Source organism: Taurulus bubalis, assembly GCF_910589615.1.
Source record: "Taurulus bubalis genome assembly, chromosome: 20".
Classification (NCBI taxonomy): Eukaryota; Metazoa; Chordata; class Actinopteri; order Perciformes; family Cottidae; genus Taurulus; species Taurulus bubalis.
The window spans coordinates 6200336-6315338 of record NC_136608.1 but is presented as its reverse complement, the minus strand read 5'-3'; the positions used below and the strand labels follow the sequence as shown (position 1 = coordinate 6315338).

At 43.7% G+C, this 115003-nt stretch overlaps 5 protein-coding genes across 6 annotated transcripts; 2 read left to right on the top strand and 3 right to left on the bottom strand.

Annotated features, from left to right (window-relative positions):
• Positions 1 to 6215: 6215 nt before the first annotated feature.
• Positions 6216 to 89144, bottom strand: celsr1a (cadherin EGF LAG seven-pass G-type receptor 1a). The gene is made up of 37 exons (XM_079236217.1): positions 85610 to 89144; positions 56082 to 56437; positions 55710 to 55998; positions 52401 to 52623; positions 50397 to 50512; positions 48498 to 48586; positions 41069 to 41149; positions 32131 to 32288; positions 30192 to 30355; positions 29838 to 29963; positions 26384 to 26550; positions 26042 to 26227; positions 25836 to 25949; positions 25528 to 25702; positions 25284 to 25425; positions 23836 to 23956; positions 23490 to 23673; positions 21567 to 21668; positions 20130 to 20224; positions 19306 to 19515; positions 18833 to 19016; positions 18584 to 18727; positions 18298 to 18481; positions 17558 to 17725; positions 17321 to 17447; positions 17025 to 17225; positions 13851 to 14025; positions 13057 to 13169; positions 12770 to 12849; positions 12545 to 12671; positions 12308 to 12433; positions 12040 to 12176; positions 9543 to 9643; positions 9279 to 9422; positions 8794 to 9063; positions 8332 to 8707; positions 6216 to 7769 (listed from the first exon to the last, which is right to left on the bottom strand). Exons 1-37 carry the CDS (start codon positions 89130 to 89132, stop codon positions 7742 to 7744), a joined length of 9306 nt encoding a protein of 3101 aa, XP_079092343.1. The 5' UTR covers positions 89133 to 89144; the 3' UTR covers positions 6216 to 7741.
• Positions 89145 to 90452: 1308 nt separating this feature from the next.
• On the bottom strand, positions 90453 to 94112 carry trmu (tRNA 5-methylaminomethyl-2-thiouridylate methyltransferase). The gene is made up of 11 exons (XM_079236319.1): positions 94003 to 94112; positions 93730 to 93895; positions 93536 to 93642; positions 93004 to 93129; positions 92737 to 92909; positions 92596 to 92649; positions 92408 to 92474; positions 92094 to 92194; positions 91778 to 91922; positions 91602 to 91684; positions 90453 to 91489 (listed from the first exon to the last, which is right to left on the bottom strand). Exons 1-11 carry the CDS (start codon positions 94082 to 94084, stop codon positions 91340 to 91342), a joined length of 1254 nt encoding a protein of 417 aa, XP_079092445.1. The 5' UTR covers positions 94085 to 94112; the 3' UTR covers positions 90453 to 91339.
• A 155-nt stretch (positions 94113 to 94267) lies between these two features.
• LOC306752549 (phenylserine dehydratase-like) lies at positions 94268 to 97888 on the top strand. Its single transcript, XM_079236323.1, has 6 exons — positions 94268 to 94321; positions 96046 to 96492; positions 96631 to 96761; positions 96926 to 97074; positions 97196 to 97285; positions 97391 to 97888. Exons 2-6 carry the CDS (start codon positions 96046 to 96048, stop codon positions 97630 to 97632), a joined length of 1059 nt encoding a protein of 352 aa, XP_079092449.1. The 5' UTR covers positions 94268 to 94321; the 3' UTR covers positions 97633 to 97888.
• Positions 97889 to 98337: 449 nt separating this feature from the next.
• tprkb (Tp53rk binding protein) lies at positions 98338 to 99725 on the bottom strand (the record flags this gene model as incomplete). Of its 2 annotated transcripts, none has more annotated exons than XM_079236325.1 (4): positions 98338 to 98558; positions 98779 to 98955; positions 99225 to 99347; positions 99585 to 99725. In XM_079236325.1, 4 exons carry the CDS (start codon positions 99723 to 99725, stop codon positions 98472 to 98474), a joined length of 528 nt encoding a protein of 175 aa, XP_079092451.1. In that variant the 3' UTR covers positions 98338 to 98471. The 2 variants fall into 2 exon arrangements, with proteins under 2 accessions (XP_079092451.1, XP_079092452.1); XM_079236326.1 differs by having other exon boundaries at positions 98845 to 98955.
• A 501-nt stretch (positions 99726 to 100226) lies between these two features.
• On the top strand, positions 100227 to 103500 carry alg10 (ALG10 alpha-1,2-mannosyltransferase; the record flags this gene model as incomplete). Its single annotated transcript, XM_079236242.1, has 3 exons — positions 100227 to 100391; positions 101070 to 101267; positions 101350 to 103500. 3 exons carry the CDS (start codon positions 100227 to 100229, stop codon positions 102409 to 102411), a joined length of 1425 nt encoding a protein of 474 aa, XP_079092368.1. The 3' UTR covers positions 102412 to 103500.
• Between the last annotated feature and the right edge of the window lie 11503 nt (positions 103501 to 115003).

Below are 115003 nucleotides of genomic sequence, written 5' to 3'. Positions count from 1 at the left end.
TTATGAAACACGTGGGTAAACAATGGCCTCGTTAGAATGACATGCAGCTTGTACTGTAAAGAAACCCCAGAGTCACAATATATTACTGGACACTTTCACTGTGGTGCATGGTGTTTTGAGTTATGGAGTTTTATATAGCCAAGGGAAAAGATTTTTTTTTTTTTACTAAATCATTAGGTTTATTTATAGATAGATGTTCGATTTTCTGCTGTTCTGGTTTAATTCAAATGGAGCAGTGGGAGAAAACCTTGTTTCTTTTCTCGACCAAATTAAATACTTATTCTTTTAGGAAACCTCCAGGGGAATTACAAGTAGATTGCAGACCAGTAAAATAAAGTTTTAATATTTTTTCACTAACAATTTGGCAAGGTTGTAACACAGTTTTAAAGCATTCTCCACTGCAGGAATCAAATTCTGTTGGTGGGGAAATAAAATGTGTTTTTGACACGGCCTAATGTTGCGAAACCCCAAAAAAGGGAATGACTTTATTGTCCTCAAGGGTCGTTCCAGCCCTGGCTCTAACAGGTCTGTTTGAAAAGCATTGTTTTCCTGGTTGTACCAAATTATTTCTGTTTCACAAGATAAGACGAATCATTACATAGTATGACCTCTTAACCTATGACCTGACCCAACCATAAATAGCATATATAAGTACAAGTATAATACGTTTTAAAGGCGTTTCTCTGTGTTTGACCTTCAAAGGTCAATGTCTAAAATGAGGTATGGACACTTGAGTATCCCAAGATTACAATTCTGAAACAAAATAACATGCCAGCTTTTGAAACGCTAACCTTTGCATGTTTGCGTTGTCCATCTGTGAGCTTCTCCTCGTCTTCTGCAGGTAACGGCAGCCAGGGGTCTTTGCTGAAGTCCCCGTTGTCCGTCTAAATCAGAAATGGTGTTTCCGAGAGACGACGCGGCCTTGTGGTAACCTCTGACAATCCTCCTGATATTGCTCTTACAGTGCGAATAAATTTGGGCTCAAATGGACAAAGAACGGGGAAGAGGAGTGAAATGGGTAGAAAGCGAGAGAAGAAGAAACAGGAGTGGACTGACTCCTGACCCCTGAGATGAGACCATAGATTACCGGGAAGTAATCACAAGTACTTTATATGTCTGCAGTCAGACTACCAATGAGGACAGTGAGGATCAGTGTTGTCTTGTCCTCCAGAGCTTTGCCCTGGTTGTCCTTCGGCTGCCGTGTTGCCGCCTCCTCCTCCTCACCACCACAAACATACTGTCTGCCAGCAGCCTGCACATAAGAGTTCAACACGTTAGCACACAAAGGGGATTGGACTTTCCAGTGTTGTCGGCATTTTTCCCCTTCATTAGGTTTCTTGCTGCATTTGAAACAGTCATTTAAAACGGCCATGAAAAGTCAAAGCTGTGTCCTTCCGTTGACGAGATGCCCATGTTTGTCTGCCTTTATAGCTGCTGCTACTCAAGACTGAATAGAGAGAGGGAGAGTGCACGTTTATCGTGCCTTCACATTTGTTTAGCCAAATGAAGCACTGACAGAAGGGACTTCTCATGTCCAGTTCATGAGGACGTTCTGCAGACCTCTAGAGAACATCCAGCCATCCATTATATTACTAAATGTAGCTGCTTCTCCTGGGGGCATGGGGGGGTTGAGCCGATCCCAGCTGACATGAGACGAAGGCCTTTTGATGATATGAAAAGCAACTAGGAAACTGCGAAGAGTGTGACTACAGCAGTAATACAGACACTCTTTTGTTACCACACATTAGTTGCAGTATGCTATCTGAAGGACTGATAAGCACCACTTTATATGTTACAAGGAGAGTCTGTGCCCTTAAAAAGCACCAGAGGCCTTTTGACTTGGCATAGTAGGACAAGCACAGGTTTTACTCGTAGCGCCAAAGATGGCTCTGTTCTATTACAAGTTTTCCATAGTGAGAGTGGGCGAGCCAGCATGCAGGACCCTACAAATCAAAGCAACTAAGTGGAATTCAGCCGTCATTAATTTGATTATTTATACCTGCAATTTCCCTATTATGACAAGTAAAAATGTCTTCTGTAGGCTCACATGAACAGATCATATTCACAACGGACCTAAAGATTACTTTTCTGTGAAAAGGGTTTGCTTGCAGTGAACAGTTCCTCTTAGTTCTGCAGACCTTTGTTGCTTCGTCTTTCAGCTCATTTATTTTTTAGGCCAGCACCTATGCTGTTTTTGTTCACTCTCACCGGTGGGGCATGTAGCATCTATGAACCAGATATTTTTCTCAGGAGTTGGAGGAGACCAAAAACAGAGCAAAAAGGATGTAAAGTATGTAAATAGAACACTTTTTGCAGGTTATTTCAGCAGCGGACGCTGTTTCATTGGATCTGTAAATACTATAAGCATGAATGGGATGCCACTCAGGGTTTGCGTAGCGATCAGAGATTGTGCAGATAACAAGGGGACTAATGCTTTTAGATGGGATTCCCCTTTGTCATGCTGGACACACACACGTCCAAACAAACACACATAGACACAAAATGGATTTCTGATTTGTGATCCTCTTCCGATGTCTTCTAGCAAAAGTACCGCTGTTGAGATTTCCCAAATCCTCCGTCTGCGCTCATTTAGAAAACCCTTTAATAAACCTCTTAATCCCAAATCAGCATTTTCTAGAGGGTTGCACAACCACGTGCGTCTTATGCAACTGGCAGAGCACCCAGAGTCAATTATAGAACAGTTGGGAGGAAGGGGAGGATGGATGACGAGGCTGCTGATGCAAAACCCATTTGGATAAAATGCTTGATTAAATGCTATAATTTTTTGCTGCTATCACAACAATCTTTTTCAATGTATATTCATTGAAATATTCTTTTCCCATTAACCTGTCTTATGCAATGCATTGCATGTTATTTCAAAGGGCTGTTTAAATTGTACTAATTTGCATTGATATCGCTTGAGACACTGTTTGGATTGCTGCATTTCTGAGGATCTTCCATTGAACCTATTCTGTAATTTGACACCTGCCTGTGCCATTTTGTATGCAGCATTATCTCAGTGCTGCTTCTGCTCTCAACTAAACCCAGCTGTAACGTTCACCTCAAATCCCTCTGTGATATCCTAAACCAAAGCTATTGTCTAATTGTAATCATATAAAACACACCTGTGGTGCAGACATTTTCCAATGTGTGTTTCTACGACAAAAGATCACATTATTTTCTGATGTATTTGACACTTTGCAAGGCAAACTACCGTACCTGCCTCATCACTGACTGGGTGTGGCCACTGTGTACCAACCCATTCAGACAGAGACGGTGAGCTAAAGCTACGACAGGTTGTTTTTAAAAACATAAATAAGTACTTTTTATTTTACAACCCCACCATTTCAAATTTTTTACAGCCACAAAAAGCAGGATTTGGTGAATTATTTTCTAATTAACCTTAATTTTAAACCCTAAACCAGCCTCTAACACAAACAAAATACACTTTTAAAGCCCTCAATAAGCTTCTTCATATGAGCGATGGGTTTCCAGCTTGAGCCTAAAATGTTTTGTCAAAACTTTGATCCCTTCACATGGGAAACTTCTGTTTCTGCCTATGCAGTGTTTTGCAACATCTGCACCAAAATAAGTTGGAGGGTTGCTAACACTGCCAGGCTAATATAAATCTAACCTGATCAAACCATACCCCCCACTCTCCTGATGAAGCTGATTGAGTTTCAGACATTTAAACTTTTAATAAATAATAATACGAAAAAATGCTCTTTAGTGATTCATATGTAATACAAAATTGTATTAATTATATATTCATTTTCTTCTTTATTAAAGGAAGATTGGGGTCTTCCTTCTTATTAAAAGTTGCAGAGTCCCACTGTAAGAGGTTCCCCTCATCCTCTAATCCTTTCAGTAACTGTGCTCACGAATACAGTGAAGCCAGAAAACCCTCTGCAGTAGATCCACATGTGACTTTTTCCATTCTTCACCAGTAGATGGCGCAATTGGATCGCCCATCCTCTTCCCTCCTGCCCGTTGTTCAGCACAGTGGGGTTTCCTTTAGGATGCCAACTGTGGCTCTCATGAGTCTGAATTATTTAGTCTGTCTGGCTGTGATGGAGCAGAGATAAAGAGGAGGGCACAGCGTCACTCTGATGGACCTGTGGGACCTTTTGCTTTGCCTACTCAACTCCTCAAGTTTCAAGTCGAAGCTGTTACTCCAAAGTGAAACGCAGACCACCTGACAAAACGATGCCTGTTTTGACAGACTTATCACTGGAAGCTAATGTCGTGTAATAGAGAAGATATGGAACGCAGACAGAGCGTATAGCTGCTGCAAACATGGCGACTAATCCCACCACCAGTCATATTTTGACACACGCTGCCCTGTTTGTACGACTTATTTCATATTTGTACCGTATGTCACCTGAGGAGAGGACTGGCTTGAGTTGCCTTGACAACTAACCGCCCAATGGGCCTGTGAAACCTGATCATCCCATCTAACCTTTCTCTCTGCATGCTCACAATAATTTACTTGGCAATACCCAGTGACAGGCAGCAGGATGTACAGTAGTGTGCGGACTTGTTTTGTGTGTTGTCCTTTCCGGGCCAATGACATGAGTATCTATCTCAACTACCCTAAGACATGAAGAGAAGAGGGAGATTTTACTGTGACGTAACTCCTTTACATCTTCCCCTAGTTAAAGCAGAAGGTGCATTCACGGTCCTGTCCGACGACCTCAGCTACCTTTTTACCTCTCCCCAGCTCTTTGATCCTCTCATGCTAAGTGCATCTCCACTAATAGGGTACATGTGGCCGAAGACAAATTCCTACAGACAAACATTAAAGTGAAGGGCTGCGTATCGGCGGCTTACCTTGGAATGCAAGAGCAAAGTGGCTGGTCTTAAAGTGGGCTGAGCTGTGGGAAAAAAATGTCAATAATGCAGGGGAGGATAACCGTCAATTATCACAAAGTATCTTCAGTGGCTAGTATTTTTTTTGTTTTGACATTTAGGGAAAAGTGCTTGTTTGCTTTCTTGAAGGCACAGTCAGCAAAGACTAGAAACTGAGGCACATACACACACACACGCACACACACACGCACACACACACACACGCACACAGCTACAGTAGATCTGTCCAAATGTAACAGAATCCGCCCACCTGAACCTCTAAAGCTCACTGATCAAAACATTATATACTCCACTTTCTGGAGTCTCCTTATGGGGAAAAGAAGAGGTTGGTAGGAAGCTGCTTTTTGAGTCTTTTTGTGAATAACTTTGCCTGAAAAAAAGCCTTTTGCTCAACGGAAAAATATGTAAAAGTAAGTTTCTCTGTAACAAGGATGTTGTGTGTGTGTAATGTGATGCTTCCAGAGGCGGTGTGTACATGTGTGTGCCCTGCAAAGGTTTTTATTAAAGTGAAAGGATTCGTTAAGAACGGCTGCCACCATTGTTCTATGAGGATTAACCCAAATCACTTCGACACACACAGACACACACACACACCCCCTCGGTGAACTGTCTTCTGATAGTCAGCGGGGCTCTGATCACCGGGCACAGGACAGATGGAGACAGAAACACTGCTCTCCCAGTACATTACCTTGTAAGGACAACATCTGCATACCGCATGCCCAGCTCTTCACGGTGCACCTCTGTTGGAAATCTGTCATCCGTGCTGTATTCATTCCAAACCTCTGTCTATTTATCTGTCCCTCCATCCTTCTCTCTCACCCACAGTATTATTCTTTAAAAAAAAACAGACTACTTTATCACGTCAAGCATACGCATCAGCTGGCTATTGTACATACATTTTCCTTATATTCATATTGTTTATAAAAGGAAGACATAGTCCAATTTGTGTATTTGGTTGGATAAATTTGAAATTTGTGCATTTCATGCATCTGACCAGTTTCCGTTATAAATACATATATATATATTTTAAGTCCAGCTGGCCAATTTGGACCATTTGAACTGGAAAGTCTCTGATTATGAATCATCAGGTCTTTGGCCATTTGATATTCAGCATTCTAAAAGACATCAAATACAAATATTGTGATACGGCATCACCAGTTTCCAGTGAGGACCAGGATCTCTCTGGAATATGTTCCCCACATGTGATCACCTACTCCACAGAAAAAGCTGTGAAATAAGCGATAAATAAAAATAACTTCTGTGTTGCTCGCGTTTCGATGAGCTACAGGCTTCCTTCCGGGCAACAGGCATGTAACAATCTGCACAAGACGGATAAAAATTCATCATGTCTTTAATTTTACAGTCGCAATCATATTTTCTTTCCAGTGTCTCGAAACCATTAAAAAATAAATATACATTATGTTACAAAACATTTCCAGTGTCTGGGATCGATAAAAAACACATTTCATCAACAGCATTGATTACAGGAGGGCAAGAAAACACCTGGGGCTGTACGAGTGGTTCGAAGGCATTTAGTGAGTGCTAAACAACACTTTAAGTTAGCTTCAATTCCACTTTGAACTCAGATCCAGAAGTTCTGCAGTGAAGACAACATTTATCTTGACTTCAGGCTTCTATTACTCAGTGCCTGAAAAGCAAAATTCTCATCTTTCGCCTTTTTCCGGAACAACAGTCGAGTTAAAAGTGAAACTGACTCCGACCCCAATGTGCACATTTACTGTAGTTCATGACTTTGGTAACCACGAGTGTGTTGTATTGGACAGGCGGGATGGACACTGGAAAAGAAGGCTTCAGGTTCATAGTGCTCGAACTGGAAAACAGAGTTTTCAACAGGAGAGGTGGAATCCCTCTCCATTCCACATCGTTAATGTTCATTTATGCTCACTGTTCTGTGTGAGCATGTACTTGGGACATTCTAGGTCACTCTCACACACAAGCATAACAGTCTTGCAGCCAAACACACATGTGTGTGTGTGTGTGTGTGTGTGTGTGTCTTCTATAGCAGAATATACTGTAGATCTCTGGAGAGCCCACTTCAGGATGTGTTTGTTTCAGTAAGGCCTTAATTCAAGATTGTTCTCAGTCGGAGAAACCAGCATATCAAGTGATTTTCACAATTGGAGCGCTTTCCCAACTAAACACAGGCAGATGATTTTTAGTTAAAAAAAACTAAACAGCTGAAATACAAAATAGATCGTTTCTTCTTCACCTTAAACAATATCTACATGTTAATTACACTCTAAATGCACTGCATTGAGAGGCTGGGGAAGCCTTTCTTTGAGTAAAAAAAAAGAACAAAGAAAGAGCACTTGGTGTGTGATTGTGAGTCTGATGTGTCCAATAGAACAGGTATGTCTGACGCTTTAGTAGTCCTTGAAATCCTTTTGGACTACAAATATACCAGCATGTATTTGAGTCTGTGTTCATGCGCAGTGCTTGTTCATCAGACTTTTCCAGCTTTCCTAACTTGATCCATCGAGAGGCCGACTCAAGCACACAGAGGAACACCATTTCAGGGCTTCTTCATCTTCTGACTCAGTCCCCGTTTCCTACAGTGGTTTTTGGCACACGTGGCTCCATTGCAGTCCAGGATTCCCTTTTTATATTCCTCACATCTTCTCTGCTTATTTTCTTGTCTCGGGCAGTCTTAAAGTCTGCAATTAATACTGCTCTCCAGAGAGAGGGACCATGAGCGGAGGGACGGATGGACAGATGAGGCATGGGGAACACCGGTTCCCTCCTTTCACCCCATCCACAGCAGTTCCTCTTGAATTGTTTCTATTCTTTTATTCCAGTCCTCTCGGCTCTCCTCCTTTCCTCTCCTCGCCCAGCGGGTTCTTCGCTCCTCCTCTCACAAGGGCAGGCTGGTCTGAGTTTTCCTAACAGGTCAGATCGAAGTCTCGTTACTGCCACTGTTAAATGGATAGGAACGGAGGGAGGGGAAGAAGAGGGATGGGGGATGCAGGAGGAGGGAGGGGTGCAAGGAGGAAGAAAGGAAGAACGTGCAATGTGAAGAAAAAAAAAATCATGCAGCATCTCAGCAGGATGGTCCTATTATTCATGCTATAGTTGAAGGAAATGTGATTATTGGCTTTCTTGCCACGTTACACGAGGAGATCAATACCACTCTCGTGTCTGAGAGCGGAATCAATCTTAAGAAAGCTAAGTGTGTTTCCCAAAATGTTTACTTTTCCTTTAACTATTATGAAACATGCATTATTTATGCATGGTCAACCGACACATATTGTTTAACCGTCTGGTTGTTAGAGCGTGTTTTTAAAATCATTCAATCCACTTGAAAGTGATCCAAAGACGTGATTATATGACTTTAGAGGAAGCATTCATTCATTTGTTTTCATGAGCACAAAGAATGATGCTGAAAAAACTAAACAAAAAAGGGTAATTGTCACATGCCAACACTACTCAGTAGGAACTACTTACTCTGAGTCAGACTCGTTGCCTCCGTTGACCGTCCCTGACTTCAAGTGCATTGCCACTCCCCCGTTGGTCTCCCGGTAGATTCCCGCAGGCGGCGGCACTGCGGGAATCTGCGGCCGCGGGGCGACGGGGGGCTTGATGAGGGAGCTGTTTTCGTGGTTGCCCGGCCGACCTCCGTCGTTGGAGGCCAGCGAGGGCGGCCGGGACGACGGGGTCATGATGTTGACGGAGGGGAGGGGCGGGGAGGAGGTGTTGTGGTTGTTGGGCGGCGGGGAGGTGATGGTGGGGGTGTTGTAGTCGCTCAGCTTCTCCCTCAGGCGGTTCTTCATGTTCTTGTCGGTCAGCGGAGGGGGGTAGCTAATCTTGTTCTTTAAGATTCCTGGGACGGACACAGAGAGCATTCCAATTAAAATCTGATCAATCAACTTCATTCAACTTCATTTCTGAGGGATTCTCTCCTCTCACCTCTCCTCTGCTCTGGTTGGTGGTTGCTGTTGCCGTGAGGCTGGCCAGATGGAGATGCCTCTCTAGCGTTACCAGGCGTTTGCTTGTCTCTCTCCGGGGGAGTCTCCCTCTCTCTCTCGGCGATGTGGTTGAGCTTATTCTCCGGATGGAGCTCCACGTTCACTTTGGTCTCCACCCTCAGCCGCTCTGCCCCGCCGGGATCCTCGCTGTCACTGGCTGTGGTGGCGTCTGCTGGCCAGTAAGGCTTCACGTGATTGGATACTGATTCCACTAATGGGGGAGAGAAGGAGACATTTCAAAGAGACAGTTAACAAATTAATCTGAAAAGTAACTGTAGCTGTCAAATAAATGTAGTGGAGTAAAACAAATATAGAGTAGGATGTAATGTAAGTGCCTTAAAACCTGTATTTAAGTGAGTAAATGTATTCAGCCACATTCATGCACTGATTGTACTCGGGTTGAGGCTCATGGGACCAACTATATACCTTTAGGGGTGCTGTGAACGGGCTGCCTCTCGTTGTTCCACTTGGGCTTGACATCGATGTCGTCGTCCTCGCTGTCGGAGGAGTGGGAAGAGGCGTAGGAGGAGCTGTGTTCGTCGACTGACAGCTCACTGTCTGAGTCCGAGTCTGAGGGGGACAAGGAGGGAAGGAGGACGGCACAAAGATTAACTACCGAGGTATTCGTTTTTCCATGCGGGCAAATGAACAAGCGGTTTTGATTCATCCATTCATTCAGTAAAAACCCACCATCTGCCTTGGTGCCGTTCCTGTGGAACAGAGGTCCGTCCAGATCTGTGTGTCCTTTCGCCGTTCCCGAGGAGACACTGGGCTTCTGACCAGACTCCTCCCTACGTAGATAAAGTCAGATGCAGGAGGAGGGAAGGGATGGGAAGAGTAGGACGTAAGAGAGAGAGAGAGAGAGAGAGAGAGAGAGAGAGAGAAATGTAAGTGGAAAAGAAGAGGTGGAGATCAAGTGGAGAGAGGGGAATAAAGCATCGCTGGAAGTTAACTCAAGCCCATACTCGCAGTTTGACGCTAATGTTCAACAGCTGAAACACCAGACATCTCTCATTACAAAACATTTGCCTCTGTTGATGGCTTCTTCAACAAAGACTAAAACATATATTACATTGTGGTTTAGGTGTGCTTGCATCAGGTTAAAGTCAAACTGGCAGCTTGATCACCAACAGAAATGTAAAAAAATAAAAACGTCTACCACAGAAATTTATTGGAGGGTAATTTAATACTTGCTTATTGCTAAATTACTGTAATAACCTCCTCTGCTCTCCACCTGAAGCTGTTTATCCCAAGTTGAGATGTTGGCTGAAAGGCAAAGATGCTACTGGAGACTCTGACCTGTCTGGTGGCTGATCTGAGAGACACTTCGGGAAGCAGCTGAAGACGTGCCAACAGCCGCAGGGAAGGATTCTGTGTCTGTATCACATTCCCACTTCAACAGGTACAGTCCTATCTCTCTTATTTCCCAAGTTTCCCAAGTTTCTTTCCCTATATATCCCCCCCCCCCCCCCCCTTTTGCCTCTCGCACAGGCAGCACGCCATCCCGCTTTCCCCTTCCCCTTTCTGGCGTTCTCGCTCTCATTGACCCCTCGTGTCAGCTCACGTTTCCCAGATGACAGCTTTACGAGCCGGGGCGTACAGTCACACCTCACCTTCGTTCTGTAAAACTCTTCTAAAACACCAGGTACATGTAACACCACTCCGCTGCGATGAAAACATGTCTGTGTTATACGCGCAAACACACGGCGGTACAAGAAGCGCAGGTGAGATGAGACTGAGATGGTAAACCCTGGAAAAAGCTACATCTCAAAATGTCACTTTTTTAAGAGATTTACCAGGGATTGCTCCAAACTACTTCTTCAAAACGCATAATGTTGAATGAGGAAAGCAATAAAGGCATATAAAAACACACACGTTCATATAATCTGAAAAGTATATAGATTATAATATATTCCTGGCTGTCATTTATAACATATATTTCCGTAAAAGTTGTTACCAATCCCAATTGCTCAAAGCACAGAGCAGTGGACATAATGCTATAATAACACCAGACACACATGAATGGTTATGGTGCATAGTAAGTTCATCTACCATCTTGAAGAAGTTATTAAAAATAAAAACATTTATTTGACACTGCAAGACTAAATATGGCGATTTACAAGTTAATAAGGTACACCTAGCTAAAACCACATTAGCTAAAACGGCATTACTTTCAAGCTAAGCTAATACTAAAGTAGTAAATACAACAGCCTTGTGGTGGCTGGGGATGATGTGTATAGTCATAGTAAGAAAGGCGACTTATACATACTAAAACAATTCTAAAATATTTACTTAATTCAATAGAGCTGATAAAGCTTGATAGGAAACACTACAGCTGAGATACAACATGTCTTTTAACATGTCTTTTGTTTAACAAATACCACAGGAAACTCATGTTATATCATAGAGTTCAGTCAGACTTCATGAAGGTTATAATGTTCACTTTTTGTTGAAACTGTTTGGAGTGTACTTTCCTGTATTTGTCTGTTCCAGTGCAATTAAGCTACGTTAAATTATGAAAAACATATTCACAACGTTTCTCTGTACTCTTTAAACCTCCCCACAAAATGTATCAAGTCAAATGAACAAGGTTAATCTGCCATAATATATAAACCACAGAACAACACCACAGTGTGTATGGAATGAATAGTGCGGCTTCCTACGCACATCATTGAGAGTTGATATGTCTCCTGCTGTATGCGAGTGTTGGGGTTTTGCAACAAAGCCGTGCGCCGTGCACTGGCAAATCTCACTGTGATCTTTCATGCAAGCAGTTACAGCACAATGCATGTGCCATGCTGTGGCAACATGCATGTGTGAAAGAAAGGAAAGCAATACCATCAGAATGTAGAGAAACTCAGCAATTTAACTTATCCTTGCTTTGGATGAAGCAGCGAATAAGGGCAGGGTGTGTGTGTAGCTGTGAAGGGTGTATGTGTGTGTGTGTGTGTGTGACTCTATATATATATATATATATTTATATATATATATATATATATATATGAATACAATAATTAGGGGCTGGGGACGTGTTAGTACATATGAGACATTTGATGCATCAGCAGTCATGCTGGGAGGAGAACAAAGAAAGAAAGTGGACAAACACACTTGCGTGCGTAAACATACACACTCACTCGTGCAGCAGTGTATAGCAGAAGCGGCCATGCGGTCAGTGAGCGTGTTGTACCTGAGTGTGTATGCCAGGTAGCTGCTGCGGCTCTTGGCTGACCTGAGCGTGCTGTCAAGGGAGACGGTGGACTCGCCGATGCCTGAACGGTACAGCTGGCCGTCTTCCGTGTACGTGTTGTTGCAGTTGAGAGAGCGCTGATGGATGGACGGGTGTGTGGAAGGGGGGAAGGGCAGAAAAAGAAAACATGGCTTTGTTTTGACTGGACGATTCCCAAAAGAAAAACTGATAATATGTGGGGACCATATTAGTGTAGCAGTTCACTCACTGTGAGCAACGAGGCCCTCGTGGTGCTGGATTCGTCGAGCGCGCCCTTCTTTCCTGTGAAGATGTTCTTGAGGTTTTTCCTCACCTCCTTGTTGAAGATCACGTGGAAGAAGAAGATGAAGACTCCCTGTGAAGAAAGCAAAAGAGGCGCCGTTAAAAACAGTGGAGTGAGTAAGTGTCAATGGAAACGGGTCTGTTAGGATCTAGTCTAGAGGTTCAACATAGATGCTTGTGTTACCTGCAGACAGCTGAAGGCAGCGAACAGGTAGTGGAAGGTCATTACGTTGCTGTTGACCGCCATCAGGCCGAGCATCCAGGTAGCGCTGATGAGCAGCAGCAGGAGGAAGGCCATTCGAAGTGCAGGACTGAGGAGGGGGAAAAACACACGGATCAGCTTCCGCCCGTGCCAAAAGGCTATACTGCTTATTAACTTTTATTATATTGGATTATTAAAGTGACTTACATTGCTCCTGACTTCTCCATAGCCTTCTGCCTGCGACCACACGAAGCCTTCGCAGCCAGAATAAAGATCACGGTGTTCACCTTTAAAGAGAAAAAAAATGAGGGAAGGAAGAGACTTTGTGAACAAAACACTTCATTATCTCTCTGGCGTATATATTTGGCATTTTACAGGACTATTGGGGGTATTTTATTTTGATATTCCATATCATTTAGATGATTTATAACGACATGAAAGCCCTTTCAACTCCTTCGGTTTGATCTACAAGACCTAATGGTCTGAAAACCTACCAGGACGACTACGAAGATGGGTCCTGCGAAGCTCCAGATGAGTGTGTCATGGACAGAAAGCCAGCAGAAATCCGGGTTCCCGTAACCCTGAGGGTCAAGACCTACTGCCAAACCTATAAACACAAAATACCAGTGTCACAGCTGTGTCTATGCCTTGTTTCTTCCCCCCCCCCCCCCCCCCCCCCCCCCTCCTTTTTAGGGAGTGCCACAGTCAGTGTTTCAGTCTTTTCCTTCGACCGTCTTAGTCACTCATGACTGTCATTTTTATTCCTCATCGTTTCGTCCTTTCTTGTATCTCTCTCTATGTGAGTATCGCTCTGTAACTCTATATTTCTCTCACAGTATGTCTCAATCCAAATTCCAATCAAGGAAGCTTTGCTGGCACCCGATACTTCCAAAACATGTCAGCACATCGCCAAGCATTTAATATATTACTGCAATCTTCACAGACATCAAAGGGGTCCGAAAGTCAAATATGCGGTAAATGGCTGGCTTGGAAATGTGTTACTAATTGGAGATACCAGGTGATTGAAATGTAATGTTGCAGTTATATCAAGAGACAATAAAAAGGGCCATAAAACAAATAAATCAACACATTTATTTATGCCACGATCTTTTTCCCAGCAGCCACACACACACACAATTTTCCCACGAGGATTAGAGCCTCCTCAGTGTTGACGAGTCACAGCACTAATCTACCTTGACAATCAGCCATCATACACTTTCCTTGTTTCTGAGTGTGTGTGTGTGTGTGTGTGTGTGTGTGTGTGTGTGTGTGTGTGTGTGTGTCTCACCCGTGATGATTGCCGGTATTCCCCAGCCCATGGCGTAGTAGAACCTCATGTGTCCGTGGTTGATGTTCCGCAGCTCTGTCAGCATGCGGTAGATGTGCAGCCCCTCCACGAACATCCAGGCAAAGGTGCACATGTAGAAGTAGTGGAGGAGGATGGCGATCACCATACACACGAACTGGAGGGAGAAGAAAGAGTAATGAAGAGGATCCACAACATAAAAAAGCAGATTTGTTTTGCCCAAAACGTTGGTCTGTTTGTCATTCTCCGCTGTGCTTTCCCTTTTCTATCAGTCGATCAAATGCTGCATCAATTAGTCAATATTTTGATAATCATTCATTCCAAAATATGTCACGAAAACCCACGTCCCAGCCTCTTAAATGTAAGTATTTGCTGTCTTTCTAAAGTTTAAATCATTGTGAATAAAATACGTTTGGATTTTGGACGGTTGGTTTGTAAAAACAAGCAATTTGAAAACATCGATAGATGTTATTTGCAGCCCTAATGGCAGCAAACGTTGATTGTTTTTTTATTTTTTTATTACAAACTTCATTAATAGCTGTCCTTATGTTGGACAGTAATTATTCAACCTTTCCCCACACTCCTTTTTCTCCTTCCCTCCCTATTCCCGTGCCTGTTGCTGCATTGGAGGAATGCAGTGTGTCAGGGATTGTCCCGGCGGTTGAGATGCTGTATTTTAGTAATGCTGTGTGCTGCTGCAGAGATGAGAGAGAGAGAGAGAGAGAGAGAGAGAGAGAGAGCAAGAGAGAGAGAGAGAGAGAGAGAGAGAGAGAGAGAGAGAGAGAGAGCGCAAGAGAGAGAGCGCAAGAGAGAGAGAGAGAGAGAGAGAGAGACTACTTTGAGGGAGTTATAAATCATCCTGCGGATGGCCCTGGGCACGCACTGACAGCATTCCACGGTTGAAACACACACACACACACACACACACACACACACTCGATAAAGGACGTGCATGCTCACAAACATGCACACAAAACTTCTTCTTTCACTTTTTTTAAAGTCTCTGTGTAACCTTGGCTTCTATTTTTCTTTTTTCCCTCATCCAGTTGCAGATAATACAGTACAGTGTGTTGTGAGTCAGCGCTCAAGTCCCTCTCATCGCAGTCAAAACACTGAGTCAGGACAAGTCAAAAAAGACTCCTGCAACTTATCTGGAACTTAACCTTCTAATCTTTAATCCTGCTTTCATATTTCACATTGTGAGGACTGCTGCTATATGCAAATGTGAAGGGCAGATTTAGCTCTCAGGTGCATGAGTTGGTTTATGTTCTCTCAATTTTCAATTCTGTGAATTTTTTTTTCTTCCGTTTTTGATGTGATGAGGCAGAATGTAAGCCCCACTAAAACCATTGTGTCGGCTTTGCAACCTGAATTGACTAGACTTTAATCTCTGATGTACATCTGGTTGACGGCTGGTGGTTGGCAGATACGGTGATTTGGGACTGACAGCTGGGCCTGGTGATCTTGTGACGTCTTGTGTAAGACTGCCGACATCTGGTTTGGCCAGACTAGTCAGAGCTGATGCGTTCATTTCAGAGCGGCACTGCGTGACTTTTGAAAGAAGAACAAATGAAACGTTGAACTCACAAGCAATGAAACGCACCGCCGCTCAATTAAATACACTCACTGTTTTGCTGCTGCATCCTTACTCGGTCTGGTATGACCCGTAGCTTTTGGTTGTTAAATGTTTGCTAATGTTAGCGACGTTTGCGTGACTTTATCTCTATTTTTGCTTTTTACACTATGTTTTAGTACATGTGGTACCGGTAGTTATATAGTATTGCTTTAGACATGTGTCAGTTTAATCCCTTGAACCTGGATGGATAGCTAAGGAAGGCTAAGGAGGCATCAAACAAAGCTTACAAATACAAAGAGACAATGTTCAATTAATACCAATTAACATGGCATTCGTGTCACTATGAGCTTTAAAGCTGCTTACATGACAATACATTTGCTTCCTGCTCAAAGCAACTACCAATGTCTGCATTTAACTGTGCGGGTTCAACCTCAAAACGTGCAAGAATTATGCAAGTATGTCGATGGTATGTGATGTTATTCTTCTGCTTCTTCAAAAAAAGCAGGATTACCCGCCAATTAACACTTTCATGATTTTTCCCTACCACAGACATTTATCAAGTGAAAACTAAGAAGCTGTTATGGGAAAACCTTTGCCAGTGCCTATCGCCCCGAGGCCTGCTTCTGGAGACAAGTACCAGTCACAGCATGTCTCCGCTGCTGGCACACAGAGGTGTGTGTGTGTGTGTGTGTGTGTGTGTGTGTGTGTGTGTGTGTGTGCGTGCGTGCGTGTGTGTGTGTCTGAATGTCTGTGTCAGCAGACTTCAAAGAATTCCCACACCTTTTGATCCTTTACATTATGTCTGTGTGAGTGTGTGTGTGTGTGTGTGTGTGTGTGTGTGTGTGTTTGTGTGTGTGTGTGTGTGTGTGTGCACATGCATGGCCGTTACTGTGATCTACCCAACTCCAAACTGGATTATGAATTTAACATGATTAGCTGATTTGATTTCTGAGTACAGACTCTGTACTAACTCAGGATGCATGTTACACTTTTTTAATTATGGAGCTTCACAGCAACACAGTCACATCCAGCAGGGGCTGTCAGTTCAGTGACATCAACTCATGGGAGGTTAAATTGGGAAAGGGCATTCATTCCTCACTATTACAGTCATTAGCCGAGCACCAAAACACAGACTCTGTCAAATCCATGTCAGGTAGGTCTTTGCTCCTTAAGCCCGATAAAGTCCCTGTCAACACCACGTTTACCCGCAGGCCAAACAAATATCGCCTGGCACGTTTTAATACAGTGAACATCGGTGTAAGACGGCCCTTATCCCACTTCAAGTTCCACCATGCAACAAGCAGAGGAAAAGTACAAAACTAGTGTAAACCTGTATCATATGCATCTGTGTTGTTTCCCATCGGACGGCCTGTTCGCCTCTGATTCATGCAGAGCAGCACAGGCCCAACTGGAACAGAGACCGGACCAGATCTCTGTAACCTAAATACCTACTTGACTGGGGGGACTTCCTGTCCAAATGTCACAAGCAGAGCAAGCTGAGGCAAAGGCTGTTTGATATCCCCAAACCACTCCTTTAACAGCAGTAAAATCCCTTTAACCAGTGATACCCCAACACTCACCGGGTTGTCAGTCTGGTTGATGCCGAGCAGGAAGACGAGCTCGGAGAAGAAGAGCGCTGCCACCAGGTTCCTGTGGATGGCGTGGAGGTTGGAGCGGAGCCGGCGCAAGAGGCACAGCAAGATGAAGGTGAGGAGGAGGAGGAAGAGGGAGACCGACACCGTGGTGTAGGTGACAATCTTCAGGGGGAGAACGTCTCCGTGCTGTGGAGAGCAGTTACAGGGCAGGAGTCAGTAACAGGGCAACAGGCAGAAAATAGAAAACTTGGTTAGGTGTTTTATATTTTTTCCGTCAATACCTCTCTCTTGGAAATGTCCATGAGCACGGCGAAGCTGGTCATGTGGTTACACTGACAGCTAATGTGGCTGTTGTTCCTGTTGAGGACCTCGCAGCCTTTAGCGGACCAGGCGCCTGTACCTCCGATCCTAAACGCACACAGCAGAAGAAAGGGACATTTAAAAATGAAATGAAATACTGTTTTATCTGCAAGGTTTAATCTCTGGGGTTCATGCAAGTGAAGTGAAGTGCAACTCACGCGATGGAGTGGTTCCAGAAGACGCACACAGGTTTGGTTCTCTCCTCCGTCTCCAGCAGGGTGTACTCCAAGGTGATGGGAGGTTCCAGGATGGGAGGAAGAGGCGGACCCTCACTGTGCACCGTGGCGCTCACGATGGCTGTGTTGATCACTGGGCGGTTCGGGAGCCTGGAAAGACGTAGGGAGTTAAACAACTTAAAATGGTTCACTTAAAGTATCTAAACGCTTCGCTACAGTAAGTTTAAATTTGCTTTTAATGGCTTCATTACACGGATGCCCACTAATGTGTAGTAGTCGGTCACCATAACAGACTGAAATCATATTCACTGTTATCCTTTTGTTAACTTCCTTATGTCATCTTTAAAAAGATATTCTTAGTAAGGTTTTCTCTTTTACACACACACACACACACACACACACACACACAACCCTGACAGACTCCGTGCTCCATTTGTCATGAATAACTAAACAGATTTTTATAGGCCCGATAAGGTGGTTGCTTTAAACACACCTACAGTAAATATTATGACATGTGCTGTATTATCATAAGATTAAAACACAATATGATGAATTACACAGTATATACACTGAAAAGTACAGAGGAGAGCTTTAAGAGTTTGAGAAAGTCGGCCTGCCCTCCCTCCTGATCAATGTCTGACAAAGACACACGTGGGAAGGTTTTTGAAGGTAAAGACGACGAACCCCTCAGCAGGCCTAAACTTTAGCTGTCAGTAGTCTACCTCAGACTCCGGCGGTCAGGGTCGTAACTTTCCGGGAGGAGCTTCCCCAACGATTTGTACACTATCACCACCGCAACCGGCAGAGGAGCGGCTGGCTCGAGGTGACGCCGTCTCCTATCGGACACCGTGAGCTCCTCCTCCTGCGGGGGCTCGGTCTGACTTGGAGGTTCGGGGGCGGGCTCTGCTGGGAGGGGATAGCGAGACAGAAATTGACAGACTATACGACTGGAGTTGTGTATTTTATTTGTTTGCACCTGCTAAAAGCATCAGCCGGGGTGATTCCTACCTCTGTGGCCCTCGGTGCGGAGGTTGAACTGGGGGAACTGGACGGAGGACCCGAGCTCTTTGGAGTAATCCTCCTGGATGTCCTGGAACCGAGGCAGCGTGCCCCGCTCCGGGTCCGACACGTCCAAGTAGTCCACGGTCAGAACTGGGTCAAAGGCGGCAAAGGGGAGGAGACAGAGGCAGAGGGTGAGGGCCGTGTTTCGGGGTGGGATCGCGCTACACAATGTGTGACCACAGCTCCTCCACTCACTCATGTTGTCAGTGACGATGGTGAAGGGCTTCAGGTAGGTCTTCCTGACGTTCTGTGCCAGGGTGTTGGCGTAGTCCTCGAAGTTGCGCAGCAGATGGGCGGTGCCGCCTTCCGTCTTCTGGATCTGCTCCCAGTGCTCCTTGGTGTCGGGGTCCAGGATGGCGCTTCCTGCTCGCACCAAGTTCTGGAGAAACCCAAAAAACAAAGCAATTGACACAAATTAAGCATTTATGTAAATGCATCACATAAATATCAAGGAGAGTCGTAATAACAGCAATGGTGGAAGTATTAGATAACTAGTGATGAAAGGAGTTGCTCTCCCAGTGAGAACAACCAGTGGAGGGCAGTGTGCCACAAGTGCTACAGACTGGGCTTCACCAAATTAAAGCTTTCGGATATTTTTTAGAATGGATTTTGGAATCCGCCCATTATGTAGAAGCTGATCTGTGAATCCGGTTAGTTTTCTTTTCTACCTCGTTGAACTCGGCGTCCCTCATGGCGGTGAGCTCGAACCCCGCCTGCCGGCTCTCGTACTGCAGCACGTGATTCAGCAGCTGGGCGGCGGTCTTCACGTCGTTGCCGTAGTAATGCTGGGTGTTGTTGGTGGCGCTGTGGAGCAAGCGCACAATGGTCTTGGAACGCTCGCTGTCCATCCTGGAGCTGTTGCGACGCAGGTCCTCGTTCTGGATGGAAAAGGAGGGTCGAGGGATGGAGAGAAAACACGCAGGTCAAAGCAAAGGCGAGCTGAGTGAAACATAATGGAAATTGGTCAATCCCAGGATTAGCGGGGCTTTGAGAAGTTCCCGCCTCGAGTATTAGGTTCAGGTTTAAACACAATAGGTGCAATACTGTATACAGAAAGGCGATCCAGGCAGTCCAAAACATAATAACAACAAGGAAGAAAAATAATAGGCCTTTATTGTAGTGGCTTAATCATTTAGCTGACACCTTTTTGACAATTCCTCTGTGGTTGATTACACAAAGCAACCCGTCGTCTCTTTTCACAGATGAATATATGTTTGAATCTCCCACAGACTTCCTCTTATGAAATGGCATCAGTGATGACGCATCAGCTCCCTTACGACCGATAGTTCAATCAATATGATCATTCAGAAGGGAGACTGATGCAGTGTACAGAGGCATAAACAGTCTGATGAGAACTTCATATTCAAACAGGTCCAGATATTATTTATTTTTCACTTTATTCAAAGGCTTCATGGACCTTGAAAGCTGTCATTGTGTAAAAGATGTTCAGCTGAAAGCGACAGCATAATGTTGTATTGTGTGTAGCACTCACCAGCTTCTTCAGATGGGAGAAGGAGACGGTGGTGCAGTTGAAGAGCTCAGGCGACAACCAGCCCTTCTCATCGTTGCAGTGGCGAATGGCAGTACCTTAAAAAACAAAACAGATTTTAAATATGTTTCCTGCAAATGTTTCCCGGACATACAAGAGGCGGTCAAGTTAAACATCTAGTAATGTGAGAGCACACACTATATTCTCGAATTATATAAACTGTTATATATATAATTATATAAGACTTGCTGTATGCAATCAGAATAGGATACCTGCAGACGCTATTCATTGCTAAACAAAAAGAGGAACAGGCAACTACATTTTGGGGGTTTAAAAAGAATCCCAATAGCTCGGATTATGTTAAATACCTGAAAAATGTAAAACACTTCCTGTCTTTTTTTGTCTGTTTAAATATTTGCAACCCGCTCCAGTCTGATTCAGTTTGAGAAAAGGCTTCATCCAAATGCAAAGTCTCTCTTCTGATGCCATTGTTAAACGGGGAGAGGTGGCTGGAGGACTTGCCAGTGGGTTGGAGCTAAGAGAAGGCGACGAGCAGCGCTGGCAAATAAATTCCCAAATGAGTCTGGGGAGACGACAAAAGGGGTCGCCGTGGTGACGGCAGTATCTATGGGGTGTAACCAGGAAAGTGAGGAATAGGTCACCGAACACAAGTCTTGAGTTCGACTGTCTTCTCTCTCACACACACAACACATCTACAGACACACACGTACATGATTGGTCGATGAGAACGCTCTGGTGGACCAATGGACCAATCAGAGAGCCTCATCACTGTGTTGTTAAGCTTTAAATAGAGAGTGTGTGCGCCTTTAAATAAATTAACTCACAAACACAAAGCCACTCATGCAGCTTAATCCAACTGCAGTGAACAACACAATCTTCGTCTTAGGAATGTAGAGTTGATAATAGCGAGCATAAGCAATAAAACAGGAGTCAGAAGTTTTGCTGCTAGAGCGTTACTTTTTTTAATAGCTTTTGGTAGCTAATGTTAGCTAGCTTTCGGTACATGTGGTGTTGTCACTAACATTGCGAAGGCAGTTAGCTTACTTTATGGAATACTTGTACTTGTGTTGGTGTCCACTATGTTTTAGCATATAACATGGTCCTGTAATTGTCACTTGCTGTTAGCTAGCAAAACTAACCAGTGGCCGCTTTAGCTTGTCATAAAATCTGGAAAAAGTGGAAACAGCTAGCCTGGATTTGTCTGAAAGTAATACAATGTTGAATTATTCCTTTAAATTTTGCAGAAATGGGACAATAAAACTGGTTAATTGTCATTGACCTCAATATAAATTAGTGGCCTGAAACTCTTCTGCTCTTCATTCATTTTAAGTGGACCACACACTGTTAGGATGCCAGCCAGAGCAAAAATAATTACACCACATGTTGCTTTTGTCATCAGAGGGGTATAAAAGCACTCACCGATTGATCCTTTTGGACAGTTCATGGCGGCGGGGCGTCCAAATTTGGTCTTGGGCCACCAGATGCCTGCATCAAACGCCTTGGGACAGCCCTCGTACACCACTGTGGAGGAAAAGGACACAAAAGGTGCAGGTTATAATGTGAATATGGTTTGAAACTAGCAGGTAAACACACATGCAGCTTCCATCAAAACTGATGTATAAGGCAAACAAAAGATGGTTTGAGAGCATTGCATAAATTGACCCTTAAAGAGGTGAATCATAAACTGAAACTGAACGACATAAATTACCCGTTAAAATGTAAATGCCTGCTTTGGTTCCACCTCAGGATGCCACCTATCCGATCCACTTTATTAAACAGCCAGTCAGACCAGCACAGTGGCATTTGCCCACATTAAACCTGCTGGGCCTCTACACAAGCTGTGATACATAATTCATTTATGTGGGTTAATAAATCTCCAGGACAAACCAAGCTGGGACCTGCAGGCTTGTTGGCTTGTTTGTCGCTCCTCTCACTGTAGTTGCACACAGCCTTTAATCCCCAAGTGTTTCATTAACTGTTCACATAACTTCATAACCTCAGTAACATTTTGACTTTAGATCCAATGAGCTCATCTTTTAAACGTTCTATTGGATCATACTTACCCTTTCTTTCAGGATCATTTCTACAATAACACAAGACTTTCTGTCATGACTAAAGGCTGTGCTGACATTAACCGCTGTGTTTGGGTTCGGCGCTGACAGATCGGTATGAGGCCTGCTATGGATGGTCACAGCTCAGTGACCCGCGGGACATGACCAAAGAAGCATCTCGCTTGTTCCATTCTTCCATCTCCACTCCCTCTCTCACTCCTTTCCTGCATCAGAATGTATTTGTCCCTTCTGATGTGAAATAATGTCTTAAATCCGCTTGATCAAAAATAAACAAAGCAAGATTTTCAAACAAAAGGAACCATCTTGTCATAGATTTACATCCATTAACAGTCCAAACACGTCGTGGGACTGGAGAGCTCCATATTGGGTCAAACAGTCAGCACATTGACATTCGGTTTCTGGACTCTGTGGCTTTGTCTTCTATTCATCTCTACTGTATTGTGTGTGTGCGGTCCCTCTGCCAAGTCAGCTCACTAGCCAGACTCGCCTCTTCTGCTTGACTGGGTGGCGACAAAGACGTGCAGTTAGCTCAACTGAGGCACCAGCAGACCTTGAGCGACAATATTTGTCTCCTTTTGACACTTCATCGATTCAGCCGGTTCATCCGGGCTCACTCTGTGAACCGGAACATTTAAAGGAATAATACACCCAATTTCTGAAATAGTTTTGGCACAACTGTCCTTGTCATGACCACAGCAAACCCTTTCACTTTTCTTTGACAGTACTTTGCAATAGCTATGAACTTGTGTTTTACTTCAATGTTAGTATTTGGTTAATTGTATCCCTATTGTATCCCTATTATAAATTAATTGTTATGCTTGCCTATTTAGCATCTTGCCTAAAAAAAATAGTAGACCACAAAAACACACTTTATTCACTTTGATCACTTCAACCGGTGCAATATAAATACATTGCGTTCTGTCTGTATATATAGTATTGATATTGTTGATTCTTACTGTTTTTCTTTCTTACTGTTTATTTATTTTCCTTGTTTTTTTTATTTTACTATGTGTCTTTTGTGTGCACTTTACCCGTCTGCTGCTGTAATCCTGCAAACTTCCCCACTGCGGGACTAATAAAGGAATATCTTATCTTATCTTTAATGTGAGAAACAATTTGCTATTTTGCAAGGCTAATTTAATACTTTACTACTTTTTCCAACTTTCAGAGCTACTGTTTAAGATTTGAGTCTCTCCATTTTAAATTACAATCAGTCGCTAGAAAACAAGTTAAAGGATATCAGTAAAGATCATATTTTAAATACACATACCCTCGCATCCAGTGGGAGTGACCTCGCCGAAGGGGTTATCACAGCGGTTGCACTGACGGCCGATGACTCCTCCTTTACAGGGGCACTGCCCAGTGATGGCGTCGCATGTTCGAGAATCGGAGCCAAGAGAGAAGCACTCACAGGGGTAGCAAGTGTCCTCGCCTTCTGGACGATAGTGGTTTTCCTGCAGGAAGGGAGAAGACTTGAATGACTAATACCATATTTAAACGTTTCATCGACAAGATGATCCATCTGCTGTCCTGAGCAACCTTTGCTGGTAATCACAAAAAGTAGTAGTACGTGTATCAATCCAGGTAATGTAAAGTATTGTTATGTATGATTTTACCTTGCAGCGACACTCTCCAGTGGTCTTGTTGCAGTCTTTATGAAATCCTCTGTTAGTATCACAGTTACAGGGTCCACACACAGGACTGCCCCACCAACCTTGAGGACATGGCTTCTCCACTCTGACATCAAACACAAATTTGTCATAAAAATTCAATAAAACCTTTGTGACCATGTGAAAGAGGCTAACACATATCAGTTATTACAGGTTTCAGCACACTTGCATTGTAAACTAAAATGTACTTTATCACCATACATGTGGAAAACTATCTGACCTGCAGTTTCAAAAGTATTTTTCGAGCAATACTGGATTTATTTCTCTTGTCTGTGCCCTCATATAATTAACTAATAAGACAGAGGTTCTGTATTTGTAATGTGAGAGAGATGACAAAAACGTTTTTCACATCATTTTAATGTTCCAAAAGAATCGGGGCCACAAAAAAATTAAAATGATGTGTCAAACAAGCAAAGTGATGGTTGATCGGGTTTTGCCATCTACTGACTGACATGGTATCAACTTGAACAAAATACTCCAAATCTGATAGCTATCTGTGAAGTTTATTTACAACTAAACGATCTTGAATCTAGAATAAACTTCCTCCGCACTTTTAAGTCAGTGGTTCAGGTGTGACTCATTCACACAAACATACACAGAGACTCTCTTTCTCTCTCAATGAGAGAAAGAGAGAGACACAAACTCCAGCTGAGCGATGTGATCTGATAGGGGACGAGCAGCAGTCTGAGGGCGGCGGTGACTGAACACCTATGGAGGATCAGTCGGCCGTGAAGGGGGAATCCCACATCCTGCTTAAGACAGGACGTGATGCGTGTCATAGGGGTCAGGGGGAAATGACTGCTTCTCAATCAGAGCTGGCTAATTCACGTGCCCTCTCAGACAATGCTGACAGTGCAGAACTAACTCGCCACTTTCTGCGAGTATTTACAGACTTTCTAAATGTCGCCTAGTAATTTGATTATTTATTTTTGAATCGATGTTTCCTCTCTCTCTCTACTTCACACACAGGCACACATACACAATAAAGCTCAGATTACTGACCAATAAAGCTGCTATGAAAGACTCAGGATGTTGGCAACATGACAAAAAGACCAAGAGCCTAACATAACTAAAGGAGATTAGTGTGCTTTGTCTCTGGAAGCCTGCTTAATTTTTAACATCTGGATACAAATTATGGTCTGGGAGGGAGCTTTTAGCATGGAAAACTAACTTCTCTAGAATGCAGTTCAAGATGTAATCTGCAAAGATTTTTGTGATTACCTTTTAGAGTAAAGCTCTAAAAGGTACAACTTTAAGAGCGTAAACCAGCCTCTGAAGTGAATATTACACTCGGTGCTACTGGCTCAACTTTTATGGCATAATAAAGTGTAATAAAAATAGAGTTTCTTCAAATGATAGAAGGTGAAATCAACAGAGAAGGGAAGGGAGCTTACTTGTTTTCACAGTACTGGCCGAAGTGGTTCTGTCCACATTCACAGGTGTAGCCGTGGGAGGAACTCGGTTTCCGAACGCAAGTGGAAACGTGCTCGCAAGGGTTGAGCTGGCAAGCATCCACACACTCCTTCCCAAAAAAACCTGCAGGACAAAGAGAAAAGAGTGAGGAGTGACACTCAAACTTAATCGAGCGACACTAAGAGTTTAGCTGGAGTGTGTGTTGTTCGTGCAAGTGTATATTACCTGGGTCACAGACACAGGTGTGCGTGCTCCAGTCGTCGCTGCAGTGGCTGTTCTCAGGGCAGATGTTGGAGTCGCAGGGGTCAGCCAGGTCGCAGCCGTCTTCCACGCGGATCTTCAGGCCCTGAGCCATGTTCACGTTGGCCACGTTGGTGGACGTCTCACCCATACGCACTCCCTAATGGAGGGCGCACATTGATGATGACGAAGAAGAAGAAGAAGCAGGACAAGAGGAAAAGGAAAAAAAACAGTTCAGAAAAAGAAGAAGTGGTCCAGGAAAATAGAAAACTACTGTTTGAAAAAACACATACCTGTATGCAACCAACAAATCCTTTTCTGACATGGTTTCCCTCTCCAGGCAAACCTCCAACATGAAGAGTTTGCAGCTTCAATCCCGGGAGGTCATTACCGAGCTCCACTGACTTCTGCTTAAAAAAACAAAACAATAAATGAGAACTCTTTTATCCTTGAAAACTTGTCTACATCCTTTTCTAGTTGTGACGTCATTCGCCTGTACCTGGTACACGCCGTAGTCCAGGGACACATAAGCCACGTATTTGATGTCCTTGCCGCCTTTGGTGCTTCTCAGCTCTACCAGCAGGTGATGCCACTCCCCGTCATTGACGCGAACTTGTGGGAAGCCCAGCGACGCCACCAGCTGCTGCCTCAGAAACACCTCCATACGAATCTGCTGCTCACTCACCTAAAAGGTGGGAAAGGTTATTTTACTTTCATTTCCGTTTAGAAAGTATTCTCGACTGCAGAGAAATGAAGTCCCAAAAAAAAAGATTGCACTGTATGCTGATGACGATGACATTTTCATTGACAATAATCTGTTGACATGTTTATGGTATCTCACCATGAGGTTGATGGTGGAGTGGGCTCCGGCGTTGGCTTGCATCAGGGTGCCAGCGGGCTGCCTGGTGCGGAACATGAGGCCCATGAACCAGGGAACAGCGACGGTAATGTCCGTCTCGCTCCAGGAGATGAGCGATTGGCCGTCGAAGAACTGAGGAGATGGCATCACTGGACGGGGACAAGCCGGGAGGAAGAGTAAAGGGGAAAACATCATTAGTGTTTAGCATTTTAAGGATAGCTCTGTGCCACATTTATATCGAAGCATTGGTGTTATTCTTAAGCAATAAGGTACGAGAGGCAGTACTGTGTCGTGCAATAATGTACTGTTCAAGGGTACAGTACTTTATGGCTGATTATAATACGGGTAGATCAAATCAAGCATTCTGATTGGTTGAGAGTGAGTCACGAGGTGTAGTTTATTCAGCCATAAAGTACTGTATAGCCTGTTTACATTTAGAGCGTTCCATATCAGTGCGCACTTAAAAACAACAGGTAGATTTAAATTGCGCGACCGTTAGTTGTCATTTCAAGCTTGACAGTTACCAAACATGTTCGTGTAAACGTTGATATTGTAACGTCCGCAGTAACGACCCGCAGACGTTGGTTTCCTTAACTTGCAGGTGTATTGCTTGAGTGTTCACAGTATTGCAACGGGGCTCTTTGCTAACAGTAACGTTAGCTCAAACGGAACAGCTAACAAGATCACTTAGCATCCCCCACACTAGCATAACGAACGACAACACACACATCACTTCCTCCCTAAAATGAGATGAGGAATGAAAAGGGTTTGACCACAAAATTGTGATCATTTCTAGTGAGAGATAATTACGTCGGTCATTTCCCGACGCGAGGCAAGTTAGCTAAAGGTGTCAGAGTTTCAATATGATTTAACAGACATGATTAATCAGGTCCAACATAATTATCCTCTTCAGTAAAGTGAAACAGAGAGTTTAAAAATGTCATTGGCCGTGTTCACGCTTGTCATGCGATCATGCCATGACACATTAATTGTCTAGTCTGTACGCTCCGAGTTTGGAACTTGCTCGCATTGGGATCCGATCAGACTGATCCCATGCCGAGGAGGCCTGCCCAGTGTCCGGTGTGGACACACATATGTGGACACTGCTGAGGTTCCAATCTGGCGCATCTGATCACAAACGTTGCACTGAGAAGACAAGCGTAACCACGGCCTTTGTGACATGAGGCAAGAAGGAAAAGAGGTCTTTTTGCTTGCAGACTCAACCACTCTTATGAGATTGAGTCACATTTTAGTTTTAATCTAATTATACTAATAAAAAGAAACCCCATAGAACTGGCTTCAGAATTAACAGTTTGCTTACTGTGTTGAAATGTGATATTTGGCTGGTTACGATCACTTCTGTTTTTAATTCCATTTAATCGAATTACTCCTTTATGTCTCGGGATTAATACGCACTAATTCTGAGACAAACAGTCAATGTCTAGAGACGTTGTGCAAATCCACCGAAAACCCAAACTATAGTATATAAGCTTCCGTTGATGCTGACAGAGAGATCAACGCAAACACACTTAACACACACACAGCAAGGGTCCACCTTTCAGCACGACATACAGTGAAGTGCTTCCTCCTGTAAAATATACAGCATAAACCCTGTACGTTCTCGGTTCCCCCGGGCACATATTTCAACAGGAGCTTTCAGAAAAACACACATACGCACGCTGTAATTATGAGACAAAGCACATATTTGTTTGTAGTAACTACGGTGGCTTTAGTCCGACTACTTTACCAAAGGAGTACAAAAAAAACAACTAAAATCCAGCTAAATCTAAATCCAGCCGCTCCTCATTTCTGATTTACTTTTACACAAAGGTGCTTTAAGCCAAATGTGAGCTGGTTAGCATGCTCTCCATCAGTATGCTAGCATGCTCACAGTGAAAAACACATCCATGCAGGTTATATTCATCATCAGGTTCACCATCTAAGTTTAGCCTGTTAGCATGCTGTAATTAAATAATATTTATTATGCTCAAGCTCATATACTTTCCTACAGTAGTATTAAGAGATTGAGCAAAAAACGTGGTATGCAGTGCTAATCTCAGCCCTTTAATTGTGTTGGATCAGAGGGAAGTTCACACGGTTCTGTATAAGCTACAGTTTTCGGATGGGAGAGCAGGCACAGTGGCGCTTTGACCGGGTCGGAGGACTTTAGCAGATCCAGACATCCAAAAGTCTGCAGCCAAGTCCAACTGAGACTCATTATGTCTCACCTGAACAACTTTCACACTTTTCTCAAAAATATTAAAGGTGGTATGTTGGTACCGGGTATGTTGACTATAAACAAATTCTCAATTACAACAACAGCTCATTTGACAACAATGCAGAGATCCATATACTTGTCATAACAAGCTACTGACACCCATATAGAAGCGAGTGTTTTCCAGTGTACATCATGCTTATATTTAGCCTGACTGTAATCTCCTTTAAGTTAGCGTGACATAATTCATTCCTTGCCTTTTTTCTTTTTTTAAACAATGGTCTGTACAATTGAAATCTGATCTGGAATTCAGTCTTTTCATGTCCAGTCTGGATGATTTTGGCAGTTAACGAATCTCTTGTTTCTCGTGTGGCAGCTAGGTGTGCAAAGCCTGCAAACCAAACGTGTCAACAAGCAGCAGTGTAGCCAAAACCTTTATCCCAGCTTGCTGTGATCCCGGCCCAGTTCAGATAGTGGATACTGGGGCCTGGCGCTGGCTAGGCGGCTACCTCAGAGGCGAAGGGGGACGAGGAGAGGAATTCACACCTTCGCACATTGTTTGGAAGCTTGCCCTGAAGAAGAAAATCAATGTTCTCTCCTTACTGTAGAAGAACATGAGATCGTGTTATGGAGTGTGAATAAAAACACTGTGATGCTCTTAAGGAAACGTAAAAACATCAAAGCTAACAAGGAAACACTGCTATATGTTCAATCCATCACTATCTATTTGTGTATAAGTGCTGTATATAGGTCAGCACCGGAGCACACAGAGGACAGCCATTGGGTCAGTGTGTGTGTATGTGTTTTGTTTCACCCTTTGTCTGGGTTTTGATGAGTGAGTCAGAGTTTGTTCTAGTCCTTAACTCCAAACCTGAGGCCATGTTTAGTGTCTGTTCAGTAGTGAGAAGAGGCTTCATTGTGAATCTCCATTGTGGCTGCTGCATGAGTCAGACTGAGTCAGGGGAGGCGCTCCTTATCCCATTTGATCTGCCAAGCACAAACCATTTCCTGGAAGTCCTTGACACACACACACACACACAAACACACACACACACACACACACTGTGCACTTACAGCAGGTAAACACAGACGCTCACAGGAGGAGCGTGTAGATGCAGGCACATTTGGCCAAAGACACACCTCTATATGAATGCATATATTGATACAAAGACATTGTTACAGACACTTTTTTTTTGACTCCATCATGATTCTTCTTCTTACCTTGTTCACAATTCTTGCCTCCGTAGCCGGTTGGGCAGTCGCAGCTGTAGGTGTCCCACTTGCTGACACACACTCCTCCGTTTTGGCACGGGTCGTTCATGCAAAAGTTTTTCCTCGCCGGACAACCTTGACATCAAACACATCATAATCAATATGTTTGTCCAATGTATGCATCTGTTTATGGGCTGCAAAAACACTGGGGGAAAAAACATCGAAACATGCTAACTTTAGCTCACTGCTAATGGTACGTGTTTTTTTTTACAGTTTCATGTAAAAGGAGCAAAAGCAAGGCGTTAAGGTTTTTCTCTTCGGCATTAACATAGGCTGTTTCATTGACAGTGCAGCATGTCCAACCTGCTTCGGTGCCGTTGTTAGCGATGTAGCTGGCCATGTCGATGGGTTTGCTGTCGATGCTGAGGTTTCTCATGCAGCCCACAAAGTCTCTGTTCCCGACCGGGAAGTCCTCGGGGAGGTTGGGAACGCCGCCTAGCAGCAGCGGCCCTGTCAAGTCCAGAGACCTGCAGACGACACAAACAGAAAATGTATCAGAGCAAAATCCAAATGTAAAAAAAAAAGAAAATCTACTTTTATACTCTAAGTATTGAATGAGTGTGTGTGTCGATGTGAAATACTTTTAATTACAAGAAACCAGACAATCAGAGCCGGGTTTGGACACAAACACATTTATTCAGATCTGCGATGATGTAACCCATATTTTGACTTTTTGTGAATAAAATAATAGAAATAATAATAATGATGTTCAGGATTGTTCTACTACTTGTAAATCTGTGACAGCCCATTGATGCTCCAGAGTTTAGACCAGAAAGGGCGACTGAGGTAAGGCATAAGCCCTTAGCATGGCGGATATTTCTGAAATAAGTTTCACAAGTGAGGTTCTACATAGTAGGTCATGTAGAAGCTGCTTACACTTCCAGCCTCTCAAACACTCCACATCAAACACTAAAGTGCTGCAGGAGACTTAATCTAATGCAATGCTAAACCGTTGCATGTCGTGTGCATACAGCACAAACAATGATGTGCAGTCAGGAGCATGTGAAGCTTATTCAAAGACTCTAATAAATAAAAAATGGAAATCTGATGTGGGTTTAGAGCCACAAACTGCAATAGTTCTTCGGAGATATTTGTGCTCTGTATTGCCTCAAAATAACCCATCAATAATTTGTTTGTATATTATTAATGCAACCTGATGGATAGATTACTAGGTTTGGTGAAGCATTTTAATTTAATTCATATCAATGAATGAATTCAAGATATTTTGCAACAGGGAATATTTTTGTATTATTTTTAGTTTTTATTAAGTCATTTAGTCAGTATTTTTTCAATTTAAATTGTACAGTTGAAATAATAACATTTCTAGTTTGGCAACATGAAAATCGATAAATTGTGGGTGTGAGAAGTCAATCCAAACTTTCCAAGTATGATAGAGAAATATGTCTTGAGGACATGAGTGCAGAGACATACATGTACAGAATGGAGTCTGCACAGAGTTGCCACAGGAATAGCAGAGCATTGCAGTGTAAAAGTGCAATGTAAGACATAGTTAATACATGTGATGGGTCACTGTATGGACCTTAACAAAGGTTCTTAAAATACATATTTGTACAAAAGACAATCTGGTTTTAAAAGCTGAGTTGTTTCTATTTCAGTGGCATTTCTCAGGTTCACCCTCCCTCTACACAGTGCTGCTCTGTACTTCAATCACACTCTGGATCGCGTCTCCACAACAAATCTCCATGCGTTTTGCTTGTTTGCATCGCATTACACACCAGCGTAATGTATATCTGTATATCCCTACGCAGTTTAGGTATCCGAACGCCTCTCAGCTTCTGTGACCTGTGCAACAAGTTCCTGAAGGAATGTAACCTCATTAACCTTGTTGAAGCGCTCTCTGTCCCCACCCTCTGCAGACTAAATGTGTCTCAGCATGCTAGCTCTCCATTAGACTCATTAAAAAAAACTCTCACGCTAGAAAACATACAAAATTAATTACTGTGCGGGAATCGCAAAGTGAGTCGGATTAAGGTGAGCTTTTTGGGTTTCCGAGGCCGTGTCTGACAGCAGAAAGACCGTGAGGATGAACACTCAGATTAAAAGACAAAAGGTGGAGAGGGTTGTGGAATCAGAGTTGCGTAATCTGTTGTAATGAAGACCCGAAGGTACCACATCTTTACTTATTGGTCTGACTAGTGAGCGTGCGTTGGATGGATTGAAGATGAGTGGTGAGACCTAGAGAGAGAAAGATGAGTGAAAGAGAAGGAAAGACTCGGCTTACTTCTTCTGTCCGGTCTGGGTGCCCTGGGCGGCACACGAGTAGTTGCCAATCTGCTTTCCGAAGCGAATCGCCATGGAGATGTCACAGTCATCTACGGCAACGACAGCCACCTTTTCTCCAGAGGGTCCATGAGGGATGCCGAGACGCCCAATGTTTGGCTGAAAAATAAAACAAAACACAGTTATTCAACATAAATTACATGTTAGGATCCAGATATCTAAGGATTTGCAACATCAGTATTTCCACTTTTACTACAGGGACTACTTTAAAGATTGTGGAGCAGCTTAAGTAATTAGATAAAACGTGATATGTCAATATATTGAATCAGCTATAACACATGATCACAATAATTTGGGACGAAGTGCGTGAAAAATAGCAGGCAAGCTAGCAAGCAGAGAAGCAAACTCAAACAAACCAACCTAAATTCTGACATTTCAATTTCATGAAAGAATATTGTAACATCCACTTTTATATAATTAGGAGTTAAATAATATCCTGTTTAAAAACAGACCCTTTGAACACATGTATATCATGACGATAAAGGGGCAAGATACTTAAGTTTATACTACGACTGATAATACAAGCATATCTGATAATAAATGTTGGGATCACTGCTCTACGCTACATGGAATCTCATCTTTTGTTTTATTTCCTGCAGTGCATTGTCATGGTAAATCTTAACTGATGGAATTTAGTTAAAACTTGTAATGCTTGATTTCTTTCTTTCTTTCTTCTTATTCAACGTAAGAAATTTTGGCTGAGCTTTGGAGCTCAATCACAGTGCAGGTCAGAGCAACACAAACAATGTCCATCTGACTTTAGCCGACTTGGAGCAGAAGTGCACAGGCCTCTCTTGGCTTAGGATGACAAACAGCCCATTGTGTGCATTAGCTGGCACCGAATGATTACAACGTGGGCTAATTCCTCCATCAAGGCCTGTGGCCGACAAATGTTGATCTGAGAAAATGTGGATCAGCTTAGAAAATCAGGCCACCAAATCGCTTTAGTTTTTGTAATATATAACCGGAGACCAGAGTTCAATGGAGCTTTTTACTACACAATAGTGGCCTTGGAACAGGAAGCAGAAGGAATTTGAGGACTTCAATGAAATGTTTCCACCAATTAAATAACACTTCTTTTCAATGCTGAAGATATGAGCCAAGTTCAGACATAAAAGGAATAAGTCTTTAAACCAATAAAGACATATTTAGAGTACAATGCCAGTGTTTACATTTCATAATCTTGCCGTGAGTGGCTTACAATAGATACAAAATGATTAGTTACCTCTCTCTGCTATCTCTGCTGGCAGAGTGGCAACTCTCATGACTATAACAACACACAACAAAAGGGACTAAAGATCCCAGATCTGACAGCAGTGCAGTGTTTACATAAGGCACCCAGGCTGTTTAGAGGAACGCAGGAGAGACTTTCAAACCACTGTAGCGACGCATCAACGGTGTATACAGCTCAAAATAAGGCACAGAGTTATTGAATGAATTGTTTAATTTCAGACATGATTACGATAACGAAAGAGAAAGAGAGTCACTGGGTGTGCATGAGTTTGTCTGCTTCACAAACAGGATTAGAGTAATGAGATACTGGTGGGGCAGAGACTCTGCAAACAAAAGGAAAAAGGGGAAAAATAGAGAAGAGAGAGCGGCACACAAAAATAGGGAAGTGGACTGACCAGAAATAAGAGACTGAAAGAAAAACACAAAAGAAAAACTGGCGGACGGGTAAAAAACAAAAAATAGAGCAACAGAGGGGTGCAGTGTCTTTTATTTTAGCTCAGGTGGGCCCCGGTCCGGGCATATTTTCCAGCCCACAGGGAGTTTATCGCTGCCACTCCCTTCAACGGCCCCGTTTCCACTGATTCCACCAAAAAACACCTTCACACTTTCCATGAAGACAAACAGGAAGCCAGCTGAACTGTGCTACACCTCTGACGCCACTGCTGTTTTCTTTCTTCTTCACTTCTAATCTCATTTGACTGTTATTTTTCACTCGCAGGCAAACGCACACGCTAAAACATCACGCCACACACATATTCACACACACGTACACACAAGTGAGGACAGGAAAAAGAGAGAGAAGAGAGTGAGTGAACGAGTTGTGGGAGCATTTGATCCCTTTGTGTGACAATAGAAGAAGCCGTGTTAGGCGGGGCTGAGGAGCAAGGCATCATGGGTGATCTCCATCATGTCTCTGTGTTGCACCTGTGTTGTCCTGGATGCAATCCAAGACAACACAAGTGCAACGATTAGTGGATCAACAGAAAAACTATTTAGATAACTGAAAAACAGCTAAAAATGCTGGTTTCAGTCTCTCAAATATTGAGATTTTATATCATATTAAACTATTAAAACAGTCTGGGGTTACTAGACATTTAAAGACATTAACTTAGACTCATTTTCTGATAATTTTATAATTGATTTGTCAATTTTTCTAGAAAATAATCAAAAGATTAATCGACAATGAAAACAATTGTTAAAATGTTTTTTGCCGTCTTTTAAAATAACTTACTGGATTGTGTTATTCACAACACAAATACATAAACTAATACATTATATAATGTTAATTAGGACCCAAACTAATGATTATTCAAATAAACTAATTATCAAAATAGCTGCAAATTAATTTTACACTGATCCCCTTCTGTGTTGATAATCTAGTGACTGCAGCGTTAATGTGACTTATAATGTGAGTTATAATTGCTGTTACAACAACAGTTAAAAATGGGACTCTACTATACTGAGCCAGGTTCCTGCTGTGTGGTGTCTGTGCGTCAGTACCCTATAATCACCTCGTATGTGGAGCATGTACAGCGATCATGATCGTAGGAAACCACGCCCCGCTCACTGGCACCCGGCCAACCGCCCCGCTGCACTGTATCTGCAGGTAACAACATGTGTTCCCCTTCTTTCCACCTCCACCTCCCAGCATCCCCATCGAGACTAAAGACATCCACAGTTTCACACACGACATGTGAACAAGGAAATTCTTTCTTTGTCTCCAACAGTTGGTTGAAGTAACATAATCCAAATCAGAAAGGTAGGACGGGCTTATTAAACCGCCGTGATTTATTGCGTTGTGTCATGTTGGATTCAAACTGTTGAACTGCCAGCGACAGCGGCCTGTTGATCTGCGTCACAGCTGCACACAGGTGGAGTACGCCATGGCAGAGGAAGAACATAATTCAGAAATGTGGCCAAGTGTTTATGAAATGTCCTTAATTAGGAGCACCTTTGATGCTTCACCCTGCTGTGTATTAAACATGAACGTCTTCTGTGATCAAGAGACCTGCTCCAGTGAGTGAGAGAAGAAAAAAAAAGAAGAATCTGGGTTTGTTCAGAAAGCAGCAAAGCCTGAGAAATGTTGGCACCGTGCAGCCAGCAGCAGGAGAACAATGACAACCCCGACACAGTTACCCACAGTGTTCAAAGATGCATGACAGAGGATCTAAGGGGCAGAAGAGTAGAGAAAAACTTCGGGAGGAACACATTCTTCTAAAAAACTGATCACGGAGCAACTTCATGCTTCATATCCTCATTTTTACATCTTTACTGTCTATCTGCTCTTAATATCGTACACAGAACTATGGTTCATGCATTATAAATGTCACTTGCAAAAGCGAAGAAGAAAAGCTTCATTCCTCCTTCATCAATCAGTTTGATATGGATAAATGTTTTCTCCAAAATGTTGAACTATTCCTTTAAAAGAACAAAACAAATCAGAGTCAAAGATGACTCTGATGACTTTTCAAACCAGAGGGAAAAAGTAAACAAGAGGGAAAGTGTGATAACCGTATAAAACGTTTTCAAGGGCAACAAAAGGTAATTTGACAGGGGGAGAAAACCCCTCACTCGGTGACTCCTCCAACAGAGGAATCTGTAGCTATGCTGATTACAATCTAATCATCTCTTTTGAGTTCAGTCGAGCGAGGAGGGGGACGAGATAAAGACAGGAAGCGACGCACAGGAGAGAAAAAGAGAGAGAGAGAGAGATAGCCAGATATCGTGCATAATGGACCCGCAACCCCAAAAGTCCCAGGGGAAGCAGCTGTTACATGTGCTGCTAACTCATTGGCCGACGTGCATGTGCACAGCATGTAAGTGCTGCATGTGTTTAGGGTCTGTGTATAATGTGTAGGGGATAAAGGAGCATTAACGCAGCTGTTAGAACATGAACTGATCCAGGCTCATACCTACACTTCCCACACTGTGACACACAAAGTGTCACTGCAGTGGATGAACCACACACGCGCACGTTGTCAGTCACTCTTTTGGATACCGGTTGCTTTAAACAATATCAAAGCCAAAATGTCCAAAGCATGGTAATGTCAGCGTTCTATCATCCTATTTCCTGTGAGCCCACACAACTATAAGGAGGTACAATACTAAATCACGAGAGTAGCCCTTTAATAAAACTATAACACATACAACTATTTAATGAATTAAAACTAAGTTATTATTCAAAACCACAAGTAAGCAAGTTTAGATATAATAGAATAGTAGGCAGCACTTTATAAGAACTATTTAGTATTATTAAAGCATGAGTAAACACTTAGTTCATAATTTACAAAGCATTGTTCCAACATGAACACTCATTAGTAACTCATTAGTATGAAATTCATAAGCACAACTATAAATGTTTTATTCTTGATTAATAAGCTTGACTATTATACGTTTCATGATTGGGTTTTCATACTTTAGAAATGATGGATTCTCCATTTGTAAATGTATTAAGGACTTATAGATGATTAATAAGATAAATGCACATGGTTCCACACAAATGCTTTACTATCTGCTGTTTATTTCAAATCTTGAACCATGATCTTTGCTTTAAAACATTATAAACTCCCTTTTAAATCTTTGCACTTGATGCCATGTGCTAAATTGAACCAACACTGTGTGTGGTTTCGGCTTCGTTCTGACCCCTGGTTCTAAAGTGCACTCGGGCCTCCACATTGAGAGGGCCCCATGAGAGTCTCTCATTTACCCTCCGCCCGGCTCCGGGCGGTTGAAGATTCCCTCTCTCTAAGGTGTCGTCTCCAGGGGCGATAGGCTTGCGGCCGCCATGGTAACGCACTTGATCCCCGCAGCTCGCCACAAAGACGAGGAGGGCAGAGGACGCGAGCTGATGGAGGGCCTGAAACGCGGCGAAAACACACCCACACCGTCGCCAGATAGGAATACACTCCTTTCTACACACAGACGCAGGACATGGATCCTCCAGAGCGCACACACACTCTCTCCCTTCCATCAACACACACACATACACACACACACACACACACACTAACACCTCTATTACCACCGGGCTGCCTGTCAAAGCCAACATGATAACTCAACCAGCCCTGCGGCCGGGAAAAAGAGCCTTGCTGCACAGATTGAGTTCCATGCGGAACATAGTTCGACAGCTTCGCCAGAAAACACCTTGAACTGTGTCAAAAGGAGCAACTAATGGCCAGTAAATACGTGTGTGTGAGTGAGTGTGTGTGTGTGTGTGTACGTAGAGGGTGAGATGGAGGGAATACTCGGTGGTGATTGTGTGTTTGTGCGTGTGTTTCGGGACTGTGGGAAGGATGTCTGCAGAATGTGTTTAAGCGTGAGTGTTGAGTGAGCCAGAGGCAAGCTTGTTTGTGTGCGTGTGCGTGTGTGTGTGTGTGTGTGTGTGTGTGTGAGGCAGGAAGTGGCTAGCGGAGCTGCAGACGGCCTTGCAGTTCATTTTGATAATAAAGGAAGGAGGGCGCACAGCGTGTTATTTTATTTGGACTCGCCTGAGGAAATGCCATTGTTTCTCCGACTCTTTAAAAATTACACTTGATGGATATTTGAAAATGCGATCTCCCGATGCTTTAAGGCGAGCGTGTGTGTGTGTGTGTGTGTGTGTGTGTGTGTGTGTGTGTGTTTTGGCTCGTGTGTCCCACCTTCCCTCTGGCAGCAAAAGCCTCTGTCATGTCCACATTACCTCACCTGCCCTCTGGCTGTGTAAACCTAGAAGTGTGAATTATTCAAACACACACACAGTTCCCAGAGGCTTCCCAGCGGGCTACAACGTCCCGCTTTCAAGCCTATATGTTACTGCTGTCCTCATCGTCTCATCACACTTCTATCTATCAGTGTAACAGATGGGCAGCGGCCATTGTTGGCTTGTAGCTTGTCGAGGACACATGCACTGAGGTAACGTAACTTCATCCTGTTTGGAACGGCTCAAGGAAAATTCCTTTTACAACGCGACAAACATGGCCAGCTGTCTGTACACCGACATCAATGGGATTACCTTCTGATTGAGTGCTTGTCAACTGCTTGGTAGCGCATATTTTACAGGCAGGTTCTGTCTCTTTGACTTATTTTGCTTTAGATTTTCTTCTTTTAGATCAAGTACCTTGGATTATGATGCAAGGTACTTGATGATTTGAGGTGACGTCTGTTTTGTTGCAGTTTTGCAGTTGAAACCACAATTTTGCTGCTCATGACACAGGAATGCTATTTGGTTCTCATTTAAGGTATGGACTTTTCTTTGTCAAATTATCTTGTATTTTTTTATAAATAAATATCAAAAAAAATATGAATACAAATATAAATATAACTTAGGGATCTTCCAGTCAAAAAACAATTGCACTGGTACAAAATATTCCTGAAAGTAAAAAAATAAAAGCAACTGTTATATTCAAAATGCAAAACATGCATCTATCTGACCTCTGAGACAGCAGCACTGTACAGTGAACATCTCACCGTTATCTAAACAGCTCTGCAGACAGCACGACATCAAGCAGTTAAGGATCACTAGTGATGCCAATGCTTAGCAGTAAAAGCAGTGGTGCAATAAAACTGAACTTGATAGGGATCCTATAAGAGATAAAGGAGTCCCATTAGTGGAAAGAGATAAGATGAGGAGACAGTAAGACGCAGGAGGAAGAGGAGGAGGAGGAGGAGGAGGAGGATGCATTGGTGCCAGGAGTATAGAGTGGTTATAAACTACATGGATGTGTTCTCTCTCAACTTCCTTTTTATCTCCCGCCCCCTCCCCCAATAAAATTCCACTGTCTGTCCGTCTCTCTCAACTTTAATAAGAGGTTTAGTTCATGCTAGGTGAGGTGTGTGAAATCTCCTCTTTTCAGTGACACACACACACACACACACACACACACACACACACACACACACACACACACACACACACACACACACACACACACACACCCCTTACATCACAGGAAGCGAGGGAGAAATGCCAAAATGAGAGAAGTTGAAGACTTGTGAGAGGGAGAGAGATGTAGTGGGTTAGTCAGTCATGTATGAAGGCGGTCTGTAGTGACAGATTCATCAGATTTATAGTCATTCCTCAATGACACAATAACGACTGGTAACTCATTCATCCTGACAAACACACACACACGAATGTCAGCACATAAAGGTTCTACCGATTTTAAGAATGAGTGGTAACATCTGTGTCGAGACCCCCCTGAGCTGAGCTTTTCTCTACCTGTAGCTCGAGGCTAACTAGCCTAACGGTCTATGCTGGAAAAGCACTGTGGAGCTTAACCAACATATGCTAGCGAGGCTAGAGAGGCCACAAGTCAAGACTCCCCTGTGATCCAATATCCCAGGTAACTAGCGCACGGTAATTGAGGGCAGTTTAGCTAGTTAGCCTTGAGCTGTATATATAGCTTATAAATAGCTTGGCTTTCCCAAAGCGAGCAGAGACCATGGTGTTAGCATGGATTAAGCTGTTCATGAAGGCGAAGACCCCAACACAGGACTGTTGTCATGAAATAAGCATTTAAGTGAATATGTAAGGGGTTATCCCATAGTAAAACATCTCACGAATGCTACTCAGAGAACTGGGGTTACACACATAACCGCAATGGATTTTACATATCAATGCCCATTATCTTCAACTTTGACTATATATATATATATAGTGTGAAGGAACATGTTATGCCTACATTGGGAAAAATCAAAGTGACTTCATTGCTCATTGCTGTTTCTTTTGTCTTATTTGAAAAAATTTACCCTGGCACACACACACACACACACACAAACACACACACACACACACACACACACACACACACACACACACACACACACACACACACACATACTCACACACACGCACGATCCAACAGCCACAGGTGCAGAAGCCTAGAGACTAGGTGCAACCAATGTATTATATTCAACCAATTTTTCTCTCTATTATTAATTCCCAGTATTATTGATCTAATTATCCAATTAATACCAACCACTAAGGCAGATTAGGGATCTTAGTGTGACAGAAGAGAAGCTTAACGATACGATCTAAACTTTAATCCCTTAAACTAAACTGCAGCCGTGCGGGTCCCGAGATACTGGTTGTCCGTGCTCATTACAGAAGCCATCTCTCACGATTTCTGAACGTTGCTAATCCTCCCTGACAGAATCGATGCTCCAACCCTCCGAGCGACTGCCAAGGAAAACACAATGCTCACTGGGTGTCTACCAACAGTCTGTCCTCCTGCCAAGGCTTAGACATGTTTAGCTCACCTGAACAAACCTCAATGGAAGAAGCCGAGGAAGGCTGTTACTGTGTGATTGCTGCCCTGTTTTGTTTAAAAGGTCAACAAAGAAGTCACATAACGTAGAGACAGAAGAAAGCCAAGTCACATTGGAACTGCCAACTACCAAGTCGACACACCTTCTAGGTAAACTAAATCAGAAAAACAAATCAAAATCCACTACAGCTTCCTCATTAGTCCAGACCAGAATACAGCCAGACTAAATTAGAACAAACACCCGAGTGTTAGAGGCCATGTTGCCTCTGTATCTCTGAGGTTAGCATGTACAGTAGAGTTAGTCCAGTAGACTGTACTAGAAGCAGAGCAGGAACTACGTGAGACCCCGGGGGGAAAAGAGCACCAGTGGGGACGGGGACTAGGCTAGAGGTCAGAGGTTACCTCCTTCTGATTGAGCTCCAGCCAGGCAGTATAGAGCGGGAGCCGCAGGGCCCCACTGGAGTCCATCAGACTCCCCCCGCCCTGGGAGAGAGACACCGTGAGAGAGAGACACCTCGTTAGACCTGCAGCCCACAACCATGCCACGTCACTATGTGTGTGTCTGTGTGTGTTGTGTTATGTTGTCATGTTTCTTTCTCCGGTGTTAAAACTGGGTGAGGCAGTAAATGTTTAGTATCAATGGCCAACAATTCCATAATAACCTTTTAGCATATTGTAACTCAACGGGTCTGAGAAAAACTACACTTCTTGAACCCGCTTTCAGGCTTTAGAAAATCTACACACAAGTAATTTAATTCGTTCCTATTGGCTGTTCTACAAATGCAGATGTGCGTGTAAAAGCCTGATTCAACAGCAGAATATCCTGATGAATAGTTGCTAACGCAGCATGGCAAAAACTGCCTAAACTGCAAAACCCCCCAAAACAGACGACAGACTGATCAAAAAGAGAGTTTTGACTGATGACAATTCAGAGATGGAGCGAACATGTTGCTAATAGTGGAGCCTGCTGCTCATGGCTGCGGCAAGCATAAACTATTAACATGTTCTACCCAATGACTGAAACGCTTCTGAAGGGCTGTATTTTCACATTCTGTTTTGCCTTTTCCAGAAAACTGCCGACGCTGGGAACAGACTTGAATTACAATATGCTGAAAGGTTATTATGGAATTTTTGCTCAATAATGCCAAACATAAACTGCCCTCTCTCAGCTTTAACACCCATGAATATACAGCAGATAATTGCCCAAAATAATGACATCCAAAGTAAAACTATTCCTTCCTGCGCACTTCAAAAACACCTCTCCCACCACCTCACGCAATAGGCTACAACTCATGCACTGCCGCCTTCAGACAAAGATGTCTCTGACAGATTTATATCATGCGGAGAAATACTACGCTTTGCTATGAATTTACAGCAGGAAAACCCCAGGGAACAAGCATGCGAAAGCCCAGAACCAGCTTCCGCATGTCAACATAGGTTGTTATACCACACCGACACAAAGCATGGATTTAGAAGCATGTTTACATGCTGCAGTACTAGATAAATGCGTGCTATAATAATGGTAATAAGTGATTAGAAGCACTTAACGATATGTCTCCTTTACTTTGTTTAAATAGTCACGGCTACAGTATGATGCCTTGTAATTAGTAAAAGAATCGTTCCTGGTACTTAAATGCAATGTGTGTGTTTATGTGTGATGACAACCTTAACTGTTTGAGGTCTGGGCAAAACTGCGTCAAGAAGAACAAAGAATAACATGGCCCCTTCCTCGAAAAACACACCCTGCCGGGGAATGTAGCGTCTGGGGCTTCACCTCAAAATATAACTACTTAACCTCAAAAAGCACAAACATACTTGTGTCTGTGCAGAAACAGACAACGTCGCAGTCCCTCGTCATAACACACGCGCATCCCTCTGCACAGCTGATGAAGTGTGTGCGTGTGTGTGCATGTGTCGCCAAGACACAGTCACACACCTAATAAGGCATGCGTCTTTATGGCCACCCAGGAAAGCCTTGACTAGCAATAAAACTGCAACACAAGGAGAACGATCCCAACTCCAAAACCACTCCAAAGAGCAATTATCCACTGTGTGTGTGTGTGTGTGTGTGTGTGTGTGTGTGTGTGTGTGTGTGTGTGTGTGTGTGTGTGTGTGTGTGTGTATGTGTGTGTGTGACTGCATATCAGCTTGTCATGGAAACCCAATATACTCTGAAACATCAACAATGAGAGAATATATAGAGTCACAGCTATTTATTTAACAGCACAGATTGAGAGAACTGTGCAGAGCAGTTCTCCCTGATGATTACCGTCAATTTGAAACATGTAGATTTTGCAACTGTAATGCAGGACAATGTCTTGGATAATTGTTGCTTTGACTCCGTGCAACTGGTCCACTTACAGTAGGCTGAGTCGTTACCTGTTACCTGCAGCTCAATCAACAACAAATACCATCAACTTTCACCACCCATGCAACACTGGTGCTATGTATGAATATGAACATGCAACATAATGTATCAGTATATTAGACTCAGTTCAAAAAAGAATGTCCTAAGATAAAATAACATGTTTAAGCTAAAAGGCATGAGAAAATATGGAACCTAACCCTTGAACCCCTGTTCACTGTTTGTTTTGTCTATTTTTCAGGGCAGCAGAAACAAGCTATAAACACAACATATTGACAAGATGTTGAAACGGAGCAACATTAGGATTAATTCAGTGGTGTTTATGTCCAGCTGATGGAGGTAAGTCCAGCAGTAGTTCACCTTTTAGCTCTGATTTTGGTCTCCACCCGCTCCTTAAGAAAATATCTGGCTCTGTAGCTCTGAAATGCTTCACTATGTTCACTAGCTAGCCGCGAACTGCTGTCTCCATAATCAATTGTTTATATATATATATATAAAATATTGAATACAGCAGCTTTAAAATATATATATATTATTTGTCTCTATTTTAAAAGTTTAAAAGTGTGAAAAGTTTTGGAAATATTGCAGCGAGAGCCGTATTATTTGAGTTCACCAACAGCTCAGTTACAGCCCAGCAGCGGTGGAACGCAAAAGAGACACACACAGCATATTTAAAAAGTACTTCAAGCTATGCTGTGAAGTAATTTGCACGTATGTTCTGATGATTAAATTCCTGCCCTGTAAACAGCATCAGAGTGAGAGCCACGGAGGAGCGGCAGGAGCAGAAAGAGTGAACTTTTGGTACTCGCTAGTGATAAGAGCCAGCTAAGCCTGTCTGGGAATGCTGTCTGTACAGCCTCGCCATAAATATCATAGCTCATATTAGCCAGTGTAACACTTTTAACCTGTCGAACATCGAGCATGTGCGCAGCGAGAGTCAGCATTCTGAAAATACTGGAAACACACGGGCATGTTATGTCTGCAGTCTGTATTTGGCAGCATACGGATGGATCACATGGAACTTAATTATAGTTTATTCATAGCTGCGGTTTACACTTAATTGGTGTTTCACTCATGAGCATTTTTTCATACCTTATTCATTTTGAAAGATAGCCAGTGAAACGTGAACACACGTATGATTGATATTTCTGCGAGTTCCTTCTTGTTTTTAAGGCTTCAGATGTGAAATCATATCAACTAATAATATTCACAAAACTCTGCTGCCTGGAACTGCAGGATTATGGGAATGGAACAGATGGGAAGCAGTCAGGAAATCACTTCATCAGTCACCACTCAGAACCAAATTAAAAGGGGTTGCATCGTGGAGTTTGACGAGCAACAGCTACTATATAACCACTGTGTTTAAGTCTGGTTTACAGTGTTAAATAAAGTTTGATGAAACATGTGTGACTCAAGGTCCATTTACTCTTGTTTTCCCAGAGATTTCAACAGCACCTCAATCTCTCTTGGAGCATGGACCTTGAGTTAGGATCTTTCTGTCCAACTACTATTTCTAAGGTCCTGAATCAACCTTCATCTTTCTAGGCAAAACCTCTATTATAAAATAATATTTTCTTAAAATTGATGTATTTTGGTGAGATTATGGCTGTGGTTATGGTAAGTTTCAATGGAAATATAATAAATTGAGCATTCCTTATCTATTCTGCATCTATTCTATCCTGTGAAATCCATGCAGGTGGCTTGGCAGACATAATCATGATGTGACTGACATCCTGCCCAGTGTCCAGCTAAATAACATCATTTCCTGTAGTTAGCACACATCAAAACCTCCTGCTGCGCCAATAATACCCATCTCCACACTTCATCTGTGTGTTTGTGTTTCCTGTTTAGATTTGTCTAGCTGACACATTCGACTGTCCTTGAGGCTCTGCACCAAGGAATTTAAAAAATGTCTTTATCGTTCCACTTCTATTGTGTAACACCCCTAACAGCGGTACGGACATATGCCCATTATCAAAAAACACACGCACGCACATTCAGAGTAGCTTTCTTATTTGTCTGCCCCCCACAGATGCACACACACGCACAGACAGCTTTTCCAACCGACCCAGATCCCTGCAACAATGGCAAGTCCATGTCTGTTGTCATGCCAACCCTCCCCCGACCTTTGACCTCTGTTTTTTAGCAGAGGCACCCTGGTTCTTCTGAAGAGAGCAGCAGCGGATTTTAAAGAGGGGCACCCATAAAACCCTGCACAACTTCAACCGCGTCATCATCTGACCCAGTAAATCCCCGCCTGTGCGTGTCCGTGTGTGTATAGTGTGAGTGTGCCGTTGGGACCGTTAAAAAACAACAACTGAGGGCTCATGTGGGACAAACAACCCTGCATTGGGCTATTTGTGAAAGTACTATAAGTCTCTTTTTCTCGGTTTTTAGTAGCAACAAGCTAGTTTCAAACTAGTGATTCGTGTTGCAACATTAAATAATGTCTTAGGTAATAGGCATCTGTAGCTCTGTTCAATCAAGAGAAACCATAAAAAGAAAGCCACAAGCATCACAAGTTGTAACATAACTACCAAAAACAGTTTAAAGGGGCGTATTACTTTGTTTTATTTAGATATGCATAGGTTTAGAGTTCGTACATTTCAGATTATGACAACCTAAATACTATTTGGTAATTTAGGTGTTATTTTTGTGAAATGCAATTTTAAATCTGACTAGTTTACATTAAGTGTCCGGTCAGATGTGATGACTTTATTCCATTTCCATTTCGCCTTGCAGCATTCACACCAGGCCAATATATCCTTGTAAGAACTAGTTTGTGTGGTGCAACATTTTTTATATTTACATATGCATTACTCTCTAATTAAACAGTCTAAAATTAACTTCCGTTGTTTGTAGTATATTGTGTTGTTTTTGTGAAATACAATTTTAAATCATACTAGTTTTCATCTTTATGAAGTGATCAACTTCTTATACTCTTCAATCAAAACATGAAACAAAGCAAACATTCGCTTTGCCGGTTAGTATAGTGAGCTCCACAACAGTTAACAGGTTGTAGATATTATTTTACGTGTATAATCTCTATGTCAGAACGTGTTCGTAAACACTTATCTTAATTTATATATCCTAACTGGACCAACTGGCTACTGATCTCTAAAACATAACGCCTATCAATCACCAGTAGCCACCATGACCAAATCTCTTTATTCATAGCTGAAGCCCCTGGAAAGCTCCCAGAAAGATAAAACATGGACGGAGACGGAAACATTATTTATGTGCGTGTTTGCATGACATGAATCTGGATTACATCAGTTTGAGAATTGGGCTCTGATCTTCTTTCTTGTCTCTCACTGTGCTATGCAAGCAATGCTACCGACACACAAGTGTGTGTGCGAGAGCTCCTGCGTGCATGGCGGGCGTATGTGTGCGACTCCATTCACTTCGTCCATGCATTCACATGTCAACACATCTGATCTATTGTGAGAACAGTACTGCTTTCTACCATATACATTTCCACTGAGCCCTGCGGCAACTGATGTGGGATTAAATTACCATCAGTCAATCTGACTTCTGATCGTTCAGCGCATGAAGTAAAGCTGACCTTGTGTCAGTGCTCCGGTCGGCCTCGGGTTAATTTAACGGAATGTCTCACCAGCTTTGCAAATCACTGGTCTGTATTAAGACTGGCATTGGTTCTTTACACGTTCTGTAAGGATACAGAGCGTGTGTGTGTGTGTGTGTGTGTGTGACAGAAGCAAAGCGGAAGCCTGTAGGATCAGTAACGCTAAATAAATCAGAAAAGAAAACTTGTGCAGAACTTGAACAAAGCCGGAAAATTATTCGGACGTGTAAATTAATCTCTCGTTGCCATGGAAACACCCCTACAAATACCAGGCAGCCGAAAAGACAAACGGAACAAAGACGTGTTCAGTGCCGACGGACTGCGACCTGCAAATAATACCTGTGGTAGTTAGGGGGCTTGCAGCAACGTTATCAGACTTTAAGCTATTGTCTCTAGCGTCATAAAGGCCGTGCTGTTAAACAGAAAGGGCTCACAGCCTAAATACACCTCAAACAATAGATACACATGTGACCCTGCGGCTAACATGCTCCAGTACGATAGCCTGATTCATCACCTCTGATGAAAAGGTTCCTGTCAGGGCTAACAAGTATGCTATGGGCTCTATAGCTGGTGGTGAGAAAGAGGTGAACAACCTGTGAAATGTGACACGGTGTGCATTGTAGGCTCGCGTTAGGCCAAGAAGCCTAAAACACACAAAGCTGCTGCCGAAATACGACGCTGGAAGTCTTGGGTTTACACCAGGGATGCTACGACTGTCAGCGTCGGAATCATGAAGGAAGAGAAGGAGATACGGGAAGGAATGAATAGAGGGATCGATGTCTTTTTGTCAGAGCATAGCATTGCACATGCATACCAGTTAGCGTGTTAGCTTTGAAAGGCTATGTCCACATGTCCACGAGGCTTGTGTTGATTCGCCTCACTTGGGGAAGATGGCAAATGTATCGCAAATGGGTCAAATTGATCCTCATCCAAGTGACGATGAAGATAATCATCGCATTAGCAATGCCATACTAAAACTCAGCTTGACATGAGCATTTCTGAGCATTTCTATTATGGTAGACCACTGACAATTTCACATGCAGAAATAAATGATTGGATCTGCTTGTATCTTATTTCCCGTTTGGTTAAATGTTATAAGAATAATCCCCGCAGGCTCTGGAAGTCTGTTGGAAAGTAACACCAGCACTTGACTGCATTGTAAGCCCTTCTAATACAATATTACAACAGAAGTGGATACATGAACCAGGTTGTGAAATAATTGCCGTCTCTCGTCTGGGATTGGACTTCGCACAGAAGCAAGAAGAACATCGTGGGAACGTCTTGAAACACTGACATGTCTTGCGGTTAAAAAACACAACAAAGAAATCCTTTCGTTTCAATTGAGATAGTGACATCATGACATCATTCCCACATATGTAGGCAATCTACTCTCGACTAAGAATATATACTTGAGCTTGAAAATACCGCAGATGAACTTTTGACCCTTGAAGCCGCAGCCAGGCCCCCGCGCTCCTTTCAGAAGAGCTGTACCATAATTCAGTGTCGAAGGCTAAAGCGGAGGGTTGAGCCGGTGTCAGCGTTAACGTCATTAGTCAAACCTGCACCGTCTGACTCGGCAGCCTCAAAGAAAGCCACAGTTCACACATTTTGCTCCCACGATACGACTCCTGAACTTATAAATACCGGCTAAGTGTGATCTCGATGGGTTGTGCAGTTCAAGAGGAAACAAATGCAACATTCAACTTGATATTTCTACATTACAAACTCTCCAAAGCAAACTCTGGAGGGTCAGCATCTCATGCTTCACCCCTTATCTCACGTATGTCAAGTGCAATTTTCACTGGAGGAGGCGGAGGAGGAGGAGGAGGAGGAGGAGGAGGAGGAGGAGCAGCGGTCGATCGGGTGATTAAGTTCCTTACCTTGTTGTAGTAATGGAGCTGGACAGAGTGCCACTGGCCGTCACTGACCCCGCCAGGGATGTAGGGAGACACTGTGGTCTTTGTCTCACCTGGAGGGAAGAAGGGCGGAGAAGGGAAGAGAGTGGAGGTTAAACCAGTGCCAGTGTGGGATGTAGGGTAGAGGAGAGGAATTAAGAGAGGATGGTAAAGGAAGAAGAAAAGGAGTAAACAGAAGAAGTTCATTATGAATATATTGTAATTTAAATGGTTGAACGCTGCTGCTGCTGAATGCTCACATGACTTTCTACAGGTTATTGATGAATTACCTTTAAAGGCAAACTTGACATGACACACACACACACACCATGATCATAAATCAACTGGCAAAGCCAGTATAAATCTGTCGTATCAATGGCTCTCTGTGAGAAGATTGCGCAGCACAAAGGCACCAGATTTGCTGAGGGTTTACTCTGTTTGTCAAGGGCAGGAGCCGCCTGGGCAGGAATCCACTGCTCTGGAAATCAGCAAACAGCACGGCAACACTTGCAACTAATGTGTGTGTGTTCGTTTGACAGAGAGGGTTAATAAGTGACGCCTCAGTTTTCTGGGTGTGCACGTGAGAAGAATGTTTTTTAAAAGAGGGCGAAGTGTGTGGCAGTGACCGTGTGTCCTACTTCAGCGATGTGTTTGTTTACCATACTTCATTAAGACAGGAGAGCAACAGAAACACTGCAACAATCTTCTCCAACTCGTCTCTCTTCTACGCATGACTCATAATTTGAGTCTTTATTTTAATGAGTCATGCATTCAACGTTTAATCATATTTTAAGATTTGTGGGGCACATGAGCTTGGCTCGGCTCCCGAACCGCTTTCACCCAATGTAATCATATTGAGCTGGATTCCTCCCAGCATGGAATCATGGGAAAGTACGCCTGCTCTGAAAACAACAGTCACCAGCCCAAAGAACATGCGTTTGATCTGCTTTCCAACAGTTGCCAGTTTGAATAATGACCGTGGGTGTGTTTGATTCAGTGGTGTACTTGAGTACAATTTTGAAGTATTTTTACTTCACTTGAGTATTTCCATTTTCTGCTTCTTTGTACAATTCAGAAGCCAATATATTTAACTTTTTACTCCTCTGCATTTGTCTGACAGCTTCAGTCACTTAATAATACAAAATATAGTCAACAAATAGAATACGATGTATCATATTGGATTAGATTAATAAGGGGGAAGATTCACAAACTAGCATAGAGTACCACTAATTAAACTTTGAAAACTGCGACATTAAAGGGATGTGTACATTAATGCATTGATAATGATAGTACATTATTCTGAACAATGAGCACTTTTCGATGGAGATACTTTAACACTTTTACTTTATTGATTTGATTGATTTATAGAGTATTTCTCCACTGTTGTTTTTTCTACTTCTACTTTAGTAAAAGATCTGAGAACTTTTGCCAATGCTGGTTTGATTGCATATGAGCTGTATGTGTGCATGTGTGTTTGTGCGTTTGTGTGTGTATTTGCATATGTGTAAGAGCATGCGTGCTTTAAAAACGTTGCATTGGTTGGGAACAAGTTTTGAGTGTGTGTGTCTATGCAGTCGGTGTTCTTTGGCCACTAAATGGCATGAATCAGTCATCATGAACACACGCGCACACACACAAAAAGTGCATGTTGATAAGAGTTATTTAGTCGGCTCTTTGTATCTAAAGTCACTTTAGATAAAGTGCACTTGCACTTGTGTTAATCTACTTACAATGCAGCTGATATTAACAACAATTACTTGAAGCGGTCACCACACACACACACACACACACACACACACACACACACACACACACACACACACACACACACACACACACACACACACACACACACACACACACACACACACTATGGGAACTAACCTCCAGAGAAGGTGAGCTGAACCTGCTCGTCAATGATCTCCAGAGCGATGAAGTCGTGTTTTTCATTGAATCTGCCGTTGTAGAGGAGCAGAGCCTTCCTCTCTCTGGTAGCAAACCTGTAGAGGCAGATGGGATTTTAGAGATTATTTTTAGATTAATTTCTTTCTTTTCATATATATATATATATATATATATATATATATATATATATATATATATATATATATATATATATATATATCTGTAAAAACAGTGCGACTTACATTGGAAATCAACCAAAAAAAATGAGGTATGTGGTAGCTTATTACAGTTTGGGTCTCAATTAAAAAAATTCATATAAGGGATTTATTTCTCCAATTTCAAAGCCCAAAATGAGAAATATAAAACAATGTATATTCAGGTTTCTCACCCACAAAGGGTTGAGTGGATTCCAACTGTTTTTCTCTGCTCTAGCTCACGTTTCCTGTCACATTTCTAATCACCTATCCAACTCAAACAGAAAGGGACTGAGCGGATGAAGGCCTCGCAGATAGCATTATGATGAAAGGGCCGAGGGGACTCTTGAGGAAAAGTCACTTGGAAAGGAAAGGCAGGATGTGTAAGAGCCGGCGGAGTGCAGACAGGAAACAGTTCCCCTGCCTTGGATGATGCATGAGTGCGTCCACGTGTGAGGAGGGGGAGAAAGACCTGGCAAATACCTACTGGTGAGTGCGCTCCACGAGGGCACAAAGTTCACATTGCTCTTTGTGCGCCTCTGTGTTAGGAGTGTAAGGTGAGGGCAGAGGAGTCAGCCGGCAGATGCCAGCGAGGAAGTCAGGATGGCTGTAGCCAAACACTGATAAGGGAAACACATCACACAGCCTTTCCTGTTTTCACCGCACTGCAAACCTTTCTCCCCGTCATGGCGTCGACAAACTCGCATCATCAAACTCGCATCATCAAACTCATCTCACCTATTACTGGTAACTGATAAAAAACATTCCTCATAATATTTACTGTGTCGCAAACTTGCTGAGCAAAGGTTATCTTCCTCCAGCGGTTTCACAAGCGCACCTCACAACGTTACACATTCAGTTGGATTGTGTGTGTGAGTGAGTGAGTGTGTGTGTGTGTGTGTGTGTGTGTGTGTGTGTGTGTGTGTGTGTGTGTGTGGCGTCTTTGCTTTTATGTGAGAGGAGGGAACCAGGTCACAATGGAAATGTGTGTACATGTATCGGCACGCCCCAGTTGACACACTTTACCTCACCGAACTCTGTTTTTATTTGTGCAGCAACACATTGCTACTACAGGTATCACAGAGGTGTGCTGCTGTTGTTATGCTGTGAAAAGGTGTGTGCAAAGAAAACAAATACATGGTATCCAGTAAGTTTAACAGCCTGGGATTACTTGAATTGGTGGTAAATAAATGAGTTTTTTTATAAATCATACTTTCTCATGGGCAACTTCAATTTTTATGAGTGATACTCGGAATTTAAAGAATCAGAGGACTGTCTTTTTTTAAGGCTAACGAGGCTGCAATCATTAGCATGGGACCTGTTAGCATTGGCCCGAGTCTTTTAGCATAAGACCATGCGCAGTATGCAACGTTAGCTGTCGAGTGCGTATTCAAGAGCCATTTTACATAACTCTTGTTTTAAAACAAGCTGGAATCATTTCAAAGTTAGCTAAACAGCTAAAGTAAACATATTTATTTTAGCTAGCTTTAGCTATTAAAATATGCCACTGAAGCCTGCTTTTCTCTGAGTCTTTTCCTTTCAAGTGAAGGGCCAATTTAAAAAATAAAAAATACTAAGGAATTAGAGTATAAAATTTGCCAGTGTTCTCATTGTATGTGTGTCGTGGGAGAGCTCAACTCTTGAAGGACTTAGCAACAGTGACTAAGGGGAACGAGGCTTAGCATGCGGTCCGTGTCCTTTGTGTTCGACATAACTGTGTGTCACTTTATTATTGGTAAATAAAAATAATAAAAAAGGAACAAAGAAAGGAAGAAGGGAAAGTACTCACGTGAAGGAGACGGTGAAGTGAAACCTTTGCCGCAGGCCTCTGAAGGTGATGAAGGACTGTCCGGGGAAGCTGCGGGTGGTCATCTCACAGTAGGGTTTCTCGAACTCCCCCGGTGAACACTGGCACATGAAACCGCCTGCGAGCCGGTTGACACACTTTCCGCCGTTCTTACACACACCGGGCTCACAGCGGCCGGACGATGCATTCACCTCGCAGTGCTCGCCTACGAGCAGAAAGGGGAATTATTGTATGTACTGTATGTCATTTTATTTATTTATTTTCCTCAAGTTGACATCTTCCCTGCTAGCCTCACACCTTGTCTGGATACGATGTGTGTATTGCAATGGCAGTGCATCTGAATGATACATTACTTGTCATAACAACATCTCATCAATTCCTTATCATCATTTCATCTTTTCTGTGAAGCGTGTTTTCCACCGTTGACTGAAAAACAGATCATCTGTTTGGAATCCAGTTGTTTCAACAAAACACCTTTGAATAGAAGCTCATACACATAACCCGTGCCTTCTCCTAATGAGTCTGCATCAGTGTTATGTTGTTACGGCCTTTTTTATATTTGTTATATATCCATCTCCATGGCAACAATGACAAAGCCCTGTTTATAGGTTTTTCTGTGAAGTGCAGGTCTTAGCCACAACATAATTTGGCCATATATGGAGAGAAGAGAGGAATAGGACGTAAAGAGGAGAAAGAAGGATGGAAAGGGAGTGACAAGAGGGGGGGGGGGGGGACTTAATGGAGAGCGGTTAAAAGGAAAAAGAAAGAAAATAGTGACAGAGGTGAGATCTTCCGCCATTAAGTCAAATCTGCAGCAAATACTTTTAAGCCATATAAAGATAATAAAAGTCTTTCTTAGCGTAACTCTAGCTTGGCTTTCATTAAGTCTTACATTATCTCTTGAATGAACATTCCTACAATTTGACTTCTCTCGCCCACTCTCCCTCAACCACTCCTTCGTCTACTTTAACGAGCCATGTCCAACATTTACCAGAATAATCAAGCAAACGTTCTGTTTCCCATTCAGATTGGACATATGCATCTACTTTATAGGTCTGTGTGATCAACCATCAGTGCATTGGTGCAACACACTGCATTCCCAACTGTCAGTGGAGAGATTTTGTCTGGGTTTTTACGAGGGATTTCTGCAAATATGACTGTTGAAAGAAATACAAAATAGGGATAAGCCCTTTGTTTCAGAGCGACCGATACTTAAAAAAAAATAACTTGACGTCATCAGAACCCTGTGGGTTTTTCCACCAATTTTAGCGTTTCTTTTGCTATTTACCACAAGTCTGTCCTTCCGTAAATATGTTGAAGGCCGCATGTTGATATGAAATGTATGATATTATATCATCTAATTCCGTTAATTGCTGCAGTGGGTCTGGCCATGGGAAATTCCTCCTAAATGTGACCATAGCTCGGTTTCCTGGCTCGGCCTGCAAACATTCCTCCACTAATACACCAGCAGACCTCTTCCTGACTGGAATCATATTTGTGATGGGTGCCTCTGTGTCCCATGCAGTGTTGTGTGTCAACCTGCTGTCCAGACAAGATCTCTCCACCCAGGATACACACACAGATCCCCAACACCACAGCCTGGAACCAGCTAATAGCCCCTCTCTCCTCAGTATAATCCTTTTTTTTTTCCGAGGGGGGAATTATAAGGATCTGTTTCCCTGTATTGTCGGAAACCCAAGGAGGATAGATCGGGCCCCCCTTGTCATCAGCCCAATAATGGCCCCTGATGGGCCCTGACAATCTGAAGTTGAACTGTGACCTTCAAAGAGGGGACACCGCGATGCAGGTAAGGGAAATATGATGGGTGAGAGGAGAAGACAGACATGGGGAGCAGGAGGAGAAGGCGAGAGAGGGCCGATGAGTGACAAAGGCAGGTATAATCAGGTAATTACATCAGATAAGATGGAGGAAGAGAAGCAGAGGAGAGGTAGAGTGTTGGGAGAGACAGAAGAGAAGCAGTCATGACGGCTGTCAGAGGCCCTCCCTGCTCTATTAGGGAGAGACAGAGACGCAGACACAGTCAGTCAGGTATCAGATGTACGAGGGGGAAGTTTGGGAGGAAGATCACTGACTGAAATATTTCGGAAAGTGATTTCAATGGGAATGATGAAAGCTTCCGAGGCTCATCTACCATGTGAATGCTGTGCAGAGTAACTGTGACTGTGCCAGCTTGCAGGCAGAGTTTAGAAGTCCACAACGCCAAATCAGTTTTTGATCAGTTAGAATATTCTGAAGTTTGGCTGCTAACTGGAAGGCTTCTTCTTCCCTTCCTGCATTTTTCTGTCGAGTCTTGACAATGTGTCTTCAGTTTTTGGCTCACTGATTACCTGAGAATCTGTATATTTACCAAGAGTCTTTAATCCCCCAAAATACCTGTTCCCCTCATGTATATTTCTCAAAAAACAATGACAGACTTTGAAACAACAGGCATGGATAGTATTACTTCCAAGCCGCACAGAAACAGTGTGGATTATACGGGGACAGATTTACATTTTCATGGTTATACTAATGAGGAATATATGCTTATATATGCTCGTGATTGCCTTAAGTTTAAAAAAACAAATTATTATTAAAGCTAATGTGGTTTGGCTGAATGGGTTAAGGTATATGTGAGATCTGGAAGTCAGCATTCCGAACACCTATATACAGCAATAAATCTACTGCATGTGTAAATGTGTGTGTGTGTGTGTGTGTGTGTGTGTGTGTGTGTGTGTGTGTGTGTGTGTGTGTGTGTGTGTGTGTGTGTGTGCGTTTGCAGGTGTCTATACTTGCGGTATGACAAAGCACGCTTCCCCTGCCTGTACTGAGGTCGACCTCAAACTACAACAATGGGTGCTGAGAGGTTTTACAACCTGTCAGTGCGGTTTAGCAAATTTTTTACCCGTCATTAAAGCCTTTGTCAGAAAGGTTATGAGCACGTACTTGTAAAAGACCTTTTTCTTCTGTGCTGAACTTATTACACACTTTGATTTAAAGCATTATATGATTTAAGCATGACATACAGTAGTGTAGTTGAGATACTTTTGTCCAATAATCTATTGTACTTTCAAAATAATACAAATAAATAAAAAGGTGTAAGAATTGACTTTACTTTGATAGTCTCACCACCTCTTTCAATATGATATGCAAGCTACAAATTATTTAGAAAATGTAGAGAAATATGAATGTGATTGCGAGGCAAATTCTGCCACCGTTAATTCTGTAGTTGGGTCTGAATGGAGTAATTTATTTTGATTTATTACATTTTTTTATTGCATTTAGAAGACTCACCGGTGAAGTCTTCCAGGCACTCGCAGGTGTACCCTCCCTCTCTGCTGCGGCACCTCCCGTTGTTCTTGCAGGGCCCCGAGTAGCAGAGGTCGATCTCGGTCTCGCAGTAGTCGCCGGTGAAACCGAGCGGACAGCGGCACCGCAGCCCGTTGATGGGGTGGATGGGCCGGAACAGAACCGTGTCGGAGGCGATGAAGGGAGGGGAGCTGTCGAACTTCAGCACCGACACACACTTCATGTAGTTCTCACAGGGCTCCCGCAGGCAGATGTTGTCGTCGAACGGCAACACCTGGAGAGGCAGAGGGGGAATGAGAGTTCAGCCAACGGCGAATTTGAATACTTTGCACTTGAACGTGCATTGACGCGCGTTACCTCCTGGGAGGATATCATCCTAAGCAGAGTCCTGTTGAGGTAGATCTGCTCCTGCAGATCCTCGGAGGGGAAGAACGCCCCTTTACCCGGGGCGCCTCCGGGCTGCAGCGCCGAGAAGGTCACGTTGAGGATGGAGCCCTGCACGTCGGTGTCGTTTTGGATGTTGAACACGAACACCGCCTCCCGTTTGGTGGAGAGCACGGCCGCCACGCCCTCCAGGAAGAGGCTGAGCAGGGGAGACAGGAAGCGCTCCTGGGACATGTTCTCCAGACGCACCGTGATGCTGTTGGTCAACATGTCGTCGGTGATGATGGTGACGCGCAGCGTGCAGAGGGCCACGGCGCGATGGAGGCCATCTGGAAGGGAGAGAGAGACGCCGTTTTAATGTTAAGGCCCTTCTACTTATTAGCAGCTCCAACGGCGACAGATTAAACACTGACATGTTTGACATGAGGCCAGGTTTCAGCAAGGTGAGTGCTTTCTGTGACGCAGCGCATGTCAACAAAGCAGATTAAGCCGACAACACACACACACACACACACACACACACACACACACACACACACACACACACACAGACAAGGGTGCAACTAAAAAGTTAAATAGTTGGAAAATGTCAAAATCAAAGTTCACTTGAAATAAAAGCAAAAAGAAGCAACTAATTGTAGATCTGCACCACAACACAAGCGTATTGATTGACTTCCTGTAGTAGTGTGTATATACATTTCTCACATACAGTATTTCTAAGCTATTATCAAGTTACACTGAGACTTGATTTACTGCCAAACTGCTCCCCTTTATGTCTCCGGACAACTGTCTCTGTCTCCTCCGCTCATGTTCCCGTCCACTCGTATCTATCATTAGCTTGTTTGTTCTTCCCACAGTGGCCTGAATATTATTTCCGAAAATCATGTCTACACCGTATTTGTTAATATCTAAATATTCATGTGAAGAAAAAAACCCAGCAGAGTATAAAAATAGAAGGGCTGATTTACCCCACAAAATGACATTTTCTTTGAACGGTAACATTGTGTTGCTGTGTGCAGCTTCAACCCAATACTGGTTGGACCCAATCCTATCTCGTGTGCCCTCTCGACCCTCTCTACGCCGCAGCTTAACAGATTGACTTGTGTACTTGTGTAACACTTTTGCCGCTAGATTGAATTAAGTAGTTGCCAGTCGGGGTGGATTCGGTCTGATTCAAGCTCCGGCTAAGAGTAATTGGATCAGTGTAGGATTTCTGCCCCCGGGGAGGGCTGGGTCTGGTGTTATACCTACTTCTGGCACAACTGTACACTCTGGTGCCTATGGATAGGAACAGAAGGCTATAGGCTGCAGAGGGCACGGACTGGGTGAAGTACAGCTGACAACAGGTGGTGAGGCCAGATGAAATTCGCAGGGGGCGGGGGGTAATGCTGTTGAAACGGGGAGATGGGTCGGATTGCACAGCTTTGCTGCACATGAGTGTGTCATGTGTGTCTGGGGAGGGGGATGGGCGGTTTCGGGGTGAAAGAAGAGTCATGGTGAGGTTCGGCCACAGGTGGCCTGTCGCTCTCAGACGTAGATGAGGTCATTTCTCAGGACCCTAGCTCTCCTCACACCGTCTATCAGCAGCAGGGTGTGGACAGGCCCGGCTAGTCTCGGGCTAACCGCTAACCAGACTGGAGGTCGACTCCAACTGCACGGGGACACGTGACTCACAGAGGCTCGGCTAGCTCGGTGCAGCTGGAGGGTTGCACACACACAAATGCAGACACACAACAATGAGTCCCTCCGCAGGACGGTGACAACAAGGAGCAGCTGTAACGCCTCCGCTCATTCAACAAGGTGCTGACTGTCTGTTGGCCTCTGTGCTGCACACCTGTCTCTCTCTCTCTCTCTCTGCAGGCTGGAGGAAACACCATTATCCCACTTGCTGCCAGAGATCCAACCAACTGACAGTTTTCGCTCTCTCTCACACACACACACACACACACACACACACACACACACACACACACACACACACACACACACACACACAAATAAATTCACTTCAGATGAGTCTGTAACCAAGTAGGTCTTGACACGATCTGTTACCACAACTGCTCACGGCTTCATTCTCATTTATTCATTCCCGTTTCGCATCCCAATAAACGAACCACACACATCGACAGCTGCGCTCTATGTAAAGCTTTTACGCCGTGACTGACACGGGACCTCATCACCTATTCTGCCAGCAAGCCGAGCTATTTGGTGACTGAGTAAACTACAGCAGATTAGCGCTCCGATACAGTCTGCGCTCCGAGAATTATTAGCTTCCCCCAGAGTGGGAAGGACTTTGCACTGTAGTGATGGAGGGGAGGACCACCAGCGCTGGATCCAAAAATGACAGAGCACGACAGAAAAAGATCACAGGGTCGTGGAAAGATGTGGAGCAGAATTTACCAGGCAGAAAAAAAGATGATGGGGTTGCTGAGAGAAATCTGATTGAGATTGCATTGGCTATGCAATCATGTGGCGCCTATTATAACGAAAGCAGTGTCAATTATTACATTCTGAAAGAGGATGGCAATATCTCTCACTCTCTTAAATACTTTATTTACAATGCCAAGAATTATTATTTGTACACTTGGACACATTTACAAGAAAGTAGTTTGTTTTCTTTCTCTTTTGGGGCATCCCACATGCTATTAATAGAAGGCCACCAGCTGCTGGCATGGGATCACACACACACACACACACACACACACACACACACACACACAGAGGATGGGTTGAACCGTGGAAAGGGTGTGTCACGGACAGACGCTACGGGAAACACATTCTATGTGAATAAGCATGCCAGCCCACACACACACACACACACACCCCCACACACACATAGCCGCCCACCAGCAGACACACGGGTTTAAAAGGACTTAATACTACTGAGTGTTTTAATAGGTTAATAGTTGACCCGCCGAGTAAAAACAAGCATCAAAGCTGCTGCGTAATCTCCACACTTTTGAAGTATCATGGTTGAACATTTTATTAGCTACACACACATCCTCTTATCTCCATTACCTGGCATGTTTACAAGCGTCCAGACACTCACTGGGTAGCCCTTGTAAAGATCAGCAATGTGTTTGCAGCACATTCCGGTTTGGTTATCGCCCTTTGACAGCCTTGAAGCGCTGATAAATGTAAATCTAATGATTAGGACGTGTGTAAAACACATCAACTGGTATCGGTGAATGTAGTAGGTGGTATTTAGTGAGGTGTAGGTGGATTCCTTATTGACAAAAACAAAAGGAGATGTGTCAACAGGCCACACAGTTGGAGTCCCACTGCAGGGCTGCAGAGGCGATAAGAGCTGTTAATGACCTGTGAAGCAAGCCCGCAAAGAATGACCACACACTCGTGCACACGCACAGAAAGCTAATAAATGTGTCTATCAAGTGTCAGTGTGCTGCCCTGACCACATAGGGCTGTCTAACACACACACACACACACACACACACACACACACACACACACACACACACACACACACACACACACACACACACACACACCCCTCCTGGGGATATCTAGTTAAATGTGCTCACCCTATTCACCTGTAGCGTCTTCAAATATCCCCAAATCTTTAAAAGACGTTTTCTCAAGATGAGCCAGAAAGCTCCACTTCAGCAGCACTTAGAGGGGTTTTACAGAGAGGTTTGTTGACACATCATTCACACCCTGATTTATAAAACAAGTTATTCCTAAAAAAACAAGGCAAACATTTTTTTATTTATTGGCTGTTGCCAGTATTTTCCAATTTATGAAGTAATGCAAAGATATAAAAAATGTCCTCTTAGGCTTAAATATGTCAACAAACTGAATAGATCTTCCTAGCTCCTTCTAAAATAATGCCACCATTAGAATAACGGAAACTATTCCTAAACACAGACACCTGTCTGAGTAACTCGCAATAAAAACAGCCTTATCAAGGACGCAATCATCCGTAGCTCTGAAGATTACACGCTATTTGTATTTGAAACTGGGAGCTTGTATTAGCAATGTATTCGTTATTTGCTTGACAACTCTGGTGGTCACCCACCTGCCCAACTCCAACGTGTAAAATCAACACCTGTGTTTAGTCAGTTAGTCAGAGGGACGGCCAATAAAACAGCGGAAAACAAACAAGACATTTGTAGTGACAGGTTTCAGCGAGGTGACAAGCCCACCAGAGAGACACTTTAACCCTTTCACACAACTCATGCCGTTCTTACACGCAACTGAAAGGCAGAAATTCAGATTATGTGTAATTCTAAGCTAAAAGGCCGCTGCTTTCATTTGATTCATTCTAGATGTTTCCACAGAAAACACCCATCCTGGTAGTATTCCTTCTTTCAGTAGCTCATTCTCATCTGATGAGGTTATTTCCACCCTGTTGACATTTATCATGACTAAAGAGAAAGGTAATAGAAAGCGTAAAGACGTTACAAGCCCAGGGGAGGCCCCCTCTATTATAAAAGGCAGGAAGCTTAAACGACAGGGCATTGTAAAAATGTGCTCTGCTATTTTTTCACCTTGCAACACTTTTTTTTTACTGCACAGTTAAAACTTTTACAGCAGAGCAACTAATGAAAACTGCTGTCAGGTGCTTTTAAAATCCCAAGAGAGCCCCCCCCGCCGTTCAAGGTTTTCAAATATTTCAATCAGTTCAAAACCTGTAACCTGAATGGCTTCCAGCCAATCGCTGAGCAGAAACTCAACCGTCAGCTCCACCTCATTGGACACGCCTGAACACTCTCAGCCTATTAGGAGGGGCGAGCAAACAAACAGCAAGCTTGAATTTAGAGGTGATCAAACACACACACACACACACACACACACACACACACACACACACACACACACACACACACACACACACACACACACTCTTTTCTCCTCCTCTTTCCTTCTCCGTTTGCAATAAAACAGCCCAGGAAACGGCCCAAAACAATCACTTTGCTTGACGCTGAGAGAAAAAAACTGAACATTCTTTCTCATCTTTCTCAGCTATTTCATCTCTCTTTGTGTGCCCATTCACCAATTAAAACATTTTACTTTTCCTCAAAGGAGGCATTGCCCTCTGCAGTAATTCCAACTGTTCTGTTCGGAGGCCAACAAGATGTCAAGGCTCATCTCCCTTTCTCTCTCTTTCTCTCTCACGGCAGCAAGCGCCAACATCAGATCACATATCAGCAGCTTGCAGACACGCTGATAGACATCCTGTATGCTGGAGGCAGAGGGAAATTGCCCCGCAAAAAAATCACACTGAAATTAACCTATAATCAAAGCACCGTCGATCAAAAGAGGTGAAGCCAAAACCGGCAGAAATAACGGAAGTATCAAACTTTCATTTCTACAAACTATTAGACAGCTACAGAATTGACCCTCTCTTTGCTACCATTTTTTACCATATAGCCCTAAAAAGAGAAGAAAATAAATGTAAAGTCAAGAAAGATAGCAAAGAAACGCTGGCCACAGTTGTGTCAGGATGTGATGACACATCATCAATTACTGCTTTCTTAAAACAACAGTTCGGCATAAGGGAAATATGTTTACTCGAATTAGAGGAGAATATTGACATCAATCTCATTTTTGTTTGTCAATCACGAAGCTACAGCCAGCTAGCTGAGGAAAAAGACTGGGAAAAGCAGCGCTCTGTGGAAAGGTTTAAAGTTCAAACGGTTCAAAGACTGAAGTGGAAGAAAGACAGGGTACAGATGGTTCTGTTAACTTGTGGACAGAGCCAGGATAGCTGTCTCCATCTGTCTTTATGCTAAGCTAACTGGCTCCAGCTTCATATCTCGCAGACAGATATGAGAGTGGTATCAATCTTCTTCTTCAAGGAAAGCTTATCAGTGTATTTTCCTAAATTATCAAACAGTTCCCTTTTAATAATTGCTGTTCCAAGTCAAAGCCATGTCTGAATAAGCAGCTTGGGTAAAAGTTGGATTCAACAAAGAATCTGTGGAAAAACAGCCCATGAAGAAAAAACGGTATAAAGTGCATTCAGTTATAACGCTGTTTCACATACTCCTATCATAAAGTATGTGTTTAAATGATTTAGCGTGTTTAGCTTCAACTATGACACAGTGGTGATTTGAAACGCAAACAAAGGCTAACCAAGGATAGATGATTAACCACAGGAATGCCAGAAGCAGCAGGTTAGCAGATAAAGACAGAGATGTATGTGTTCTCAGAAATAAATCTATTGGCGCCAGACTCACGCTGTATTTCATTTTGATGAACAACATTGTTCGCATCAAACAGGGGTACAACTCAATCTGACAAGATGGTTTGTGGAGGGCTGACAACGCCAATACGTCAGGTTGTAGCACAAGTCCGATCACGGCCAAGAACATCATCTGGACATAAAGATTGACAGAGTCGTGATTCTGTTCTCCGGCCTCTGTCGGATCGCACTAAACACTGTAGAGCCTCTATTCTCAGGCACTCATCTGCTGATGCACGTGTGTGTGCGAGTCCGCTCGCTCTTATCTGGAAGCACTCAGCGAAAGATCCCTCTCATCTCCTCCAAGCAAGCCGCCGCTCGTATTTTCTCCTCGGGTATGCCCGTCTGTCCGTTTGATTAAAGCGTTGAGGACAGACGGGGCTAAGCTTTGAACACTCACACAGACACATGGAGATAAACTTGACGGACATGCACACCGCCGGGCGGTCAGATCGGTGTGAAAAGGGAGGGAAGCTCTGGCCAGAGAGGAGAGGAATGATATAGTGTATGCTATTTAATACGCAGTGTGAGTTTGATTGAAAACAGCAATAAAGAACCGGGGAGAGACAGGTGAGGGGTTGCACAGTGTGTGTGTGTGTGTGTGTGTGTGTGTGTGTGTGTGTGTGTGTTTCATCGGTGTGTCAGAGTTTCAAAGTGTGTGTGCATGTGTGACCATATATCATCAAGCCTGAACACACATATACACATGAACACACAGCTGTTGCAGTCTTATTTCCCCTCCCGACACCTCCAGCTCTTCAGGGGGTCCAAAGCCAAAGACCTCTCCTCCTTTTCCTCCTCCTTTTCCTCTCCTCCTCCTCCTCCTCCTCCTCCTCCTCCTCTTCCTCCAACTGTAGTGACCACACTAGTGGGATTAGCTCTCTCTCATTCTCTCTTCGAGCCGTCATAGAGCAACACAAAAAAAAGTGGCAGCAGGCACACAAAAGACTCCTTTCACCCCAGCAGTGAGGAGTGGAAGTGGGTAGGGACTGTGGGTGAGGAGGTCTGGGTGAGTGCGCCGGGGTTGTCAGAAGGATAACATCCCGGAGAACAGGTGGGATTACACGCAGACACACTGACGGAACCGGGACCAGGGATTGAGCCAATCCAACAGGCATGAGGACAGGTGGGAAGGAAGCTCAATGATACTGGAACCAGAGGCTGAAGCCTTTGTGTCACACAAATTCCGAACACATGTAGCAAAAACGTTTTTCATTCAGTCTCTTTTTTTTTTTCATAAGGTTTAGTTGCAGGGCTTGATCAGTTCTCACTTTGTAAAATCTTAGAGCAAAAATTATTATTATTAGTTTATGGACAGCACTATCATTGAATGAGTTCAACCATATCAAGTGCGGCATATTAGTGGAATTGTCTTATTATTACAAGCCCATTGTAGGAGTGGACTCTGCCTTAGGCCATGTTCAGACTACCTATTCAAATGAATTGGTTATCCTAACCCTAAACCCTTCCTTTGAATGGGGGACAGCTGCGCCGGCTTAGGGGGGGTGCCAACGCAGAGGGCTCTGGAAAAACAATGCAAGATCATCTGCAAGAACTGAACTTGGCTTACCTTTTGCCACAACTAAATGCTACATTATCCTGCAAGGCCAATAAAATACATTAGCCACGTAGCGAAAGCACAATATGAGCAGCAGCTACAGCATGTTGGTGTCAACATTTGATCCATCAAGCTAAAACTAAGGTGGGACGATATGGAGAAAATCCAATATCATGATATTTTTTACCAAATACCTAGTTACTTTTTCAAAATATTTATGCAATGAGATGTTTGATAGTTAACCACCAGTAATGTGGATATACTGACTAAGTGTAAAAGGCAAATAATAGAACAGCTTGAACAGTCTGGTTCAGTTCAGAAACGTACATCACTTTACTGCATTGCAGCCTAACCAGGAACACTTAAGATTAAGATATAATGACATCCATAATCTAAGATGATATCTAGTTTTATAGCAAGGCATCAATATAATATTGATATGATGCCATGTTCGAGCCAAAAGTACTGCTGTTATCAGGTCAGATAAAAATAGTCTGGAGATCTAAAAAGACGTCTTGGGATGCAGTTAAAGGATAAGTGAAGGCACAAGCCGTGACGCTGCCAGCATAGAAAGCTATACAGTGTACAATTAAGGTTTATCTAGATGTTCCATCAGACAATACATGGTTGAAACACATGTGGTATAGGCACAGCATCAACCCACTGCAATAACGTGAAACCTTTGGCTTGGCACACGAGGGAGTTCAGAAGCCTGCGCCGCCGTATCCACTTCTCCTCCACCTCCACCTTCAAGCAGAATGGACTTTCACAAGCCCTCCACAAGTGCCCTTAGTGGCTGTGCTTAAGCGGAGCACTCGGGGGCATCGAGTGCCAGGCCAAGAACCGACCCGGCTAGAATATCTATGTCCCATTTAGGATCTCTGGGAGAGAGCGGTGAAGAGAATGGAAGTCCTGTTCCTGCCCAGACAATGCTAAACGAGCCCGGATGAGGAGGCCAGACAATGCAAAAGGAGCCCAAATGAACGCCCGGCTTGTGTTGTTGCCTGAGGGTTGCCTGGTATCACGGCACCTGTTAGCTCATCGCCTTGCTAGTCTATTGCCAAAGAAGGTAATTAATCACGGGGATACGACGGAGACCCTTGATCGGCGAAGTGCAGATGCGGACATGACACTGAAAGCAGAGACGGAGGGAGAAAAGGCATCAGGCTTGTTGTTGTGACAAGGTTTCTGTGGATAGAATCAGCAGCTGGTAGCGAACAGCACATTCTGCTGTTAACAAGCTCGGGAAGACGCCCTCGGGACAGAGAAAAGTAGGAATGGGAGGCGAGCGAGCGGGGGGCATTGTGGGGAAACTGCATTAAACTTAAGCTGTGTAAATCATTTAAAAATGTCTTTGTCCACTAAATAATCAGACGAGCGTCATGCGATGCTCGCTCGGCTCACACAAACTCAATTATGACATTTCAGAGCACAACATCAGTAACCAGGCCGAACAGCGCACGATCAAGCACCATTATCTCTCTAAATGCGCAGGCACTATCAAATCACTCTCGTTGCAGCGCTGCATTCAGGATTGATTTCAAAACCCGGTTAAATCCAGCTGCTCCGCTAAGTCTTTTAGCTGCCGTCCCTCTCCCTCCTGAGTCGCCTAATCGAGTTAAAGCCCTCCACTTCTTCTTATTAGGTTACGGCTCCCAGGTGTCATCTGGCTCTGTTTTCACAGAATGATGAGGAGAGAGAACATCTCACCTTCAGGCAAAGATGTGGGTCAGTTTGTACCCCACACAGTCTGAAGGCAAATTAAAAGGGACAGAAAAACGATCCTGGAACTGCTTCTCTGTCTCTTGTCTGACAACTGAAGGACGGTTTATTTTACGTCTCTTTTAATCGATCATTCTGTAACTCTCTAGGATGTAGTGCTACAAGCGTCGTCTTCTTTTCATCAAGACCTCTGACAGATATCACAGTTTGATTTGAGTGCTATCTGCAATTTAATATCTGGAGGTAGATGTTTTTTTTTAAAGGTGGATGTCATATTGTGAATCATGTCTCTTAAGTAGGAAAGAAAGACACGTAAAAGGGCGGAAGGGGTGAACTCCAGGACAAGTCAGAGCGTGTTCTGTCATTCCCTCCAGTAGGTAGCCATTAGCCCTTGACATCATGCAAAGACAAGAATGAGATCATCATGACCTGTCAGAGGGTTTCCGGTGGTCCATGTATTATCTTTGGGAGTAACCAGTTCATGATTTGTGGAAAGAGACATTGCTGTGCAGTTTGGCCCTTGGCACCAGAAGCTGAGCGCCATATAGTCCCATAATATTAGAGAGAAAGACATCTCTACGGCTGACATCTCCAAAACAAGGCAACTTACAACACAACTATCTATATTGATAAATAGCACTACAGGTAAGAGTAAAGATATGCATTTCTGATTTTGAGGTGAAGATGTCAAATACATTATTCTGCTGATTATGGGAACTGTCAAAGAAGGGATAAGCAATCAATTTAAGCAATCTACTAATTTATTAGTTAGTTGATCAATTTACACAATAACAAAACACAAAAAAATAGAGAGTTGACACCAAAAAACAATGACTAAATGTTTCTACACAGAAAAATGGCATGTCATCATCGACACATCAGCCAGTGATGCGAGGTACCATGATGAATCAGAAAGTGGTGTAATTTACATTTAATTGGTAAAGGCCTCGTTTTTATGCTGCTCCTACCTGTTTGTAATTTTTAATGGCATGTAAGGTTAAAAGGTCAAGTGAGACACATTGAGACACAGTAGGTGCACCAAGTCATGTGGATGGAGAGTCACATGCACACAAACACCTGCATACGCATTGATACCTCAGCGGGATAGCTGGTGTCAACTAATGTATCACCATGGTGAGTCCTCTCAGAGTGTGTGTGTGTGTGTGTGTGTGTGTGTGTGTGTGTGTGTGTGTGTGAGTGTGTGTGTGTGTGGCTGGCTAAATAGCATTAGCACTATTAGATCTTTTTAAAGTCCTTATTCAAGAGATCACAAGAGGGTGAAGAGTCAAATGGACCATTCTCTGTTTCGTAGGAGATAATCACTCAAGTATAACCAGGAATGCACGAGCGCGCACACACACACACACACACACACACACACACACACACACACACACACACACACACACACACACACACACACACACACACACACACACGTCAGCAGTTGGTCAAGCTCTGCTGCTCTGCACACAGTGTTCCCAGACACAAACACATGTGTTTCCATTTCCAACTGCCCATACAAACAAACAAACATGAGTGTGTACACACATAAACAAATGGCAATCGCACCATCACAACATATGGACACACTGCTCCTCCCCTCACTCTCTCCAGCATTAATCCCGTTGAATAGGCTAGCAGTGGACAAATAGTTGGTTTGGTGGGGGCGCACACTGATCAAAAGCCTCGCGGGTCGGCCCGCACCGCTCTCTTAAGAGCTACCCAGCCATGAATGGCCTAATAGGACCAGAGTATCCATTACACCGACACCAGAGCCAGTCTCTCTCTCTCTCTCTCCGTTGTTAGCAGCTCACGTCCCTCGCTTATCCTGGCCCTTGTTCACACATATGTATTCCTTTCATTCACTTTTTATTACAGATACTTTATGGGTGTCGTAAAATATCTCGGTTTTATTGCAAAATCTGTTTACAAAAAGGAACAAATCGACTTAAAATCTGTGTAAATACAGAAAACAATACCGTATGTAACAAAATAAATACATTTTGAACACGAATCTAAACGTTTACAGGTAGTTTCGGTCTTTCTTTCCTCTTCTCTCTCCGCCTCATTCCAGCTCTCTACTTTCCTCCCGGTCTTTCTCTCTGAGGAGGTGTCGGGTTGCAGTTATTGTTGGTGCTGGTTACTGATAAAAAGGGTGCCTAGTTACCAGCCAGCGCACGATTGGCTCTTTTCAACAAAGCAGGGTGAAAAAAAATAGAAAAAAGAAGGGGGGGTGGTGGGGCAGAAGTGGAGGGCGGGGGTGGTGTAGGGAGGTCGCTCTGGGAAACCATGAGGCTTGTGTCAATTTAAATAGAGACTCGGGCAAATCTCCAAGACGCTTGTGTGTGTGTGTTCAAGTGTGTGGATGTGTGCGTGCACGGGGTGGTTTTCAGAGGACAAAGCTTCGGGAGATACTGACCCTTCCGACACCCCTGAATACCCCACCGACACCTGCTGAATGCCCGCTGAATACCCCCATCCTGCCTCCACCCCTGCTGGCACTAAAGTGGCACTCTGCCAAACTCCACCTCCCTACGAGAGCCACGGCCCGCCCGGGTGAAGGGACCACGCTTAACACTGACATCATACAAATTATCTTAAAAACGCATGTTTAAAAAAAATAAAAAAATCGAGAATATAATTTAAAAAAGGAAAACGTACCGTAATTAAGCTACTAAGAGCAAAAAATATGTCACTTGTATTATCCATTATTCTTCTTCCGTATCTGATGACTTAAAGTAGTTCCTTAATTGAAGCATGGGGGTAATTAAGGTATATATATAGTATATATATGCAAGTAAATGCTCTGACATTGCGTTGGTAATATGCCATTGAACCATTGAACCAGCAGACAATTGAAAAAGATGTTAAGCAAGGCAAAGAAAATAACTCAAGTTCAACATGCATGCTCATGTATTCCCTTGGGTTCTCCACTTTTTCACTATTCAAAGAGTAATGATGTTACTATTCTGAGGGAAACCACACACACCCTCCCCTTTTTTTTGTTTAACTACCCCCCCAGCAAGCAGCGGGTCTGCTAGTTACAAGGTTAGCCGCTGGATGAAAAGAATACCTGCCATTTCTCACTTTATGTCTGCTGTCATCCCACAAGGCAGGAAAAAGCACCAAAGAATAGAGTGACTTTTACAAAAGCAAGCTGCTATAATTGCTACTTTCCATTCCTAATTAGCCACGGTAAAACTCCCCGACTACTTGGCCCTCTGTTCTCCTGTCGAGTATTTGAGGCCTGGAGGCTCGCTCTTAAGACCCGCTGTCAACTCCAGGAAGTCTAGGGAAACCCTATAAATTCTTAATGTATTAGCCGGAACTTTTAGGCTGTCAAGAGGGCGAGAAAGCCGACAATTATCCGAAGACGGCACAGAAAATGCCGAGCAGCCAGATTCACGCACCTTGTAAGCTGTCTTCAAAGATGTCTTCATATTCGAGCCTAATGTGGGCCTTCAATTTTTATTTAATAAAATCAAAGTTTTATTAATTCCTTTATTTTTTGTCACCTACATTTTTATCAATTTAGATATATTACCATTAAACAAATACAAATATGAGGTTTGTCAGACAAAAAACTAAAAACTAAGCGAGAAATAATAATACAAATATATACACTTTAATGGTCTTTTACATGTAGATTCGTATACACAGCCCATGCATTTTCCTGAACACACAAATACCGCCCACAAGTACTTGACCTCTACTCTAATTTGTAATAAAAGCCATCAGATTTTTCCATGCAGAAATAATTATTAATTGTATTCACATTCTGCAATTGCCTCTCTATGTTGTCGTTCTTATTGCTAGTGGCTGGGTCTGCCATTCCCGCACTTCAGTTTGCCTTTACATGTAGAAATCCAGCCTAACTGTTTGGTAGTCTTCTACCAAAGCTGACTGAAGAAATACATACAAACTGGACGTGTCCTTCATTAGCGTTCCGTATCTGGGGAAGCTGAGATTGCTCTCCAAATGCTTGGCTAATTGCCCTGACAGCATATCAGCTGTTCAGACGCCGGGGGCCAGCTGCTCCCCCGGCCAAACGCTATCTCAATCAATGAGTTCATTCATGAATCTGTTCGGTCCCTAAATCCAGCAGCCAGTCAGATTCACCGATTCATTCATGCATTCGGTCCATCGGTTAGTCAGCCACCGAACCGAACCAGCAGATTGAAACAGCGTTAATCCAGACGCAGATGGCCGGGCCCGGCCCCCGGCCCACCTGGAGCTGCTGCTGGCGGCCAGCTGCGACCTCTTGATGTTTCGATCCTTCCCTGGCCCCGCGCCGCCACTGACCCAGCCTGGACGGGCCACAACTCAAATACCTCGCTCGCTCTCTCGTTCTCTGTTTGGGTTACCAAAAAGAAAAGTAGAAGAGAAGATTACGGAGGGGAGCTCAGGTGCACTTCACAAAGACTGTGTTTTTATTGTGTCCGGGTTGTACAGGCCCTTACTGGAGTTTTATTGGCCGGGGGCCTTCATCGTGTTAATCCCCGAGGAGCCCAGTGATTCCCTAAAGGTCCGTGTGCTTTTGAGAGAGGGAAATTAACACAGAAACCTAAGTGGAAGAGAGAGTCGGAATCTTTGCTTTCACAACCAGAAAGAAACAGCAACCGACAACCCGACAACCCTTCAACGCATCAGCTATACAAGTGACACTATTTGAGCAGAGCCACGAACATCCCGCTTACGAGAGCGGCCTCTTTGGACGTGGCCACCGTGGGGGTTGCCGAGGTAGAGGCCGAGTGGGGAGAAACACAGGGGTGTAACAAAGCGGTACGGTTGAGCGAAGGGGAATAATTCCTTCTCACCGGGAGATTCTTTGAAGTCCAAAAAAAGAGAGAATGTGAGGGTAAGAGAAGGGGCGATGCCTCCCACCTCTTTCCTCCCCCCACTCCCCTTTCCTTCCTTTCTTCCTTCCTCCTTAAGTCACCTCATTTTACTCCCTTCCTCTGAAGATGCATCTATCTCCCTTACTTCAGCTCTTTATCACAGCCAGGACTTCCATCCCCTCAGCCTCTATCTTCCTCCTCCTGCTCCTGTTTACTTCTGCCCTTCTTTCCCTCTCTCCCCTTTTCTTCTCCCCCAGAGGGTCAGTTAAATGTCAATGCATTGTGCTCGGTGACACGGCGGACAAGAATGGTGTGTGATAATGAGTCAGCTTCGGGAAAAGAAAAGGAGGGAGGCAGTGAGACGGATCAGTTTCTTTCAAATACCAGTTTCTTTATGGAGAGTCTCTCCACCTGCATTTCAGTTTCTAAATTAGCCAATGACGCTTGTTTGAAGTATTTTTCTCTCATTCATTCTCAACAAAAAATACGTCAAAGTGGTCAATAGAGGATACATGGAAAAAAAAAAATATTTTCCCAAGATAATCTTTACTGGTCCTTGCCAATCCGGCCTTGTCCCGACCCAAACCCATTTTCTCCTGCTTAAAAAGTGATTATAGCCCACGCTGATTTGAATGAGTTGCCCATAAGTTCATTACCCTGCATCACACATGGGGCTTTTTGTGTGTGAACCTATCACGATGCAATGCTTAGCTACTCTGCAGGACCGCTAATGAACAATCCCGATTCACCAAACCTTACTGTCTGTCCATCACAATGTGACAGGAGTTTGTCACACACCTTTGTAGCCCGGGTGGTCCCACTGGTCGTCACCGACGCTGACAAACTGACAGCACCCCTCACTGAAAATAAGACAGCAATTACTGTCAGCCCCTAGCAGGCCTAATTATTACTTTCTTACGGATAGCTTCACATTTTATGTTACAAAACGAAATACTTGTGTTTCCCTCAACAATATATTGCTAACACACAACTATCTATTAACTATCTTTCTGTCTGTTCTGTCATTTCATTCACGCCAAAGGCTAAAAAAAACGTTTTAAAGACTACATCTTAAATTTGTATTGTGCAAAATCACAGATCCCTCTCTCGCTCCGTCCCTCCTCTCATACGAGGGGATTTATCACGGCGGGGAAACAGTAAATTATGACTTTAGCTCAACCTGCAGGTACACGCCCCAACATCACACTGCTATTTAGTCGACCCCCGGAGAGACTAATTTTAGTGGGCTCACGAATTACGGTCTCAGCTCTTCACGTCAGTCTCAAATACAGAATATCTATAAAAAAAAAGTTTTGGGAAGTTTTGTGGCTGTGTTTTGACATGTTTAGATGCTATCAATGGGATGGGAACGAGAGAAGGAGCAGGGTTACTGTGTGTGTGTGTGTGTGTGTGTGTGTGTGTGTGTGTGTGTGTGTGTGTGTGTGTGTGTGTGTGTGTGTGTGTGTGTGAATACTGCTGACAGGAGAGGGAGGGTGTTAATATTGAAGTGGGTGCCTCAGATATTTCTACAGGGCAAGTTGTTCCCTTTAATGTGTTTCGTGTGTGTGTTTGAAAGTCAAACCACACTGCATGCATGTGCACAAGCCCTACAGCATACACACACACACACACACACACACACACACACACACACACACACACACACACACACACACACACACACACACACACACTTATAGTGAAGTCAAATTATAAAGGTGTTTCTGGCTTTTGCTTGCAGGTGAACTCATTCCTGTGGTGGAGGCTGGAATGCGGAGGCTTTTAAATAGGAAGAGAAGTGACTTCAAGTAAGACACCAATGCCAAAGTGTGTGTATGTGTGTCAGAGAGCGAGAGAGAGAGAGTGTGTGTTCTCTATTGATCCTGCATCTTGCTCCACCTAACCAGATGTGGTCTAATCCAGGTGGGAGGTCTATAGTTTTCCTGAGAAAAACAGGGAATGATGATGATAAGAGTGTGTCGTTGTATGTGTGTGTGTAGGCGTGTGTGTCCTTAGTTAAGCATGCTAACATATGCTAATAAGCACTAAACACAAAGTCCAGCTGCGGCTGATGGAAATGGAATTAGTTTTACGGACATTTGGTAAGAAACCAAAGTATTGGACAAATAAATAAAAGAGATGATGGCACAAGAGGACGAAAGTCAGCAGAATTCATCCTCTGGGGACCATGAATTCACGCTTCACAATGTGTGAAATAGCCATGGATCCACTCACGCGATGCCAGAGGTATGCCAGCTGCTGTCATCGCTTTCGTAATAATAGGCCATTTCCACTTTATCGGCCCCCACTGACAGAGTGACTGCACAGAGCAGGTATGGATGGGAATACAAGGCGGACTGTTTATACATGTACACATATGTGTGTGTGTAGGAAAGGTGGATCATCCCAGCTGCCAACCAAATTGCCCTGAAGCCAAACCACAACTAACCACAGCTCACCTCTCTCCTTTTACGGATGCTGACTTACAAGACTCACAGGCCTCGACTCATATCAGAGTTTGTCCTCTCGGCCCAAACGATGTACAACTCTGCAGATATCGACATATGTCTTTCGTTAAAATGCAGTGCAACATTTAAACGGATCCTGCCCTCCTTTTTATTGGGAGCAGCAGGCCGCTATTCTCCATCGCCTAAGGAATGTACACATGTATAGGTGTGTGTCTATGGAGTGATGGATGTGTTGGAGAGCAGCAGTATGCCAGGCATGGGGAGCCAGCTGTCGTCCCTGGAGACCCTCAGTGAGTTAAACTGTAAGCAGCCGACTCTGGAGTCGAACCAACTCATTCCTCACCTCACACGCATGGCCGAGCTCGGAGGGGCTTCTCTTGAGCCCCGTGGCATCACCGCTTTACCCCCCCACCCAGGCCACAACCCACATGTGGTATCAGATGTATGGCAGGCGGCTCGAAACAACCAACGACCGAATACCTGAGAACCCAGTCGAATGCATACATGAAGCCCTCGGGATCTATGTCGCATACATACACGACTGAGGGGCCTCCAGAAATGTGGGACTCTTGATCCTGCAAATAACCATCAGGACCAGGAGCTCACAACATGGGACCACAGACTTTACTGAAGGCTTGTAAAGATCAGCAAACATGCGGGGAGTTTTGAAGAATGGGATCAAATAAGCGAATAAGTAGCAAACTGGGGAAATAAATACATGCTCACTTTAGTTTGGATGTGCGTGCAAACTCCAAGAGTTTTGAAAATAGGCGCCTGTTTTTCATTAGGAGTCCACATAGAAAACACAATCATGTTCCTGGGGAAACCTCCAAAAGCTAATTACGGGGCTAAAAATAGAGGTTTCAAACTGGATTTTCAGTGTCACAAACCACTTCTGTCCCTAAGAAATGTGCTGAAAAGTACTCAACGTCCCTGTGATCTCTGTAATAAAAGGTTTCCATTGAACCTCCAAATTGAAATGCCCCGTCCTGTAAGCCCATTGTAACCTGTGTGACTCTTGACACGTTGAGACAATCACCTCACACAAACAAGACAAAGCTGCCGGCTGGGGCGAGAGCTGGCTGTAGAAAGGCCATCAGCATTTGAAGACACTCACAGACACTTTTGACATGTTAAAACTGAGCCTTTGCCTCACCTGTGCCTTTCATGTGAAAGCAGCTTATTGGTAAGAGTACTGTATTCTAATATAGAAGGAGACAAGGAAAAGAACAGGATTGGGAACTGGAAGAAAACATGCAAATGAAGGCCGGACTCTTGACCGTCAGCTCTGTGAACTGCTGATGGTCTGTGGGCTGACCACCTACTTTGGTTTCTCCGCCTGTATCTCTTATTAAGATTAACATGAATTTCCTCATTCACCGGGACACAAGCTGTAAATCATTATTTCAGTCTAACCATCAAGTGTTCGGTTAGAGTTTAAAAACGTAATCCATGAGTGCAGCAATTACATCACACACGGGAATAAATGATGATAACTATGTCAACTATCAAGCCCATTATATTAAACAGAACAGTCAACAATTATAAACGGAAATATTGCATGCTGAATGAATGGGCAAATATTAGCTTTGTGAGCGAAAGATAGCAAACACTGACTCAACACACCGCTCTGGTAAGATCCAATCCACACATTTGTGTAATGGATACCTTTTCAGTGTTAGTTAGACTTTGTTAGGTCAAAATGCTTTATTTCAGCCCCTATTTTAGATTCATTCTTTCTGCCTGAACGATCTTAGAAAAATCAAGCAAATATGAGTGAATATGCGTTAAACAAGACTAATAACTAAACATGTTCTCATGTTAGTGGATTCTCCGGTATTTCATTTAAACGTCAATAATAATACAAATATTTAAAAAAAAATCCTTATTCAAGTCCCAGATAATCCAGTAACTGAGTGACTAAAAACCATGACTTTAAAGGACGCATGAAACCAACCATGTTAACTTGTTCCACGTCTGAAAAAAGCACGTCTGTCGCTGTCCATGTTCCTCAAGAAAGACGAATGTTATCTGTGACAAACAGAAGTTGAGACAGACTGACAGTCCAGATGACCCTGCAGCAAGTGGAGGTTTACTCAGATAAGACAAAGGAGCCCTCAGCTGCTAAAAGCTAAGCCCTCCACTTTGTCTGTGTGACCTGAGGGGGCACAAGGTGAAGTGACCGTAATCAGAGGTCACGACCCCTTGAACCTGCACCGTCTCATCAGGTCATTTTTTTCCGGCCTGACAGAAAGCAGACGTAAAACGGGGGCTTGACTTGTCCTGTCCCTGCGCCTCATGATTGAGTTGGATTTGAACCCACGGTGCTTACTGCCGAGGATATGGGAGACTTTTCCTTCACCGTTACGAGGCTGAGATGTAAATGTGTCTTTTTCCTTGCAGCCAAGAAATTACTGAACCTAACCAGTACATGCAATAACTTCACATTTCTTCCTTAAAGTGGCTTGTCTTGCCTTGCTGCATTGGGTTCTTCTACAAACATGAACGCAGTGCAAAGAGTCTATTAGGAACGGATGGCTACATTATCAACATGGAAATTGATTCCGGTAGCCTATCTGCCGTGAGGAGTGTCTGTGGTCGGGCAGTGAGATTCTCCATTAGTCTCTAAAGCACTAGTACTAGCAGAAGTACCGTTGGCCGACATCCCACTTTGTTGCAGTGCATTAGCATTGAAACGAAGTCAAGTGGAGGTCTCTGATGTCACAGAAGTTCTGTTCGCTAAAGCCATTTTTTAGGTAAGTTTCCTCACATTCACCTCATCTAATACAGACAATAACTCATGCACACAGACCTACAGCTCCTCACTGTAACCCCGGATTTGATTGAATTAAGGCGCTGCTGAAGTGGGCTGCAGCATGTTTGTCATTTTCAAAACATCACATGGGATGATCGGAGACAAAGGGAGGCATTGTGGGTCCTTGTCCTGCTCCAGAACCGAGGTGTCAGGAGTGCTGCTGGACATCATTCAACAGCGATGAAGATGAGGAAGGCCTGCGAGCGCACCTCTTAGATTTGTGTGTTAGCATGCTAAAAGTAGCTGATTAGCACGGAGGACAAACTAACGTGCCAAGGATGCCAAAAATGTAATTAATTGTGCGGGTATTTGGTCATAAATCAAGGTATTGGATGAATCATGGCTCGGTCCAGTTTATCTTTAAACATACAGACTTACTAAGTTAATTAGTATTAGCAAAACTGGCAGGACTGTTTAGATTTATGTTGTGGACCATCTAGAAGCATATGTTTTGTGTGCTCTGCTTTAAGTTATTAGCATGTCTTTAAATCTACTTATAACTACATCATCATGTTATAAAGAAAAATATCATATGTATCAAAAACGGTTTATAGATTATAAATGATAAACATTGAATAAAATCTCCACAAAGCCGATACTTTGATACACGTGTAACTGAAGACATTTCTGGATTTTTTTTGTGTGGGCCGTATAAAAGGTGGAAGGGATCTTTGTGTGAAACTTGGCCTCAACACTCCGGGGGAAGAGGTTGGCCGCTGCAGGAAAAGTCAACGGTTTGTGTGTGTGTGTGTGTGTGTGTGTGTGTGTGTGTGTGTGTGTGTGTGTGATCTGCATCATGTGTGACGGACAGAAGGGCGACAACTGCATGTGCATGTGCAAGAGCGAGTGAAAATGCATGCTAATGTACAGGTTATGGATGTGTGTTTGTGTCTGTATGTGTCACCCATCCAAAATGTAACAGGAGGATGTCTCAGTTCAAAGAAGCGTCTTGACACCCTATCAAAAGGCAGAGCAAACCCAATATACCTCGGAGCTCCCTCTGTCTACATCTAGGTATCCGTCTCTCCCTGTCTGTTAAAAGACGAGGCCTGGAGGTGTTGGATAAATCATACAAAGCTTCAATCCGCTCGCCTTAGTCTGTTCCTTTGAAATGCTTACAGAGGCCTAAGCCGCTCCGCCCGTAGGAGCCAAGTGTGACCTAGGGTGTGGTGTTCGCTTCGCCTGGGATGCTCCATGCGCTCGTATATGTGTGTGATAATGCATAATAAGTTCACACATATTTCCCCTAAAAGCTGCCAGGAGAACGGTGCTGTCAGAGCGGAACAGAAGCTGTCACGAGGTTGTAAGGTGACACCCGTGATGACAGCAGTTGTGACTGACACATTGGGGGGAAAGGGAGGATGGAGAGATTATCCCCGAAATGTCCTCTTTCAGGGTTCAAATCCCCTCATGACGGTAACCACCCAGGCCACTGAAGTGCCCCTGAGCAAGATATTAAATCATTTACCGGGAAGCTCTGTGAGGCTGTACTTAGCTGCTCCGAGCTAAATGCTAACATGCTAATAATGTCACTGCTAAACTTCTGATGTTTAGTAGGCGTGCTCTCCAAGCGCACCTCCTTAGATTTGTGTGTTCGCATGGTAAATGTAGCTAATTAGCACTGAGGACAAGTTGCGAGCCAAGGATGCCAAAAATGTAATTAGTTTTGCAGGTATTTGGTCATGAATCAAAGTATTGGATGAATCATGGCTGTATATATGCTGACAGCAACTGCAGTAATAAATCTACGCAGGATCTATAGACGCATCAACACCACCTGTAATCTATGCACGATTTCAACTTAATCGAAGAGATAACATTTGGGGAAAGTCGAGTGCTGTTTGACAGGTAGTAAGACACAAAGGGGCAACAATTTGAGAGCCAAGCGTGCATCAACAAGTTCCCACACACAAGATAATAACCGTCAGGATTACGCTTGTCACCATCTCCGTCTCTGGCTATCGCTAAAGGAGGAATGACGAAAAACTGACACCTCTGTGAACACAATGTGGCATGAAGTCTCTCTGTGGAGTCCAAAGTAAAAAAGGGCCGGTGTTAAAGCCCCAATCAAGTTTATATGGAAGGCCAATTATGAGATGGTGTCAGCTTTCGGGAAACAAGTTGACAGAAATGTTTTCATCCGAACTCTTGACTCAAAAAAGGTTTCTAGTCTACTTAAACCTATTTTTCACAATCATAAAGTGTAATTTCTTGTATCAAAGAATATGTTTGTCTATATAAGAATTTATCCAGATTGGCACCTTTTTTGTTTAGGTCTTGGATGAAGCAATGGGACATAAACGTTGAACAGATATCTGTTTGTGTCAGCGAACTCAATCCCTTTAAGCCGTTTGACATGTCATCCTAATACCTGCATTGTCAGCGCTATGCCAAGTCTTAATAGCTGTGAGGACCGTACCCAATGCATCACATGTAGGACTAATACACAGAGAGCAAGGGTTGGTCCTTAGTAATGGCTGAGATATGAAGTTACAGTTCCTGGTTTAGGATTAGAGCAGAGGTTGCAGGGTACACACCATACAACAAAGTATTTGAGCTTTTTTTAAATGGTCGTGAGCTGGTAACAGGCAGGAAGTTTCCTTTTTTTTTATTGCTCTTCCTCCTTTGTGTCTTTTTCTTCTCAACTTCTTGACTTCTCTAACATACAGATTAAACAGCAAATAATACATTAGTTAGCAATATTAAAGACTTTTTTTTAATTTAATAACGGATGCATGTTGGGACATGCTTGTATTGGACATATTGCAGAGATTTAGATGAGAAGATTGACACCACTCTTACATTGGTATGCTAGGTAGGAAGGTACAGCTAGCAGAGACTTAGCTTAGCATAAAGACTGGAAACAGGGGAAAACTGCTAGCCTGGCACTTTAACAGAATACACCAACCAGCACTTCTAAAGCTCACTGATTAATGTTTTCCTATCCGTTTTCCTATCCGTATAAGAACTATAGTGTGAAAACAAGTTGTCAAAACCCTTTAACCTTTCAGATCATTTGTGATGAATTTAAGTTTTGCTTTCGAAGTAATGGCACTTTACGTATTTCAGTGCACATAGTACAAGCCTCTCTGGAGAACAGCTGCTGATTGCTTTGTGCCACGGATTAAATGGTGCTCTTAAAGTCTTTGACGTTCCTAATCTGAGTTTTTTAAGAATAGTTCGACAAGACCGCACCGAGTTAACAGGCCTCGGCTCCTCAGGCCGGTTGTCCATCATTGTTGAGGCCCTGGCGATGGACACTTGGCTTCATCTGGCCTTCGGCCTAGACTGAAGAACAGCCTGGACTCCTCAGGCCAACGTCTGGTTTCTAACAGTTGAAAAGTGAATGATGCAGCTAAAGGGAAAACTGTGATTTTAAAGTAACCAGTGAGACATCGAAAACGGATTCTGAAACTAAGTCCATGTGTTGACACAGTCACATGACTTCAGTTCCCACGTGCACCGCATAAGTAGATTCGGTACATCAGTAAACAATCTGACCTCATGGCATGCAACCTACACATGACTGGTATTTAAATGCTAAATTTATCCACGTTGCTGTGACAACAAGTAAATGTCATGTCATTCACATGAGACTGTGTCCATAACTTGGCACCAGAGTGGCTTGGCAGGGCCAAGTGTCAAATCCTAAAGCTTAGACACATAAATAAGGCAACTGGTGCATAAATATGACATCTTTTGTTAATTATACTATGTAAACTCATCTAAATCAGATGAGCCACAACAGGCGCTTAGTGGACGGAGGCTCCAACCGTCCCCTTATCATCTCCTCTTTCTCCTCTTCTTTTGCCTTCTTCTCCTTTGCTGTCACACCTGTCATTCACTCTGGCTAGATAGCGCTGTATACACCCTCAGCCCCGACCCCACCACCACCACTTAGCATTCCTGCAGCTGGTCACCATGCATCGTGACGCATGTAATGTCACACTCGTGAGCCGCCGGCGAGCCGCGATGCTCTCTCCCTGCCTCCTCGGCGAGCGGGACAAAGGGGAGTACTGTGTCGTCTGAGTGAGAGAGAATGAAAAGGAAAGGGACTGAGAGAGGTGTGTCGAGTTACAATCAAGTACGACCCCTCCACCACCCAAAACCTGTTGGAGTTTGAGTGGGGAAATCACTGTCCTGCAGCATGTAAACGAGAGATAACCCTGCCTCTGTGTGTGTGTGTGTGTGTGTGTGTGTGTGTGTGTGTGTGTGTGTGTGTGTGTGTGTGTGTGAGAGAGAGAGACAGAGGGGGGCAGGATTGTCTGTGGCATCTGTGTGGCAAACCAGATGAAGGCCTTTATCACTAAATAGCACACACACACACACACACACACACACACACACACACACACACACACACACACACACACACACACACACACACATATATACACAAAAACTAATTTATACGCTCACATTTCGCGCAAAAAATAAAAGAAATCTCACGTATAATCACACATCACAAGGGAAAAAGAATACCACCACTTCTACCTTGCTAAACCCAAACACACAAAGCATGGGTGTTTGCAAACAAACAACCCCCGCAGCACGCACACTTGCATGCTGGGAAGACACCTCGCTTTCTAGCCAGAGTGACGGGAACAGGCGCAGCGCTCAGAGAGATTTCCTGCTGGAAGCCAAACACCGATCTTGATAAAAGCAGCACGTGGATTAAGAGTGTGGGAGGAAAGATGGCTCCAGTAGCCTCAGGTAGACAGATTTGGGAGATTCAGACAATGCCAAACAAACAGTGATAAGTGTGTTAAAAACCTGTCAATAAAACAATGAAACCTAACTTCTACTAGCATCTTTCCAGTCAAACAAAATCATTTCCCCCTGCCCTCAACCTATCACACAATCACCTACTCCTTCTCACAGGCAGTGACGGCATCGGCAGACAGCCTCAGATCCTGAAACGTCCCTCCTCTCTCTAGCCTGTAATTGAGCGTTCAGACATCAGTGGAGTCAAACAGTGACCGGTCCTGATCCCCCTGGTATTTACACTTCAAACTCCAGTCTCCAGCCCCGGAGGCACACATGCACACACAGACCCAAACATTAAAGCCCACGGTGGATGCACGAGATTAAGCGTGAATGTGATTCCTTTTTTCGCTCGTTGAACACACAAACAGAGACATGGAGACGAGAGCACAGGTATCACACCTGCACAGGTTCTCCGCTCCGTCTTCTGGCGTGCAAGCAAGCAAAAAAATTAAAATAAATATATATATACGGGCAGAGAGGCATGCAGACAGGTGGACGGACAGAGAAAGAGAGAAGGACAGTAATCTAATAAATTTCTGTAACCACTAGGGACGCGAACACTCTCCAGGCACATGGTAAAGCAAAGGGTGCACTCTTTGGAAAAGTGAAAAGACACGGGGGAAGACAGTGACCCAGAGGAAAAGAGCAGTGAGATAGGAGCAGCAGGGAGGACACAGAGGGGAATGTGGAGAGGGGCGCAGTTTAAAGCCAGGGTTGTGCGATATCTTAGGAATGAATGGGATCTCCCAATATCAGTTACCGAGAGGGCCAAGCCTGGGAATGGCAGCATATCTCACACACATACTGCAGGAAAACATATGAGCTGCTGCAGACAGGACTGAAGCACTCAGGCTCCATCAACGCTGACTGCAGCTGTTTGAAACAACTCCGCCGCACACACACACACATGTGCTTGTAATTGTGGTTATTCCACTTTACCTCTGTTGATTTTGACCAATGATACTGGCATCTCAGAGCCACATATACAAGATCTTCTTTCCACACATGCCTTCTTTACATGCCCCCTCTCTCTCTCTCTCTCTCTCTCTCTCTGCCCCATCCGTCAGGTTGGGAGGTCATAAGTCATGTGTAGAAGAGATCAGGGTCACTTCTCTCCGCTGAGCGTGTGTGTCAAACCCCATGTCCTGCTTTGATCTCACAGGAGAGAGGTCACGCGTGTCATCGCCGCCACGCCCCAGCTCAAGGGAGGAGCCGCTTCTTCTCGCTTGTTGGAACATCGAACATATAACTGTTACCTGGGGGGGAAAGACGTTAAAAACCGGAACAGGAGGATGTTTGTCCCCTGACTCACAGCGGGAGTCATTTGTCTTTCCCAATGTGCATTCTTGTTTGTGGCCAAATGATGATTTGAAACCATAAGAATGCCAAAGACAAGGGATGGACGCAGAACAGAGGAAGAAAACGTGCAGGATCAGGTGATGATGATGATGATGATGATGTGGCAAGAGAGAATGAATGAAAAGCCACAAAATTCATACAGAGGGCAACGCATCACGCCCAATACTCCATGGTGTATTGCGCAAGAGCGACTGCGCCTCCCAACGAAGAGACAGCTACACTTGTCTTTCCTTATAAGTAAAGTGGTTTTCACAGGAATGCTTTTAAGTGGAAGGTCAATGGCTGCACGCATAAAATAGGCACAAAGCTAAAGCTCTTGTGTCACAGTAGGAATCTAATTATGTTTATTGAAAGAGGAGGAAGGAGGAAGCAGAGAAATTGTGTGTTGGAGGGGGTGGGCGGCCGAGAACAGAAATGTAAAAAAGCTGAGCTATGCAACTCCTCGAACGGGATTAAGAGCCAAACCAAAGGCATGGAAGCTCAGTGAAGAAATCCCCATGGGGGAAAGAGGGGGGGGGGGAGTGTGTGCGTGCGTGTGCGTGTGTGTGTGTGTGCGCGCGCGTGCGTGCGTGTAGCGGCATGCACCATGCTCACCGAGGTTCAGGAAAAAGATCAGAGCCGAGGTGGAAAAAGACGCTGCAGCATCAATCACGTCTAATCGTTTAGGTGGAATCCGCTCCGTTGTATCACCGAATTATATAACACGACTCCACCTATAGCCAGTTGGTGCAAGCTTTAACTTTGGCGTTGTGAACCCCACCTATCAGGTAGAAAGTTTCCCGGAGAGAAAGTAAAAGCAAATTCCAGTGCACTTGAGGCGATGCTTATTGAGATATCAGGAAGCAGCAAGCGTCGGTTGGAGCTGATAAAAGAATGTGGCGGTTACATGGGCGAATAAGCAAAATCACTAATTATCTCGACAGCTGACAGCGGCGGCATATGAAGAACACAAGCCAGCCAAGTGCTGGTGACTCTTGGCATTAGATAATGGGTCTGAGTGTCAGTTCTGGAAATCAACCAGCCGGCCTGGGAGTCTAATTGTGTTGCAACCACAATAACAAATTGGTGAAATGGTGATTCAAGGGTTTCCTGTGTAGCACTGCGGGCTAATTTTGATTAGTAAGAAATCCCAGACCTGTCACTGACTGGAGAGGGATCAGTGATGCAGTGAGAGTTTTAAATACAGAAGAGAAAGCACGGATAAAGGAGCACTACGCTGAAATACGGTACGACTCCGTTATTTGTGGCGGTTTGATATTGACAGATAGAAAACAGAGAGAAAGGTTTTAAGTTGAGATAAGAGCTCTTAGAATGAGAACACATAGCCCTTAGCTATTGAGCCACACACACACACACACACACACACTGCAAGCCACAACACTGTGTGTGTGTGTGTGTGTGTGTGTGTATCTCGGGCGAGTTATCAGGGAGTGCTTGTGTTTCGGCAACATTCTCAGGCCTTCTGTTCGCGACAATAAAAGCACCTGTGCACTTCTTGGACAGGTTCAGGGAAGCGCCTTGATTAAGAAGATGTGAGGAGAATGATGTCCTGTGAATGATGCCAAGATGTTCACTGTGATACAACAACAGATCAACACCAAGCAAATGGTCAGGAATAATAATCTGGGTTGAGTACAAAGACAAGACTCATGGACGGAGGATGTCAACGCAGATATAATGAGCTGATCATTCTGATGCACTCAGGAATAAAACATAGCCAGACTTTACTGTATCGTCAGAGTACTATTTTGAACCGGTTCCACTGGGACCCCGACATGGGCTACAACCACGCAATAAAACTAAATATGCCAAAAGAGAATATGGGAGACCATTTGAGCCAGAGGCACAATTTGAGACTTGTCTCTCTTGTTAAAGAGCTATTAGCTCACCAACCCCCCAGGCCTTCCTCTCCCAAGAGCCTGGGGTGAAAAGGTCAAGGCAGCAGCAGTAATGGTTGCCTAACACTTGACATCAGAGTGAGCCACCCAAAAAAAAAAAAGGGGGAGGCTTGGACTATGTGCGTTTGTTTAATTGTGCACGAACACATGCTTACTTATGTTTGTGGTCCAATCCCCTTTGGGACCATTATGAGGTCACTGTTGTCTGGGAGCTGTCAGCTGTTTTCGACAAACATGAATGCAGTGGCAGTGAATGAGGACTGCAGGGCCGGTGACTATTGGGGTCAGTCGCTGCCTCCTCGGATGCTCCACAGGTCGTCTATAACAGCCGTAAAGCACTTAGAAAAGGACAGTCGTCCTTTTGTCCTTTTGTAAAGACAGGGCACAAGGCCTTTTAGAAAAACACTGTGGGAGAAAAAGCCTTCCACTGCCCGATGAACCATGGGGTATAACAATGCAGGTTTAAGTCCAGCTCAAGAATGCTATACTGCTGTCAGAGGGGGAAAAGGCCCCTGAATTAAATGATCAAAGAAAAATATGAAAGTTGACCCAAAAAAACGCTCGCAAAAAGTTCTGATTTATTTCTAGCTGTCAAAATGATCAAGAGCGTACAGTTAAAATAACCACAAACTTGATTAGATTATATACTGTGAACATGGTCTTGCCCCAGTGCACCCTGGTCCATATAAGCTCCCTACAGTACGTGCACTATGCTGGCATTCCTTAACTTAAAGAGATGATGGAATGACACAGAGAGAGGGTGAGCTGAGGAGATCTCACTGTGTTGGGCCGATTGCCCATTTCCGGGGGTTAATGTGCTTTAAGAGATCAATAGACACAGAGAGAGAGATGGAGAATGAGAAAAGAACAAGAAAAGAAGGTTGAGCAACCAGTTGGCAACAGGTGACTGGGTAGTTATCCTGCCTGTTGAACTACCTGATTAATGTCACTGCGGTTTCTTGCAAAGTGTGTGTGTGTGTGTGTGTGTGTGTGTGTGTGTGTGTGTGTGTGTGTGTGTGTGTGTGTGTGAGTGTGTGTGTGTGTGTGTGCTTGACTGTAGCAGTTACCCTGCACGTTTAAGTGTGAATGTTCAGTGTTTGCATTTGTCTAATCTTTAACTTGAAAGAACAAAGTCTACTTCTGTAGTGGGGGAGTAAAAAGCAATTTACGGCATTTTGTTTCTGCATGGCCTTGTAATACGAACACACGACCAAGTTATCCGAAAGCAAAACTCTGCATCGAAAACCTCCCCTTTGTTCAAAATCGCCGTTTTTGCGAGATACCATGCACATCATCGTAAATTATTCTGGTGAAATCCTGGGAGACATCTTGCCACAAGATGTACATCAATCCCCCTGCAGCGCACCTACCCCCGGCCTTCAGCCACTTCAAAGAGTGCAGCCTGTATGTTCTGAGGGAGGGAAACCGTGTGTGTGTGTGTGTGTGTGTGTGTGTGTGTGTGTGTGTGTGTCACGCACTATATGCATGCGTGTCCTCAGACACCCACATATCTGCAACAACAAAGCAGCTCAGTTATCAGGGTGCCCTGCTAATAACACCTTTTTATGAACTCAACCACCCACTTGCACACAGTACATTTATCACCCAAATGGCACAAAAGCAGCACAACCGGATCCCGCACAGAGCCTGCAGCAAACACTCACTGAACATACAAGTCACCGCCGCAGCCGAAACCTGCCCTGGGTCTCTGTTCAACAGCAGCTTCTATATTGACTCTGCAGAGTGACGATCCATCACACGTGGTGAGCCAAATGTCCGTCTTTAATACATTTTATCACCTTGTTGCACAAGTAACTGACATGGAAAGAGATTGTTTTTTCGCACAGAAAAAAAAGGTTCTTTCTTACCTGAGACGGATATGGTCATGGGTGCTTCCAGGGTCCTGTCGTTGTCCAGGTCCCTGCTCAGCCTCAGATCCCCAGTGTCCTCGTTCAACAGCAGCAGATTGAGCTCATTACCCGACTCAAACTTGTACCGTAGCTTATCCGACACATCCGGGTCATGAGCTGGTACCTTTCCTATTATTCCTGACGGGAAGCTGTTGGACTTGTTGGTGATGTAGTTGTTGAAGATAATCTCAAAGTCCTGCATCACTGGCATATTGTCATTCATGTCGAGGAGGCGGACGTGCACAGTGGCCCGACTCACCAGTGGAGCCGAGGTGGCCTGGACCACGATGACATACTCGGTTTTGGCCTCGTAATCCAGGTCTATGAGCGCAGTGAGGTCACCGTTAAAAATGTCCAGCTGGAAAACTTCTGGATTATTCCCTTCTACAATCTGGTACATGATCTGAGCATTGGTGCCCTCGTCAGGGTCGGAGGCAGTGATCCGGGCCACGACGGACCCCACCGGGCTGTTCTCCTCCACGTCAATGAACAGCACGTCCTTCTCAAACACTGGAGCGTTGTCATTTATGTCTTGGACGATCACGTGGATGGGGACGACCGCTTTCAGCGGAGGAACCCCCTTGTCCACAGCGTAGGCCTTCAGGTTGTAAACGGGAACATTCTCCCGGTCCAGTTTGCGGGCAGTTCTGATGGTACCGGAGTAAGGCTCGATATAGAAATCCCCCTCTCCGTCATCGCCACCCTGAAAGGTATAGCTCACCCTGCCGTTCGAGCCAGAGTCTCTATCTGAAGCAGAGATCTGGAGGACGCTGGTGTAGACGGGTGCGTCTTCTAATACGGACCCCTGGTACCTGTCCCTAAGAAACTGGGGGGTATTATCATTGGCGTCGAGGATGATAATCTCCACGTAGGTGGTATCAGATTTCTGAGGGATGCCGTTGTCTCTGGCAATGATGGCCAGCGTGTAGGAGGCCTGGTCCTCATAATCGATCTCCATTTGTGTCGTGATGCCGCCTGTATCCGGGTCAATTTTAAACTGGGGAACGTTGTCCTCCATCACGTACGTGATGCGAGCGTTTTCCCCCGTGTCCTCGTCCGTCGCACTGATTATCACCACAGTGGAGCCCACTGGTTTCTCCTCGTCGAGCATCACCTGGTAGTTGGCACTTTGGAAGACGGGCCGGTGTGTGTTGGCGTCCGTCACGTTGATGAACACCTGTGCAGTGTCGTAGCGTGTCCCGTCACTGGCGGTGACCGTCAGGACGTACTGCCGTTCCTGCTTGTAGTCCAAGGGGAGGGCCAAGGTGATGAGGCCGCCGCCGCTCTGGCTCGTGATGGCAAAGCGGTTCCTGGTGTTGCCGCTGGAGATCTGATAGGTCACCACGCTGTTGATGTCCCGGTCCACGGCGGTCATCGTCAGGACGCTGGTACCCACGACGGCGTCCTCATTGATCTTCAGCGAGTAGACTTTCTCTGTAAAAGTGGGAACGTTGTCGTTCACGTCGAGCACCGTGATGCTGACGCTGGCTGAGGACGACATCACGGGTATCCCGTGATCTCTCGCCTCCACGCCAAAGGTGTAGAAGTCCGTGGTCTCCCTGTCCAGCTCTTCGCTCACTGTGATCCAGCCCGTGCTGTTGTTGATCGTGAACGGAAAACCAGGCGCGGTGTCAGTTAACCGGTACTCCAAAAGGGCATTTTCTCCAGAGTCGCCATCAATCGCTTGAATGTGGATCACAGAGTAACCAATGGCCACATTTTCCAACACTGTCGCCTGAAAAGGCGTGCTGACAAACATGGGGGCATTGTCGTTCACGTCCACCACTTGCACCACCACCATCCCCGTGCCATTTATCAGGGGAGGCCGGCCACCGTCCTGGGCCTTAATCCGCAAATTATACTCTCGAATGATCTCGTAGTCCAGAGGGTTGATGATATCAATCACGCCGGTGGGGGAGTGAATGTAGAACTGTCCTTTCACGTTGCCACTGATGATGCTGTAATGAACTATGCCGTTGTTCTTCGCGTCTTTGTCTTTAGCTTCCACCTGGATGACTTTGGTGTTGACGGCCACATTCTCTGGGATCTGTACGACGTACCTCTTTTCAGTGAACTGTGGGTAGTTGTCGTTCTCATCCTCCACTGTGATCTTGACGGTGGCGGTGGCGCTGCGGGGGCCCGGGTCTTTGCCCTGGTCGTTGGCCTCAACAATGAGCTGGTACTTGGCCCGGGTCTCCCTGTCGGGCCGCTCTCTGATCCTCACCAGGCCGTTCCGGGGGTCGATTTCAAACACAGAGTTGACTCCGTCCCCGTTGGCAATTTTATAAATCATGTTGGCGTTGGAGGGAGCGTCCCCATCCGTGGCTCGGATCGTCATCACTTCAAACCCTGTTTCGACGTTCTCCCGGATGCTGACCCGGTACTCAGTTTGCTCAAACACCGGGCTGTGGTCGTTAGTGTCACTCACAGTGACTGTGAGGTAAGAAGTGGCCGATCTGACAGGGGAGCCGTTGTCAAGTACAGTGACTTTGAAAACGTGGGTGTCTTTGACTTCTCTGTCCAGCGACTGGACGGTTGTGATGCTCCCTGTCTGAGAGTCTATGTCAAAAAAGTCATTGGACCTGCTGTCAAACAAGGCTTCCATGCTGTACTCCAGCCTCCCCGCCTCTCCATCATCCGGGTCAGTGGCTTTCAGGGTGATGACCCGCGTACCGGCCGGCTCATTCTCTGGCACAGACACCTGGTAGTTGGGGAGCTGGAACTGGGGAGACGCGTTCGCCTGTCGCTTCCCTCTGCGCATCAATTTGCCAGACTTTCTCCACAGGCTCTCTGGAACGGACCCACGTTGTTTAGGCTCGTTCACAAGCGTCAGGCTCAGCTGCACGGAGAGCCTGCCGCGCGCGGAGCTGCGCAGCGCGCACTGCAGGCTCACCTCGGGCTCCAGACACAAGTCTCCGGCGAGGAACAAACACCCACGTCTGAACACCGCGCTCACGTCTTTTGCGACGCACGCGCTGTCCGAGAAGACAATGCCGCGCGCGAAGGTGGGCAAAAGTTCTGTGACATTCAGAAGCAGTTTACCTGCCGCTAAGCAGGAAGTCGCCTCCAGCTTTGTAAGGTGTTTAATGTGAATGTCGGGCTTACGTGACGACTTCTTTCTCTTGTATTTAATAAAGCAGTCCTGGCCGTGGACAAACACATTGAAGTGTGTCAGAATAACGTCCCCGGACGTCAGGGAGCCTGTCCTGAAGTGAACGGGCGCTGGGTTCCTCGCCGTGCGCGCGCACTGGACTCTGCGGGACAGACGGATGAGCCCGTCGTGTCTCCCAACTTGGAAAAAGCTCTGGGTGAATTTGGGGGACAAAGTCCTGTCAAGTTTAAAAGCCCATCCAGGGCCGAGCGACAGGTTCGCCAAAAGGGTCCCGGGCTGTAAGGTGTCCGAGAGGTGTATCTCCAAACATCCCACGAGCGGCACGCTGAACAGGACACAGACCCACATCCAACACATCGGGAGCTCCATGCTTGTGAACCTGCCAAAATCCCATTCAACTTCACCGAAACTCCTCCACAAAGGCACTAGCTCTCCCTCTCCCAGCAGCGCGTTTTACTTTTAGCCCTCATGGTGGAGTTTCAACGTGGAAAAAGACGCTCGGTATCCATAGTGTCGGCGTATCCACGGCGCGCAGCAGCTGCGTTAACCCACTGAGTTTAAAATGAGTACAAAATGGCTCCGTGGCTCTCCTCCTCCTCCTCCTCCTTCTCCTCCTCCTTCGCTTCTCCTCGGAGGCTTATTACCATAAACCTGCTGCGTTCCCCCTCTGGGACGCTTTCATGGCGGGGGGGGGGGGCTTTTTTTTTTCTCATGGAGATTTAGGAAGTGGACCTGACCGGGTGACCAATGCGCGCAAGTGCATTGTTATTACAATAGGGTGAGAGCTGGGGAAAAGTCCTAATGCGTGTTTTGAGTGTGTATTGTGTGCATGCTGAAGTGGCTGTAAGCACCGAGGGTGCAACACAACTAGAGAAGACAAAACAAGGAAAGCAGTTGAAGTAAGTTTTCAATGTCCAAAAATGGAGAAAATGGTGTTGACATGTCACTCAACTCCAATAAGCTGCTTCTCTTGTAGTAAAAAGAAAAAGGTGGACACAGTTCAACTTTTATCAGCATCATTAAAAAACTGTTTTCAGCAACAACAAAAACATGCAAATGTTACAGCTTGATGAACTAAAGGTATTATTTAATTACCTTTGTTAAATAACATATAGTGTTCCTTCATCGTAAGAATGTGGAATGGTCATCACTCAGTAATTATTATAGTATGTTATCTCTTAGAAAATAAGAATGACTCCCTCTCGACAAGTTTTTTTTTTTTTTTACATCTACTGATGAAAAACATTAGATAACCATGTAATATATAATAATTTTCTTATTTAGTTTTTGGAACATGCATTTTCACTTTTCTTTGTTGCTGATGATATATCAGTGTAACCTCTTCTTCTGCTTTTATGTTCTCATTGTTGTTTCCCCAACAAAAGAAAAACAGTTTTCAGACGACGAACTTATCACATTTTTTAAATAATTTCTGGAAAAACAGACTTGTCATTAGGATTCTTAGATACAGTTTGCTGATCGTGCAAAACAATGCTGACTCCAGAACCTCAGGTTGATCTTGTGTAGTAGCGCCCTCTTGTGGATCACAAACGGTACGACAACCAATGCACAACTACATTCTGTACTCAAGTATTTAGCGACTCTGGAGGGAATATTTAGGTATGGAGGCCGATGAAAAATAAGTCAACACATTACTTATGAGCTTTATTCAGTCACTGGTAAATGTTCAAGTATTTACAGTTTGTAGTTTAGGAAGAACTTGTAACAATGCCATTTGAAGAGAAAAGGCACTTAAAATGTACAATGTACACATTTCTACAATTTGTTTAAAAAACTCCAATTATTAAAAAAATGGAATCAACATGCATGACAGTATAAAGTAGTTCAGTAACAGCTGAGTTTAACGACATAATTATCATTGGAAAGCTGTTAAAGGACAGGAGGGAAAGTCATGACTGACATTAGGAACCATAGGAGTGGTAGGAAAAGATTCAGTGAATGAATATTCTGAATAATTAAAAGAATCATTTGTCCTTCTGGACCCATAATTAACCCTCTGCTAGCTTAGGATCAAATCCTATTTCCCTGGGTAACTCGGGGAGGTAGGCAGGTTTTATTACTAAATAAAATATTACTATTAAAATAAAGAAAACAACACTGAAAGGGCTCAGACTTCCAGAGTCACTAAAAAAAGAAATAACATGCTGCAGGTCTTTGCAATGCACAGCAAACAGGTCTAATGACATCATGAATGAACTATGGAGAAAGTGCAGCGCATAAATAAAAGGCAACGCACCATGTTTAATATATTTAACAGACGGAAAAGCTTGATTTATTTTATTCTTCAAAATGTTGTTACTGCGTAATGCTGTTACTTAACAACCCATTTTATTACTTATTGCACCTCGTCTCCACTCCAAAGCTCACACAGGCTCGGATGCAGAAGGTTCATCTGAGCAGCCAGAAGAGAACCTCAGAAACCGCTTTATCCTCGTCCTGTCAATACATCAAAGTTTTAGGGTCTCTGAAACGGCCTCCGTGTCACAGTCCATCCTCTTGAGCAGTGTGCGCTACCTAAAGCAGCAGATCCCCACGGCCGGGCTGCCAGGTCGTCTTCAGCTGGCTGGTTCAGGGGTCGGCTGCTCCTTGAGCTGCGCGGCTGCCACCGACCGCTCTCTGCCCCGCTGGAGTGTGTATTCACTGGGCCCCAGCTGCATGATCTTCCCGCTGCCCAGACACTCGTCTCCTTTGTACAGCACAGCGAACTGGGGGAGGAATGTTGAGAAGGGCTAAGAAAGCATGCAACACGCTCCCATAATGAGAAAAGCCTTCTGGCATTAGAAAGTTGCACTGTATTCTGTAACGCAGGGGTGTTACCTGTCCAGGTGTCAGAGCTCTGACTGGCTGGGAGAGTGTGATCCACACAGAGCCGTTCATGTTCAGCGTCACTGTGCAGGGAGCTGGAAAACACACAAAAAAAGAAAGAAAAAAAGAAGGGTTTCATTTGTTCGATAGATACTCTTCATCAATGTACTTAATGACCCAAAACTCACTGAGAGGCATCTGGTGGATGAAGCGGAAATGACACTCCATCATCTGGGTCTTGACTAGTGCAGGAGGCGGGTCAAACGTAACCCAGTGGAAGCGGTCCGTCCGCATCGTGTCACGGAAAAGAGCCGGGTGGTTGGTAGTCGGCGCCTGATTGGTAAGAACATTTAGGGAACAAAGTAACAGCAAACATTGGTCACGTTTCAAGCAGCGCTGCACGCTGGACTACTACAAGCAAACTAAATGTAAACCTGAAATGTTAGTGAGCTTTTTTCTTTTTCTATCCATAACCCCTTCAACAACCCAGATAAACGTTCTCACCACAAACACATCTCCAGTGTCGGTGTCTTTGTCCACCACAAACCAGGGGTCTCTCTGCCCACCGATTCTCGCCCTCTGGCCCAGCGTCAAAGTGAACCAGCCTGGACGGACCGACGCAAACGACAAGAGAAGGAGCAGGAAGTAACTGTGAGACGTTTTATAAGCGTCAGTAGTTTGGAACACAATACACGTTTTTGGCCGAACATATGACAAACGTGAGAGCCAATACATTCTGACTGTAGAATAGTCACACAGCAGATCTTCATTTAGTCAGAGAGGTTCACAATTTGAGAACTTTCAAACAATGAACATGCCTTTGTGTGTTCCCTTGACAGTCCCGTCCTCAATGGAGACAAAGTTTCCTGGTTTCGGTTCTAGATACTAAAAACCAAAAAACTGTGTAGGTTTACATGTCACTCAATACAATAGGAAAAAGAAAGAAAACAAGGCAAATTTGCGTATTTGTAAGGTTGAAAAACTACTTGGATGTTTTAATTCTTACCTCCAAAATAAAGTTTTCAAAGTTTCTCTCCCCAATGAAGCAGATGCCCATACTCTGGAAAGATGAAGCGTACTGTTGGCACACAATGTGAATGCATACATCTCTATTGATTCATCTTTCTATATTCACATGTGTGGCTACCTCTTTCTTCTTCAGCACGTGGTGAAACCCGGCCTCAGCAGCCATCTTTTTAACAAAGTCTTTGGTGAGTCCGGCCAGCGGGAACATGGTTTGTCGTAAGGCATCCTGGGGGATCTGACTGAGGAAGAAAGTTTGATCTTTGAGGAGATCTGCTCCTTTGTACAACCTCACCGCTGGGAAGAGGAGAAAAATAAAAAAATATTTTTAGAGGGTCTGATCTGAAAAGCTGGTGCGATGGTGATATTTCACTCCCTGTCAAACTCTTACGATTTCTGATCTCAAATCGATCTCTGAAGAGAGTGGCCGACGGCGGCGCGGTGTGCGTCTGCTCGAACACCTCTTCGTCCTCCTGCGACGTCCTGGCGTAGTGGCCCGTTGCCATGGCATCAGCGCCTTAGTCAACGACAGCAAAACGGGAATGAAACGCCGCGTGTATCGTGTTCCACACTGAATGACTTTTCCATGACTTTAAACCACATTTCCATGACCAAACATTTGGTGAAATCTCAGTGTATACATGAACAAGTGAGAAAATGTAGTATTTAAACTAACAATGAGAATTCCAAAGCATACAGTAAACCTTAAATGACACAAATGAATGAGACAATAGTTTGATTAAAAGAATGAACATTATATAGATGCCTGTATGGATGCCTGCTTATATTTTGAGCGTCTTTCTTTTAAAAGCATATTAATTATTTCAAACTCAGCGTAAATGAACGTCATGAATATAACAACTTTCCATGACTTTACCAGGTTTTCCATGACCGTAAGATGAACACACACAACGGTCACATACCCAGAGTGTTGACAGCATACTTGTGGAAATGGTTGAATTTGATGTGCTTGTTGCATAGGATATCTGGGTTGGGCGTCCTCCCCCTCTCATATTCCTTCAACAGTTTACTGAAAGTGGCAACAGACAGACGAGATGTTAAAGAGTTACACAATTTAAAACGTGCTTGCGTGTTATGCATGGCTGCCACAACATACCTGAACACTTCATGCCAGTACTCTTTGACATAAGACACCTGGTGGAAGGGGATGTCCAGGCTCTGACACACTCTGTAGGCGTCCTCGCAGTCTTTCTCCGTGGCGCACACCCCGCTCTCATCCAGCGAGTCCCAGTTCTTCATAAAGACCCCTGTCACACTGTAACCTTCACGTGGGAGAAAACAACTGGTTAGCTGACCACATTTAACATGTGCAAAGTCAGTCCAGGTGTGTGCATGTGTGCACGGGTCAGACATGACAGGTCGTCCTCACCTCTTCTCTTCAGTAACAACGCCGCGACAGAGCTGTCGACGCCGCCGGACATGGCGCACACCACGTGTCTGATAAAACCCATGTTTTAAAAGAGAGTCCCTTCTTTTAATACTATTCTCTTGCGTAACTTATAAAAGTCTACATTGTCACTTTCAGCGCGTAGCCATGTTTGTGGTCCGTTTAGTAATAACGTCCGACTGGAAACAGCTTTGAGACGGAACTAATGTTGCTGGTGGGAGCCACGGAAAAACGTAACACAGTAAACATCACGCAGCTGTCACTTATTAAAGTAACGGGAAAATCCAAAACAAGTGATAAGGTCAGTGGGACTAAACCTCGTGCACGACACATATCGATATAGTTTACTTTAGACACGATGCGGAAAGCCTCCACGACGTCAGCCAAAGCCCTGGAGGCTTCTTGTGCGGTAAACTTTAGGACATTTTACTTTACTTGTCTTTTGTTAAAAAAAAGAAGTAGGTTTTATTATTCAACGTGCATTCGATTTTCTTAATACATCTGTACGGGTACTCGGACGGTCCATATGTCCAGTAATGTAAACAGCATCGCAGATAAAATAAAAAGTTATATAATAACTTTCTCCAAGAGATTCCTCACGCTCCGCTGCAACAAGGACCGCTACAGGAAAACATTCCTGCTTACGGCATTACGGCTTTATAATAAGTCACCGCTTGCCAGATCCTCTGACTGATTAATCACTGTACATGTTTATGTTCATACACACTTCACATATTACATACATAACTTGCATTTTTGCACTCTCCTATTGTTTGTTATTGATTGTTTATTTACACCTCACACACTTAATATACACATACATACATACTTGCACGTTTGCACTTGTACTGTTTAAGTTTACTTTAAGTTTAATTTAATTCCTAATTAAATGCTGTGCTTTTCTTTCATCCCAGTTATTTTTATTTTATTTTATTTTATTATTATTGTTGTTGTATATATCTTTCATCCCTGCTGTTTTGATATTTTATTTTCTGTCTTTAAATTGCTGCTACTCGACACCAAATTTCCCCTTGGGGATTAATAAAGTATATATTCATTCATTCAATAACATAATTATTTACAATTGTATGTGTAGTTTGTACATATGATGAATGCCAGTTACAGTCGTATAAAGTGTAGATGTGAAATCTTGGGCTACAACTAACGATTATTTTAATAATCGATTAATCGGTTGATTATTTTTTCGATTAATCGATAAATCGGATAAAAAAATGTTTTCATCAAAAAAGCGTTCATTTCCAACCCTTTATTCAAAAACAGAAGTGACAGTGCAAAACATCTTCAGAAAGTGCACAAACAGGTTGCTCCTTGAACATCCCTGAGCTGTTAATTAAAACAACAAAATGGACTAACACTAAAAACATACACATCTATGCTTTACATCTGCCAAATGTGAGCCCTTTTTACTGTAATTGATCCCTCCAGAGGCTGCATTTACATACCCTGCGTTATCAATATGTATGAAATACTGGACAGAGGGAAGCTGTACTGCTCCATATAGAGCGTCCTCTTCCTTAAACTCTTTCATTCTGTGTCTCTTATGACCACGACGTCACGTTGTTGGCTAAGCCCAACTACGTGATTTGCTTCATTCTACTTTGAGTAAAAAAAAAAAAAACCGACGCTGATTGGCCAAGACTCGACTTGTCAAAGATCTTCTATTTTTGAGAACATCACAACCTCAGCTTTTCTCGCGTCTCACTCCAATCTCAGAAACGCTGGCCGGCCAGTTGCTCTGCGCCGCTCTTTTTTTCTTCTCCGCGACTTATTGCCCGGCGTAATAATCGCGCAACACAACGAATCGATAATGAAATTCGTTGCCAACACTTTTGATAATCGATTTTTATCGATTTGATCGATTCGTTGTTGCAGCCCTAGTGAAATCCTATAAATAGATAAATCTATATTAAAACTACTGTACATTTGATTATTAAATATTTATGTTGCAAAATGGTGACTCCACAATGCAAAGGCATTCCTGCTAATACATTGTTTCTGACACAGATGGGTGAGGTGTCCGCAGATGCCGTCACCCTGGACCTTCTGAGAGAAGCCAGGGAGACGGTGAGAGGCAGCCCCCTGGGTGTCATCAACACTCCCATGATCTCCTGGTGCCAGACAACCCTGCCTCTCGACATCCACTGCAACGTCCACATTAAACTGGAGAACATGCAGAGGACTGGTTGGACGAAACCTCTTTCTTTGATTCGCCTCACACAAAACGCAGCTCGGCTCACTACTGAAGAATTGTCTCGCATTTCATTGACAGGATCGTTCAAGATCAGAGGAGTGGCCAACCAGTTTGCCAGGAGACCGAGGGGGGGGCATTTCGTCACTATGTCTGCAGGGAACTATGGGAAGTCTTTTGCGTACGCCTCGAAACACTATGGGTCAAAGGGCAAGGTGGTGATGCCCGAAACGGCCCCCGTGTCCAGATCCATCCTGATACAGGTTAGAGGTTATCTGCTGACTGTCAGCTTATGCGGTGATGAACTTTTGTTGTTATTTGTTTTACTGCACAAATAAAAAACTAAACAAATTCCTTTGGTTTCAGTTTCAGCTTTTTTAAAGTATCATTCTCGTCCTCAGAGTTTCGGGGTGGAGGTGGAGCGCGTTCCCACCTCCTGTCTGATGAATGAGGTGAACCGTTGCGTTCAGGAGGACGGCATGACCTTCCTGCATTCCTACGATGACCTGGATCTAATAGCAGGACACGCCAGGTAGGCTCAAGGGCTGGCCGTGGACTCAGGATGATTAAAACTTCTATCTATTAGAGCAAAGTCCAAACGTGTGTGTGTGTGTGTGTGTGTGTGCGTGTGTGTCTGTGTGTGTGTGTGTGTGTATTTGTGTGTCTCTATGTGTGTGTGTGTGTGTGTGTGTGTGGTCTGGGAATGGAGGTGCTGGAGATGATGCCCGAGCCTGATGTGGTGGTGGTGTGCTGTGGTGGAGGAGGCCTACTGGCCGGTGTAGCCGCTGCCATCAAACTGTCCGGCTGCGATAAGACCAGAATCTATGGCGTGGAACCAGATGGAGGTAAAACTAACACACTAAAGTAAAAGCCTCACCTGCAGGTTTAGCTTTCACATGAAGAGCCACAGAGGCATCGCAGCAGCTCGGTGAACTTTGGGCATGTTGTGTTTCTGTTTAAACTCAGCCTGCACCATGCACAGAAGTTTCATTGAGAAGAAGCCAGTGGGCATGGAGACCAAGAGCATCGCCTCAGGACTTGCACCACCTTTTGCAGGTATCATGCGTTTCTCTTTATGGATGCTTCAAGTTAGATTTAGGGTGACAACCGTTGTATTGTTTCGGACACTAACTTGTGTCCGTCTACTCTTTTGCACTTCAGGCACACTGCCCTTTGAGTTGTGTCAGCGTTACGTGGAGGGGATTGTCCTCATAAATGATGAGGAGATCACGGCGGCCGTGTCTACCCTCTACAGGTCTGGCCTCGTGGTGGAGCCGTCGGGCTGCGCTGCCTTTGCCGCCATCGTTAACGGCAAGATACCAGAGCTGGAGGGGAAGAACGTGGTGTGCATTCTCAGCGGAGGGAACATTGGAAAGGACGAGCTCGTTAACTTCCCAGGCTGACAAGTGTACACTAATATAATGTGAACTTTCTTAGTGTGAACAAAACTATTCAGGTTTAGAATGTGGAGAATCTAAATAATTAGTTTTAAACATTTCTATGGACCATAATGTGAATTTGGACCAATTTTCTATCGCCAAACTCTTGATGAGCATTCGAGTGCCACAATCTCAAGTAGATCAGCAAACATTTCATCTCAGCGTCATTTAGTTCCAGTGTGTGCAACTGCAATCTGATTCAATAAACACCTCAATCTCATGTCCTTCAGAGTATGTGAATGTTTCTGTTCTCACAGAAAAATCGGAGAATGAGTAAAAATGAACATCTGGGTGTAAGTGAATAGACATTTTACAGTTGGTGACAGAATTCCTTTCATTTCCTCCGTTTTATATTCTTGACTTCTTCGGCTGAGAGGGTTTGCCCGGAGCATTTTAGATGAATTATTCCCCAACTGCCGTTATGAGACAAGTTTTAAATCACTGTCCCCAAACCCAGAGCCCACCTTTAAATTTGAGACGCAAAAATTACTTTCTCCGAAAAAGGTTCAAAGGAATGACTGGGAAGCACAAGTTGCTGTGGGAACTCTAGAACTAAAAAAAAAAGTGTGATGACGTCCCCAACTGCTTCTTAAACCTCATGAGTCTAATAGCAGGAAAAAAGACAAGCTGAAAAGATATATGAAAAAAAAGATAGATTTTAATCTGGGAAAATTAGTTTGTGTGGAGAGAAGGTTTGCATCTTTTGGGACAGCAGAAAAGACATTAGCAATATGAATCCAAATCTCATAAAAAAGACAACCACTTGTTGTCGGTTTGTTTTCGAGTCCTTTTTCCTGTCATAGCTACATGACGTCCTTAGTGGCCATTCTGCATACAACCGCGTCCAGCAGAGTCCCACACTTCTCCTCCTGGGGGGGGATTTTATAAAACTAAACAAAAACAAAAAGACGTGTAAGATTAAAAGACATGTCAGTAAGAAACCATTTTGTAAATACAGCAAAAGGTATCAGTCAAAATGTCAACCTCTCTAAGAATGTCCCGCTAATCATTCAGAGGATGAACAGAATATATAACATGTGTGATGCGTGTCCTTGATTTGACAAAATCACTTTAGTGAAAAAAAGTAAAATTTAGGCCGAGATGGTGAACCTTTTTGATTTTTGCATGGTCCGTCAGCGAGGACACATCTGCTGCTGGAACCTGCCGTCCGCTCACCCTGGCCGCGATGTCTGACAGCAGCTGTGGATCCTCTTTGTCGTGAACCAGGACCACCATTACAGAGTCATCGCCGTCAGAGCTCCCAAACCTTTTGAACGCCTCTGAGATCTGCATTAGGGGGAAAAGCACAATGTGATGCATTTCTGTTTGGAGTTTGTTCATGCAAGTTGGGGCCATTTATCTGATGCTCACTCCAAGTAGAGTGAAATAATACATTTCTAATGTCTAAATATTGAATAGACAGCAATGTTGAAAGCAGCAAATATTCCTGCAAGTCTAAAGAGATACATGTCTGGATCCGTTTTAAACAAGAAGCATGTTCAGAGCAGGACTAGAGAATGATGTAAAGAAAATGAAGTTCGGTTCTAAATACTTACATTATTAGTAGGCGAGAGGTTGAAGATTATTTCCGAGTACAAACTTCTCGTCTTCATTTTCCCACTTTTCTGTAAGTTGACAGCCTTGTTGACAGCTACCAGCACCTGGAAAGGATTCACCAGCTGTAAAGGAAAGAGTTTGATGATGAACGAGGTGCCACCGTTTAACCGACCACTTTTACAAAACATAGTTATGTGGAAATGAATGCTATTGTTAGCTAATACATACATACATACATACATATATATATATATATATATATATATATATATATATATATATATATATAGGAACATGTTTAATGTACATGAGCTTGATTAAAACGTTGCTAAAGCTGAACACCTCGCTGAACATCTCACCATCGTCGGGTTAATCAGAGCACCCTGTATTTTACCCTCCACCGCACACTGTCTCAACTCTGCGGCGTTTTTGACCTCCTTGAAAAGCATTTGAGTCACCCTGCGGCCGGGAAAGAGCTCTAGTTCGTGAGTTAAATGCATTTTGGAGAAAAAAATGGCTTCACGAACTATGAATAAAAATACGATTTGCCGCGTTTCACATGAACGTCTGCACACGAGGGGGAACCATAACATGGTAACACCGCATCGGAGCAAAGTTCCTGTTATGGAAAAACGGTTCCACAAACTCAAGGAAACGGCATATTAAAATGTTTTAATTTTAGATGTATCATATAGGATTATGGTGGCTACCATCACCACTGCGTTTTCTCTAGAAGTGTGATGCTTTAACTATTTAACAGAACCCGGAACAAATACCCATAAAACCGTTTCCTTGCCGGACGCTTTTTAGAAGCGGACCGCCAGCTGTCAAATATATAACTCTTCCGTTTATCAATACGGGACAGAGTTAAACCAGTTCCCCCTCGGCATTGAGATTTTGCGGGTCTTTTACTCGCGAATATACCGGTATGTGGTACAATCCGCGTTATTACCGCTGACTTTGAACTGCATTCACTTTTACATCGGATTTCGTCATCAAACATGGAGAAATTTGAAGGCTACGTCTTTACTGCGCTCTGCAGCACCAACTTTTTGATATCCTGCCTGGTGTTCTCCAGAGTCACTCGGGAGCAAAGGGAGCCGTACATGGACGAGGTCTTCCATGTCCCGCAGGCTCAAAGATACTGCCACGGGAAATTCAACGAGGTAAAGTGTCTCCTTGAATTTCTCGGCGTAGCCATCAAAGGGCGTCTCTTTATTGTTGTTGCGCGGATTAAGGTTCCCTCACGGCTTCCGTCATTTAAAACGATGTGGATGCTTTTAATCCCTGTGTCATACACACAGACTGGCATTAGTGGAGCTTTGTGTGCTTAAAGATATTATAATGCACAGTGCAGAAAAGTGGAGATTAAAGGATCATCATCGACATCGTTTAAAAAAAAATATATTTATTTAAGTAATTTTACCATGAAACATTTAAATACTGATTTTAATTATTTAAAAGCATTTCCTCAAGTACTTGACTTGACTCATTTGAAACGGGGACCCTCCAACGCTTTAGTTCGTTACTTTCATTAAGTTTGGTCAACATAGTCGATACAGTCTTCACTGTGAGGCAAAATAGGAAACCTGGGCATGGGGGCCCCAAACGTCTATGGATATATTATGATGTTGTTATGACCGATATTTAATTATTTTACTACTCTAACTCATTATGCCAAATTGGACCAGATAGCAATACAGAGAGAGAGAGAGAGAGAGTGACCCCGAGTCCTGAATTATACCCACCAGGGCACCACGTATTGCCACTTAAAGACAAATACTATCTATCTTCATGTAAAAATGGTGGAATTCCCCTTTAACGTGGTTGCGATCCTTCCTCAGTGGGACCCAATGATCACCACTCTGCCAGGCCTGTACCTCGTCTCCGTGGGAGTCATCAAGCCCGTGGTGTGGCTTGCCGACCTGACGGGCCAGGTGGTGTGTTCCACGGCCATGCTGCGCTTCATCAACCTGCTGTTCAACTGCGGCAACCTTTACGTGCTCTACCTGCTCGTCTGCAAGCTGCACCTCAGGGAGAAGGTACTTCCAGCCGACGGCGGTAATCATGCGCGGTGATTTAATTTGTCATTTTTCTGATATCACATTTCCCTCCTTCTTCCAGACGCGAACGACCTCCCGGCGAATCCTCTCGGCTCTGTCTCTCTCCACCTTCCCCGTGCTCTACTTCTTCAACTTCCTCTACTACACCGATGCCGGGTCTACTTTCTTCACCCTCTTCGCCTATCTGATGACGCTCTACGGCTGCCACAAGGCCTCGGCGCTCCTCGGCGTCTGCTCCGTGCTCTTCCGTCAGACCAACATCATCTGGGTGGCCTTCTGCGCCGGCACTATGGTGGCCGCCAAAATGGACGAGGCCTGGAGGGTGGAGCACGCGAAAAAGAGGGACGAGAAGTCCCCGACGTCCCAGGTCCCTCTGTCGCTCGGTGGCGCGAAGAAAGCCACGCTGTTCACGCTGGAGTTCCTCACCTCCCCCAGCCAGGTGAAGGCGGTGCTGCTGGTAGCCTGGCCGTACGCGGTGGTCGGCGCGGGCTTCCTGGTGTTCGTGGTGCTGAACGACGGGATAGTTGTGGGCGACCGGGCGAGTCACGAAGCCTGCCTCAACTTCCCCCAGCTCTTCTATTTCTTATCCTTCGCCCTCTTCTTCTCCCTCCCCGTTTCGCTGTGTTACCACCGCGCTCTTCGCTTCCTCCAGGCCGTGAAAAGGCAGCCTCTGTTCTTCCTCTTCGCCACGTGCGTCTGCCTGCTCCTGGTGTGGAAGTTCACCGCCGTCCACAAGTACCTCCTGGCAGATAACCGGCACTTCCCCTTCTACGTGTGGAAGAGGCTTTTCCAGAGGCACGAGCTGGCGCGCTTCCTCCTTGTCCCCGCGTACGTGTTCGCCGGATGGAATTTCCTGGACGCCTTCAAGTCGCGCTCGCTCTTCTGGAGCCTGGCGTTCCTGGCGTGCCTCCTGGCCGCGACGGTGCCGCAGAAGCTGCTGGAGTTCAGGTACTTCATCGTTCCCTACCTGATGTACCGCCTGCACATGCCCCTCCCCTCTCTGCCCAGACTCATCGGGGAGTTTGTCCTGTACACGGCGGTGAACGCCGCCACGCTCTACGTCTTCATCAGTAAGACCTTCCACTGGCCGGACAGCGCCGCCACGCAGAGGTTCATGTGGTGAGCAGAAGAGGAACGCGTGTCTGACGGCGGGAGTTCCCGGACTCGGACGGGATGTCGGTAATCGAACGATTTTTCCAGAGAACCGGGGAACATGTGAAGTCTCAGAAAGAAAAAAGAAAAAGCTTCTGTTACATTTACATAACCGACACGAATGGCTTATACTTTCCACATTTTTGTACAGTGTAACCAAATGGTGTTCGGGATCGTGTAATGAGATCAACCACAGCTTACACTGAGAATCAATATTGCTAGTTTTATTCGGACAGGTGATGGACAAAAATATAAAAAAAACATTTAATCGTGGGCTTTTCAGGTTTGATTTCTGCAGATTTTTTACTTTCACAGACAAAGGCCACAAACCCTGAAGCAGCGCTGTAAATTGACTGTAATTCAGTTCACAATTACATGAGTATTGAAAGAGAATTAATTCTGTAAAAAGTAAAGTTTCTGGCTTTGATGATGCAGTGGTGGTTCTAAAGAGTTCTAACGGTCTGTTTCAATAACAAGTGACTGGATTCAAAAGTTGTTTTTTTTGCGCCACAATTTTTTGTTTAAGTGTGGATTATGTCCAGAGAGGAAAACTCATTTTCTGCAGCTTTTTGGGAATTGTGTTGTTTCGTATGGCTGTCACCGTTTTGTACTATACATGTAAATACCGTTTGCAGTTCTATGAATCAATCTTTGATGAAATAACTGTTGACCCGAGCTGTAAATAGGATTCGAGAGACCAAAAATGACAGCCATATTGTTCCGAATTTCTATTGTTTTTGTATTGATTGATATCCTTGTTTGTTTTTTTGATGGTGGAAAACCACAGACTTGTTTATTATTATGGCGAAGATATACATGTGTTTTCAGGTTTTTTTTGACCAAGCCATAAAGATCCACTGGAATTGATTCAGAATTTAGATGTTTTTTATGTTTGATTTAAGATTTGTTGTACTTTGTGATTTATTTGTGAACTCTCCTTTCTATTGGCTATTGTTTTCATTGTGCCTGGTTTGTGTGTGTGTCTATTTCACTAACATTTTTCTATGTAGATAATAAGTTTTATGAAGTCGATCTGTCCATTGAGCTGTTCATACTATTGTGCGTATACCTTTTGAATAAAATGACTTATGCAATCTCATGTCGAGTTTATATACATACATCCCACCTAACTCTTTACAGAATACAAAGACAGCAAAACACAGGCATGTTGACACAACAGACCGGCCACTAGGGGGAGCTATAAGACAAAGCTGGACGTTCCTTTGAACAGACAGTGAATCAATCAAACTGGTAATAAATTCAACACTGGAGCCCTAAATGGTGCATTCACAGCAGAGTAACAAAGAAAACGTAATGCCTTTGTTGACCTAGACATTAAAATCTACTTTGTCAGTGAGAAGCCCGCCTTGAAAGCTAGTTTTGTTTTCATACTGTTCAAATTATCCCAAACAACAAACACCAGAGCTTTCAAATGATGGGAAATTATAGCGAGATTAAGACAAACAAAGAAGAAACACAAGCAGCCAAATTTAACTATCAGTAACTGACATTCTACAGTATGCAATGATGATGATAATGAAACCTGTCGGTGGCTCCGTTGCTCATTGTAAGTTGCAGTGCTCGTCTTTACTTTGGAAGTGAAAGCCCAAAAGAAAACAAGATGATTCTGTCTCTTCTAATTACGTCAAGCAGCGGGGGAGATTTTAATAAAGTCAAACTGGGATGATTATACAAATGTTCATTATACTATTCCGACACGCAGGAGATAGTGTTTGTGCTGTGTTCAGGCTGGGAATAGATACTGTATATTGGAGTATGTGTTTTATTTTAATATTCTGGCTTTTGCTAAAGCTCCCTTTCCCTCAGCGTCTCATTGATTTTATACTTTTGGGATGATGAAAGTACAAATTAGGCTTTTCTCACCACTTTGAAAATTACAGCCCAATAGGGACATAGTACCATCATTCATAGTTGTTGTTTTTTGGTCATGATAACTTTGCCCTCAGGTAATGCAGAAGCTCATTAGTTTGTGCATTTGGAGGAAAACTGGTAAAATGTTGCGTTACCGAAGTCACAAAATGACCCGAAGACGACAACAATTTTGAGGAATACGAAAAATCTCGTACTCATGTTAAACTGGAAACCCAATTTGCAATTTTTCAGTCAAAAAATGTGTCAAGCTATTTTATTAAATTGACCGTTCATATTTCTTTTAAATAGTTAAAGGAAGAAAAACATTTTAGAAAAGTTCTGTTGTCAGTTAAATTTCAAACCAGTTGGCAGGCTCGTGCAACTCGGAGTACGAGTCTCCGATTCGTAAATAGCGTTCACATCAACGTCCATGTCGTGATTACGCAACACGTTCTCATCCCAACTAGTCCCACACCGATGCTCGGTCAGACCCCTGAGCGTCACTTTCTAACACACTGGGTTGTGCATACATAACATAAAACGCTTAGTTAGGTTTGGGCTTAACATGAGTACGTAAACAACGTAAAACGTAAAGAACGTAACATAAGTACGTAAAGCACGGTCAGAAATATCACTTACGTGACTTCAAAATAACTCGACAACGCGTTGGGAGTCGAACGCAGGTCTCCTGGTTGAAAGTCCTGTGTTTGTTTAAAATGGAACGAATTCATTGAATTTATGGAGAAAAAAATGTCATTCATCCATATATATATATATATAAAACGGAAATGTCACTCATTTGTCTTCAGATTTTCTTTTTCTCAAAGGAGAACACAAAACAGATTCTAAACGTTGTTATTTTGAATCGGTGGTGCACATCAAGCTGATACGTCCACTTCTTGTTGCTGCCCTGCAGATTATAGCTTCAGTTTGTTGTGTGCATATAGTTTTGTCTAAATTCAACTTCCATAGAAGTATTAATCTTCTAGTCTATAGCACTAATTACATGTCAAACTGATGGTATATTTGTCACTGATTTACTGCATTATTTCTGAAGGAGGACACATGTTCTGTTTCTTCGTCTCTTTGTGTAGCACACAAACTTTCTCCCACACTTTAACTCGTGCAGGAAGCGAGGGCTCTGAGCAACTCATTAAAAAAGGAGAGCTTCGAGGAGGAAGACTTTTTTTTCTGGCGCTGAAAGGTGAGGGCGGGACAAGGCAGAAAGGCACTGAGATACATTTGTTTTCGTGAATGTTATCAGAGTTTATTACTTAATCATTCCCTAAACGGGGTTGCACTGGCAGAACATAATTGGGAAGAGAAAAGAAGGAGGGGGAGGAGAGAAAAACACAGATCCACAGGTAGATATGACAGCACAGTGAGACTCTCATTACAAAAGAGGTGAATGTAATTAATGCAGTTCAGGTTGAAATTATATTATCAATAGATTAGACAACTTGATAGACGTATATGTCACTGTGGAACTGTTTGTGTGTTCATGTTACTTACGATGCACTCTATTTGCATAAGTAACTGAGTCTGTGGTATCAGACAGGAGAAATACAGAATATGGAGCCTTAATGCTTGACTATTTTAAGTTTATTAAAACCTATATACACATATATACACACATGTATTCACATTACCGTGTAGCCTCCTACCACAAACAAAATGCAATAAAACAAATTAAAAATCCACCAGATTCCCCACTGAGCTATTACCGCCTCTCTCTTTCTCTCACACACATAATATAAAAAAAACAACGAGGCTCCAGCACCTCGTGCATCTGTCTGCTGTCTCACTGCATAATGCATCGCTGGCCGAGGTGGAGACACACTTTACGCACTTACACACAGAAACGGCTTAGCTGCGATGCATAATTTATCAAGCTGGGTTAGAGAGAACAAGTGGCCTCATATGTACCGCTAATTGAGACAAAGGCAAGGTTCCTGTGAGTGTGCATCCTTCTGTGTGAGTGTGTGTGTGGTAACTACTGATTAAACACAGCAAGTGCAATACAAAAAAACACATTAGTCAACTGAGTGGCCAAGTTGCCATTTTGTCTCACTTAGCTGTGTAGGTGTCGGTGGACTTTAATGAAGAAGCACGATCCGTGTCGTATCTCTTCATCTGTGTGTTTGATATGATTTGTTTTTAAATGAGCAGATGTTTTTTTTTCTTCACATTACTGAACTCTCTCTCTCCCTGAGAGAGAGCCCATTATTTTTGAGATCCCGACTGAATTATCCCACGATGGCAGTGTGCAGTCCTCTGGGGACTCAATCAGGCTGCAGACTGATCCTGGATCTGCACCTTCAACGTCGTAAACACAGAGCACAGCTGAGAAGAAACAGATGGAGACGCAGAGGACGGCATATGTTTACCGTGACACGTCAAAACGACATCATTCTACAAGGCTGGCAGGAGCAACAAGTCAAATTTTGCTTAAACCCCCCACATGAAATCACATAGCCAGAAGACAATACAGCAAGAGCCAATACACAACACTGATCCACTGCCAAGCGACTCAAGGGCCCAAATCACAGCTATACAGATACTTGTTATTATTCAAAACGGCTCATATACTCTCATAATGAAGCCAAATACATAACAGGTGAGGTCATTTTCAATCATTCAATCAGCAGTTATGTGGAATCCAGTTATGTGAAACAGATTGTTTGGAGTCACTGTTTTGATGACTGCACGTAAAATAAATGACTCGACTTGGACTTGGAAGTTAAAGACTTTACTCGGGACATGGTGGCTGGAATGACTTGTGCTGCTCATTGTATGTTTTCGGTTCAAATATGAAATATTTAAAATGTTCAGCATTACATTCGCACACACTGAGAGCGCCTTGCTGTGATTGGATGACCACAGCACCTTGTTACTCAGTGAAAAACAATGAATATGTGATGTTTTGGCTTTTAATAAGTAGAACAAACATCGATTAGTTTCTTAAAGATTGGTTGATAAGATTTAAAAAAATAAGTTTAGGCTTTTCGAGATAAAAAGAGATTATAAATGGGAAAACTAATTTTTTACTAGTATTAGGAAGTCACAGTGAGCCAGTAATACTGAAAGATATCATGTTTTCACTTAACAAGATATTCAAGATTTAACTAATGAGGTGACTTGGAATAAGTTACCTCATTAGAAGAATACAATAAACTGTGAAGAGTAAAAATACATAAAGTGGAGAAATCTGTGGCACATCTGCTTCCTACACAAATAGAAATCTAATTTGGACATTCATTTTGGCCTTGCTGCATCATGGCCCTGCTGATGCCCCTCCTCTCTGCCTCCTTCTGCTTAATGGATTGTGGTTATCTGGATCATGGACCATGCCTATTACTCATTATATTAATAATTTCTGTCATATTCATTGAATGTGCTGTAACTCCGTTACGTTGTTCATTCTGGTCACATGACATATATTGCTCCTGTCCATCCGGGGAGAGGGATCCTCCTCTGTTGCTCTCCTGAAGGTTTCTTCCCTTTTTTCCCTGTGAAATGTTTTTTACTATCTTTATTTGGGTTTTTCCTGATCCGATGTGAGGTCCCGGGACAGGGATGTTACAGATTGTAACGCCCTCCGAGGCAAACTTGTATTTGTGATGTTGGGCTGTATAAAATAAATTGAATTGAATTGAATTTTGTTATGACTCTTTAAACGTTACACAATGGACTCCATGTACCTGCCATCTCTTAGCACCTTTAACGAAAACAATCACAGCACATGAGGAACGTGTTCTCTATTAATAAGAGCGGTGGGAGTCGAGTGGGCGGAGCGGCCAAAACATGTGTTTTGCTTTATTAACGGCACACAGTAATTATGCACCCTGCCCACATTCATCACACTGTTTCCAGCACGCTGCCTGTAAAACTTTTATGGTGTTGAGGGGGAGAAGCTGTGCCAGAGAATCTTTTGTATTACTTTTTAGGAGTGTCCTGATGAGACCCTTAGGTTTAGAAAATGCAACTCTGCACTTCTATTGCACCAACCTCCTTAGTTTCCCTCTGTCTTTTAATTTCTGGGGAATATTCAAATGAGATCCAACTTTAGCTCTGTCTCAGTAGCAGGTTGCTAAGCTACAGACTGTGTCAGGAAGTGACAGGCGAGCATAATTACAGCCCTGGTTGACAGACACCGACCACAGTGTTCATTAGACTCACGCAAGCGTTAAGACATCAAGTCTTTTGAAAGGACAAAAAAAAAAAAGCCTTGCGCAACCTTTTGCATCGGCTAATTACCACATAATCATTTGGTGAATACGTATTTAAACAATTAAAAGGAGAAGGAATTGTGTCCTGCTTCCTTACAGTACGGTGTTATCATCTCAGGGCTGAGTATCCTTGATGCATTATGCCAGACTGAGTTTTTATTTTCTTGCATTTTGAGCTTCATATCCTCCAGGTGCAGCTTGCTATTGGTGGCGTCGATGCTCCATAGCTGTTAATGAGCAGTGTGACTCCTCTGGGGTGTGTGTGTGTGTGTGTGTGTGTGTGTGTGTGTGTGTGTGTGTGTGTGTGTGTGTGTGTGTGTGTGTGTGTGTGTGTGCACGTAGCCTGTCTTTGTTTTGTGCTCATTGTTTCGATGCTCTCTCTCTCTCTCTCTCTCTCTCTCTCTCTCTCTCTCTCTCTCTCTCTCTCTCTCTCTCTCTCTCTCTGCTGCTGCCATTAGACGTTGATTGACAGTGATATTGGCACCTTTCCCTCACTCTGCCGCTCTTCAGCACCTCAATCAATCCATCCATCTCCTCCCTTAAAGGATGCTGTGGAAAAAAAGGTATTTAAAGCAACCAGAGGCATGCACCAGGCTCTCCTGTGTGTTCAGTAGAAAACAAGAATCACCTTTGCATTACAAACGAAGAGCAGTGACTTTATCCAGTAAAAGGACGGCCTGGGTTCCCTTGTCTCAGCTCGGACAAAGGAAAGGAGTTGAAACTAAAAGGTGGAGAGAAAAGAAACAACACGACCAAACAAAATGAAAACGAGGAGTGTGTGTGATGCATGATGTGCAATGCTGTTGTGACACAGCAAAAGAAACCAAAATCTGACCAAGAAAACCAGAGACTGGTTGACTGCCACTGACTTGAGTCCATCTTCCACAGGTCTGTCATTAGTGTGTATTTTAAATACCAACAAACTTCTATGTGGTTATAGAAATGATTGAGGTGATCGATATGTGGTCGGTTTAATCGTCTTCCATGTGCAAAGACCAAAGTAGTCTTGAGGCTGCTACAAAGATGGAATGAATAAATATTGTGTTTGGTGGGAAAAAAATTCTGCAAGTCTTAAATAAATCTTTATTCCCTTGGACAGAGTATGCAAACGATATTACCACCCACACACACACACACACACACACACACACACACACACACACACACACACACACACATGTATCTACCCTGAAATGAGAAATCTCACAGAACTGATCCCCATCTGACATGAGAACTCTTTCCTCATTGCTTTCCAGCTTTATTTAGACGCACACGCTTCTTTTAAGCTCTAATTTCAACTCACCTCAGGTTGCCAATTCGCAGTGTCATGCCGGATTTCTAGGAGCGCCGAATGTGAAGCCAACTGAGCTAATTTGTTCTGCAAATGTATGCAAATGGTAAAAAAAAAACTGCAATAAGGTAGATTCATCAGCCAATATTGTCGGCTCCCTAAATGTGTATGTATGAAGGGGAAAAGGCTGACATCTATCTATACAGTACACACGGGACGGCTGATGGTGATTGAAGGCCCACGTGGACAGAAGGACAGTGTGTGCATTCTAGGAACACATGTCATCACGAGCCATCTTTATTATCAACATGACATAATACTAAAGATGTCTTACTTTATGTTCACGTGAGAGCAGCCGTCCAATCTGAAATGACTAAAGGCTCGTTCGAAAGAGCTGCGCCTCGCCGGGATTGCAGACAAGAGCAGGCGGGAGCAGCAGGAGGCGCTGACAAGAAACTGCGGTCAAGTCGGACGGTTTTAGGCTGCCTTCAAAGTAGACAGAGGACGTCACAGAAAAAATGACTTCCTGTTAGTTCCGATCACGTTCAGATTTATTCATATGTGTTTGTAAATATATATTTATGTAGAAATCATCCTTTGTTCTTTTTATGTCTGCCTGTGAAATACATGACGACTGGTTTTGATATTATCAACCACACAAGATATGTTTTTAGATTAAACCTGAGACTAATAGTCAACAACCCAGCGTTAAGTATTACAACTACACATAAAATAAGGATTTTCTACAACACGTGGTGTTTGCTGTCAGATCTAAGAGCCAATCAGCTCTCTGGTGTGGTGTTTCCCATCATGCACTGGGCCGCGCAGTCGGTGGAGAGCTACTGTGGCGCCTGGCTCTAAAATCGGCGGCCGCCTTGCTCTTGTGAGATTATCGTTAACCACGTGTGCAGTCTAACCGGCATGCATTGCGCGCCGATCGCCGCCGATCGATTCTGCAGAGCTGGCTCATCTCGAATGAACCTATTGACGCCTTCAAGTCCACTCTAACCGTGTGGAAAATTACACTCCCCAATCAAATGTATGCTTTTTATTTTTGGCTTGAAAAGTGAACAACACAAACGTGTAGTTTAATTAGTAAATAAAAGGCTCTTTGAAATATCTTTATTAACACCCTCCTGTCACAAGAGATGATTGGCGCCCGTATGTTGTTGACTCTCCATCTTTTTCTGGAGAACGTGCTGTTGACTTAAATCACAGGCCGTCAACGATGGCTCATCATGCGTTTATTTCATCAACCAGAGGCAGACGCTCGGTGGGAGGGAGTTTAAAGGAATACACGTTAATTGCGACTTTCAGACATATGGCGGGTGAAGACCACAAGTTACCGTTGATGGTAATTAGAGAGTGAAGGTGAATGTAATCATTACATAGTGATTTTTTTAAATACATTTGTTAAATGCAAATGCAGGATCAAAATTAGCAACATACGTCAGCACTAGAACACGTCTCTGATTGCTTCTCTTCATGCAGCCAGGACCATCTCTTCCCAGTGTGGTTGGCCTTTAATCCAAACGGTGTTTCTCTACACAGCGGCTAAGTCTATCCACTGGGTCGTGACCAGTTCAAGCGAAGGCTGATTATTCATTCCCAATTTGTTTTGTTTTGAAGGAAAACATATTCAGTAATTTGCAATAAAAATGCAAAAACATACCAGATTTTGTGTATCATCTCGCAAGTCTTTTCAATCGTTGCAATGCCTGGTAAAGACTTCCAGATGTTTTTTCTTGGGAGTACAAATATGGAAACAGATGTGGACTTTTTGCTGTACAGAATAAATAGACTTGTAAGTCTCAAAAACCTACTTAGGTTTATATTTCATTATGTTCCTTATCTAGGGAGTAAGATTACTTGATTCATTTAAGTCAAGTAATGGTTGTACATAACGTTTTAAACACTGAATACTGATATGTAGATTGATATTACATCATGTTTTAATCATAGTGGACAGGAGGTCAGGGTGGATGTGTGGCTAAAACAAACATATGACCTCCTTCCTAAAGGATGCTGTTTGTGTCCCGTGGAAAAAAAACAAAAAAATCCACCTTGACTCAACGTAACAAACATATTTATTCAAAACCAAACCATGATGTTTTAATAAACCTAGCCAAGTGGTTTTGTAGCAGTTTGGTAATGTTTCAATTTACAACGCTAACCTCGACCGCAATCCACAGTAAAACCCTCGAAACAAAATTGAGAATGTACGTTAGTTGTATGGGAACTTCATTTTGACAGAGGCAGAGTTACTGTATTTCCCAAAATGTCCAACTTTTCCTCTACAAGCTTTGAGTAAACTCTGACCTTTAGTAACCTCTCTCGTAGGAGGAGGACATTGATTGCTGCAGCAGGACTCTGTAGGAGGAGCGAGACCCAGAATATCCTAAAACGCTGAGAAAAAACAAGCTGGGTCGTGACTTTTTAGAAATCAGGGATCTCAGCACCTGTCAAAGAACTTGCTGAGTCAATGAGTGTTGATGAAGAACTCCATCAACCCCCGGCAGATCAACAGACACATTTGGGTGTTTTCGTGTGACAGGTGCATTGACAGTCTCACTAATTGCCTCTTTAAACACGTGCCAATTACTCTCAGAAATAAATATTTTTTTCCATTTTGTTTTTCGAGGAAATAGCTGCTACTTCAGCCGGCAGATGAAAGAAGTGCAGCAGGGCGTGTGGGAGGAACAGAAGGACGGCATGAAAACATCTGACATGTTTCTCATGTTTTGCTCTGGGCCAGGGGTCTTGCGTCCATGTGCTTTGTGCGTTTGTGGTGTGGGAAGACTTTCATGTTTAATTATCTCATCTGACTGAGGGAGCAAACAACACGCCCGCCTCATAAGCTCTGACTGGAGAGAGAAGGAAACGAAGGAAAGGAAGGAAGGAAGGGAGTAAGGGGAATTCAAAACCTCCTCCAAAGAAAGAAAAACACTGAGCAAGTTTGCTGTTTAATATGAATATTTATTTAAAAATCCATAGTTCGATACAGAAATAGTCATCTATTATATGTATTATCAGACAATCAGTACTTCAGCCATGCTTTCTCTGATTAAATCACGGTTTCAAAAAAGTACAAGATAAGTATTTAATCCATAATTGAACTTGTGCAAAGAAAGAAAAGAATCCACTAGAAAGCAATAGAAACACAGACACAAAATAGATAACCATTCATGAAACAATTCATTTTTCTGAAGAAGGCATTGCACAATTCCAAGAAACTCAGAGAAAGATTTAAGGCCATTTTGTACAGTAAATTTTCATATAGATTTTTATATTTCAAAAAACTCAGTTTTTTAACAAAAGGAACTGGTGCATCCTTTGTAAAACTGTACATGCAAACATAGTGCACGTTGTTCAGAAGATATGACGAGCTTACAATATATTATTTGGATAGCTTTAGTAAACAAAGATCTTACGTGTGTTTACACCGCACATGGTCTATTAATACACTCTTGTAAAGGCGCCGCACACTCGCGCACACACACATTCGCGCACACACACATTTGCACGCACACACACACACACGCAAAGTGTACTTATATCAAACGCATGCACACTGACACACACTCTTAGGGGCTAGTTAGTGAGCGGTTGCACGATGATGGACAATCAAAACAATAATAATACCTGTCCACCCAAAACAGACCAACACAAAAATAATTGGCACCAAATGACTATGGCGATGTGGTTGTGTGTGGGAATGTTTGTGTGTGCGTATGTTTGTGTGTGCGTATGTTTGTGTGTGGGAATGTTTGTGTGTGGGAATGGAAGCGAAGAAAGGACAAACTTATAATAATACAAATTATTCGCAAATGAATACATTTTGAAATGCTGAAATTTAAGCTGTAAACAAAGTATCATTGAATTCATATCACGACAATACTTTGATTTAAAACCCATCTATCTGAATTAGGATGGTCTGATTTCCTCTCTTTTGAATGTTCCTGAAGGTAACTTCAAGTTAAAAAAAACTGATGAATTCAGGAAACCTTTTTCCCCTTGAATTCAAGTTTCAAATCACTCATCACTCTTTTTCCCCCGACACTGTGACTGACCGCAAGTTTAATTTAACAGTCTTTTTTTTCATCCTGAATTAGTGATTTCTTTCTTGGTTTAGAAAATGTTTTTTTTTTTTTAGCAACTTGAATATTTATGATATAGTGGTTTAGGAATTCAAACCACATAAATTCAGATTCAGATAATATATAAATGCTGTTGAATTGAATTGACAAGCCTCGTCATTTAAAGTGGACAAATGAGTGCGAATGGGCTGAAGAACGATATTATTATTATTATCATCCTGGAGGCCGTTTGTATCGTGCGTACAGAATTTAACGTCAGCTGACCGTATGACTCATTGCTTCTGCTGGGGTACTAATTATAATAACTATTATTAAATCACATTTCAGCAGTAAGTTAGCAATTACTTTGACGAGTGCAATGTTATCATAACCGACAGAAACAATAACCGGAACATAAACAAAAATGAGCAATAAACCACAGATTTAAGACGATCCCGTAGACTTGGCTTGTGCCCACAGTGGCTGCTTTTATCTTTCGTATTCAAGAATTTGTTTCTCAGAAGGGATTCATGCTAAATTGTCAGCGAGCAGGAACATCAAACACGCCCACGCCATAATCATAATCCCTCCTGTGACCCCCGCAGTGCTGGACCTCCAACAGTTGGCAGGATGGAGGTTTTACAGTAATGAGCTCCTCGTTGTAACCCGCTGTCCTAACGATGTGTCCAGCTGCAGGAGCGCGAACCCACACACACACACACACACACACACACACACACACACACACACACACACACACACACACACACACACACACAAAGCGCGAGTCCACTCTGCTGCAGTGGCTGTTGCAGGAGGGGCAAAGTAAGCAATGTGTGAGATTCAAAACAAATCGAGAGATCATTTCGAAAATAATCATCTTCAACCACTCGACTGTGTGCTGACATTTGGGTTGCTTTTTGATGATGACACAGGCAATATCCTCAAAAAACAGATTGAGCAACATTATGACCCAAGCGTCTGAGACACTGACGCAACTACGGTGAACACTTTGACTGATCAGCCGACTGATTTTACTCACAAAGAAATCGTGGGAAATCTTGCTGCAACACCTGGAAACAAAGACACATGTGA

What these genes read in the sequence shown, in the direction of transcription:
- trmu (XM_079236319.1), bottom strand. Translation starts at nt 94,084, where the DNA reads ATGGGTTTTATCAGACACGTGGTGTGCGCCATGTCCGGCGGCGTCGAC. An exon ending in ACGTGCTGAAGAAGAAAGAG is followed by an intron (nt 92,650 to 92,736) that starts GTAGCCACACAT and finishes TCATCTTTCCAG; the next exon opens with AGTATGGGCATCTGCTTCAT. An exon ending in ACACTGGAGATGTGTTTGTG is followed by an intron (nt 91,923 to 92,093) that starts GTGAGAACGTTT and finishes CTTACCAATCAG; the next exon opens with GCGCCGACTACCAACCACCC.
- LOC306752549 (XM_079236323.1), top strand. Translation starts at nt 96,046, where the DNA reads ATGGGTGAGGTGTCCGCAGATGCCGTCACCCTGGACCTTCTGAGAGAA. An exon ending in CTAATAGCAGGACACGCCAG is followed by an intron (nt 96,762 to 96,925) that starts GTAGGCTCAAGG and finishes GTGTGTGTGTGG; the next exon opens with TCTGGGAATGGAGGTGCTGG. An exon ending in ACTTGCACCACCTTTTGCAG is followed by an intron (nt 97,286 to 97,390) that starts GTATCATGCGTT and finishes TTTGCACTTCAG; the next exon opens with GCACACTGCCCTTTGAGTTG.
- celsr1a (XM_079236217.1), bottom strand. Translation starts at nt 89,132, where the DNA reads ATGGAGCTCCCGATGTGTTGGATGTGGGTCTGTGTCCTGTTCAGCGTG. An exon ending in AGCTCCATTACTACAACAAG is followed by an intron (nt 41,150 to 48,497) that starts GTAAGGAACTTA and finishes TCTCTCTCCCAG; the next exon opens with GGCGGGGGGAGTCTGATGGA. An exon ending in TAACAACGGCACCGAAGCAG is followed by an intron (nt 29,964 to 30,191) that starts GTTGGACATGCT and finishes TTTGATGTCAAG; the next exon opens with GTTGTCCGGCGAGGAAAAAC.